Genomic DNA, 144,179 nt, shown 5'->3' with positions numbered 1-144,179 from the left:
TTGGTTAATTCGTGGCAGAGGGAAGCTGTCCTTAAGGCAGGCCTGATTTAGATCCGTGAAATCCACGCACATCCTTCATTTTTTGTTTGCTTTTTTCACTATGATGACGTTAGCCAACCATTCTAGGTAGTATACCTCTCGGATAAATTTGGCGGCCAGGAGCTTATTAACCTCATCCGTGATGGCCTTGTTTCTTTCAAGCGTGAAGACCCTTTTCTTTGATGGACAGGCTTTTTCTTTGGATCCACGTTTAGTCTGTGTTGATTGACGTCCTCTGAAATGCCACCATGTCCTCATGGCTCCACGCGAAGACATCTAGATTCCTTTCCAAGAATTCTGTTATCCCCTTCTTCATAGCAGGATCAAGGTTTGCTCCTATGTTTGTTACCTTTATAGGTTCTCCCTTTACTAGTTCAACTGTCTCTAATGCCTCTACCGTCTCTAGGCTTTCTTCCTTAATCATCCATGTGTGGTTCTCCTTATATGCTATTACTGCTTGATAACATTTAAGAGCCAGGACTTGGTCTCCTTTGATCACTCATACCCCATTTTCTAGAGGGAATTTTACCTTTAAGCAATATGTTGAAGTTGCAACTTTTCATTGGTTGAGAGTTGGTTGTCTAATGATGATATTGTACAATGATGGACAATCTACCACCAGGAAATCGAGTTGCCTTGTTATTTGCTAGGGGTATGTGCTTGCTGTGACGGTCAGGGTTACTATCCCCTATGGATAAACCTTATCGCCACTGAAACTGTCGAGGGGAGACTTGAATGGATGAAGCCTACTTGGCTCCATCTTCAACTATTGGAAGGCAAAGAGGTAAATGATATCGGCGGAGCTTCTATTGTCCACTAGAATTCTCTTGTTATTGAATCCTTCTATCATGAGCATGATGTCCAAAGGGTCGTCATGTGATTGCTTCACGCCTCGTGTGTCTTCTTCGAAGAAAGCCATATCCATTGCCTCCTTCCTCCTGTTTTTCATTGGTGGTATCATGTGGACACTATTGACCTGTCTTCGCTGTGACTTCTTGAGGGATCTAAAAAAGCCCCCCGTCATCAGACCATCGTTGATCATCCTTATCTCCCTTACAGTACTTTTTGGTCGTTCTTGTGACTTATCATCTTCTTTGGGCTTCTCTTCTGACCTAGTTCGATCTTCTTGCTTTGGTCGTCTGTACGTTTTCTTGACAAATTTTTGCAATCTTCCCTTCTGGATTAGCTCTTTTATCTGTTCTTTGAGATCTCTGCATTCATCAGTGTAATGCCCGTGGTCTCGGTGGAAACGAAAATATTTTTTCTTGTGTCGGACATTGGGTGAACTACTCAATGGCTTTGGGCATCTAAGTTGGTGGTCGTCCTTAATCTGCATTAAAATTTGGTCAATGGGCATTACTAAGGGTGTCAAGTTTACCATTTTTCAGGTTTTGTCATCCCTTCGCTTGCCCCTATCATTGTGGGATGGGTGATCTTTTCTTTCCCTCTTCTAACCTTTCTGGTTATCCTAAAAACCCGCCTTGGATGTTCAAGGTCCATCTACCTCTATTTTTGCCAAGACGTCTTCCGCATTCATGTACTTCTGAGCTTTTATAAGCAAATCTATCATTGATGCCGGAGGACTTTTAGTGAGTGCCACGACGAACTCTTTAGATCTCAACCGAGCTTTAAACAATGTCAATTGTACTTGGTCCTCAGCTTCGTCCGATTCCAGCACTTCTCTGTTGAACCGCTTCACGTAAGATCTCAATGATTCTCCTTCTTCCTATCAGATCGTCAATAAATGATATGTTGGCCTCTTCTGGTGTTGTCCTCCTATGAAGTGATGCATGAATAGGCTGTTGAATTGATCAAAATCATCAATGGAAGATTGTGCCAATTTACTAAACCACACTCGGCCACTCCTTTGAGGGTGGTGGGGAAGGATTGACACACGATTTCATCTGGGGGTTGCTGTAGGCTTAAGGTCATCTTGAAGGTGGTGATGTGATCCAGCGAGTCCTTCAACCTGTCATATGATTCTAGCTACGATAGCCAAAATTTTGGTGGGAGGGGGCATTCGAGGATTTTCTGTGTAAATGGGGAATCAGTTCTTCTCATCATCCCATCTAAATTTTTCGCTGTTTTCCCCTTCATTGCATTCCTAAGCTCGTCCATCTCTTTCCTCATACTCCTCAAGAGGTCATTGCTTGCTTCATCAGAATGCTTTGTTCTCCTCAAGCCATCTCCTCCTTGGCTGCCCTTCGGGTCTCACGGTTCATCCTCATTCCTATTGTTTTTGGCTCTTCTCAGTGAACGGTTTTCTTCCTATTGCAACCGCTATCTCATCTCTTGGTATTGTTTTGTCAGTTCTTCTACACTGGCCATGAGAGCTTGGACCTGCAGTGCCAAGGTAGCTGATTCTGGTTGCGCACCGAACTTCATCTAGATGACAATAAGGGTAGGGCAACGTAGGACTTAGAAAAAGAAGAAGTTTTTCCCCACAAACGATGCCAAATTGATGAGTGCAAAAATCGTCAATGGTTAGGATCGTCTAAATGGCTCCGACGTAACTTGCAAAGCAGTAGAGAAAAGTAACAGATAGGTCACCAGTGTGGTGCTAGCCGATGAGCCTTCGATGGTAAAGTTAGAGAGAGAGAGGGAGATAAAAGGAAAATTCTGGTTGATGGGAATATATTTCTGATCATGTCTCTTTGCCTTTGCTTGGATGTGCCTTATATAGGCTTATGCTTTCCTAGCCGTTGGAACCACCATTAATGGTGGTTTAATTTCCTGTTTGGGTAACGTCTCTAACACTTAATGCCAAGATATGAAGATCTTTGAGTTGTTATCCTCTTTACTTTGTCCAGTCGTAACGGCTCAGGTATTGAAGGTCTCATTTATGGTTTGTTCCTCGTCCATCTCTGTGCCTAGACAAACAATATCTTCGGGCTCATCATTAAACAAAAAAATTATTCATATTTATACTTTATCAATTTCTATTATCCTTGTAACAATCATGAAGATTTAATTGAAATTTTTTAAAATTTATTTAGATTTTTTTAAGTCAATTTTGATGTTGATTACCAAATTAGATATTTTTATTTGTATTTTAATTAATTAATTAATTATTAATTAAGTCCCACATCATCAAGGTCCAACCATGGTCAAACCCTCATCGAACCTAAAAAAAATTTAACCTCTTCCTTTTTCCTGTTCTTTGAATATTCCACTTTAAAAAAACATTACAAATAACTATCTCATCTATATATATATATATATATATATATATAAGTATTAAAAAAACTCATTTTAATTTAGACACAAAATATGAATTTATTGATTGAATAATAAAAAACAAATAATATTTAATTAAAATGAAATTTGGATTGCATCTTAAAACATAAATAATGTGGAATGCAATTGTAGGATTTTCAAAATAATTATTAGCATGTATAGCCCCACCTCCTCTGCTTTATTCATGCTCAAAAGAAAGAATGATCCTCTAACTAGCATCTTGTGGCCGGAGAGAATTCGCATCTCTCTTTAAAAAAAAAAAAAAAAGTTTCGTTGTTACTAACGTTATATTTATTTATGGTCCTATATCATTTTAATTTGCTGAAGCCATGCCTTAGTTAAAAACAATAAGCAAACTTCAAAAGTCTCAATTTGACTAAGTTTGTGAATGATCGTAGCTTGGGTTCGCGAACTTTTTTCAAAAGTGCATTTTGTAAAAGTGAGTTCAGAAAAATATTATTTTAAAATTACTTCTTAGATTCTTGTCTAGCTGGTTTTTTTTTTTTTTTTTTAATGTTTGGGCAATTCTTTGTGTTCAAAGCATTTAAACATTCGCAAATTACTCTTCATACTCAGTGGGGGGAGCCATCTATATGGACTATGGGGTCCTCAGATTTTTATTTTTTTCCCCCAAATATTATATATATATATATATATTTTTTTTTTTTTTTTTTCTGTTTTAGGTTCCAGGAGAAAGGCTTCAAGCGCTTATTTGAATGCTCTCTCTCACCAAAAAGTTGTGCTTAATGTGCCTTGTAATGTATAGGAAGGTTTAGGTTAAGTACAAATATGTTTTATAAATCATATAATTCTAGTCCTACAAATTCAAAACAAATGCTTGAATCCCAAGTTTATATCTTAAAAAAGGACAGAAATAATTAAGTTTATCATTAGTAGGAAAATCTTATTTTAAAGAACACTTGTTATGATTTTTGAAATAGCCTATATATATATATATAAACAAAGAAATAGAACGAGATCATAGGTGACCGCCAAATGGCATTCTGCTAGTGCAAGGTGCAGGCAAAAAATACGTACGTCAATTTTGGCTATACTTCTGTTGATAAACGACTCTATTAGTGTTCAAAATGGGGTGCATTCCAAACCTCTTGACTTTCATGCCTTGAACCTTCAACCTTAAACCTCTGTTTTTGGAGAAGTTTATTAAAAATGCAGGTGCTTCCTATAACAATAATGCAGGTGCTTTATTGACAAGTTGATTCAAAATTATTTGCTTTAATAACTTTATTTAAACAATTATTTTCAATTAAAGGATGCCTTCACGTTGCATAAAAAAATTGACAAAATTATGTGCAATGTGCCAATGTGTACACACTAATAATTCGAAAGCTTTTAAAGTGTGGCTGGCCCCCGTTTTTTTTGTTTAATATGAAAACTGTCACTCTGGATTAACATATCATATGTTTCTCCAAAAAAAAAAAAAAAAAAAAAAAAGATTAACATATCATATATGATAAAATATGATATAGTAAATATTTATTGCATTCGAAGTGTTTATCTCTTTAACGGACGGTTTCCACTTTTCTTGCACAAAATATAGCTTTTTATATCTATTTAAGCATTTCCTATTTCTTGCTATAAAGATTTTATGTATCATGCCTATGCAATACTCTGCTCGAGACGGCCAGGTTCAGTCATTAAAAATAAAAGATATACATATATATATATATATATATATATTGCAATCAACCATGCAAGATATAAATAGTTAAATAAAAAACCAGGCACGCCTCCAACAATTCAATGAACGAACATAGTGTTATATTAAATGGTTTCATTTGCATTTGTAAGTCCCCTAGATATCCTTGACCTGATAAACACACACACATATATCTATATATACACTATGCAGTTTCTTTCCACATTATGCACGAAGGAAGAAACACAAACCAAATTTATGTTTATCCACAATTCTTCTATTACGTTCATATATGATTGGACTTTAGGTGTCCTGAGACAAGGGTGCAAGCTAGCCCCATTTGACAGAGAAAGGATTAATTTGATTAAAGATGATTTAGCAACAACCCATGCTCCTGAAGTTTCTTATATTTAATCAAACAGTGAGTTTGTCTCAGACGAATCTTGATAAAGCAGCTTTACGCTAAAGTAACAGGACCATTATTAGTGAATGATTTAATCGAGGTCAAGATTTTATATCAGTAGGGACTGTCATTGAAGAGATATATGAAAGCATGAAAGTTGCCCCAAAGGTTGGTACTGCCTAACATGCAACAGCTCGATCGATATAGCAAAGATGGGTCTTTGCAAGCACCAGTTGTGCTTCAAAATTTTTTGGATAAAATATTCACGTGGCTGGGGTTCCTCCATATCTCACGCAATATTATAAGACGGGGAAATTTTGCATCTTTCTTTTCGCTTTTGGCTTTTTTCTCGTTCCCATTGTGTTCTATAGAACTTTAGGTAAATACTAATTAATACCCAAAAGCATATTGGCATCACTTCAATCTTGATCGAATATCAATTCAGAGATATTGATACCACTAAAAGAGAGTTCTCATCTAATGTCAAAGATATGATATATATTATTTCATTTAAAAATTTAAAAAAAAAATAAAAAGGAGAAAGGAGAAAAGATTAGCATAAAAATATCTTAGGAATTCTTTTGGCCTATTCAATAATATTCTCTAGAAGGTGAGGGCCACTTTAGATCAATCAAGCTTGATAGCCATATTTCCTTCAATTTTTCTGACTGGTAAGGTTAAGCGAGATATATGGGCTTTACCCTAGAAGTTATTCACTAGCCTATCTTCAACTTTTTCAATTGGCGAATATTAAAAAAATAAAAAAATAAATAAAAGAGAGAGAGAGAGGGAGAGACAATTAGACAATATACAACCATCTTCCTTGAGCCACTTTGCACTTTAATGACAAGTGAAAAATGCCAGTTGCTTAATTACTTTTTTTTTTTTTGGGTCATGCCGGCTAAAAATTTACTATATAAATCTCACAAAATATTAAGAGTTTTATAAGCCTATAATCTAACTGACACTTTTTAGTATTTCTAATAGAAATGTTTAAGTTTCAAAATAATGTCACAAATTACAAAAAGTACTTCATATAATTATATATTATATTTTGTTGAAATGATAACAACACATTTATTATCATATCAATTTATAAGTTTATGTAGTAAAATCAATAGTAATTTTAGTATTTTTCATATTATTATGTTGTTGAAATAACACTGATCACATACATTCATTGTAAAGTGATCGAGTTTGCAAATTTATTGTAGTAAAATTAGTACACAGCAGGTTTAATATATTCTTTTTTTGTTTTGGGTTTTAAATTTTGTAGTATCTATAATAAAAATGATAATGGGACGAGTTGAAATCGGATCATAGGTGTCTCTCATCCCCTATTTAAGAAGGGAAAAACTTGTGCAGAGAGAGAGCAAGTGCAAGTTAGGAGTAAGGTCGGTTGGAAATATTTTGTCATCCCTAATAAGATAGCACTGACATTGATAAAGTAGGGATGAAAGAGAAATAAGAGAATATCAATTCAGAGATATTGATATCACACTAAAAAGAGAGTTCTCATCTAATGTCAAAGATATAATATATATTATTTCATTTTAAAATTTAAAAAAAATAAAAAGGAGAAAGGAGAAAAGATTAGCATAAAAATATCTTAGGAATTCTTTTGGCCTATTCAATAATATTCTCTTGAAGGTGAAGGGCCACTTTAGATCAATCAAGCTTGATAGCCCGTATTTCCTGCTATTTTTCTGACTGGTAAGGTTAAGCGCTATATATGGACTTTACCCTAGAAGTTATTCACTAGCCTATCTTCAACTTTTTCAATTGGCGAATATTAAAAAAATAAATAATAAAAAGAGAGAGAGGGAGAGAGAATTAGGCAATATAAAACCATCTTTCTTGAGCCACTTTGCACTTTAATGACAAGTGAAAAATGCCAGTTGCTTAAATACTCTTTTTTTTTTTTTTTAGTCATGTCGGCTAAAAATTTACTATATAAATTTTACAAAATATCAAGAGTTTTATAAGGTTATAATTCAACTGACACTTTTTAATATTTCTAATGAAAATGTTTAAGTTTCAAAATAATGTGTCACAAATTACAAAAAGTACTTTATATAATTATATATTATATTTTTTGAAATGACAACAACACACTCATTATCACATCAATTTATAAGTTTATGTAGTAAAATCAATAATAGTTTTAGTATTTTTCATATTTATTATGTTGTTGAAATGACACCAATCACATACATTCATAGTAAAGTAATCGAGTTTGCAAATTTATTGTAGTTAAATTAGTACATAGCAGGTTTAATATATTCTTTTTTGTTTTGGGTTCTAAATTTTGTAGTATCTATAATAAAGATGATAATGGGATGAGTTGAAATTAGATCATAGGTGTCTCTCATCCCCTGAGGGAAAAACTTGTGTGGAGAGAGAGCAAGTCAAGTTAGGAGCAGGGTCGGTTGGAAATATTTTGTCATCCCTAATGAGATGGCACTAACATTAATAAAGTAGGGATGAAAGATAAATGAGAGAGAGAAGTATATTAATGGTTGTATATAAAATATAAAGAAATAAATTATAATTAGAATATGTACAAAACTATTAAATTATTTCTGTATATACAAACATTGAAGATAGGATTCGACAAGTAAAATCCATCACTATTCTATCACCTCTTCAGAAAAGGAAAAACTCGTTCAGAACGGAACGAACCGGAACAAGTAAGGTTGGACGGAATTTTTTTTGGCATCACTCAATATCTCTAGCCTCATAGAAGGTGAGAACGTTACCCCCAGACTTGACAATGCCATACCAACTCATTAGGACAAACATTATGTCATTATGCATGAAAGACAAGACTTCTTGCATATTTTATATATGAACACCTTTGCAACAACGTGCATTATTGTTTGTTTCTCAGCAAATTGAAGGTCTATCTTTTTGTATATGTCAAAAAGCCTCCCCCGTCTTGTACCTATCAATGCCAACTAAAATTTGATATTTTTGAAGAATGTACGATTAAGGTCTAAAATCATTGCCTTTGTAGCCGCTATATGGCCCTCATGGCCTCATCAATTTAACTTTATCCTTTGCCCTTTCATTTCTTTGTTTTCGAAGAGATTCTGCCAACTAAGCATACCAATTAGCGATGCAAATTAAAGTTTTGTCAACAGGCACATGTTTAAGGTGGCAAAATATTCTTCGTACATTAAATTATTCACCAACAATATCAACAATAATAAATTAAACAAGTTCCAGAAGGACTATATGCCTAGCTAGCTAATTATCTTTCTAATCAATCAAGTTTCGTGCTAGCTATATGTAATATTGGCATTTGAGGTACAAACAAATTTGTTGTGGTTAATATTCAGCTGGGTAAAAAAAAAAAAAAAAAAGTTATGGTGAAAAATGGTAAAAACTTCTGAGTTAAGGCAATTTAAACCGATCAATATAGCAATGAAAACAAGTAAAGAATAAAAAAAAATTAATTTTTTTTTTTTTTTTACCAATTGTCGTGGTTGCAGCCGCCAGCACAAGATAAACGATAAAATATATAAATTCATCAAATCAATGATTTGATATATCAGCAGAATTTTGAACATATTATATATGGGTTGGTGCCTTGGTGGTCGTCAATTTCACAGTGGTTATACGAATTAAGACTGTATCGTGCTTTTCTTCCTTTCCGTATTTCCTTCAGTTTGGTGTGTTTTTCTATATTTGCTTTTTTTATCTGGTCGGACTCACATTATTTTTTTGAACTTTCAACACGCCATCATAAGTCATAAATCATTTATATGAATCAATTACTCAAACCCATTCCTTTAATATTGTTTCATATATATGGTTTCGTTCACGAAAAAATAAAAATTCATAAACTCGATTGAGTTGTGTCGGCTGCCCACCGGTCACGAATTCCAGGCTATTATAATTTTCCATCTTTATTCGTAGGATGCATGGTCAATTAATTTTGAAACTAATGATCAAGAGGGTGATAAAGAAGTGTCAAATAATTAGTACCGATATTGATAATATATACATGTGCTCAAAAGTCAAGGTAATTAAACTTGGGTCCCTCGAATCTTAACTCATGAGGTAAGCTTTCTAGAGAAACTCAGTCGGTTCAAACTTCAATATTAAACAAGCTGACAAACTAACGCAATGTTTGATTGGCATGAAAAGAATGGGAAATGGGGAAGGAATAAGAAAAGGCCAATGTGATTTTCCATATCTCTAGGCTGAAATGAAAAAGGAGTGAAGAAAATGAAAAAATCTTGTGCCACTTAGAGTAGCACAATATTAGCCATAACTCGTTTATGTGACGAGATATGACTGATGAAGAGGTGATGATAGGTCCATATAAGAACACCCCTCCACCAATCACAACTTGCCACATAGGCGAGTGGTAGCCAATGTTGTGCCACTTTATGTGGCATAAGAATTACTCGAAGAAAATAGAATGGATAAAGTTTTCAACCCGGCCTAAGCTCACCATATTTTTTTTTCTTTTCTAAATTAGGAAATAAAGACTAAAGTAAAGATAAAATGATAGAAAAAAATATTTAAGGGTTTAGTTAACGGGTACCCTTAGAACATTTATTAATTAAATATTTTAAGAAAGTTTTGATACCATTTTCATGAAAAATTTAAAAAACTATTATAAAATATTTCTTAAACCAATATCTTTAGGACATCTCATAATTTTTCCCAAAGTTTAAAATTACCCCACATATCCATCATTCTATTTTTAATAATAAAGATACAATGGTATTTTACTCTTTATTCTTCAATTTTTTTCATCCTCAATCTCTACCAAACATATAATATGAAAAAAAAAAAAAAAAAATTCTATTCTTTCAGATTTTCCATTCACTGTCTTTTTCAACCTACCAAACGAAGGAAAACTTTCATTTTTCATCCTCCATTTTCAAACGGGCTAGGAAGGCTTTTAGTACTGTTAAGAGAAGAGGGTGTGACTCTTATCAGCTGAGCTGGTTGTTATTCATGCTATGAAACAAGCAAGTAAACATGTGTATCATCGTGCCCAGAGATTGTACGTTGAGAATGACCAAGAAACAATGGAATACACAGGAATTCGTTGTTGTAAGAAATAGGGCATGTTATATTATTGGGGAACTTATTGAAGCGAAATTGAAAGGGGTACGGTACAGTTTAGTGGACTTGTGTACGTACTTATAGAGAAACGACAATGATAATGTCACACTTGTTGGATCTGGACAGAGTTCTCAAAAAATATAACCAAAAATCGACAAACGTGTGACCTGTAACAAACCTACAATTTCAGAATATGGGATACCATGTATGCTACATCAATTTTGTGTCCATTTAAAAACAAAAAAATTTTGAGTCCATTTCATGTGTCAAAGGGACTTATTTGTCCAATTTAGATAATATTAAGGACCATTATATCCACTTTACGATATGACACTTCCATCGCATTAATTATTGGTGATGCAGCACTTAGCATTATTATATATGGACCATGTACGTTCACCGGCATTCTACTTTTTATTATTTTTATTTTTATTTTTAAACTAAAGAAGTGAAGGAATATTCATTATATGCTTATAGTACCAAATTTATTAAAATTGCATGTCGGAGGGATCATATGATATTCAGTGACCCTACAATTTTTGGAAATTGATCTGATCGGTGCATAATCATTTGTATAAGAAAGTTGGAGGAAAGTTGCGTCTAGACTCTAGATCGTTCATGGAATTGTGTAGAATCTTGATTGATTCTAATACAACCCTAAATCATTATTTCTTTCAGTCCAAATACATAGCTACATCTTCTTCATATTTTGCTTCTCAAATAAGCCTAAGACTCAAAAACGAAACAAAAACACCTATCACAATGACACATGCAAAGTTTTCATTTCACGAAAACAAAATATTAAAAAAACCCACACCAAAAATTTAAAAAAAAAAAAAAAAATTGATAAAGATGGCACTCTTGATGGAGGGAGGGGTGGCCACAAACTGGGGTTGTTTGCTCTCTTCTGCTTCTTCCCTTTTTTATTTTTTTATTTTTTATTTAGGGATATTGTCAGGTATACTTCATTTTTTCCAACATAAATATTATTTAATTTATATATATATATATATATATATATATATATATATATATATCTCGGGTTCCTTTTGCATGCTGGCACTTTTGAACCTTGACGACGACTCTCTCTCTCTCTCTCTTTTTTTCTTTTTTTTTAAAGAAAAAAATTAACTCAATTTCTTGTGTGTGGTTACAAACTTAAAAATGAGTCAAAATATTTTTTTATTGTTTAGCTTATATAGAAAATGATTAATATTTCCTTATAATTCTAATTAATTTAAGGAAAAATGTCAAGACACTCCCTTAAACTTTGAACTAGTAGCCAATACACTGCCTAAACTTTTATTTTAACCAATCTACTCCTTGAACTTTGTACACCTACCAAATTGAACAATCCATTAATTTTGCCGTTTAAATCACTAACGTCCAACAAATTGAAGAAGAGAGAGAAACCACCACCAACCTTATCCTCCATTCTCACTATCAAAGACCCACTCACACTCAAAACAAAAACCTAGAGAAACAATTCTAGATGTTCTCAACAAATATTTAAACAGAAAACTTAAGAGATGGTTCAATTTGGCAGGTGTATAAAATTCAAGGAGAATATCGGCTAAAATAAAAGTTTAGGAAATGTATTGGCCACTAATCCAAAGTTTAAGAGGTGTCTTGGTATTTTTCCCATTAATTTATGACTCAAAACTTTCATTTATGAAAATAGACCCCAAAATAGATTTTTTTTCCCTCAATTTTTTTGGACCATTTTTGAACTCTCAAATTGGAAAACATAATATTAAGTTGAAATGCAACTGGTTTAACAAAATTTAAATGTATATATGTATATCGTTTGGGAAAAAAAAGTTAACTATCAATTAATGACAATCAACAAATATTTTATATTTTGTTAGTTCAATTTGTAAAGTTTCTGATGGTTGAATAATAAATTTAGTTTTATTATGATGTCTTTTACAGTGTGCCAAGTATCAATATATGACATATTATTTTATACAATTATCTGATAATTAGTTAATTACAAATTACATGATACTTTAGAGAAAGTTAATTGAAATAAATGAAATTTGAACCTTCCTATTTTGTGGCAACATTTGGATTTTATGTGGTTAATGGTAATCCCACATTTGAAGTGGAAGAATGAAGGCGACAAAGATTTATAGTTAAGCAAGTTGTCGCAGAGTCGAGCAAAGTGACATTCAATTAATTTCTCAAGTGAAGTATTGCATAAGGTCTAGAAAACTCTCTGTATGATGTTTTTTTAGGTTCGCTCCATGGTTCAGTTGAGTAAAAGGCAATTCGGTTGAGAGAAATGTCGAGAAAAATAATTTGTTAAAGAAATTACTCTTAATTTGGGTGGGGGGAAATATTATCTTAAAGATAATAAATCAACGAGCATAAAAAATAAAAAATAAAAACTTTTATTCTTCTTCTTGTTATAACTCCAAAAAAACGTATAATGCTAATTGCTTATTAGTTTAACTTTTAGGGTGCTTCTCAAAAAAAAAAAAAAAAAAGTTTAACTTTTAGGGTAATTTTTGGCGGAAAATTATATATATATATATATATATTTCTTTAGTCAGCAGAGGTGTAGAAATTGAACTATATATATATACATACCACAATTACCAACTATTTTGTTTCATTCCCTTAATAATTTCCTAAACAATTTTAATCTTGATATGGATCTAAAATATTGTTTTTCATTATTAAGGGTCTATTTGGATATTACTTATAAAATAATTTTAAAAATACAAAATACTATTGCTGAAAACTTAGGGCATGATTGGTAGACTGTAATAGGCACTATAATGTAATAGTTATTCTTATGATTTAGTTATTTTTTAGTTTGGTTATGTTTTTATTATAAGGAATAACCATTCCTTATAAATAGCAATTCTTCAAAATGAGGAATAATTATTCCTCTTTAAAATGTTGTATTAACTATTCCTTAATAAATGCAATAATTTCAAAACTTAATATATTTCCAAGTAAACAAACTTTCCATATACATCTAATAATTATAAAAAAAAATCATAAAAAATTACACATATCTCTCTTAAATTTAAAAATAACAATTTTTAAGGAAATATAATTATATAAGTAAGAAATTTCCTAAAATAAATGTTAAGTTTCATTCTAATGTTATAACTTATAACCAAACTAATGAATAGGTTTAGTTATTACATTACAACATATTTTATTCATAATAATAAAGATCACAGTTTCTGTCGTAATCTCCATTCAATGTACCAAACGTACCTTATTGTGTTTTTTACTTCATGCCTGATCCATAAACAGTACCTCTGCCAACGCATAACGTGCAAACATCCTCTCCCAAACCCACGCCAAGAAAGTTTTAAAAAATAATAAATAAATGAAATTTAAAAGCATGGGTGCCTCCCAAGGCCCCAACCCCTGCACCCGGTACAAAAGAAAAATAATAATAATTGTGGGCCAACAGATTTTATAGCCCCTGTACAAAAGAACGATAAGCTACAAGGTAGGTGTGGGCCCATTATATGTCCCAGCTGAAAAGCAGATTGGTGCCCTTATCTCTTCTTGTGTTTGTATCTTTAAACCCAAAAGAAAACAATGGAAAAACAATGAACCCCTTCATCTCCTCTAAACATTTAAAAAAAAAAAAAAAACTAATTATCTACTTTTCTAGACACTTCGGCACAACTAATTTGTTGAGAAAAGGCCTAGGCCTGGGTCTGAGTCAGCCCCGCTCAGCCCGCACCATCGCTGCTCACTCCATATATCAGGCCCCTGTAATAGTCCACTAGTACTCAGGCAGTCAGGCTAACACTTTGAATATCATCTAATACTTTAGCCCAATCCAATAACTAGTTAGTGTGTATTATATATTGTATTAAAGCAAAAGAAAATCGTCACAGTTCAGTTTATTGTTGATAAAGAAGTTTAGAAGAAAGTGCTTGAGTAGCAAGAAATCAAATGGTTAAAGTGATGAATTGCCGGAAAATTTGCAATATGTCATTTTTTAATGAGTTGCTGTACAAATGAGACTTCTACTCTGGTTAAGTACATGATAGTGAATATGAGATCATGAGTTTTAGTCAGCATTACATGTGATTCAATTCATCAAATGAAACATGCCACAATTCTACTAATATTTTTTTATTAGATGTTAATTTTGACAAATCCACCATTAGATTACATTTTTTTTTTCTTTATATCTTTTATACTTGCAAAATTTCTATCAGGTCAAAGATCAATAACTTCAACATCAATTAAATGTTTAAATTTCAAATTCTTATAGTATAAAATTATGCATAAAAAATTAGTTTATGGGTTGAATAATAAATAACGTTTGGTTGACACAAAATTGAAATGTGTCTTAAGGACATAAAGAACATACAATCTGATAGTTAGATTTTCAAAATATGTAGTCATGTTAATTTTTTTTAATAGAAGTTGTAGACAATGGCTACAACTAAGTTTGTAGTCAAATTTTGTTCATATATTATTTAAACATGTTCTCATGAAACTTGAGGCCATTAAATCCAACCATGTGTTTCATTAGTTAATGTTTTATTAGTTAATATTATTATTATCACATGTTTCTTGAAAATTTGAAATATTTGTCTTAATTTGATGATTTTATTGCTATTAAACAATAGAATCTGATATGGTTTATATTTTGTTTTGTTGGACTAAGGTTTACATGGTTGGTAGATTGGAGTCTCATGCATTCCATGATTTTTTTTTTTTCAAAAAAAAAAAAAAAATTTGAGATCCACTCACATTCCATGTGCCTTGTTTTTTATAAGATAATAGTATACTACTCTACACCCTTTTTCTCCATTTGGTTGATGAGAAATTGTGAGGAAAAAAAAAAAAAAGATTGGGTTTTTGGAATTTTAATGTTATTCAAAATTTGGGTCAATATTTTTGTAAATTTTTACTTAATTTGACAAGATAGTAGTCCATACCCCTAAATTTAAGGGTTTTTTTTTTTTTTCTTTGCTTGGTTTGTGTGGAAGTTCATGAAGGTAAAGAAGTATGATTTTGGCAATATTCTTTATTGTTGTGAACTTTGAGGTAGGTCTGTGACTTTGAAGCTTGAAAATTTTTCTAAGAAACTAATGCTGTTGGGTGGTTATTATAAGTTGATACTTGATGTGATACTTTTTGCATATAATATGTTATCAATTTTTTATGTCTTGATATGAAATAGGTATAAAATAAATTTTGAATTATTTGGATCGTGCATGTACTCTTGGATTAAAGGCCTATAGTACTAAAGCAATAAGTCTTAAATATGAGGTATGTTGACTGAGTTCTAAGTTTGAAATTTTTTGGTATAAAATTTTCTTGTATATAGCACATGTTAACAACTAGTATACACATACTAGTCAAGACTGGAATAAAAGATTATCTTAGATCTACAATGAAATATTGATATGATTCCCTAATATCACAAAACATATTGTAATAAGGAAGGAAAAAAAAAAACACAGGGAAAAGGCTACTTACTTTTAATGATGAAAGTGAATACTTTGTTTCCGAATTCTTTCATTCGGAATGAATCAAATATAAAAGGTAATTACATATTTAGCTTGCTCATTCCCTTGATTAATTTATGCTAATTTATGTCTGTAGAATGTTGCATTGGGCTTTGTTTAAAGTGTGACTTTGGGAGTAGCCAGGACTAGGAGCTTGAGCCACGGTCCAAAATTATAATATGGGCTTCAAACTCTATGAAGATTGATAAAAATATGAACTAACAAGAATCGTTGCAGTTGATCTCAAGTTGTCAACATAGAAGGACTGAAGCCCAGCCCAGGAGAGTCAATCCCAAGACCTCCTCCTCTACTGGGCCGTGTAACCCGCCTCCAAAATAGTATATTCTTTTCAGTCGGTAAGTCCAAAACCGATTTGGATTTATACCATACAATTACCCCTTGATTGTAAAATGTAAAAGTTAAAATTATAAGAAAATAATAATAACAATAATAATCTATATATCTATATAAAACCGAAACTTCTGCTGGCACCACAATTTTCCATGTCAGCACAATATTTAAAAAATAAAAAATAAAAACATTATAACACCTCAAAACCCTAGCAACCTTACCCCTCTCTCAAGTTAAGAAATATAAAGTCATAGTTTCTACAAACTCTCTCTCTCCAAACGTAAATATCAAATTCAACCCCTTTAATTTCTCTTTATATTTTTGAGGCTTCTATAGAGTTATAGTGAGTTATGCTGATTTTGTTTTTTGTGTGTGTGTGTGTGTATGTGTATAGATGGTCATAATACTCCGGTATTCCAAGAGAAGTTTGTGTTTTCGTTAATTGAAGGTCTTAGAGAGATAAGTGTTGCAGTTTGGAATAGCAATACAAAAGACGATTTCATTGGTAGTGGAAAGTAATTACTTTGTCTCATATTTTTGTTTTTTGAATTGATTTTGTGTGCTTTTTAGACCCTTTTGGATCAATTTTGTTAATTGGGTGTTTTTTTTTTTTTTTTTTGGATAGGGTCCAATTGGGGAAGGTTCTTTCAAAGGGTTACAACGACCACACTTGGTGTCATTATACTAATAATGGGGGGTAAGTACTATAAATTACTAACCTTTTTAAGTGTATAATCTGTTTCTAAAATTATCTATAATATTTTGTCCTCCGAAAATTTTATCTCTTTAATTTTAGTATATTGTGTTTCTTAAGTTATAGACAGATTTTCTTTGTTTCTTATTTTCAATAATAAATCATTTTATTGCAATACCGATAATTGTTTGAGAAATCCAATATGTTCATATCTCTATAGAATAGAGAATAGTAGAAGCCAATTTTATTACAATTACTTAAATTGAGTTGACTTAATTCCGTACAATTACAAAGTATAGCATGAAAGATAATGGAATTAATTGTTGTAATTTTTATTTTCTTTCCATGTTTTGAATTTCCATGTTTTTATTGTTGATGAGAAATTAAGGTTCAGTTGCACAATATGTGTAAATTTTTCAGAAGGCTACTTTAAATAGTAAGTCAATGTGTCTCTTACATTTGGATATTAGTTAGAATTATTTTCAAATGATTGTACCAATAAAAGTGAATGTGTATAAATTTTGTTTAACTATCTCGTGCATCGCATGGGTTAGCGACTAGTAATAATAATAACATTTACCTCTCACAACATGTGGTTCTACATGACCTTATCTAATTCAACCAAATACATTATAGAATAACTTTTTATATTATGAGAGGGAGAGAGTTGTTACAGACCATTTTTCTACCTATCTACTTCAAAGTTTACCTTGAATTACTATGATCACGAATAGTAAAATTTCTGCCCAAAGAGAATGATGCGTGATCATTTTAGGGCATATGTTTTGTCCTTAATATTTAAGATAGACACTAGAACCCAAATCAAACTCGCCCACAAAAATCTCTTACAGAGGTTTGGGGTTTTGAATTGTTAGCTCAGTGGTATTGGTACCCGCTATTTAGGATTCGAACCCCACCCTTTTCATGTAGCAAAAATAAGTAAAACCAAAAACAAAAATGTCTTTCAAATGGAAAATCCGAAGAAGTCTACATCACATTACCCTGCGCGCATAAATACAATACAGTGAAGACATGACATACAAAAGCTAATTTTCATCTCTCAGAAATTTAAATAATAAAAAGAAGAAGAAGAAGAAGTAATTTCCACTAGAAGTCTAATAAACCATCTTTCTTAGAGGAAGCATTTCGACTGCTCGAGAGGCTCCATTGATCTGAAAACTCCACAGAAGACACTGCACTACCACACTTTGCCACGGTCCTCACACTCTCTATCAACTCTTGGGTACGAGCCTCTTGTGACAATATCTCTAACAATTGCTCAGGGCTTATCACAAGCTTCACTTTCCAAAACCTACCATGATTGTACCTAGAGAAAACTTCAGTGTATGACCTCTTTAGCGCACCTTGGTAATCAAATGACATCCTATATGGTGCAACCAACGATGCTGGTATACTATTAGATCGAATGTGACCTTGTCGAACAATCTGGCCTTGTTGTTGTGTGTCTGTTGTTGCATTGAGTGGGAGTAGATAGTATGACTGTCCTGCCACAAGTTCTTCATGGTGAGAGAGTGGTTTCCAGAAAAGATCATGACTTCTAAATATGCCATGGCTTGGAAACTCATTGGTGATGGAACCTACAGTAATTGGTGCATAAAACTCCATGATGCCTCCATTGGAAGTGACCACTTTGATTACACCACCATCAACATCTCCCAAGCCTCCAAAGATACAGTTTCCCATGATCTCTAGCTATCTAACACAATGAAACTTTAATTGTGGTGGGTTTTGGAGGACATAAAAAAAGAGGGAAAGTAATGGAGGGATAGGTAATCGTCGGTGGGATTCTTCTTTGTAGCTTTCATATTCCAACCACCGAAGAAAATAAAGTACCAACAAAAGATAGAAAAAGAAATGTGGGCAAGCCAAGCCACTAGTACCATTATATGACTAACAATATCTTGCACTGTTGAGTGGCCCAATAATTCATAGTTTGATACACGGAAAGACAAGTATTTTATTTTGGGAACATGGGCAATGGTTGAACCTAATTGATCCTTTGGGGCCCATATAGCCAGAGAATCCTAGACATTGATCTAAAAATTGCTACTCAGTCAACATTAGAATCAACTGGTCAATGAGCAAGCGTGACCGGAAGCTTAGCCTTAGGCTTCCTTTCCACTTTCTCTTTATCAAAAATCGAACTTTGGTCCCACATTTCTACAGCTACCAAAGTGAAGCGAGGAAAATAACCTTCTATTGTGTTCTTCACCATTTACATTATTCATAAAGTGTGTGTTTGGTTTCTGTTAGTTATATTGATGAAGGTTTTGTCTGATTTTATTTTCAAAAGGGTCGAAGAGTATATTAAGGGGTTAAAGCTAATTCACCTTAAATTGATGAAAGTTTGGCAAATTCATTAAAGATTTTTAGGGGATTTTACTATTTACAACAAAACAACTTTAATTAAAGGTAGGCTATGTTTGGTTCAACGGAAAATATTTTTTTAAAAGGAAAAATTTTTAAGTGTTTAGTTACGTTTCTAAAAATGCTATAGAAAACCAGTGGTGATGGAGAGTAGCAACGACCAAGGTCGGTGATCGCTGGCAACCAGAGATTGAGGACGTTAGTGGGGGGTGGTAGTTGGGCAGTTGACAATGTAGGGTGAAGATTTGGTTGATGAGTTTTGGATGAGACAGAAAATGATTTGTAGAAAATAAAAGCATAAACCAATTTTTGCCATAAATGCCTTTACTTTACAGTCAACTAACATTTTCAATCACTCCAAACACCCACAAATGCAGAAAATATTTTCTAAAAATCAAATTATGCTGAATCAAACACAACTAAAATTTGAATCTTTTAGTAAAAAGCTCTACAATTCGTTGTTTGTTTTTTTATCAATTCAAGATTTTAAAGCTCTAATATTTTTGATAATTTATTGAGCACTCAAAATTTGAAAGAGCTTTTTAGTGAAAACTATTATATCGCAAAAGCTTTACTAAAAAAAAAGCCTAGAGAAAATTTTATCTCCTGCTTCAATGTCAAACGGAAATAAAGAAATTGAATAAAAAGATCTAAATTTGAAATAACCCGAACAAGTAGAAAAAAAAATATTTATTTTAAAATAAAAAATAATCCAAACACACTCTTAATCGATTTTTTTTTTTTAATTTTTTTTAATTTAAGAAATGGCATTTGGAAGTCCAACAAAAAGAGAAAGGGGTGTATTGATGACCAAGCTATTCTTTATTTTCCATTCATGAACAGATTAACATCCAAGTTATATTAAGACGAGATGTTATTGGTTATCCTAAAGAACATATGGTGCTGCACCAGACTAAATCATTGCCATAAAGCGAAAGGTTTGCTCTCTTGTTTTTTTTTTCCTCCTCTTTTGTTGTTAAGTCTAAAGCGAAAGATCTCTCTCTCTTCTTCTTCTTTTTTTCTTTTTTTTTTGAATTAACATCTAAAGCGAAAGATTTCACACCTTTAGGTTTCAACTTTCAAGCTTTAGCCATATTGTGTTCTACTAATTTTTCAACAAATATATACATATATATATATATATATATATATGTTACAATTATATGATATGATATAGCATTACACTTCTTTATCAAATGTACGTATGAGGGTATATGTGATGTGATATATTAACTATCAAATCAGTTTTCAGAAACTGTTTTTGAAAATTTTGCGCACATACAAACGAAATAAAAACGGCACAAAGTTCACTATTATGTATTGGTTGCAAATGTCCATGAAATAGGTTATAGGTTTGACAAAGAGTGCCCCCTTATTACTGTTATTAGAAAAATTCTTAGGTACTCTCATAACATAGATAGATAATGCTCTCTTCTCTTATATTTATAATAGACTCTATCATAAATTTAATGAATAGACCTCATCATAAAAGTGAGAGAAGGAAACATCATTCTCTATACTCTGAAAGAACCTAAGTATTGCTCCGGCAATAATACAATGCACACCTGTATGTGTGAACGGCATTTTGTTGACCACTGTATATATTAGCTTAGCTCAGCTTCATCATACTAGTTTTTAAGTTTGTCAAAGTGGTCCATGTACCATTTTCCACTTTTGTAGACACGTGGCTATCAATTTTTTAACCCTATGCCGCAAATTAAAGGTTAGTGAATAGTGAGCATGACATGAGTCATGAGAGCATCTTCATCGTGACCAAAGAAATAGAAAATTAACATCTTCATTAGTGGCAGCTCCACAAATAACCCAAAAAGATGAAGGAAAGAAAGCAAAATCAGAACATGAATATTTAAGAGGGAGACCATGCACAGAAATGCTGGGAGGGCCGTTGGTTGCACTTCTTGGAAGTTGCCCTCTTCGTGTACCATTAGGACATGGCCCTTTGCAATCTGCATCAACTGCTTGTCGAAGTACACAAGTTTTCTCATAAAGTAATGTGCTTTTTTTCATTTAATTAGAAGCCGAAACGGCAGAATAAGGGAGTGTGTATGCGTCAATTTGGGGTTTAACCCCTAATTAAATATTGAATTCAGTCAAAAACCACCAAGGCGAAACAAAAACATGGGAAACATCCCCATCCCCATCTCCATCCTGATAACAAAAACACTTGGTAGGAATAGACGATATGAGATTCTTTCCAAAATTATCATACAAAACAGTACACTTAGCTACATTGACGAGTGACAAGAGATGGAGCTAAACTTTGAAGGGAAAGGACCATATTTAGTGCAGCAAGGGGCAGAATTAAGAATTTTTATTTAAGGGCTTGAGTTATGGTAATCAAGACAAATTAAATTACGCGCAAGCGTGCACACATACATTTATAGAAGCAAATAAAAAAAATTAATCTATAATAATATTGTGGATCACATAATTGAGATACATTAATAATCAATTAAAAAATTTTGCTGCATATTTATCTTAGGGGTCTAAAAATTAAAGAAATTTTCAAAGAACATGCAATTGAGTTGGAGTCTTAAATATGATTTTGATGAAAATTTGAACATTATGCTTCGACATAAAGTTAGTGGGGAGGTTGAAAAACATTGATGTCATTATCCATATTATCACTAATTATGTTCTTAAAAGATTGAGTAGAAAAGACTATCCTGAAGATTTGGATGATCAGCTTAATTTTCTTAGCATGATACGTGACATATGTGAATGTGAAAGGAAAGAGTAGATAATAATTGTTAGGAAAGTGTGGAAAATAATTGTTAATCATCCAACACTTTGGTCAAAGATGCATTTTGTGACGTACACATGACCTTCATGCGACTTGTCAGCTCGCAAGTGACATATGACAGAAGAATAATGAAGGTTATCTAATTGTTGACACCCCCTTTTGCAACCCACATTTAACCTCACATGGAGGGTAAAAGGGTAATTTCACCTAGAAATAGGCATTTTAATTGTAGCAATAAGATACTTAATTTCATTTCATGAAAATGATCTTGATGTTGTAGCAATCAAATCAACTAGCCATAAGCCCTAATCGGACAATCAGATTGAAAGTTATTGCCAAATCAAATTTTAATGGCCGAGATGCACTATCACAAATTCAGTCCGACTATATGTGATTATGAACAATTGATTCCAATTGGTTATAATTATAATCAATTTGAGGTTAATGACATGTCATAATTTGATTGGCTAAGACTACATCTTATGGTAAGGTTGCACACACTTAATTAATTAGATAGTCAAACATTATGAAAGTTCACTTGGTGTGTAAAACACTAGTGAATGTTTAGACCCCCAATTATAAAACACCAAAGCAAGCTTATATTCAAACAATTGATGTGCGGAATGATAAATATAAGCAATACCCAAATTGGCAAAACACTCTAAACCATAATTAATCACAAACACAACAACAATTAAAAAGAAAAGAGTAGGAAAGAGAGAAGCAAACACAAATTTCCATGATGATTGTTGCCGCTTTGTAGCAGTCATTGTAGGCCATGTCTGCCTCAATGGTTTAGAAATTCTCTGAGTCCGTGCATGGAAGCTTTGAGGATTTCTTGGAAGCAAAGTGCTTAGTGGGAGACATCTACACAAACAGACACAAAGCAAAGAAACAAGTGCAAAAACACAAAGCAAGAACACAAACTTGATTAGTACCAAGTTAATCCATAAAATAAACACAAAGTCTTAAAAAGAACATAAACACTGTCACACAATCATGTTATAAGTGCTAAAACATGTAATATCATTGAAATGCAAAAACAATTGACAATTGTACAAGTGTGTGCATGTGGTGTGCATATGTGATGCATGTGCAAGGCATGACTAAGCACATTTGGGTCAAAGTGTGTAAAACACACACCCAGTATTCAAAACATGATAAACAAGTCCAATCATGATAATCCCCAAAGTTTGGAACTCATTGGAGTCCAAAACAACACCAAAATGTCATTTAGGCATTTTATCAAACACTTGATATGCACTTATAAAACTAACATGTGGGCAATGCATGAACATGAGTGAAACTTGCCTAAATACATGTTAAAATTGCCACAATTGGCAAACAAAAACGCGAATAGATTAAATGGGACAGAGCCTAATCAAGAAATTGAAAAAAAAAGTTCACAAAATTATAGTTTCCCAACCCTTTTTCAAAAATAACCCAATTCAAGTAAAACCTAGAATTTTCTGCATAATCTAAGGAAATAAAGAGAAAAGATTGTATGAACATACCTTAGAAATTATTTTAAAATGATTGCACTTGAAATTCGTTGGGTTTTTTGGTGAAATTAAGTTTTGGGTTGTTTAAGGCTTAAGGGAGGCGAAGTGAGGGAAAACAAGTGTTTTTTGAAAAATTGTCTATGTAGGGACACATTTTGCTGCCGAAGCCCAAGATGTATGAGATCTTGACCCAATGAGCCCAGTATAATAAATTTGTAGAGAGTGGGTCGAAGAACTAGGCCTTAATGAATTTGACAACGGCTAGTATGGATTTAAAAGTGATCAAGCAAGAACAAGGAAAATAGAACTGAATGAATTCACTGTCCGATGAGGTATTTTTTCATACAAATCAATTACAATTAGGTACAAGTATAGTTCTGATGACTACAATGTTCTTTCTCGATTTTTCCGATCTCCTCCTTGTGGAGGGTCTCTTACATTATATAGCTCCCTTTGGACCATCTTGACCCTACATTTGTCAATCATTTAGGACCTTACTTGAGTATCTGTCCCATCAAACACCCTTTTTGGTTTTCTGTGAGTTGTGGTAGCCAAGGCAGCACTGTTCAGGGGTCTTCTCCACATAAATGCGGCCAGAAAAGTAGTTGCAGTGCATTCAATATGGTGGTAGCAGTTTTTCCTTAGATATTTCAGAGTTCCCATCACCCTTATACGTGTATGATGCACATCCTTATCGCTGGAGCTTCCTGGAAGGTCACATTGATTGTTGGAATACAGATTTGAGCTGCATTATCATGTCCGAGGAGATATTCCTCCTCGGAACACCCTCTCATTTGTATTTTACTCATTAAGTCCTAGGTCTGAACCATTCGTTCGTCCTTGGACTACTGATGTTCTTAGCCAAGGCCCAATGCCCAATATACTATTTGGGCCCTTAACCCTACAGTTTACATCAGCCCTTTAAAACTCAAAACACGCGTTTTTCGCGGGTTAGCTTCTAGTGAAGTTACTCGCGAAAAATGCCTTTGAAGCACAAAACTTTTCGCGTGAAGACTTTACTCATGAAATAGTAGCGAGATAGTCGTGAAAATTTCTGTCTGAATTTTATGTTTTCGTATTTTGCCTTAACCCATTTTCATGGGAAGAGCTTAGTCGCAAGCTTCTCGCGAAAATGCCTCCGAAGGAGTTTTTGATGAAAGTCATGAAAAAATGCAATTTAAACAAAAACTCAAAACACGAAAGCATAAAACACTTTAAAAAAAACATATAAAATACTTAAAAATCTTTTTGGGTTTGATCAACAAGCAATTGAGTATACACATCACATTTGAACATATACAATCACACAAATGAAATAAGCATTCATTGAATAAAAGTCTTGTGTGTTGTGTGTGAGTATCAAATGTGGAATAGTCCTTAGTCCAGAGTGAAGTTTCAATAATCAATTCAATCAAATCATACACAACTAGTACTAAGTCAAGTGGTCTATCTCAATTATAGAAATGAACATAAATGACCTCCCACAACAAAATGATTACATATTTTTGAAACTTTTCATTTAGCTTGTTTACAATTCGTAACATTTGATCATTTTTTATCTTTACATCTCTTTTTGAAATCGAATCCTGAAATTTTTTATATTTCATTTTATGAGTAAGCCTTTGGTTTTTTGGGCATCATACATTTCAATACAAGTCGCTTTCCCTTTTTCCTAGTCAAATACTAGTATGTGCGACGACTTTTGCAGCTCATTATTTCTTTTCGAGATTTGATGTTTGTTGAGCTATAAAGCAAAAACATAAAAAAGTGTGGGAAAATATATAGGCACAAGTCTATGCATGTATCAAAACCATCAAGACTATTTACCAATCATTCATGAAAAGCTTGAAAATCAATTTACAATAGTCACACATAGATTTCAAGATTTTTCTCACAAAGATAGATGTGCATACATAACAAGCTACGCTCGTAAATGCACTACGCCATTATGGAGTTAGGTCTTATGTGTCCTCTAACTCCACAATGGTGGCAGAAGTGTTGAACTTGAGGACCTCTTTAAGGCTTTGGAAGAGACATCCCTTTAGCCTTGGGTTTGGCCACAAATGGATTTTAAGGTTTTGTCAAAACCTTTTGAGCAGTTCCATTTGGCTTCTTCTCCACTTTTCCATTCTCAACATTTGGAGTTGCTACCATTGGTTCCTTAGCTTTAACAAACTTCATCTCCTTGGACACATTGGCACTTGAACTACTCTCTCCAGAATATCCTAATTCACTTTTATCAGAAAAAGGCTTTTGATGTGCAAGCACTTCGTCAAGTTTCTTGGAGGCAACACACTCCACTTTGGCATTAGCTTGAATCAATTCAAACTCAAGAACCTTGAACTTGGAGTAGGCCTTGGTTAGATCTCCATCCAGCACCTCAACTTCACACTTCGTTTCCTTGTACCTTACAAGTATGCTCTTGTAGTCTTGTTCAGTTTTGAGGAAACTGAAGAACTCGACGAAAAACCTCTCCGCCGCCTTCCAAGCGGTAAATCGATCCACTAGAGAATGAGTTGGAGTACACGAATAACAAAAGACCCTCCAATCCTAGTCTCCCCATGTACTTGAGCCCTCCAAGCTCCTGCTACCAACTGACTTGACGAAGCCTTGTCTTCTCTAGCTCTCCGAATCACACAATTCAACTCAATTGCATCCACCAAACAAATGGCTTCTTCCAATTCTTCCCAGCAACACCAAAACCTCACTTTACACCCCAGATGGGTGTGGTAAATGTTTGAGTCATCGACCTCTCAAGGATTTAGAAATTGAAAGGTAGGAGTTGAGAAAAACCACAATAGATTGTGTAGGAGATTATGAGTATGACAATCTCTCACTCTCAAGGGTAATGACTAGGGTTTTCTCTCTAAAAAGCACTCCTCTCAATATGTGGGTAATGTGAGTATATATAGTGTGGGTAAAGACCTGGTGTATAAGATATGACAAATTGGCAAAACATAATATTTTGCAGGTATCTCACGGGAAGGTCTTACCTGCGAGACACTTGCAAAAACTAGTTGTCACCATCTGTCATGACTCTTCACATTCCAGTCATGTGTTGAGCATATGCTTCACTTCGCAGGAAGTTCTCTCGCGAGCTACCCTCGAAAACACCTTTGATCTTCATTGAGTCTTGAGTCTTCACACTCTCTCTCACACACAACCCTTACAATGAAATTCCACATAAAATACAAGGTACACAAAATTGAACAAAATTACAATCAAATTTGACACAGAATTAAAGTCAACACAAAATGTTGTAAATCACACATTTACAGTGTCAAAATAATCTCAACTGTTAAGTGATGGATGAAAAATATTTATGTGGTTAATGATCAAAATAAAATATTATTTTTTGTCACATAGACTATCAAATGTATTGCCACATCGGCATAAACTTTAAAAAAAATTAGTGCCACGTGTCACATCAGCATAAACTTCAATTTTTTTTTCCTTTCATTTTCTTTTGCTTTGCTTTCTTGGAGAACAAACTGAATTATAAATCCAGAATTGAAAAATTCAACTTCATTCTCTTTGCATTTTCCCAGCAACCAAACCAGGGAAAAAACAAAACTTTGAAGCACAAGCCACTCACCCAATTTCTTGTTCTTCTCACTTGTTGTCAACACTATCATGCTTATTGGAATCAAGATTTTCCTTTTCTTTAATCTCAACCAATGATCAAAGCTTTTACCCTTGCTCTTCCTACATGCCGTCAAAGTGCTATGCTTGTTGTCATCATCTTATACGTCTTCTTTAATCCCAAATCCCAATCCCACCCAAAGATTAAAATAGTCCATAAATTTCTTTAGTGTTACTAACAATTTGTTGTTAGGCCTAGTGGACTTTGTGGAAGGCCTTTAAATTTCTGTAAGCAACATAAATATTGTGTATTTGAAGTTTTATATATATATATATATATATATATATATATATTAGAAATGGGTTTGTAGTTAGTTTTGCAATTTTTTCTTTTTCATTAGTATTGCTTTTCCCTTGTTCTATTGCTGGGAAAATGGTAGGAAAATGAAGTCCAATTTTTCAATTATGGGTTTATAATCCCATTTCCTTCCCAAGAAACCAAAGCAAAAGAAAAATGAAAGGAAAAAAAAAAAAAAAAAGGGCACGTGGCACTAATTTTTTTAAGTTTATGTTGATGTGACAATACATGTGACAGTCGATGTAACAAAAAATAATATTTTATTTTGACCGTTAATCATGTCAACATTTTTCATCCATTACTTAATAGTTAGGATCATTTTGACATCATACCAAAAAGTTAAAAACCAAATTGATACATTTAAAACGTTTGAGATTAAATTGAAATATAGTATAAAGATTAAGGAACAATGGTGTAGTTTATCCTAGAAACTTTTATTGTTTTAGGAATTTTTATGTGGCTTGGTGCTGAGACAATTTTTATATTTAAAATCTTACTTGCTGCTGTTCCACTTTCGCTTTATCAAAAATCAAACTATGGTCCCACATTTCTACAGCCAAAATGAAGTGAAGGAATTAACCTTCTATTGTAGTTTTCACCATTTACACCATTCATAAAGTGTATGTAAAGTGTTTGTTTGATGGTGTGTTTTAGTAAGTTCAATTAATGACGGAGTTTTGTCTGATCCTGTTCTTAGACGGGTCAGATATTATTTTAAGGAGTTAAGGTTCATTTACTTGAAAATTAACGGCAGTTTCACTAAGAAATTTTTGGGCTCTTTGGAGATTAAAACAACTTTAAAGTTAAAGCTAAAATTTTTATTTTCTGGAAAAAAAAAAGGGTTTATAATTCATTTTTCATATTTTATAAATTTAAAACTTTAAAGCACTATTTATTATAATATGCTAAACACAAAATACTAAAAGTGCTTTCGGTGAAAACTCTTGTAGACTGTTTGGATTGAGGGAGAGGAATGAGGAATAAAATAGATTTTGCCCAAAATTAATCTATTTTCAGCCAATTTTACTCTACTCCCTTTCACTTCACATTTTTCCCCCTCATTTTAAATGGGCCCTTAAATATCACAAAAGCTCCATTACATAAAATTTTATAGTTAAAATAATTCTATTTCCTACGTTTATGTCAAATGGATACAACAACTTTTATCATTGAATAAAAAATCTAGATTTGCACTTATTTTACAAAACCAAGCTATTCCTGGGGTAGGGCGAATACTTAACGCAAAAAAAAAAGTAAAGGGTGTATTCATAACCAAGATATTCCTTCTTTTACATTCATGAACTGATTAACATCCAAGTTATAGGGTATCTCTTACATTCATGTAACAGACTAGATCATTACCCTCAAGCGAAAGATTAGGGGGCACACCTTTGGGTTTCAAGTTTTAGCCATATTGTGTTCTACTAGTTTTTCAACACATACGTTTACAATTACATGATATGATATAGCATCACAATTCTTATCAAATGTATGACGGGTATATGTGAACATTGTGAAGTGATATATAACTATCAAATCGGTTTTCAAAAACTGTTTTTTAAAAATTTTCCACATGTACAAACGAAATCAGATCGGACCTCCACACAAAGTTCACTATTATGTATTGGTCGCAAATGTCCATGAAATAGGTTTGACAAGGAGTGCACTCTTATTACTGCAATGGACACCTGTTTGTGTGAACGGCATTTTGATGACCACTATATATATATATATATATATATATATCAGCTTAGCTTTGCCTAATCATACTAGTTTTAAAGTTTGTCAAAGTGGTCCATATATGGACCATTTTCCACTTCTGTAGACATGTGGCTATCAATTTTTTTATCCTATGCTGCAAAGATTGGTGACTTGTGAGCATGACATGAGAGCATCTTCCTTGTGATCAAAGAAATAGAAAATTAACATCTTCATGTGTAGTGGCAATTCCACAAATAACCCAGAAAGATGAAGGAAAGAAAGCAAAATCAGAACATGAAAATTTAAGTGGGAGACCACGCACAGAAATGCTGGGAGGGCCTTTGGTTGCACTTCTTGGAAGTTGCAATCTACATCAACTGCTTGTTGAAGTACACAAGTTTTCTCTTAAAGAAATGTTCTTTTTATTCATTTAGTAGCCGAAATGGCAGAACATGGGCGTCTGTGTATACGTTAATTCGGGGTTTTAACACCACTAATGATCAATCCATATAGAAATTTAAATTAGCTTCTTGACAAGTTCCCCCCTCAATCAAAACCCACCAAGGCGAAACAAAAACATGCGAAACATCCCCATCTCCATCCTGATAACAAAATTATCATACAAACAATCCACTTAGCTACATTGACAAGTGACAAGAGATGGAGCTCTGAAGGGGAAGGATTATATTTAGTGCACCAAAGGGTAGAATTAGGAATTTTTATTTAAGGGGCTGAGTTATGATAATCAAGACAAAGTAGTGTGCGCACGCGTGCATGCACACACACATACATACATATATATATATATATATATAAAAGAGCAAATAAAAAAGAATTATTCTACAATAATATTGTGAATCACATAATTGAGATTCATTAATAATCAATTAAAAATTCTGCTGCATATTTATCTAAGGGGTCTAAAAATGAAATTTTCAAATAGGGTTTCATAGTTAATTCACTTGCCTTAGGAGTAAACCATACTGCTTTGGGGAGGATGTTTGCTAGTTGCTATGTTGCTACCTTTGTTCTGAAGTTTTGGATCTCATTTTAGTGTTTTGTAGGAGAAATTTTGTTGGGAGTAATCCGTAGCACACAAAAAATTTTATAATCTTTTTCACAATAGTTGAGTTGATAAATTTTTACTAGTTCTATTTTGGGTGCACCTCTTACAGAATTCTTTCTTACCACTAGCAATCTTTAACACACAATTGTGGGGCCAAGTGTAAGCGTGGATTTGATGATTTGACCCCAATTATTGAATGAAGTTTTTTTCTTTGTTTAGAGAAATGTAAGAGTAATCTCTTTCTAGTCCTCTGGAGTAGATTACAATAATGGTAAGCTTTTAACATAGAAGCATAATTTCCTACTTATCAAAAGTAACATAAATTTCCTAAACAACAAAAAAACTGCATGCCTGCTCACTTCCTTCAGGGATGGTCTCCAGCACTGGTCTCCACCTTGACATAGACTCTTTCTGAATCTCCAAGAGCTTCTCCTCCACTGATATTTTCTTGGACAGCAATTCCTCAAGCTGTTGCTTTGTAATAATCACTTTTATTCTCTTCGTACCACTATTTGTGCCCTCCATGCCTAGTGAAGAAGAAGAGTAATCTGAACGAGATAGTGGAAGAAGATAATAAACATGACCAACCTTTAACTCATAATTCAATGGAAGTTGCCGCAATGGTCTTTTTGATAGGCCAATTCCATAACCTGGGAAGTTCATCAAGACATTCTTAACAAGCATAGGCCTTGTGTACTCTAAAATCTTGCCATCAGTTTTCATGACACGTAAAACCTCTTGGTGGTTACACTTGCACATAGGTTTTGGTCCTTTAGGAGCACAAGACATAATGATAGACTTTCTTTTGGGTTTGCCAAGTGCTGAGCAATTTCCCATTGCTGTTGAATGGTTTTAGATGGAGAGGAAGAGGAGGGGATGTAAATAAAGTAAAGTGGGGACGTTATATATTGGGGGGAAATTAATGTGAGAAGTTTTAAGGGAAAAGTGATGTGAGCCATCGGCCATATATATATTGGCATTTAGTATATGTAAGGTTTGTTTGTTATGACGTGTGAGTAGACAATGACCTTTCTATTACAATAAAAGGTATAATTATTTACGTGACTCGTTGCAATTATAATAAAATAGTTAAGATGAATGAATGTGAACATAACGTTATTCTAATCAAAACTTATCATTTTAATAAATTGTGAAATTTTATAGTTCTTGAATCCTAACATCGATAAAAATATCGACTTTGATCCATTAAGAGAAAGAACTTGCAACACGCATGGAAAGGGTGAGGAAGAGTTAGTCCAGGTGAAGTCTAAGCTTTGCTTATTTGGTTAATTCCTCTATACAAATTGGCTATACATCAATTCATTCTTTCTTCATTTTTCCCAATTGGTCGTAGTGTGCAAGTTTTAATATTAGGTTATTTTGACTTGATTAGTATATGAATTGCAAATCATGGACCATAAATAGACCCCTTGATTAGTATATGGGCTATCTTTTTTGTTTAGGATGACGTACACAAAGCATAAGCAAAACGTAAGTGAAATTAATGAATTCATTCACTGTATATATCCAGATTGTTAGATTTGTAATTGGATTAAATTTTATTTACTCTTTTTTTTTTTTAATATCTTCGATTTTGAATTAAAAAATTAACAATTAACAATATATATAAATGGCGTGCATGCACTTTGTCACCATCAATTTTAGGGTCAATTGCAATGTTCCTTCAAAGGATCAAATCGAGCAATTTATAAATGATTTTATTGAAAAATACTATCTATTGAATTTGACCACCGCACACCTTTAATGTGATGGTCACTCCACAAGTATAAGTATTTGTAACGTGTAGAGGGCAAAGGCCAGTGTTCAAGTCTCCAAAAAGGAGTTTTCACTCACATATACACTTAGATTCGATTAGACTAGATTAGAGTAGAATTTCTATGTTAAAATAAAAATAAATAAAAAATAAAACTATCGATTCAACTTGTGCTCCAAATTCACTCATTTAGGGCCCAAATTATTACTCCTATAAATGTTTGCTAACTATTTATTGCCCCAAAAATATTAAAGTGAAATGTTCCGGTTTGCAAACTTGCTTGACATGATCAAAGATCAACCACCAACTGGATTGGCTTGCCTGTACTGTACGCAACTTCCTTGAAGTAGTAAATGACAAAAACTATGAAAGAATTGTATAGCTCGATATTGGGTCCACTCTAATAAGTTTTTAGGACGCTTAGGCTAAAGAATTATCTTTGATTATTTACTATGATTATGATTATGCCCACCTTAAAAGATTTCGTACACGGTACATAAATAATTTGAAATTTATGGTCTACTTTATAATGATTACCGCCAAATTATTAATAGATATTTTGGCAAAAGGTTAGGATATATATGGCGTCAAGTTGGACTTGACTGACCTGGAGTTGAGAATTGAGACTGATTAGCTCAAGCATAGGGCCTCTAAGGTCACCCAAAGATCGGCCCAATTCATCTTAATTAAAACATGACATAGCCTATTTAGGCTCAAAGATTAACAGACTATAAATGTTTTTAAAAAGGGTCATGCTACAGGCACCTGTTAAGAATCCATTTTAAGAAAATTTTGACATCAATTTTATGGAAAATGAAAAAAGTTGTTAAAACATTAATTGTCATATGATAAGTGAAAATCAAGATTTGAAGCATTTGTCATATGATAAGTATCTTGCTAATTGTCTTAAATGATGGTCTGTATACATCATCATTGGCGTTATTTACTTACTTATTTACTCATGCGAGTCAATTGTTTAATTATGACAATGAACTTTCTCAAAAAAAAAAAAAAAAAAATTATGACAATGAAGTTATTTGTTTACTGTCTTTTGGATTTGAATTTTGTACCTATATAAAAAGAGGGTCATTCTCCAGTACCCCATCTTTTTTTTAGGGGGTACGGTACCCACCTCAATTTTAGCCATTAGATTTATTTGTTTTAATCTTAGCCGTTTGTATCATTTTAACAGGATATCAGTTACCGGTCAGTCAGGTTAACATATTAAACCAAAAATAGAAAGGAAAAAAAAATACAGTTCTTCTCTTTTGCATCGCATCTAATCTGAAGCAAGTTCTTCTCTTTCACCGTCTCTTCTTTCGAACCTTCATCGCTGATGTTCTTGGGTAAATCACTGAATCTATTTGTTAGCATCCTGTTTGGATCTTTGGATTTGGATTTGAGGGGCCAAATCCAAATCCTTTGTTTGGATATCTTAAAAAGAGATGGATTTGGATTTGATCCAAATCCATCCAGGATTTGAGGCATCCAAATACCTTGATTTCAAAGCCTCTCATGTTCTTCTTCAAGGAAACGCTCTCTTCTACGTTCTGAAACTGTAGCCACCATCATTCCTAGGGTTTGTCTCTCTCAATTCATCTTGTCCTCTTAAACGTCTCTATTTGTCTCTTCCTTCGATTGTAAATCTGAATCACAAAATATTGATAGGATTGTCTAGGTTTATCTATGCCTCTGTGGGTTCCGTTTGATTTGTTTGTGGGTTTTGTTTGATTTGCTTCTTATTTTTTGTGGGCCTGTATCTACTGGTAAGGATGGGAACTGGGTTGGTTTAGTTTTGTTAAGAAATTGTTGAAATGCAAAGTGTTTGATGAAATGCTTCTATGAGCTGGAATTTCTAGAAGATACTTGTATGAGTCAGTGACACAAATTTTAAAAGTTGTAGCTATAAAAATATTAAAAATAAAGACTATAACATGTTTTTTTTTTCTTTTATTAGACCAAGAAATTATCAAACTCTTAAATTTTGTTATCAATAGTTAATTTAATGTCCAGGTTACATATTCAAAGCATCAATATAACCATTCCATTCAAACTGCATTGGAAATTTTTCAAACTGAATTTATGCGAAGTAAATGATGCAGTCCAGCTTGCCACCCCTTTCTCTGACTATAATTTGTATCCATCTAAGTGCTCCATAGTCATAATTTATCATATTCTTAGTTGTTTACAATCTTCATGATGATAATGTAAAGGTGGTATACCATTGTGATTGAATCTTAATCTTGACTGAAGGCAGACATCAGGTAATTTTGTTACTAGCCTGGTCACAAACTTGCAATGAGGGATATTCAGAATAAGCTTGTGACAATTAACTCAAAGCCAAAACACGCAAATACTAAAATAACAAGGAGAACTTACCACTACAAAATATAGATAGTTTTCCCATTAAGCTTGCTAAGGTTGAAAGTGGTACTAAATTTCTATTTTTTTTATTTTATTTTTTTCATTTTTCAATGCTTTTGCTTTTATGTGTGTGTGTGTGTGTTGGTTGTTTCTTAGATTTGGTTGGTTTTTGTATCAAATTTTACAGGCTCCAGGTATGCTAGTTCGTAGGCTTGGACCCTGGTTAGCTTCAAACTCCTTTCGTTTGTTGTAGAACACTGCAGAGTCATACAGGCAAGGTATACACATATACGTGTACATATATTCTTTGTGTTTGTGTTTGACTGTTTTGGTTAGGTTGTATCAGTTGTATAATTGTATTGCTGGAAATGGTGATTAAATTACTAGAATGAGTTAGAAATGGTTTACTGTACTTTGCACTTTCAATTTTATCCCTTGGTCAATCAACAGGTAGTTGTCCCTATTATTAGTGGATTGGATTGTTGTCACTCTTCTAAAGGTACTGAGAAATTCTGAGGAAAATAAAATGCAATCTTTATTGTAGAGTGGCTTGAGTGGAAATTATTTCTTGAATTTTCTAGTTGTGGAAATTCTGTAATTCAAAGTTGTAGAAAAAATTAAAAAAAAATTTCTCATTTTTCCAAGAGATAATTTCTGGAACCATTTTGGTTATATTTTTTTTTTTTTTTTTTTTTTTTTTTTTTTTTTTTTTTTTTTGCACAAATTTTGGTTATATCTTTTGTAAGAACTCAATTTGTAACGACTCCAAAATGATATTGGATTCGCACGTTGAGGGCCCAAATAATATAATTTGTAGAGTGTGGGTTTGAAAGGCAAGGCCTTGGTCACCGAATGGTGGTTAGTCACGGTTTCCATAGTGATTTGCACGAGGATGAGCCTTCGTATATAATAATAATCCATTCCGGCACGTTATCGGTGGCTCCGGTTTTTAAATCCCATCCAAGGAGCTTCATCTCCTTATTATTCTCTCCTTTTTTAGGACTCCCTCATCTGGGAGAGCCCCCTTTTTTGGCGCACAAGTCTTTATATTATATAGTCTTTCTCGATTGATCCTGACCCTCCACCTGTTTATCAGGCAGGTTCCTATTCGAATACCTGTCCCATCAGTCGCCTCCCCCTGCTTTTTGTTAGTTGCGTTAACCGAAGCCACACTGTTCAGGCGTCTTTTCTCATTAATATGGCTAGGAAGTTTGTAGGCGCATTCAATGCGGGGGGTGACGTATTTACCTTGAACCACCCCCACTCTGTACCCCCATGTGGGTCCCATTCTACTCGCCTCTTCTTCTGGGGGCGTTTTAGAGGCAACTTTCGACGAGATGTCGTTTTTCCCTTTGAAGTCTTGGGATGCCGAGGACAGGGTCATCCTCGGCTGGGTCTCTAGGCTATTCGGCCTTTAACTACTCGTCCTCGGCAACTACCCTCCTCGACACAGGCCCTGGGCCTTAGCGGAAAATGGGCCGGGTCGTAAGTTCTCTGGCCCCACATCTTTAATGAGACATCTTTGTGTAATATACCTTGGATTTAGAAATCTTTCTCTTTTGATAAGTAAAATGTAATAGCCACTCCTTGGCATATAAAATTTATGAAACATTGAGATGGTACAGTGACTACTCTATTGGCAAGACATTGTAGATTTACAAAGCACGTTTCCATGCATTTACAAATATTATCTTGTTTTAGTTGATTAAGCCAGATATTTTTATGTACAGATTAATATTTGCTAATTAGGATTCTTAGTTGTCCTTGTTATTATTCGGTTGAAGTGACATTAGTTTCTGAGATTGCTATAGTGACATTACATGCATGATTTTTTTTATTTTTTTTTTTATTATTAGCTATAGATTATTATAGTTTGTATTTAAAAAAATCGTAGTAGAGAGGAGATGGAAGTATATGAGGAAGAGGTAATGAGGTGAATTCTCCTCATGCATACCAACCATGTCAACATTCAGTATAAACAAGTTATGTAGCTGAGCTTCGAAAAAAAAAAAAAAAAAGGAGTAGGAAAGATTCATGTCAACATTCCCTAAATACCCTTCCTCCTACCTATATAGTTAGTTGTTCATGTAGTGGCTACATTAATTTTTCTTTTTTATTTAATGTGCAAAGTTCAAGTTCCCAGCCATCAAACCTGGTTCATTCCTTGTCATATCAGCATCCGCTATAGTACCATTGCAAGCACCCTTCCTCAATCCACAAATGGAGGTATGGTAGAAAGGATTTAGTCCCATTATGATTATTTTAATTTATATCCTAAAGTCACTTGCTTTGTTTCTCTTTTGACATAGTGTTTGCAAAGTTCTCAAGAGAATACTAAATTACTAATGTTGGTTTTTCATTAGTACCTGGCCTAATTATAGGTGCAAAACAATTTTCCATGCCAAAACAATCATCAAGCTTTTGTATGAGCAACAAATCCAACCAATTGTTTTTTCTTTTAGGTTTGCATTATTAGTTGACTCTGTCCGTATTCACATTACTTGGAAATTTTTTAATATTTTTTCCTTTGCTTTATCAATTTACAGGAGCTAAATTTGGTAATGGAGAGCTTCCTTCAAACCAAATCTCAGTGAATTATAAGTTTCTATAGCTTCTGAGCAACTATTTGAGCTAATTGGCTACAACTATGATATTTACTTGTAAAACTACTAAGTAGTTGATGAGAAAATTGTTGCAGAAATATTGAATGTAATTTTTAAGTATTGATAGCATCGCATTTTGGCAGACTTCGAAATCTAAAATTATTTTGAAATGCAGTCATAACTTGCGGCTGGTTTGGTGTGTTTTTGCTTTTGCTTGGCTGCTTCATTTTGTTATTTCCTAACAAGAATATCATTAACTATTTTCATTAGAATGCATAATTTATTTGCTTCTCAATTTTACTCTTTCTTTCCCTTCATATTTTGGATATCAAGTTCTTCAAGAACACGCTCTGAGGCCTAAATTTATTTTAGGTTTCAATTTCAAGTTCTTCAAGAAAACACACTAAGGCCTAAATCGTTTTCTTCTTTAGAGTTCATAGCTATAGCATTGTATGGTCTAAATATATAGCTTGTTTGGAATCATTTAAAGGAGCAAATGTTTCCTAACAAATAACGTTTGCTTTGGGTCACCTTTTTTTTCATTGAGAAAATTTAACACCATAAAGGCACCAAAAAGGCTGAGATGTGTTTGATTAAAATATCAATGAGATGTCAAAAATCATCAAGTTGTCTTGAAAACCTCTAACATGACTGAAATATCTTTACAATCACTAAAAAAAATCCAAGATATCACTCTAACATGGCCAAATTGAGTGGTTTTGATGCAATTTTCAAAATATTTAGTATTTTAATCATTCTAGGTATTTTTAGTGCTACTTTTTTTATTTTCAATGTTTTTTTATTATTAATTTTGAAAGTTTAAAAAAGTATTTTAGTCATTTTATAGGTTAATGAAGGTATTTTGGTAATATTTGAGGCATTGGGGTATCTTAGTAATTTTATATATTTATAGGACTATTTTTTGAAATCCTTAATTTCCAGGGTATTTTTGTTAATTTTCAAGTTTATAACTATTTTGGAAAAATTCATTGTTAACATTTTAGTTATTACCAAGATTGTTATGAATCGACAAAAGTACAGTCATATGTAATATTGGTACTGCCTAATGTGACTAAAAAATAATAAAACTATTGAATATAACAAAAGTATGATCATATGTGATTTGCGACTGCCCAACGTAACATTAGAACCAACAAATGTGAGAAAAAAATAAAGGTACCACCAAATATGAAAAAAGTATAATCAGATATGATGTTAGTACTACTCAATGTGATGTTGGTACTGCCTAGTGTGACGAAGAAACTATCAAATATGAGAAAAAAATTAGGGTACCATCGAATTTGACAAAAGTACAGTCAGATCTGATGTTAGTATTACCTAATGTAATATTGGATCTGTCAAATGTGAGAAATTTTTTTTCAAATATGACAAAAGTATTGTCAAATGTGATGTTGAAACTGTACAGTGTGAGGATAGAACCGTCAAATGTAACAAAATAACTGTTACATGTGATGTTGAAACTACACAATGTGAGGATGGAACCATCAAATATGAGAAAAAATAAGAAAACTGCCAAATGTGACAAAAGAACTGTCACATGTGATGTTGGAACTGCATAATGTGAGGATGTGAAACTGTCAAATGTGAGAAAAAAAATAAGCGAACCACCAAATGTGACAAAAGAACTGTCACATGTGATATTGGAACTACACAATATGAGAATGGAACCATCAAATGTGAGGATTTGGTAACCTGATATAATTCATTGTTAACATTTTAATTATTATCAAGATTTTTATGAATCGATAAAAGTACAGTCATATGTAATGTTGGTACTGCCTAATGTGACTAAAAAATAATAGGACTATTTTTTTTTTTTTTTTGAAAAGAAAATAATAGCACTATTGAATATAACAAAATGATGATCATATGTGATTTGGTACTGGCCAATGTGATGTTAGAACTATCAAATGTGAGAAAAGAATAATAGTACCACCAAATGTGACAAAAGTACAATCAGATGTGATATTGGTACTACCAAATGTGACAATAAAACTGTTAAATGTAAGAAAAATAAATTAGAGTACCACCGAATGTAAAAAAAGTACGGTCATTTTTTTAGGTTCTAAGTATATTTAAGTGATTTTTTAGGTTATGGAGTCATTTCAGTCATTTTTTAAGTTTCAATATCATTAAGTTATTTTTTCGGTTTAAAGGATCTTCTAGTAGTTTTAAAGGGTTTCGAAAGTATTTTGGTCATTTTCAAGTAGTATGGAGTATTTTTGGTCATTGTTTTAGGATTTTTTGTTATTTTGATCATTTTTTATGTTTTAGGGTAATTTCTTAAACTTTTGTAGGTTTTAGGGTCATTCGGTCATTTTTTAGGTTCTAAAGGTATTTTGATCATTTTTTAGGTTCTAAGGGTATTCTGGTAATTTTTGAGGGTTTTAGGGGTATTTTGGTCATTTTTAAATTTAATGAGGTATTTTGGTCATTTAAGTTTCATTGGTATTTCAAGATTTTTTTAAGGTTTCAGGGTCATTTCGGTAATTTTAAGGTTCTATGGGTATTTCAGTAAATTTCTAGGTTTAAGCTGCATTACGGTCGTTTTTTAGGTTCTAAGGGCATTATTGTCACTTTTTAAGTTACAAGGTTATTTTAGTCATTTTTTAGATTTCATTGTCATCTAGGTAATTTTTTTTAGTATCCAAGGGTATTTTGATAATTTTTTAGGTTTAGAGGATATTTCAGTCATTTTTTAGATTTTAGGGTCATTTCGGTCACTTTTTAGGTTTTAAGGATATCCCAATAATTTTTTAGAGTTTCGTGGTTATTTTGGTAATTTTTAATTATTAGAATGTGTTTTGGTAATTTTAGTATATTTAAGGGTATTTTGGAATTTTAGAAACTTTAGGAGTATTTTTGTTAGATATATTCGTTGATTATTAGGTAATTTGGTGGGGTTGGGTTGGGTTGGCAACGCCCATATGTAATGTTGATACAGCTTAATGTGACAATGGAACTGTCAAATGTAAGTAAAAAAAAAAAAAGAGAACCATTGAATGTGACAAAAGTACAGTCATATGTAATATTGGTATTGCTTAATGTGATGATAGAACTGTCAAATATGAGAAAAAAAAAATTAGGATATCACCAAATGTGACAAAAGTACGGGTAGAAGTGATGTTGGTACTACACAATGTGAGGATAGAATCGTCAAATGTGAGAAAAAATAAATGAACCTTCAAATATGACAAGAGAACTGTCACATATGATGTTGGAACTGCACAATGTGAGGATGAAACTGTCAAATGTAAGAAGAAAAAAAAACCACTGAATGTAACAAAAGAACCGTCACATATGATGTTAGAACTGCACAATGTGAGAATAGAACAGTCAAATATGAGAAAAAAATATGGGAACCACCAAATGTGACAAAAGAACCGTCACATGTGATGTTGGAACTGCACAATATGAAGATGAAACCATCAAATGTAAGAAAAAAGTAAGGGAACCACCGAATGTGACAAAAGAACTATCACATGTGATGTTGGAACTGCACAATATGAGGATGGAACCGTCAAATGTGAGGAAAAAGTAAGGGAAACGCCAAATGTGACAAAAGAATTGTCACAAGTGATGTTGGAACTGCACAATGTGAGGATAAAACCATCAAATGTGAGAAAAAAAATAAGGGAACCGCCAAATGTGACAATAGAACTGTCATAAGTGACATTGGAACTGCACAATGTGAAGATGAAACCATCAAATGTGAGAAAAAAATAACCTGATATAGCAGGTTACCTAGTAGTGGGTACTGTACCCCCTTTTTTTTGGGGGGATACGGTAGAATTACCCATAAAAAGATTAGCTGATGTAGAAATCGAGTAATCAAATACATTATTTCATAAAAAGATTAGCTGATGCAGAAATCGAGTAATCAAATATATTATTTCAAGGTTTGACCATTTATTAGTATGAATTATACACACAGCCATAGGGGAATGCTTAAGGAAAACTAAGGTTAGACTTAGTGTTCTTAATTGCTGTGTAGATTTAAATAGAAAAACCCCATAGGACTTTGTCAATGTTTCCAATGCTTAAGCCTAAGCCAAATCGTAATAATGCTAATATTACACACTTTTATATACACTTTATTACAATTATTTAACGTGATACATTGTGAGTAGTGGAAAAAAATGTAAATTCGCGTGATAGTGACAGACAACAACCAATCACAACCTACCACGTTAATAAAAAAATAAAAAAAATTGTGCAAAAGAGTATGTTATTAACATTATTTATCGGAGCAAGACTTAAGTACAGTATTTAGTTGCTGTTTCTTAAATTCCTCTCTTAATATTCCGTCATGTGACTTTTTTCTTATGAATAGAAGTGTATTTTTCAAGTTAAGTAACCACATAACAGAATTTTAAAATGAGAACCTAAGAAACAAAACAACACATAAGATATTGTACATAAATTTGGTCCAATTTACCAAGTCGCCCATTGCATTTAAAGTTCAGTGGAGAGCAATAATGTCCTAGCTCCATAGGCCACCGACTATAAAGAAAACGATAGTTGACAAGCTTTTCTAACAGTGATTGGCATTTGGCATTAAATTTAATCATTTATTCTTGGATCTTTTGTTTTTCTACAAGTGACGAAAATATTTTAGCCCAGTGAGCCTAACCTTCTCTGATCTCCTTGACTTGATTTGTGACCAGAGATTGTTTGGGTCCATTATCTCTCCATTTTTTTTCATCAATGAAGTTGTTATTTGGCCCCAAAATAAAAAAAAAATCCAATTATTATGCTTTATTCGTCATCGTCTCAAAAAAATTTTAAAAAATTATTTTTATATTCATCATATCCCATTCAATTATTTTTATTTCTTTTAGTTTAAGAAAATAAATTTGGTTTTGTAATTGTTATTCCTTAACCTACATAATTAACTATTAAAAATTTCTCCTCCTTGTAAAAGCTCTTTTTCTCATAAAGGTGAGCCCTTCTTACCACACTGCCCTCTTGGTGGTGGTGGACATGGATTTCAAATCCTTAGAAAGACTACAGAAGATCTCCTTAACAGAGGAGGAGGAACTTGAAATCAAGATACGAGTGCACCATCGCAAAGAAATTTTGGAAGAGTGCACCCTTAGCATTCTAGGACGCTTTTTGAGCGATAAACCGTTCAATCTTAGAGTGGCAAAAAACTTGCTTCAAACAGTATGGCGAATGGGCAACGACCTAAAGATAGTGGAACTAGGGGAAGGACTTCTCCAATTCAAGTTCTCATTGGAAAGCCAGTTGAAGTGGGTTATCGAGAACAGCCTTTGGTGTTTTGATAACCATTTACTTGTCCTTAGGAGATGGGAGAAAGGAATGACTGCAATGAACGTTTCTTTCCCCAGGATTCAGCTATGGGTTCAAGTTATAGGGTTCGCCCTTTGACTTGATGAACGCATAGGCAAGTAAGGTGATAGGTGAGGGGCTTGGGGACGTCTTGGACGTGGATGTCAAGGCATTTACCTCAGACCAATCACGCTTCCTTTGAGTAAGGGTTAATCTACCACTGGATAAAACCGTTGTGACACGGAGCCCTGGTGATTAGCCCGAAAAGAGATAGGGCATGGGTAGGACTCAAATATGAGAGAATTGTGGGATTATGCTACTCATGTGGACGATTGGGACATGAAATGAAAGCTTGCACTCACAGACGACCAAGCGATAACGCCGCAACCAACGCTGAGACCCCATATAGGGAGTGGCTGAAAATAGGTGGCAGACGGCGCATGGAGGAACCCTCTCAGGGCAGTGGCGGCACACAGTCTAGGGCTTCACCCCAAGAAGAAAACCCTAGTAAGCTAGCTACAACGACGGTTACAAACTTGGCAACCCCAGCGGATATTGCGATACCAAAACTAAACCGCGACAAAAAAGGAAAAGATGGAGTAAAGACGGAAACGGAAACGTAGTTAATACGCGTGGACCAGTTTCAAAATTCTAATATTGAATGCACTGATAAGGTAACCAATGAGTATGAGGGATACAATCCCATGAATTTAGCACAAGCCCAGGTCGAAAGGAAGGACATGCATGAGCAATCTGACGTGGCTTTGGAGGTGGAGTCAGACCTTAATATCCACAAGAGTCCCCACGTGACTAGCATGAGTCCTAACTACACCAAGCAACCTAAGTGGACTAGAATTGTATGCCCACAAAACTATGACAACTTTGATATTGATGGGAAATCAAAAGCAACAGTGGGCCGAAAGAGAGAGCATGCAGACTGCGGACTAGCAACTGAACTTGACAAAACCAAGGATGGGAAATGGATCAAAACTGTGGTGGACCTTCCTTACCCAATTATCTCAACGGTGGAGGCTGCGTTGCAACTCCGCCAACCACAATGATCATCATAAGCTGGAACTATCGAGGGCTTGGAAACCAACGGGCAGTGGATGTACTTACTAATTTGGTGAGAAGTAAAGGTCTCACCATTCTGTTTCTTATGGAAACAAAGCAGTCGATTGTAAAGATGACGAAAATTTGTGGTGGTCAAAATTTCCAGTTGGTTTTTGCAGTACCTAGTGATGGAAAGTTTGGGCATGTTTTGGAAAGCGAATTGTAACCTCCACATACAAACTTTCTCTCCTAACCATATTGATGCACATATTTTGAATGAGAACCAACAACCATGGCGATTAACTGGTTTTTACGGTTACCAAAAAAGTAGTCACAAGCATGAATCTTGGAGATTGCTTAAACACTTGCAGGCTAGGTCTTCATTGCCATGGGTCTGCATTGGTGATTTTAATGATATACTCCACTCAGATGAGAAGCAGGGCCGACTACCTAAGCCTTTTGCACCAATGTTAGCCTTCAAAGAGACACTCCTGCAATGTGGGTTGGAAGATCTAGGGTACCAAGGATATACTTTCACTTGCCGTAATGGCCGACCAGGCAATGCTTTTGTTGAACAAAGATTAGACTAAGTGTGCACTACCGCGAAGTGGCAATACCACTTTATCCATGCCAAAGTTTTCCATCTGCAGGTAGTATATTTTGATCATGATCCAATTCTCTTGAACACTCACTATCTTACCCAGCAGGTTCGGTCTCAACGGAAACGACTCCAATGTTTTGAAGAACGGTGGGCGTCACATGAAGGTTGTGAAAACATAATAAGGGAAGCTTGGACACAACACCATCCGGTGGGTAGCCTAATATTCCGATCTTTCAAAAAGATTAAGTTTTGCCAAGGGCAGCTAGTAGCTTGGAGCCGGGACATCTATGGCAACACAAAACATAGGTTGGAAGCGAAGCAAAGTGCACTTAAGGAATTGGCTGGTAGGGGGTACGGCGACAACTTGGAGGAGATCAATAAGGTGGGGGGGGAGATAAATGAGATACTCCATCAAGATGAAGTCTCAACGGCAACAGAAAAACCAGATTAATGGATGATAATAGGTTGTGGATAACGGAGGAACCAAATATTAGGAGAGTGGCAGAGGATTATTTCCAAAGAATTTTCTCCACCTCTCACTCGAGCAACATGGATGAGATTCTTGAGGTAGTGGACAAGGTAGTAACGGATGGGATGAACTAGGACTTGCTTCGGCCTTTTGTTGGGGAGGAGGTACGTTGGGCCTTGTTTCAGAAGCACCCGTCGAAATCGCCAAGCCCGGATGGGATGTCACCTTTCTTCTTTCAAAAATTTTGGCATATTATTGAAGTTACAGAGTTAGTGCTGTCAATTCTAAATTCAGGTCATGTCCTTAGCAAGATGAACTACACACATATCCTACTCATCCCCACAAAGAAGGACCCTCAATGTATGGTAGATTACCGACCCATCAGTTTGAGCAACATGGCAAGTAGAATAGTTTCAAAATTTTTGGCTAATCGAGTTAAGCCTATTCTACCTAACATCATTTCAGATTCCTAAAGCGCTTTCGTACCAAATAGACTAATCTCAAATAACACCTCAATAGCGTACGAGATGCTGCATAGATTAAGGAATAGAAGACAGGGCAAGGTTGGCCACATGGAAATTAAGCTCCACATCAGTAAAGCATACGACCAAGTCGAATGCAAATTTTTGCGCAAGATAATGCTCAAAATGGGGTTCTCGAGTAGGTGGGTAAATCTGGCCATGCAAGGTGTATCCTCAATAAGCTATTCGGTGCTCATCAATGGATAGCCTCAAGGTTTTATCCATCCAACACAAGGAATAAAATAGGGTGACCCACTATCACCATATTTATTCTTGTTTTGTGTGGAGGGACTTTCGAGAATGCGCCGCAAGTCCATTGAAGCACAACACACACAGGGCATCATGTCTTGCCAAAACGAAGTTACAATCTCTCACTTACTTTTCGCCGATGATAGCCTACTCTTCTGCCCAGCCACCCCGACTGAATGGCGTCGTCTACTCCACATACTAGGCACATATGAGAGAGCTTCTGGCCAAGCCATAAATCGACAAAAAATGGCATTATTCTTCAGCCCAAATACAGATAAAGGAATATGAGAAAGGATTCGGAACATGCTCAATGCTCAGATAGTGACTGATTTTGAGAGATACTTGGGCTTGCCGATGGTGGGAAGAAAGAACAAGGTGAATACATTCAAAAAACTAAGAGAGAGAATAGCAAAGCGAGTCATTGGATGGAAAGAAAAAACCATTTCGAAAGCAGGAAGAAAGGTCTTCATCAAATCCATTGCGCAAGCCATACCGACATATTCGATGAGCCTCTTTAAATTGCCAAAGAACCTTTGCAATGATATTAACTCTATTATTGCGAAATACTAGTGAGTACAAACGAGTGACGAGAAGAAAGTACATTGGATAAACTGGAAAAAGTTATGCGACCCGAAGCAAAAAGGGAGGATGGGTTTTCTGTATATATATGCTTTCAACTTGGCCATGCTATCCAAGCAAGCGTGGAGGCTAATAAACCAACCAAACTCTCTATTATGTAATGTATACAAAGCTAGATACTTCCCTGCATGCTCATTCTTAGAGGCAGAACTGGGGTGCAACCAGTCATACATGTGGCGGAGCCTATTGCAAGCACGTGATGTAATACTGGAAGGGTCAAGATGGAGAGTAGGGAGTGGAACCTACATAGACATTGAACCATCAATGACTGCCTTGAACCGCAAGCTTTCGTCGAGATGGACCTCGACTAGTGAAGGTTAGAAAACTAGTGGATAAAGACACAAAGCAATGGGACAAGAATAAACTAGCCTACTGGTTTGAGGACCACACAATTGTAGATATTTTATGCGTCCCAGTGACAAATTTGCATGCAAATGATGTACTAGAATGGAAAGAAAATAAATCTCAGGTATTCTCAGTAAAGTCGACATATGGAGTAGCACTAAGGTTGCTTAACCCGTTAAATGGGGAGTACTCTTTGGCTGTTGCAGATGAACACTTGTGGAAGTCAGTGTGGTCCCTAAATTCCCCACCAAAGGTGAGAAATTTTCTGTGGAGAGAATGCTCGAACATTTTGCCAACCCAACACAACCTGCGAAAGAAGAAAATGCAAATAGACCCTATTTGTGCGGTGTGCCAACAGCAGAGTGAAACAATGAAGCATATATTATGGGAATGCCCTCTGGCCAAGAATGTATGGGCACTGGTTAAGGGACATGTCCAAAAGGGTAATGCTCAGATCTCAGACTTCTTCATGCAAACATGAAGTATGCTCGTGAGGCTCACGTGTACAAAGATGGAACAATGGGCTACGATAGCATGGAACATATGGAATTCACGTAACAAAATTTGTTTTCAAAACACCCACACTCGCCCAGATATTATTCTTTATGGTACCACATCTCTTCTACATGAGTACCAGACTCTAGTAGCTACCCAACAGACACATTAGGCCATGGATGGGCTATTTTGCTATAGTGTAGTCATATGTATTGTTTTTTACATCTCTTTTCGACTGCTTTGCTGTAGGGCAGTTTAGATGGAGTGTTTTTTTTTTTTTTTTGGGTCAGTTTCTCTATCTTGTCCTGCTGCGAGGCTAGGGTGTAGCCTTCTGTGTCTGCAGGACCCATTATTATACTTCTTGTACCTGTTTCTTTATTTAAATATACTGATTCTATCATCTTAGTTGAAAAATAAAATTAATTACAACTAGCTTTTTCACATGCGCTTCACACTTGCTGAAGAAAACCCTTTTTTTTTCTTTTTTTAAACATATAAGTGCTTATAGGGTATGAGGGATGAGAGTCGGGGTTCAAATCTCCAGGAGAGAGTTTCACACACATATACACTTAAATTAGTTTAGAGTTAAATTTCTATCTTGTATATTTAAAAAAAAAAAAAAAAACACTAATGTTATAAACATGTAATAAATCATGGGAGATTCTAAAATATACATTTAGTAATGAATTCATGGACAAATTAAAATTGTTCAATTTACTTATATGTCCTCTTTATTATTCGCATCAATCCTTGTTTAATAAAAAAGTACCACATTTTAGCCAAATAAGCCAAAAATTTACCTACCTTAGATCAGTGACGGAGCCACTTGAAGATCGAGAGGGGGACTTGGCCCCTTCAAAAATTTAAAAAAAAAAATGGAAATATCCTAAATAGTTTGAAAATTTTTAAATAACCTTATCATTTTGGCCCCCCATACCTGATAATTTACATATTTAAGAAAGTCTAAAAATAAACATAATTTTCATTTAAATAAAATACAATCCATAAATACATATGTTAACAAATTACAATAATTAAACCTTCAGCATCTTTAAAATTAATACATTAGTATTTTTAACAATTACCTCAACAAATAAAAGGGAAAAAATTCTAATTTTCATCCCAACACATCTAGGGCTTACTTGTACTATAGCAGTAGAATAATTGAAAAATCAGAAGTTTTGTTGATGTGCCACACCACCAAGTCCCCCACACAGTTGTAGAAACATTTTGCCTCATACATGTGACTCTGTGTGTGTGTGTGTGTGTGTGTGTGTGTGTGTGTGTGTCCAAGTCCCCCACACAGTTGTAGAAACATTTTGCCTCATACATGTGACTCTGTGTGTGTGTGTGTGTGTGTGTGTGTGTGTGTGTTGGCCGTGTTGGCCTTGACGTTTGCCTTTTCCTTCTTCTTTTTTTTCTTGTGTGTGTGTGTGTGTGTGTTGGCCTTGACGTTTGCCTTTTCCTTCTTCTTTTTTTTCTTTTCAGTCCTTTCCTTTTCCCTCCCATTGGTGCTATAGTTTGTTTACAATATAAAAAGTAAAAGTTTTGTACTATGTGACTAAACTAGACAAGAAAGAATGAAAGATTAAACCTTCTATGGGCCTCTCATCCCCTAACTGTGCAATGCTCTGTGCCCCTAATTGACTGGGACCCCTTGTTTTTAACTCTTTCTCAGGTACTTTGCATTTGCTTTCTTTTGATTTTTTTTTTTTTTTTTTTTGAGAAATGCTATGTCCACAACATTTTCACAACAAAACCTAAGTGGCAAGTTATTACAGGTTGTTATTGGTGAAGGCAAAAAAATAATCTTAGTGATAGATTCAAATAATAACCAATAATAACTAACCACCTATAATTTATTGTGAAAATATTATGGACGTAGCACTTATCTTTTACTTTACTTTTTATTTGCTTTCTTTTTTATATTCCTTATAATATATTATTTATTATTATTGATGATGGTGGAAAATCAGTATGCTGAATACTCTAGGCTTCAACGACCAAGGACCCTCCTATAGTTAAGTCAATTTTCTCTCTAGAACTTAAGTTTAGTGAGTGGATGAATAGTCGAACATACCTTGGTTTAGTGAGGATTGGTCCCTTTTATAGAGAGTTTGGAGTGGGTCTACTTGTTAGGTGCCACTAACATCGTGGGAGATGTGTAGACTTAATGGGAAGAGTTGAGCGAATTTTAAGGGATTCACCCCACATTTCGAGATGAAAGATAGTGGTCTAACCATTTGAGATTATGGAAAAAGTTCAGAAATTTACTAAGTGTTTATTGGTCATCCATATCTTCCCATGGTGTGGACGACCATAATCTCTTTGGACAATTGGTGACATGTTTGGACGCTACTGGTCTTGGAGGACCATTATGGACGAAGAATATTTGTTGTAGATCACTGTCAATTATAATAATCAATATATTATATACCGAATGGCATTATAAATTATAAATGTACTTGATTAGTTGATTAAAATATACAGTATATATTACTATATTAACATTTCATAGTTGATTAAAGATATTAAATTGTTTTGCCAATCTTGTCTCATGATTGTTTAATTTTAATTAAATACACTTTTGTTTATAGCACATATTAAGTTATGAAGTATTGTACATTACTATTTTACATTTCATACACACACACACACACACTCAAAAATTATATATGCCCCCCCAAGATAAATTCCTGGCTTCGCCACTGATTTTTTTTTTTTTCTCAAGTTGCACGATTTAACAATAATTTAAAACAAATTTAAATTCTATTAATACTAAAAGTCTATTATAAAAAACTTCTAAATTTAAATCCCACACATGACACAACCCACGTTTTTGTTTCTGTTTTTTTTTTTTTTTTCCTCAAGTTACATCTTATTAAATTAATATTTTATTAGAATATTAAGCTACAAAGCTCTTGACTAACAAATCCATCTTACTTATTGTTTTTTGCTTCTGAATTTGCATACAGGATATTATGCCAAAGGAAGTTTACTATAAAGAAGCAAAACAATACACTTATTTAAGTTCTTAGTTCTCTTATGTAAATTTTTGTTTATTTTTTTATATTCTCAAATCTTGAACTCTTTTGTGTATGTTTTGATTTTCAATTTTGGTTATTATATTTAATTTGTGAATGTGTTAATTTTTTCAATTAGATTATCACTAGGAAAAAATCGATATTGAGGAATTATTTTGTTTATTTTTGTTTGTGTTTTTTTTTTTTTTTTTTTTTTTTTTTTTTTTTTTTTTTTTTTTTTTTGTGCTAATATTGTTTGTGCTGGTTAGGACATAGATTAAACATAACCCAAATAGGAATGATCAAACTCATTTCATATCTTATATTAATAAATTAACACAAAATACAAAAAGAATTTTAAATTATAAAAATAGATAAACATTGATAAAGTCTAAACTCTAAATGATCAAAGCTTAAAGTAATTCATTTTAGGCTAAATTTCAAAACTCATCCTCTAAATTTCACTACCTTTCATTTCAGTCTTCTAAGTTATCCATCTGTCATTTAAGTCCTTTAAGTTTCAAAACACCTCAATTTAGACTTCCGTTATCTTGTTATCTTACAATGAGTTCACTCCACTGACATTATCTACAAGAAAGCCCTTGGAGAAGGGATAGCAAAGGTCAAGCCTTTTATGGAATTGAATTTTCAAATATGTTACTGTCTCACAGTGCTTAATGGGTTCTAACTGGCAAAAGATTGGGAATGGGGGTGGGGTTTCTTTTTTTCAATTTTACGGAGGTGGTGGGTTTACCGAATAGTTTTTTGTTTTTAATTTTTTTTTTAGGAAATAAATAATAAAATAAAAATTAAATTTTTAATTAAGGGCAAAATAACGTAATTTTGATAATTTAACAGCAAGAGTGGATGGCAAGATAACGGAAGTCTAAATTGGGGTGTTTTGAAACTTAGAGGACTTAAATGACAAATGTCAAATTTAGAAGACTGAAATGAAAGGTAGTGAGACTTAGAGAGTGAGTTTTGAAATTTAGCCTTCTTTTTATTAAAATTATTTACTTATTTACTTATGTTATAATTTATTATTACTATTTATTAAATAATTTAGTTTTAATTTTTTTGAACTTACACAAAAAAATTCCACGATAAAAATGTTCTAAGAGCATTCACATCAGTTCTTCTATAATACAAAAAGCTATGAAATTTACACAATCGTGCTCCAAAACCTCCCACACTAGTGGATGTATAAATGTGCGTATTTGCACATTTGCTACAGTAACTGTGTATATATATACACAATTACTGTAGCTTTGCATTATTTTTTTCTTTTCTTCTCCCACGTTCGATCTGCTGTCTCTCTCATTTTCTTCTTTATTTCTCTATCTCTTTCTCTATCTTCTTTCTTCCTTGTTCTGCTGATACAAGTTGACCACCACAAGTAAATATGATGTAGGCCCATCGGTATGTCGGGAGCTCAAAATCATAGCCAATCAAGCCTATCGGTGGATAGGGTTGCTTTGGTTTTTGAGCATCTAGTTGTGGAAGGATTTTGGCTCAGTTGATTTGTGCAATGGGTTGATTTGTGTAATGGAGTGGATCAAGCTATGAGAGAGAGAGAGAGAGAGAGAGAGAGAGAGAGAGAGAGAGAGAGAGAGAGAGAGAGAGAGAGAGAGAGAGAGAGAGAGAGAGAGAGAGAGAGAGAGTTGGGTTTGGAAAGGAAGAAGAGAATGGTAGTGGAAGAGGAAAGAAGAGTCCTGGGATTGTATTCGAATGAACCTATTTTTTGAGTGTTAAGGGGGAAATTAATGTCCTCGAATGAAATTTGGGGAGGCTAAGCCGAAACTCAATGTTAGGCTCTAAGATGAAACCCAAAGGGGTTATTTGGCATGGTGATTAGCAAGAATCCAAAAACGTAGGGCTGGCCAGGAGGCAGAATGGCAGACTGCTCATCCTAGGATTTGGCTATAAATGGAAAATTTTCTCTTGGGGCTGCCTCGCTTCTTTGGGCAATATGACACATGGATGAATATTTGGGTAATCTTGCATTAAATGCTAAGATTTCTAAGGTTGTGTTGAGCCAATAGGATTAAGGCAAGTATTAAGGAAGAATCTTGGTGCTGCAACTAAGATTTGGGCCCTAGAAAGTAGGATTTAGCACCCCAAGCCAGGTTTCAAATTTTGGTCCTACTATAGAGGATTCTGCTGGAGATCCCTTTATACGCTCCAAACCACATTTTCCCAAATTTTTCCCTTTAGGATTCATGGGCTTGGCACATGAACCAATTCTTGAACATTTTTGGCTTTTATAGAATTGATTTGTTGAGATTTGAGTAACTTGGTTACGGCTTCCTTCCATTGGAGATAGAGCTTTGAGGAAGATGATGAAATCCCAGTACCCATTAGATTTTAGCTATTAGTACAACATCTGGACATTGTTCATGTTAGGGAGACAAGGGCAAAAAGTTGATGGGACAGCCCTTAGTCCATTCTTAGAGATTTGGTTGTCCCTTAAGGAAATCTCCAACTGAACCTTAGTCAAGGATGAACAAGAAGGAAGCTGGCTGGCTAGTTCAGTCCTCTGCCTTGGCTAGAACTTTGGATTGGGCTTGTTCACGTGGGTTGGACCCTTTGGCTGGGCTGTGCTTATGTCCTTTTTCTCTGGGCTTGTTCTCCTTCTATCACATATTTGGACCTACAAAATGGACATCATTGACATAATTGCCATGGGTTTTCATCCCTCATGGACTCTTATTGTTAGAGGATATTAAATGTAGTTTGGGTTTTGATAGATATTTGTAATGTATCTTTGGGCAATGATTTGTAATATTTAAAATGATAGCATAAGCTTAATTATTTCAAAAATCTTTGTAAATAATATTTATTATTTTGAAATGATGAATTTCATATCATAAGTAATGTTTATGGTTCCCAATAATCATGTCATAATTTAAATGATGAGCTTGTAGTATGAATAATTATCATGGAATTATGAATAATGACCGTAGAATAATCATAATTTCCCATGAATTTGGAAACATATGAGCATTCAAGCTTTTTCAAAACAATTGTGGTTATGGGTATAGGTAATTCAATCATATGGTATTTCCCAAGTATTAACAATATTGGATTTTTCACTAAATAGTACCAATGTGAGTCAGGCTTTTAAACATCACCAATGAGAACTGGGCTCTTAACGTTGCCAATGAGAATTGAGTTTTTTGATATTGACAGTAAGAACTGGGTTTTTAATGTTACCAATGAGAATTTGGTTTTTTAATATTGTCAGTGAGAACTGGGCTTTTAATGTTATCAATGAGAATTTAGCTTTTTGATATTGCCAGTGAAAACTGAGTTTTTTTTATATTGCCAGCGAAAACTAAGCTTTTAATGTTGCTAATGAGAATTGAGTTTTTTGATAAATAATTTACCATGAGATTGAACCATGGGTTTTGATTATGGATTTGAATTCCATTGATAAAACTGTTTTGTCATGGCCTTGAATCATTGGGTTTTAAAATATTGTCAACCATAAGTTTTTTTGGGCTTTAAAGAGAATGAGATTTTAACTCGCTTAATAAAATAATTTGGGGATGAATCTAAATTATAGGTTTTACAAAAAATATTGGGTCTTATAACGTTTTATATTTGTAGCCCAATTTTGTGGTGGAAGGAAGAATAGTTGTGGGCTAGCATAATAATAGGCAAAAATATTTAGAGAAACCCTATAATTTGTTGGTGATGTTTAAAAACAAATAGGTAGTATTTAAACAAAAATAGGTGTTAAAAAAAATTTTTAAAAAAAAAAAAAAGGTACCCTAACATTGAGGAAAGAAGTGTCCTTGTTTATCAAACTCTTCGTGGTATTCCAAGCCAAGTACAAATCAAATGAAAGGCAAAGTTTGAAAAGCTAGCCAATCACGTGGGGTAGGAAAATTCTAGGAAGCTTCCTATTTTACAAATACCCCAACATCTATGTTTATTTACAGAAGAACCAAATTGTTTTAGTTTTTACTAACTAATCTAATTAGTCTATTAGGAATTTTCTTAAATGTTTATATTGAAATCATTAAATTAAAAAATATGACCATTATATTTGAATTTACCGCATTGTAATTCAGTCACTTGAACCGCCATTCTGGTTATCGGAGACACCGTATTGGCAACTGATGCCAAAGGTCCAATAACCAAAACTGTCATTTCAACCATTGATGCTAGCGGTCCAAGCACCGGAGACACCACTCTAGCAATGGTCATCTGCGCAACTATTCCAATGGTCCAATTATCGGACCTCCAGCACCAGTGGCTCCGCTACTAGAGCCACTAGTTTTGGTGGTTGCTTGAAAATAAGTTTAAATTAAAAAAGTATAATCATTAGATAAAATAATAAAAAATAAATGAAGAATGAGTATTTTATTGAAATGCCTTTTAAAATAAATAATTTGATATAAATGTTTTGAAAAAAATTATTGTGTAAAATAAAATAAAATAAATTTTTATACTAAAATAGGTGAAAAATTTTACACGGACACGGACTAATATAAATGTTCTAATACTACGACGCCCATGGAACTTACCAAATGGGGCCACTCTAGCATTGCGTATAGCCAAAATACTGTAGTTTACATTATCCAATTACCCAAAATTTCACTGCGTATTGATGATGCACACAAACTTTCGTAGGTGGTAGATCAGCCAGGTCTTGTCAATTGATTGCTTCATGCCATCAACGATGTGCCAGCTTTTTCTAGTTAGCAAATTGCGACTTGTTCATGACCTCCAGAATGGAAAATTGAGCAATAAATTTCAGGAACTCACCCCTCTATAAATGTTATTTTATTATCCATTATCCGGTGCAAGACACAGCGCAAGAAATAAGAATCGGAAAATGATAGATATATTATGGAAATTATGCAAAAGTGAAATTCCAATTTCCAATAACCAAAAGATGAAGAAACTGTCTTAAAAAAAAAATAAAAAATAAAAACCACAATGACAAGGATCCCATGACTCTTATATATAAATTGCATGTAACAAGCAAAGATCAACCAAAGTGTTTCTCAAAAAACTTATGCAAGGAGGTTATACAGCAGTCCAATCTAATTGAAAGTTGTCCAAATCAGAAAATTTGCAAATCAAATTTAGATCTTCATTTTGTAGAAATTAGAGAAGGATATATTTAAAAAACAAAACCATGCAATATAGTAAATCAGATCACATTAACTCTTGTCATTGTCAAATCACATGTCCCTCGTCTCAATCTGGAAAATTGAGATGACACAACTAATTTTATCTTTTTGAATTTTTCCTATTATAGATCTTTTCCAACCCACAGAAAGGTCGACAGAATAATTTTGTTTTTCACTAAATAGGAATGTTTTTTGAGCAAGCACAACTTGATCAACCCATCTATAATGACAACATGTGACTTGGCCAAAGGTCGACAGATTTGGCGTTTGGTTTCTGAAGATAAACCTACCTATTCCTTTATTTAATGGCAAGCCAGCCTGGCCATAGAAGGCAGAGGTGTAGTCAGTGAGTGCTAGTTCCATTGCACATTGCAATGTAGGAAATTTGTAACTACAAATGGAAGGTTGCTTCAATTTGTTTTGGTTTTATTAATTATGTGGGACAAGAAAGCATGTGCAAGGTGCTACAAAAGTAAGAAATAGAGTATTTTTGTCTTGGGACTTCAGATAGTGTTTTTTGTACCCTTCTTATCCAATATTTACTGCGTATTATTTTCATTTACATTTACTATCATGTCCAATTATATGCACCTGCATGTATTTTAATGCAAAATAAATGATATGGGAGAGAGGGAAAATTATTGTACAGTGCCGGACTATACTCCCTCTCTCAGTCTCAATCACGTAGAGGCGAGCCCCATACAGTAGAGATACAATTTTTCAATATTAATTCTTAGGTGTGTACCTATATCTATATGGCTATATCCACTGCGGAGCCGGGGGGATATAAATAATGCTTAAATGCAATTTGCCCCCTCTCAATTTTCCTTCATCTCGATTTTACCCCTCACACAAATGAGAAAGTCTCTCCACTGTTTATGAAAAGCCCATATGTCCATATAGTACACATTACTTTTACGTCATTTTAAAGCTAGAAGAAAGTGGGTCCCACTTAAAACTCTAAGTTTTGTACGTTTGACAGCTTTCATCCCTTTTTAATATTTTGACATTTTTTTTATCACAATTCAGCAATAAATAAAGCTACCTACACAACATTTTTCATAATAAATTTTACAATTATTAAAATATTACATATATGCCTCCATCATACACTTTTAGTACGATAGTCATCCCACAAGTAGAGTATAAAGAATAAGGATTAGAGTTCAAATCTCCAGAAGGGAGTTTCACACACATATACACTTAAATTAAGTTAAAATAAAATTTCTACCTTGTATAAAAAATAAAAATAAAAATATTATCTACAATATTTAGTCGCAACAAATTTTGCTAAGGTTTATTTTTTAAGTTGTTTCGCTTACCACCGATATTATTTTATTGTTTATCATTTACAACTTGTCGATTTAGTAATGAGAAGTGTTACTTCTACTACGTTTTCATAATATTTATACAACAAACTATAGTGGTAAGTTGTTATTAATTCTAATTTAAATTTACCACTAACATTCATTTTTTTCCTATCAATAATAACCTGCCACGTATGATTTATAGTAGATATATATATATATATATATATATATATATAATTAAAGTAATTTAAAAGCAGTAGTAATGCAGTAGAACCAATCAAATACTATATATGAAAGCAATTAAAATTTAGAACCGTCCAAGATGGCGGTAGTAACAAGTAGTATGTTGAAAGTAATTTTTAGAAAATCATGGGAATAATAATCATTGGAAACAACAATTCTAACTTTTGTAAACCATTTTGAAGGAAGTACTTTATTAACAACATTAAGTTGAGAATTATCAACAATACCTTTATCAGAAAGAAGAGCCTGTTGACTAGATTCATCTTCATCTTTGTGCTCATCTTGTTCATCTTATTCATTATCAGATTTATTAAGATTTTTATCAATTTTTAACAATAAAAATTCTTGTTTAAGATCATTATTATCACTTTTAATGCTTTTGCTATGATTGATTCCAGTGCGGATATGAACTGTATCTAAGAAGGATTAGTTCCTTCAAAATATTTTGAAAAATCAACTGAAAAATTGGTTTCTGCTAATGGTAGTCAAATGAAGATTAAATATGAATTGAATAATGCTCATATTTGTCATGGTAATGTCTGTTTCAAGATTCCTTCTGTCCTTGTTAAAAACATGACTGATAAAGTGATTCTTGGTCTGCCATTTATAAATGCTTTGTATCTTTTTCTTGTTGAACATGATGGAATTACTACTGGTCCTTTTGGACAGAAAGTAAAATTCAAATTTGCTTCAAAGTTTGAAATTGATGTTGATGCTTTAAATTTGATTCATGCTAAAACCAAACATCTTAACTTCCTTCAACAAGAAGTAAGATACAAGAAAATTGCTGAACAACTTTCTGATAAATTATTGTAATAAAAAATTGATAATTTTCAGAAAATCCTGATTGATGATGTTTGCTCTAATGTTCCTAATGCTTTTTGGCATAGAAGAAAACATACTGTTGACTTGCCTTATGTTAAAGATTTTGATGAAAATAATATTCCTACTAAAGCTCGTCCTATTCAAATGAATGCTGAAACAGTTGAGTTTTGCAAAAAAGAAATCAATGATTTACTTCAAAAAAAAAAGCTCATAAGGAAAAACAAGTCCCCATGGTCTTGTGCTGCTTTCTATGTTCAAAGTTTCGAGTAGACACAGATAAGAAATAAAGACACAACAATGCTATCACCAGCCAGAAAAGAATGGCTCTGATACCAAAATGGGGAAAAGGGACACCAAGCTGAAGGCGGAAGCACAATAATATTATGTTGAAAGTAATATTAAAGCAAAGTAGAACCAGCCAAGAAGGCGGTATTGCAATTATGATTAAAGTAATTTAAAAGCAGTAGTAAGGCAGTAGAACCAGCCAAGCAGTATATATGAAAGCAATTAAAATTTAGAACCGTTCAAGATGGCGGTAGCAACAAGTTGTTTCCTGATTTCCAGAAATGGAATATCCCCAAGATTGATACTAAAATTGTTTACAAAACTAGTTGGACTGAAAATGCTTTTCATTCTGCTTACAAAGCTAGAACTATTGAACAAATATTCTCTATTTCAAAAACTCATGAAAAATGTTGCTTGTTTTCCAAGAGAAATATTAGTGAATTTATTGCCACTAAAAAATTCAGTTATTTGCATATTGGTATGGTTCAAGTTGCTCTTAAACCACTTACTAGAAAAGAAATAAATGCTTCTGTTCTCATGTGTTTAAGAGATGTTAGATTTAAGAACTTTAAAGATAGCATTCTTGGTATGATTACTGCTTCTATGTATGATGGTCCTGTATATTTTAACTATTATCCTGATATTACTCTTACTTTGGATAATCCCAATATTGTTAAAGCTTTAACTTTGAATATTGCCTCATCTGGTTATCACATGGAAGAAGATAGTAAACCTTTTGCTTTGATTTATTGCATTTATTACAGATTGTTGGGTACTCAATTGAACCCCGGTGCTAAGATTAATAGAGAACCTTCTGGTAAAACCATGTTAATTCAATGTTCAACCCCTGATGCTAAAGTTCAAGTTCCAAAAATGATTCAATGGCAAGATGTTAAGCTTCCTACTGAATGGTTGTTGGAACAAGAATCCCCTCTTGCTAAACCTGCTTTTGATGAGCTAGATCTCACTCATATTCAGCAATATCTTGATGGTACTGTTAAAATAAGTTTTCAAAACAATCAACCTTTGAGGATCAACGAAGGAAGACATTCATTTGCTGGATCTGAAAGTATTTCAAAAAGAGATCAAGATCTCAACAAATTTTTGCAAAAGAGTTTTGAAAAACCCACTAATTTAAAGTTAAAAGGTGTTTCAAGTGATAAATCTCAAATTAGCTTTGTTTGCTATTCCACTAAACCTGAAGCTTCCTCTCCGTATAGCAAAACTGCTAATGAAGAAGAAGATGACACTAAATCTGTTTGTCCATCTTATTCTGATTTTCCTTCTATTGAAAATCATGTTTTCCAAAATCAATTAAGAGTTTTGAATGTTTTGGATGAAAGTTTTGAAATTGATATGGTTTCCCTGTATGATGAATTTATGCTTGCTAAAAACAGAAATAAAAGAAAATACTACCAAAATAATTTTACTCAGTCTGAAAAAGACCGTGTTAAAAGAAAATTGTTAGAAAAGATGAATCAATTAAAAAAACATATTTTGTTTTTTTATTTTCTTGAAAACCATTATGTTCCAAAAGATGAAATTTCAAAAAATTATTTGAATGTGATAAAAAAATCAAATTTTGTTAAAGAAGATAAAACCATTGTTAGGTCTAGTCATCCTCCTCTTGAGACAATTTTGATAACCACTAAGAAGATTGATGTTAAGGCCTCCCCTTTCAAAATTGCTGATGATCAAACTCTCATTATTAGTCTTATTGAACAAAACAATTTTACTAATAAATCTTTGTATATTATTGGTCAACAGCTTGACCACATTGAAGAAAAAATTGTTGAAAAAACTCCTGTTTCAAAAACTGAGAAACCTTTGATTGATTTACCCAGTCAAGATAAAAAAATTGAAGTTTAAAACTTCTCAAGCCAAAACTCTTGACATTGTTGAGAAAATGCTTTCCAATTTAAAGGTAAAAAATGAAAGTACTTCTACAAGTACTCCTGCTGCTTGCACTATTTCAAAAAATGAAAAAGAAATTGTTTCTGAAAAAAATACAAATTCCGATACTGTTTCTTTTGTTTATGCAAAAAAGGTTTTTGATGATGATCTACCAGAAATCAAAAGATTTGTTGGAAATTCCAAACCCATGTCTTTTACAAAAAATTGGTATTCAAAACCTACTCCGATATGCAGTTTGAAGAAAGACCTTTCCAAACCCAGTTTTCTGTTTCTGCTGATAAAATTTATGAATGGAATATTGACAGTTTGTCTGAACAAGAAATCATTAATAAAATGAGTCATATGTCTATGGTTGGAATTGCTTATATTAATAATCATAATCTTGATCACCCTGAAATTGTTGACCTTGCTACTGGTTTTTTTGGTACTCTTCGTGGATGGTGGGATTCATATCTCACAGAAGATTCTAGAGAGTCTATTAAACATGTTGTTAAAAATAATTCTTTCTTCAGAACTTCTTTCTTTTAGAAGCCTTTCTCTAGAGAGAGTTCCTTGTTTCCAACTTAGGATTTCCTACTACTATCCCTACAACCTTATAACTAGAACTAGTTCCAAGCCTTGTAACTATTAAGCTGTTAAACTGTTTCAATCTTGTAACCACTACTACTACTGTAAGTGTTTTATTCTATTTTCAATAACAAGTATTTTCAATTTTCAGTTTATTATACTACTTGTTGCTACCGTCATATTGGACGGTTCTAAATTTTAATTGCTTTCATATATACTGCTTGACTGGTTCTACTGCTTTACTACTGCTTTTAAGTTACCTTAATTATAACTGCAATACCGCATTCTTGGCTGGTTCTACTTTGCTTTAATATTACTTTCAACATGATATTATTGTGCTTCCGTATATATATAGATCTACGGTTCAGTATTTAATTAGCATGTCGCTTTTGAAGTTGTAGTTTCAGTTCGTCATTGTTACCACTTGCCTGCAAGCTTTGTATTTTAATTCTGTTTGACTAAATAAAAAATATTTCGAAAATTACATTCTTTCAAATAAATCGTGCAAAATTGTCATATAAATTACTATATGAAAACTCTATTTGTTCAATAAAACCGAGATTATGTTCCATCAAGTTAATATAATAAATTCTTCTAAAAAAATGTTACCATACTAAATGGGAGAAGCGTGTACGGTTTCTTTATCTTTTTGATATGGCCTGCTTCTCCATGAAATTACGGAGCATTGACTTTTTTTTTTTTTTTTTGGAGAAAACTACGGAGCATTGACTTAATAATTAAAGATATATATATATATATATATATTTAAGATCATGCAAACGAGTGTACTTTGGTTAACAATTTAATTAAAGAAAGTTTTAATGAAAAAAAAATTAATATTTTGATAACTTTTTTTATTTTCCATAAAAGTAATGTCAAAATTTTCTTAAAATGGATTATTAACTAATGCCCTAAGGGCACTTGTTAGCATTTCTTTTTTCTTTTTTCTTTTTTTTTTTAATGGGAATTATAGATAGATTAGCACCGTTTGTTTTGGACAAAATGACATAGTTGAAAATGAAGGAAGGAGTAAACAAAAAGGAGTCAATGACAAGGAAATATCGCTGCTAAAATTTAGGCACAGTTAATTATTGTAACTTGGATTTCTTAATTAAATCAATTATGTAATTACATTGATCAATATGTTATAATCTATCTTTAATTAACAATAATTAAATTTAACCATATGATCTATTTAAATTTAACTAGATAATCTAATGTACAATACCTAAAAAAATCTATAATATATATAAAACTAAAGTCATTTGACTTTTAGAGTTCATTTGGGATACGCTTATTTTGTTAAAACTAAAAAAATTTTATTGAAAGTACTGTAAATAAAAGTAAGAGTTACCTAAAATTGTTCAGTGGGACCCATGAATAGTATTAAAAATTGCAATGGGACTCATTAATAGAACAAAAATAAGCTGAATAATAAAATAAGTTGGAAAAAAATTTTTGCCAAACGCACACTTAATTAACTTCATAATTAATAGTATGTCACATATTTGGTGTATATATATTTATTTATTTATTGTGTCACATAAGCTTTTGAGAAGGTATCATAATTTAATGTCATTATTCTAAAATATTTTTTTATTGAATTTAAATTTAATTATATATTTAAACTCGTCATTAAAATCTCCATACGACATATTTTCTTTATATGGTAGACTACATAATTCCATATACAGACATAATGATAATAAGGGTTCTTTTTAACAGATGTCTTTAGGACATTTGTTAATGAAACATTTTAGAAAACTTTTAATACCATTTTTATTAAAAATATAAAATTCTATCAAAAAAATCGGTAAATTTTTTCTTTTCCCATAAAAAATTTTAAAAATATTTAATAAATCAATGCTCTTAAAGTATTCATTAACTTTTTCCTAATAATAAATGCATAATGTAGAATTATAGTTTCATATATAAACACAATCTATATATATAATTAAAGTCAAAGCTTAAAAGGAATTCAATTAGATTCCAAATTAGAATTCAATTGTCAACTAATTTTGTGTCATGTTTCCACCTAAGTTTTTTAATTTTTATGTCTAGTGAGTTAATTAGTGCAAAACACTAAGAGTCTAATATTGATAAACTATAAAATTTAAATAAATAAATAATCAATCACATATACTCAATAAAAATCACCACACAACAAAGATCACCACATGTTATATCTTATTAAAAATTAGAAAAAAAAATTATCATAAATAATATTAAATTTGGGTAAGAATTTTAACATGTGACTACTTACCTTTACCTTTTTAAAAAATAATTTGATTACTTCTTTATATTTTTATGAAAAAAAATTTGTTTAATTTTAAATGTATTCATGTGTATGTATAGGTTACACATTAGTTAGTATAATAAATATTTATTAATAACTAAGGTAATTATTAAATTTCACATTTAGAAAAAAATTAAAATTGACAAAAAATATATTATTTTAAATTTTTCTATGCACGTATTACCGATCCATTAGTTAGAAATAAATTTAATATTAGGCCTACTCTGCTGCGCCCTCCCATGCCGTACCCGTATGTGATATGTCACCGAAAGCTTCTTGCTGCTCTAAAAAAAAAAAAAAAAAAAAAAAAAAAAAAAAAAAAAAAAACTTTAAATCTTATCGGTCAATATTGCCCCTACTGGTAATGTAATTCACAAGCTCGACCGACTCTATCGTAACCTAGTGGATTCATTTCTTGATATTAATTATAAAATCAGAGTCAGGGATAGTGGTGTTGGTGCCACAAGAATTTAAGGAACAAATTAATAAGCAAAACAAAGAGCCAGAAGAAGCATCATACAAATTCCTGTGCAAGCTGGTGATCAGCAATATTAGCTAATACTACAACATTGAGAGAAAGATGGAAAATGGTTTGCGCAACCCAAGTGAGACAACAGGGAAGGTCATCACCTGCAAAGGTAAGAGGTTCAGCTATCATACGTGTTCTCTCTCTCTCTTTGCACAATCATTATTGATTTATAATAGTGCTCATTTTCATTTTGTATGGTGGGTTTGAAGCTGCTATTACATGGGGTCCGGGTGAGCCATTTGTGATAGAAGAAGTGAGAGTGGATCCCCCTCAGAAAATGGAGGTTCGGATCAAGATCCTCTTTACTTCAATATGTCATACAGATCTCAGCGCTTGGCAAGGGGAGGTATGTATTAGTATATACATGTCAAACCGACATTCAACAACTTTATCTATAATATAATTTGAATGCACCAATTTAGATTAATTCTCTCTGACTTCTGGCACAATCCTCGTTATTTGTTGAAGAATGAAGCTCAGCGAGCGTACCCTCGAATTCTTGGCCATGAAGCTTCCGGGTAAGACACCATGATCTCATGGCTTCAACAATCAACATGCTATATATTATCCATATTCATTGTATAAGAAATCACTTTGAAAACTTTTTGCCTATCTAGCCTCCTGTGTTTTATGATTAGTTTAAAATAAGGAAAATAAAAATCCACTGTCCAGTTTTATTATTCAAGTTTTATCAATGGTAACTATCATACATGACTTTTTATATTTGACATGTTATAAATACTAGATTGAAAAGAGGATTTTTATTTGGATAATGGGTAAATTATTAAATTAATCTCTTAACAACTTAAGGTTTAAAGAATAAGTGATAATTTATCATAATATCTATCAAAGCATGTGATCTGAGTTTGCATCCGGTCAACTTTTGGACAAGTACAACTAGATCAACTTTTTTGGACACAATCTTTGGTTGCAGGATTGTTGAGAGCGTAGGTGAAGGTGTAATGGACATAAAAAAAGGGGACCATGTTGTTCCAATTTTCAACGGAGAGTGTGGGGATTGCCTGTACTGCAAGTGTGAGAAAACTAACATGTGTGAGAGAGCTGGAGTAAACCCATTCATGACTGTGATGGTCAATGATGGCAAGAGTAGGTTTTCGTGTAAAGAAGGAAAACCCATCTTCCATTTTCTCAACACCTCAACTTTCAGTGAGTACACAGTGGTTGAGTCTGCTTGCGTCGTCAAGATTGACCCTGATGCTTCTCTCAAAACGATGACATTGCTAAGCTGCGGTGTTTCTACAGGTAAGAACTAAGAATCACACCTCTATGTGTGTGTGTTTATGTGTGGTGGCTTTGTATAATAGTTGCCACGTGCCTTTTATGAGACTCGAGGATCTTCCCATTTATGATAATTGATAAACATCAATTTGTCTCCAATGTCAAGATACATACGATATCACCTCTTTTAAAATCTTATTTTATGAATAATAATTAATATAAGTGTACGATATTATGTATACCTCTATGCTATACGTACATATTAATATATAAATAAATAAATAAGTTTCATCATAAAATCAAGTTATCTCCATTTAAAACAACATGACGTTATGTGCAGCTTTAAATTAATAAAGAAATTAAATCATTGTACAATAATACTAGTATGCATATGTAAGTGAAAAATTTATGTAAAAGAAAAAATAAATAAAAAGTTTAAAAATATATTTAATATTAAAAAAAAAAAAAAAGACGTTTTGGGCAACTTTAAATGAATAAAGAAATTAAATCTTTGTATGATAATACTAGGTATACATATGTGTGAAATTTTTACATAAAGAAAAAATAAAAAAGTTATATATATAGAGAGAGAGAAGGTCTTATAATATCCAATCCGATAAATAATAAAGAAAATACATTTTTATAATAATGCTAGATATACATATGTGAGTAAAAATCTCACATAAAGAAAAAGTAAAAAAGTTGAAGAATTAATATCACATAACTAGGTTTCACAAAAAGTTAAATCTCACAAGTTCTAACAGTGTAAAAGAATTTAAAATTTCTTGTCACTATTAAAATATTTACATAAGTACCATTCAGTATTCATTATAAGTTATAAAAAAAAAAAAAATACAAGTAATTATTCGAAACTTTGGTAATCTAAATATTATTCAGTAATATATTCATAGCCTGCAATTAGGCTTACAAACCAGTAGTTTGAAATCTCTCACTTCTGCTGTGATTTGTTTTGACATGCGAAATTCTTGGAACTTGATCAAGGAGTTGGAGCAGCATGGAATATTGCCAATGTTAAGGCTGGGTCAACCGTGGCAATTTTTGGTTTAGGTGCCGTGGGACTCGCTGTAAGTTACACTTTTTTTTTAATGGGAGTAAGTTACATATTAATATGAATCAAAATCGCATCATTAGATGAATACTAATTTTTCACTTAATGAGGCACATTTTACTAAAAGACACTCCTCCATTGCTATCCAAAAAACAAGTTCTTTATTACTAGCTATAATTGCATCTGCCATACAAACATTTTTTTTTTTTTTATAATATTAATTTATGAAAAATTTGATTTTATATCTTAAATATATAAAAGAGCATCTAATAATAAGATATTAAATGCATGTCAATTTGTACTTTTATGAAACTCATTAACAAAATCCTAAAACTAATACAATTAAAAATATGGTGCAGGTTGCTGAAGGAGCACGAGCACGAGGAGCAACAAAAATAATTGGTGTTGATATCAATCCCAACAAATTCACCAAAGGTGCTTACTAACTTGAATACTTTCTTGGTACAAACATAGTTTGTATCTCACTACTTTGTTATTCACGAAGTGAATTGCTGATTGCTCTATGTTTTGTGCTAAATTGTACAAATAATGATGATGGTGTTTTATCATAATAATCGATTAATCGTGGAAAGTTTCATCCCCACAAATTTGTAGTTTACGCTGTGTGTGCATGTGATGTATAGGGCGAGCCATGGGAATCACAGACACTATTAATCCAAGGGATTTTGAGAAGCCAGTTCATGAGGTTAGTGAATTACTATAATCACAAACTAAATTTTTTATCTTAACTATTTCTTGAGTTAAGTGTAGAATTCAAGACCACAAACTTGTATTTCATCACCATCCAAAAACGAACCAACAAAAGAGTACGAGAAGTTCAATAAAAATTAAAAAATGAGAATGCTTGATTGTGGTCGCAGTGTATAAGGGAAATGACAGGTGGAGGGGTTGACTACAGCTTCGAGTGTGCAGGAATCTCGGAGGTTTTGCGGGAGGCCTTCTTATCTACACATGAGGTGCCTTTTATTAAACTTCCTTTTTGTTTTATTCCACTCAATTGTTTGACCAAAACATAAAACTTTTCACTATTTGTACTGCTAATTTGGATCTCATATTCAATTTGTCTTTTAGCAACGCTCACACCTCTCCTTTTTCTTTTTCTTTTTTTTCTTTTTTCTAAAGACAATTTCCTTATGTGTACAAAATGGGACACAAGACTAACATGTGTTTATTTCAAAATACATGTCAAGATCGTGTCATTTTTGTGCCCAAAGCACTAAAGGAAAGCCAAACATTTTATGTTCATAACTTATTCAAAACTTGTCAACGTACACTACTTTTTGTCCCTTCCGCATTCCGCAACATCCAAGTGGTGGATTTGATGAACTTAAAAAACATCATAAATCCAGAATTCTCAAGTTTCATTCACCACACTATCGATTCATTGTGTTTTCAAAATATTTCAAATAGGACACTACTTATATAAATTTTAAAAAAATAATAAAAAATACACTACTTTTTTTATACCAATCATATCAACTTAGTGAAAAAGAATCTTGAAAAAAAATGTGTATCCCTGAGTTAATAAAATTCTTTCACTAAGCAAATATTGGCCCATGAATGAGCAGGGCTGGGGATTGACTGTGATATTGGGGATTCATACAAGCCCAAAAATGCTTCCCCTACATCCAATGGAGTTGTTTACTGGTCGCGTAATAATCGCATCAGTCTTCGGAGGTTTCAAAGGGAAGACCCAGCTGCCTAATTTTGCCAAAGAGTGCATGCAAGGGGTCAGTAGCTCTTTGTGGTCTAGGAATGTTAATGCTTAATAATTTTTTTTTATGATTATAGCATCAATCTTAACGTTTGTGCTATGGGGTCAATTTCAGGTGGTGAATTTAGAAGAGTTTATTACACATGAGCTTCCATTTGAGAAGATAAACGAAGCATTTCAGTTGCTTATAGACGGCAAATCAGTGAGATGCATGCTACACCTTTAAGCCTTCCATAGAATCCCTACACGCCATGGATAAAGAGCAATAAGCTAAACTCCTCTTGGAACAGAGTTATATCATATATGCATGCAGACAGATTTCGAAATCGTGCCTACACATTCTAGACTACTAATTTATTTTGTTTTTGTGAGAAGAAGACTTCCACCTTGAATAGACCTTAACAGTATAATAATATAATCATATGGATGTATTATCAATAGTACTACGCTTTATTTCAACAGCTTATGCTTGGCTAAACTTATTTTCTAACTCTTTTGACTAGGTACAGCTTCTTAAAACCTCATCATTTCATAAGTAAAAACACTACTTTATCCTTAACTTTTAAGCTAAATAAGCTATCCAAAAATTGGTTTAATTGCACAGAAAGTGTTCCCACAACATCCTAATTACTCGAATTTGGCAAATCAATATGTTCTGAAGAGACAATCGACAGCTAGTTACAACGGGCATACCATTCTAATAAATGGGCAGCACAAGATAGGTTTAAAGCAACATAATGCAGAATCAGTATGACATGAATTCTCAAACAACAATGAGAGAGAAAGAGAATACCGAATGTGAATCACCTTGTGTAAAATCAAAAACTTATAGACTAATGTGTTAGCGTGTTTATTTGCACACCAAGCCAACCATGTGACTGGCAAGCTATCTTTGAAATATATCTTCAAATAACTTTGCAGAAAAAAAGGGACCATTTCAATAGTGTCACAAAAAGACTTTCATGAGTAATAAACTTAGCATTGCTTAATCTACGGAAAATCCAAATCCATATTAACGAGCAAATACATGAAATCTTTTAAAGCCTCAGAGATTCTATCCAACTCTATATATGCTAGAATAAACAAAATATTAACCCTATGATAACAAAAGATATCATAGCATGGCCGCAGTGGACAAGTATATATATTAAACAGACAACCAGAGATGGAAATCTTTACATGATGTGTGTGTGTATTTAAATATATTTAAACTGGAACGGTAAATCATTCTCGGGTGCCAAAGATGATTGATTTAATGCATGGGAAGACGAGGAGCACGAGGGCGCACAGGTGTCTTTGATGGGCTAACCCTGATCATACACAACACCAAAAATCAATTAGATAAACAAAGCAAAAGGTATGATACAAAAAATTCTCTAAAAGTAAATTCAGGATGAGTAACAAAGGAGAAAGCAGTCCAACCTAATCGGCAATGAACCTAGAACAACTCCACTACAGTTGAGAGCAGCAATTGCACTTTCAGCCTGAAGGAAGAAAAATATATTCCGATCACATCGCAATTCATTGCAGCATACAGAGATCAAGGCAAATTGAGACTAGATGTTACATGTGATAAAACCCCAATTAGATAGTCAATTTTATGGTCACTAGCACTACAAGCCTTACAAGGCAAGCAGCAGATCCTGAATCAGCTCTCTCAAACCACAAAAAAGATGTTGAAGAAGATTCTAGGGGATCATGTACATGAAAAACAATCAGGAAAACTGCAAACAATATGACTTGTGCATATGATCCAACCCACTTCAAATCCTTCCATTCTAGTCAAATATTAAATCATTATCAATCTAATATGCCAACATGCAACTACATTTTCACTTCAAAACTGTTCAACCATATTTTATTCAAGGTAAATATAACCCCCAGGACACCACTTTAAGTGGGATCAGATTGCGTAACCACCCATTTTAAATATAACAAACACTCCGAATGGGATTAAACCTCTGACCTCACTATTCATGATCCACCCCTTGTTCATGCAAAGGGGAGATGCCATTTGGTTCAAAAACCTTTTCTCTCTTTTCCATAGATTTTAGATCCCAATTGGAAGGGAAATGCAATAAACTAGTGACCTCCACTTTATGAGTAGCAGTTTCCAGTTTATTGTGCTACCCCTTTGGGGTACCATTGGTCCAAAAAGTATGGGCAAAAATATTATCTAAAAGTAAAAGGTAACACCAAAAAGAAAATCATTACTCATTTATGGCCAGAGTGCAATTCAATTAGTACAAGAGCTAATCAATTAGTAGGAACATATAATCACTTTTCTGGGTTTTGATTGAACCAGACTAAAAATAAAGCAAAGTTCTGCATAATCAACCCTTCCACTACTATTTGTCCAAAAAGAACCAGAGATAAGACAACCAACTAAAAAACAAGTCCCATGTTATCAAAGAAAATTGTATAGCCTTGTCTGCAAGCTAAAGTCAGCACAGCTTAGTATATAGCTTCCTTGTAACTAATATAAACACTTGTACAAAATATAAATTGATTTCCAGTTTTAATTTTATTGAAATTTTCATACTTTCAAAAGTGGCACATAGTAGTATCTCACTTCTAGAGAGGTAGTATAATTGGAAATCTTCAACTGGTCTATACAAAGCTAAAAACCTCTAAATATCATATCCGTCTAATAAAGATTAGAAATATTGCAATGAACATTGGGCACTTTAAAAACCAAAAAAGGAATGGAGACAAAAGTTTACAAAAAATAGCTTTCTGAAGTTAAACAAATCTTCTATTTATTCTAAGTAAACACTTAAGTAGACTTCAATTGAAAAAAAAAAAAAAAAGACTTTAAGAAAATTGTGGATGGCATTCTTGGTACACATACTATAACCTACTGAAAAGGTATTATAAAGCAACCTTCGGCCCAATTCCTCCACTATAAAATTCAACATCTCTCTAGAATTATACAGTCCAAGCCCTACTCTCATCTCCCAAGACAATCATCTTAAGCGAAGTTATCAATACCATACATGAGGCCCTTTCAGCTTGGCCAGGAAAATAGCTTATTTTGGTACCGAACGGTACCTACGCACCGTTTCGAAATTACTGCCATATACAATATATCATAAATTTAAAAATATATACACAGGCTTGTGTGTGTGTGTGTGTGTGTGTGTGTGTATAACAAACTCTTATGTTGACCCAAATCTGATCAAAGGAAAAAAAAAAAAAAAAATTGCACAATAAAAGATTGCAGTTGTGCTCCTTGAGCTTTGACACAGGTGCTAATTTGAAAAAAAAGACAAATAATACATGTGGTGCCTTATTACACATGCCTTACCACTTCTCTTACCAATGACATGGCCCTAAGTCTAAGTCTGACACAACACAACCAATCAACAAAAGAAGAATCGTGGAGGGATGAAGGGAGCTGCAAAAGTGGTGCCAATCCAAAGAAGAAGGTGCCGGAGGAGAAGCTAACACCAACAACGAAGAAATCAAAGCTGATGACAGTATTGCAAGATTTTTATTTTTTTATTTTTAAAATAAAAATAATAAATATTTTTATTTAAAATTAAAAATAATAAAATAATAATAATAAAATTTTAAATTAAAATTTTAAAAATAAAAAAGAGCTTCAGTTTGGAACGGTTGATACCGGCTGATACACACATTTTAACTATTAAAGGAGCTTCACCATACCAATTTGGTCAACAGTACAAACTTTTTTGGTCCTACCAGCCTAAATGGTACGATTTTCAAAACTTTTTTCCTTAAGGCATTTGGCCTTTTCAAATTGGGGCACAATACATTATGTTTGCCTCATTAATATCATAACAACATTTTATAATCCAGTTTAAGAGGAGATTAAGAACACCACATGTGTCTGTGCTTAGTGCCATATATTTTCTTCATGGTAAGGCCCAAGCCACAAGGTGGGTTGCAATAGATTAATGGCCTACGTAAGATTTAGTCACGCTACTATGGATAGGCTGTCAACCCCAATAATTTGGAACTAATGCTAGGTTATTGTTATTGTTGACACAACGACAAATAATGTGGTGAATAAGGATGTTCTTCAAGTTTAGAAATATGGTGTTTTTAAGAAGTAATGTTTTATAGAACCAAGTAAGAAAAAAAGCAAGGGAGAGAATATGCAAGCTGTTGAACCTATGGTAGCTAAAGTGGCTCACATCTTGCCAACTCATGAATGAAACTCAGTGCATAAGTAGGACAAAGTTTTATTGCACATAACATTACACTTTACCTCCTGTCTTCCTCAATTCTGGACTGAGCACCCATTAACTTTTATCAAATATCCACCAAAGTCTCAAATCGGATTACTCTTATCTTGGTCTAAATTTATTCACCACTGTAATTAGCCTAGAGCTCATATCATTTATACAACCCACTAAATTTAAGCACGACTTAGCCTAAACCAACCCATAGTATCACCCTACTGTGAGTCAAGAAAATTTTAAATTTTCCTTTTATACTCATTGAGATAGCTGATACACTATTCCGTGTGCATGTGTTTGGGGGGAGGGTGAAAGAACGGTAGTAACATTTGTACTTAAGCCTTCAAAAATTCCAAAAAAAATAAAAATAAAAAATTATCTGACAGCTTGTAGCCAGTCGTGTTATGGCAAGAATAGATTATGGGTGTAGGCAGTACTTTTCTATTTTTTAGTAAGTAACCTGCTTCATGTAAAAGGAAAAATGTACAGAGAGTAGCCTAAAGAAAATATCTCCACAACATCCTTTAGAATCTTGACACCAATTAGAATAGTCCTCTTTTTTTATAATTCTATAATTACAATGGGGAGGGAAGATTTGAACCATAGACATCTCTTTAGGAAACACAAGGAGGTGCCAGTTGAGCTACAAGGCAATTGGCCCAATTAAAATAATCCTCCCAACAATACAAAGGGAAACCATACAAACAAACCTTAATCCCAAATTATGGGGTCAAGTATGGATTCTCAATAGACTAGTTAGGTCACCCACGTATATTCTTTTCTGTCATTCTATTTTATTCAAAATTACATTCTTTGTTACTTAATTGACATGTACTTTTCTGCCACTTTTATAATTTTGGTCTTTCAATACCTTTTTTCACTCTCAACTTGAATCAACTCTCCTCTTAATATGACCAAACCATTTCAAGCGGTCTCCTACACTCCCTCATCTTTTCGTCAATAAGGGCAACCCCCCATCTTTAAGCAAATTTCCTCATATCAAATCCTATCTTTTCTTGTATTTTCACTTATCCATCTTAACTTTCTCATTTTAGCTACACACTTTATAAATAAGTTGCTTCCTAACAATCTAACATTTAGTACCATAAAACATAGCTGATCTTATAGGAATCTTATAAAATGTTCCCTTTAATTTAAAGATATTCTATTACACACTCCCGATGCACTTCTCCATTTGATCCACCTTCCACTCTACTCTTGTCCTATTGTTCACATAATAACATCCTCTTAAATCTCCATCTTTATGAATTATTGATCCAATATATCAAAAGCTCTAGGTTTTGGTATCTCTTGACTATCAAGTCTTTCAACTCATTTATCTTTGTTTCTACTTTGCTAAACTTTTTTTTTTGATAGATAGTAAAAGTTTTATTGATAGCAAAAATGCAATGTGTTTACAATTGTAAACACACGGCAAAGAAAGAATACAAACAAATCAAATAGCAGATCTAACAGAAATAAGGAAATCAGACAAGGAAATACAATGCGTGAGGCCCCAAATACGAGACCACTCAAAAAAAATCCCAGCTGACGTTGTCTTCAACAGTTCAATGGGTCTCTCAATGCCCTCAAAAGTTCGGGCATTGCGTTCCTTCCATACTAACCACATAAGACACGCCGGTACCATATTCCAAACATTTGAAGAATAATTCCCCAACCAATTCCTCCAAGCGAAAAGAAGAGAGACAACTGTATACGGCACCACCCATTGAATCCCAAACATAAGGAAAACCTCGCTTCACAAAGTTTGAGCAAACTTACAATGGAGTAAAAGGTGATCCACAGTTTCCTCATCACACCGACAAAGACAACAACAATTAACAAGAGGCAAGTTCTTCATGTACTTACATTTCATGTACTTTTTTTTAGTCCTACTTAGCTGAAAACCTTTAGTTCTAAAGCATTTCATAAAATTTCTAACCTGACATTAATTTCATATCTAGTTTCATCCACTAAAACTATATTGTCTACAAAAAAGCATACAACAAGGGATGTCCTCCTAAATTGATTAAGTGAGCTCATCCACTGCTAGTGAAAAAAAATGTGGACTTAAAACAATCCTTGATGCAAACCTAGAGTTATAGTAAAGTAAACTCACTTGTGATGACTCTACTTGTACTTTTTTTGATAAGTATGACTCTACTTGTATTTGTTCTCACACTAATTAAAACTCTGTCATACATATCATAAATAAACTTATATACTTTAGATAAATTCATTTCTTTTCCAAAGTATTCAAAGGAGAGACATACTTTTTAAAATCAGCAGATATACAAAAAGTATAAGTAGGAAAACATACAATGCAAATCTGGGAAAGAGGAATGGTAACTTAAATAAAAGAGCTTACCATCCTAACTCTAGGAGAACAACCTATCCATCCTACAGCATGATAATTCCATAAAATAAGATCATTTCAATTAAGAGTTAGAGAGAAAGTTATATGATTGTTGATAAAATCACCATAACCCTTATGGACTACAGACTGATTCACAGCACAAAAAATCAGTTAATCAGCCATTTCTGTTCTAACTTGATTTTACCACTCAAAAAATAAGAGAGGTATGTACAATACACACTGTTGATAAATGTTATTCTTGGCAACCTACCTCAATTCCTGACACATCATTACATTTTACCTTCAGCCTACCTCAATTCTGGACTGAGAGCACCAATTATTTTTTATCAAGGAATCACCTGCACAGATCCCGATGCAGGTGCGGTGACACGGCAATTTTTGAAAAAGTAGGACACTAGTGCAGCGGGATACGTTTATTAATTAATTATTAATGAACGTGTATCAATTTAAGAGCAATAGTAGATAATAAAGTGAATACATAACCATTACAAGATAAATCAACAAAAGAAAAAAGCAATCAACATTTTTTTTCAATCAACAGTAAAATTTATCAACAAAAACCAAAAAAAAAAGCAATCAACATATTTTTTACTTGTCAAAAAAAGAAAATAAATCAACATTTTATTTCAATCAAGAAATCAACTCAACAGTACAACTTATCCACACCAAAAAAACAAAAAAAAAGCAATCAACATGTTTTTTTAATCACTTCAATCACCTGACAGATAAAATTTTATTTTAAAGAAATGAAGTTAATAATTCTGAGTGTCTGACACTTATTGTGGACTTCTTCTTTTTAACTTACCATTGTCATTTCCAAAACCAATCACGTGGCTCACACTAGAGGAAGCAAAAGTGAAATGTTGAAACTTGAAAACAATAAAAGATGACAACTAATAAGATAAGACTAGACTCTAGAGGACAGAAAATAAAGAGCAAAAACCAGTCACCCAGTGGATACAAAACAGAGAGGAAATAAAAAAAAAAGGAAGAAGTGGGCTGGGTTCAATAAGGCAAACGACCGGCAACTTGAGATTGATGGGTTTGCAATTTTTCTTTCTTTTTTTTAAGCCAAAATCTGATACGGGATGGCAGGAACATCCAGCCGTATCATATTTTAAAATAAATAAATAAATCGTTTGGGACGCACATGCAGCTGTTTCCCAGTTTTTTATCAACAAAGCTCCCAAGTATCAAATCTGATTACTCCTCTTGGTCTAAATTTATGCACCACTGTTGGCCTAGAACATGTAATTACATTTGTACTAACCCTAAAAAAATTCTAGATAATATTTATCATCTAACAGCTTATAGCTAATCATTTTATGACAAGAATATATGGGTGCAAACGGTCATATGAAAACATCCCCACAACCACCTTTTAGAATCTTGACACAAATTAGAACAAAAAATTCCTCCAAAAATACAAAGGGAAGTCATACATTTTAAAATCTAAGCAGCAGATATACAAAAAGTATAAGTAGGAAACCATACAATGCAAATCTGGGAAAGGGAAAATAGTGACTTAAATAAAAGATCTTATCATCCTAACTCTAGGAGAACAATCTATCCATCCTACAACAGGATAATACTTAAGCTTAAGATCATCTCAATTAAGAGTTATAGGGATATCCTCAAAGTTATACGATTGTTGATAGCATCATCAACATGACCGTTGTGGACTACAAACTCATGCACAACACGTTGATAGGATACACAACACAAAAGATTAATCAATCAACAATTTCTGTTCAACCTTGATTTTTCCACTCAATAAACAAGAGACATACGTGCAATACACGCAGTCAATAAATGTCATTCTTGGCAGCCAATAAAATAATAATAATCCTTATGATAGAATTTTCAATGCAATCCCAATTGACTCAAAGCTTATTGTCATTAAGATAAAAACTACCCTCATGACCAGTAAAATTCTTACATAATAAACAATAAAAATGACCCATAAGTTTTGAACACGCTCTTTTTTTTTTATATATGAGTAGATAAGTTAGGGTAAGATAATTTGTATTAGTTTTAAATGGGTTGGAAGTATACTCTCACTCCAATCTCAATATAATCAAGATCAATCCAAGTGGCCCAATGGGCCAATGGTATGAGAGAGTAGCCACCTACATTATCAAGCGCAAACCTGAAAGTTTTCTCATCAGCATAAAATTAAAATCTCTTCTTTTTTTATGTTGGGGATAACTATAACTCAATATAACCTCCTAATGAGACTATACCATAACCTTATCGTCCACCAGCCTTTTTTCGTCAATAATTGACGGGATTAGACCTACATTAGAGGACCTAGAACTAAATCTTAGCTGCTAGAATTTCCCTTCCAAAAGCTGGTTATTTGAAAACACTTTGCTTAAGCTCCCCTAGATTTACATCTTTTAACCCTTTAAAGGGAAAAAATACATGTGGAAACAAGCAATTTAGCAAGCATGAATAAAGAGAAAATGGCAATTACCATTACAAACTCAACAAAGGCAATACGAGTGGAATGGTGATAGTCCCCAAGTAGCCTCAAGCGATAAACCTGCTTCAAAAAAAAATTTCTCATTTGTGCATTCCTTACAAATGTTAGTCAAAACATTAAGAAGAAATAAAAGTTTCAGAATATAATCTCGAACCTCTCCACAGACTGATTCGAAAAAGAGTTTGACATCAGCTTGAGTAACCTGCACAAAACAAACCAAATAAATAAGTAATAAGGGTTTTATAGGCCATACCATGGACCATATTCAATGATAAACTACCAAAAAAAGTCACCTTCTTGTCAATATTTGTACAATAGATAGTTCTCGCACACATCTCACGTTCATCTTCAGTCTGAAATCCAAAGAACCAATGAAAGATCAACACATATTCAAAATACTGCAGAAAACAAGAAATACAATGGTCATAATAGCTTGGCTCTCTCACCCTAGGCAAAAAGGTTGGGTTAACTGGTGCAATAGCTGTTTTAGAAGGCAGCACCTTCACAGGATAGAATCCAAGCATAGTCCCCCCCAGACTTAAAGCAGCCCTTGCACCTTCTGCATAGCCAACAGAGCAATTGATCAAGGAACCATCATATTTCATTGCAACTACCAAAAACTATTGAACTATGTACCACAACTTCAAATTACCTTCATCAGTAAACTCAACAAAGGCAAAACGAAGTACGGAATTGGGGTCACCACATATACGGCAGTCAACAACCTTCACACAAAAATAGAACTTGTTCAAGACCAAAATTTAAACCACCTCATCAGAAAACCATTTATTAAAATTTTTTTTTTTTTTTTTTAAATCCATTACCTGTCCACAATTGACAAACAGAGCTGCAAGCTGTTCTTCAGTGACCTATGCTCCAAATAAACAAACACATCAGTCCCACACACAGCCAGTCACACAAGACATAACCCACCAAAGTCATATAACAATAGCAACCAAGAACGTTTTGATTTTATATACCTGTTGATCTATGTCAGACACATACACAGTTCTCCTAATTGACTCTTCTCGCTGAGCCAAACTTGTCCTGGCATTCATTCTTCGTTTCCCTTGATTAAAATTCTTCTTCTAACACAAACACCCATCAAGAAACAGCCACACATAAATCCCCATTTATAAGCTTAAAAAAAAAGGCAAAATTTAAACGAACTAAAACCCAGAATCATAATTCATAAACCCTTCAAAAACCAAAATTTTCACCAAAGCTATAATTTTTCTATCGTTCACATTCAATTTCTCAGCCTCCAAACAAAAGGGTCAAAAAGAAAATCAAAAGAAAACATATATATAAGCCATATTATCATACCCTTCTGCCAGTGTTGCTGCCATTAACAAATCCATTTCTGTTGTTGCTTTGCATTACCAGGTTGTTAGGGTAAAACCCAGCATTCAAATTGAAACCTTGGTTGTTATTAGCTAGCGAAGGAGGCACAAACTCTTCAGCCATAGGGTTCAACTTAGAGAATAGTTCTTGTAACTCTCTCATATCCCGATTGTAGCTCTCAACGGCGGAGACAGTCGCTGAATCACCACCGCCGCCGTTGGATCGGTGGGCCCCGATCTGCTGTGCCGATGTGGGAGTAATGTACAGCGCCTGATCGTGGTGGGACATCACAATCGGACCACCACCACCGTCACCGTTGATGATGTGGTGGTTGTGGTTGAGTCGCACGTGGGTGTGCTTGCTGTTGTTGGGCTGCTGATCGTGACCGTTGGATGATTCCTGTGATGGCGTCTCGAAGTTTCGGCTTGAAACAACCCCTCCATTTTCAACCACGGCCATGGTTTTTTTTTTCGTTGTTGTTTATTCTCTGAATCGTTGATCAAAGAAAAAAAAAATTGGTTAGAAATGTCCTTTGAATAATAAAAATTGATTCAAAAGTTGAATGGTTTTAAATACAACAAACACCTCGAAATCACCATCCACAAAACGAAATGGAAAAATAATATATAGAGAACAAAGTACTGAAGAAAGTAAGCAAAAGCAGCAATTTTTTCTTGTTTCATTTTCTTACAGTGTGTTTGTTTGTTGGGTTTTTGTTTTGTTTTTTAAGGTTTTGTTTATTGCGAGAGAGAGACCAAAGAGGTTCTTCGAATCGAGGTTGAGAGTGTGGATCTGCTTCACATAATGGCGATGATGTTCTACCCAAAAAAAAAAATGGCGATGATGAGGGTCTCAGACACTGCGTTTGATTTTGTTTTTGCTTTCAGAGTGTTTGATTGATTGTAGCAAAAATCGAAAAATATACTAATAAAAAACCTACAAATGACATTGTGTTTTTTTTTTTTTTTGACATGTACATGTATTGTTGTTGCTAGACTACATGGGATGGTGGTCACTGTAGAATCGATGACGTGGCATGATATTATTGGGTAATCAATATGGCGTAGGATGGGTGATACAACTAATTGATGATACTGAGATACTTCTGAGTTGCTCCTCCAAAAAAAAAAAAAAAAAGAGATACTACTGGTTTGTCTTTTACTTTTTACGGTTTTACTTTTACCCGTACTGTTTGGATAGGCACGAGCTCAGCTGTCTGTGGCCTGTGTGTGGGTGTTTTGGTAATGTTGGTATATTAATAGGCGGAGCTGAGTGTGAGAACTGTCTGTCACTCTGTCCTTTTTTTGGCAGCGACTCCCCTAGGCTTTTGCTAATTGCTATAAATAATTTGGCAATGTTACCATTTTATTTCTATTGAAAATATCTAGAATTGTTAAAATGTTAAACTATAACCCTATGTTTGGTTTGGTTTTTTTTTTTTTTTTTTTAGAAAAACCCTATGTTTGGTTTGAAGGAAGAGAATGGAAGAGAAGAGAAAATCAATTAGGGGGAAGGGAAAATGTGGGTCCAAGTGATAGATTTCTTAACAAAATTAGTTCATTTCATTTTCTACCATGCTATCCAAATAGTGAAAAATATTTACTTTCTCTTCCTTTCCCTCCTTTTCCTCTCAAACCAAACAAAGGGTAAGACATTTGACTGTAGTATTACAATGGCGATTGTTGAAGAAAACTTATTCAGACTCTTTGAGTTTTCAAATCTCATGTACTTTCCAAATTCATCTTCTCTAGATGTTTTAGGACTATTTTATCATTCTTGAAATGGTAGTTTTGCTTCAAAAGCATAGTGAAAACGACATTAAATAATAGCCTATGATGGAGAGTTAGTAAAGGAGATAAAAGTGGAATTTGACAAGATCGTTGGTTGCCTATCCACACCTTTTTTAAGGTCATCTCTTGTTGTATACTGCTCTCTCCAACAGTAAAGGTTGAGAACCTCTCAACCTAAAGGCTATTTGGTTTTTAAAAAACCATCACTCATCACTCCTTACTCAATTTTCATCACTCATCACTCTATAACTTTATAACTCATCACTTATCACTGAAAATACTACAACTTCCTAAGATGACATGTTTGGCACTTGTTTCCAATTTTGATAACTCAAACAAATTTACCTTTTTGTAGGACCCACAAATTGACATGGTACAGCTTCTAAATTTTTTTTTTTCCTTCAACCCCCAATACCCAAACTCACCAAACCCAATGAAAAAAAAAAAAAAGAGGGAATAAGACCACCCAGCGTGAAAGGAAAAATAAAAAAAGAAGAAGAAGATCACCTAGCATGAAAGGAAAAAGAAAAAAGACCAAATTTGACTACTTACATGCTGTGGGTCCCTCAAATATGTGTGTATTTACCAAAATGCCATCATAACTCTATTTTCATAACTTTAAAACACCTAAAATGTGTTTTCAGTTTTCATAATTCATCACTCAAAAATCAGAGAATTGAGTGATGGAAACAAAAACTGAAAACACATCCAAACAAACTACTTAGCCATGGGACCCACCAATTTTGAGTTATGAGTGATGGAAACAGAATTATGGGTGATAGAAACTAAAAATCCAAACAGCCCCAAATTGATCTTGATACTTGCTATTGGAAAGTATCCCTCACTGATCATTTTATTTCCTTATGAAATTGTTGTCTTCAAAAGGTTTCCATTAAGCAATGGAGGTTCTAATGATGTCATGATTTGGTCAAGTAATGATTTGAAGCAAAATTTTGTTAAAATTGCTAATGATATGCTTTGTGTCGAACATTCACGATATTCAAACAATTTGCAATCCCACACTTATGGAATCAAATTTGGAAATTTCGAGTACCCAACAAAATAAAGTTGTTTCTATGAAAGGCGTGCAGAGACTAGCTTCCTACAAAAACAAATATGTTATGACGCAAAATAATCTCCAACTTAACTTTTGATGTTTGTGGGGGATGAGCAAGAAGATTTGACCCCTACTTTATGGTCTTGCTTAGCTGTTGATGAAACTTGACGTAAGAGTTGGGTGAAGTCTACTTAAGGCCACTGTTTTAAAAACCAGACCGGATTGACTAGTTGAATAGGGAAAACCAACAGTTCAATCGATCAAAATTGAGAACTGGACCTATTTTCATTTCTTTGACCATTCCGATTTAAAAAATCATGCTTAAAGCCTTTTGATATGGGTATTTTCGTCCGTAAAAAATCATTAGTACATTTTGATCCGTCAAGGTGGAAGTCACTCCTACCAACCCCATGAACCAAGGACCCGTCGAGATAAGCTCCCTATTCAAAGGCCTCAACATCCTAACGAATTAGTAATTCGCTATTCTCGAAGACTCATTGGGTTGCTCGCATATGTACCTGACGGACTATTCACACTCCATTCTTTACATGGATACCGATGGTTGAAGTTTCATCCTGACAAATGGGTGAGTACACTGACAGATGGAGGATCATCTTGACGGGCCCACCGACGGTTGATGTGCTGGGTTCCACAAGCCTTTTATGTAACCTCCACTCATATGTCCCTACATGGAAATAGCTTGCAAACCACGCATAAAGACCCTACTACACGTTTATATCTTCCATATATGGGAAGAGAAGCCCTAAGATCTCAAAGTTTTAACTCTAAATCTTCCCAACAAGGAAAGCCCCTACATTCAAGGGATCTTGGTTAGCTCTTCGCCATTATATAAGTACCAAGTCTCCTCTCCTTAGAGGTACGTGCAATTTCCTAACTCCTACACTTTTTCAGTTATTAAAAAATCTTCTATCATTGACTTAACATTCAGAGGGTCTTTGGCCGGCACCTCACTAGTACTCTCTGTAGGCTTTTCATCTTCTTTGTTCTTTAAATACCCCATTTGACATATGTGTGGACGATCAACTCACCGACGATATTTGTGCATCATCACCTTTCAATCTTCCTTATTTTGATGTAAATGTATATATGTTAGACCAATTAAGCATACCAAACTTAGAGATCTTTTGCATAACATGTTGGCTTTTATGGAACCAAAGAAATGAGACATGCATCGGGCTTTTGTACATCATTTTCATTCATAGATGATTTGGTAAAAAAAATGTTGATTTTGCTAGTCATTTCTCGGCGCTAAATGTTGGCAACAAGAATGAAAGTAGAATTCCTATTCCTTAACTTTGTATGAAAGTGTTTTTGTTTTAGGGCTACAAGGTAAAACTTATCTTATCTTAAATGGAGGTAAACCTTCCATGTCTTTTGTGGATTTTTTTTTAGAAAAAGTTTGGTTACAAACTTAGTTGTAGTCATTGGCTACAACTCCACTCAATATTTTTTTTATTGGATTTGAATTTTAACAAATCTACCATTGAATTACATTTTATTTGTATATCCTCCATACTCGCAAAATTTTCATAAAATCAATAGCAATGTTATCAATCAAATGTTTAAATTTCAAGTTTTTTGTATTTTAAAGTTATGCATATTAAAAAATAATTTTATTGATCGAATAGTAAATAACATATGATTGGCAGAAAGTTTGACATGCGTGTTAAGAACATAAAGAACATACAATTCAATAGTTAAATTTTCAAATTATGTAACCATATTAATTTTTTTAGTGAGAATTGTAACCATTGGTTACAACTAATTTTGTAACCAAAATTTGTCCTTTCTTTTTGCTCAAGTTGTACATATGATATATTTCTTCTTCAATAATATTTCTACAAGTTTTTCTCCCAAAAAATACAGGATTAGTATGCCTAAAATTTGTGTTATGGTTGTCTACAAAATGTTATAGGGTCTTGGGATGGAAGACAATTCATGAATCTAGGGCGAATTCTAGGGGTTGGTTGAGCAGTTTACAATGTCTTATTAGATAAATTAGGTTCTAGGTTCAAAATTCTTACACTCCCATCTTGGGGCCACTCTGAAAAAGGTTCTCTATGTATTTACCTTATGTGTGTGGAATGAGAAGACTACAAACATCCAAGAGAATGGTTACTAAAAAATCATGGGCACCTTCATTAGTAAAAAAAAAAAATGAAAGTATTGTTTCTTATGGACACTTTTTTTTTTGGAGAGAGAGAGAGTTTCTACCAATCAGGGGCGGAGCCAGAAATTTTTGTTTGGGGGAGCCAAATTACAACACTAATATATTTATCAAGACAACCTCATACTCACACATAAATACACATGCTTTTTTTTATTATATACACAAACTTTTTTATTTGATAAGTTATATATATACACACACCCAACAAAAAAAAACTTAATATTTTCAATCAAAATTATGTTTGATGGCTATCTTTCATAAAATTAATAAAATACATTTTCACAATTTTCATAGTGAAATTCTTAAAAAGTTTCATTTTCTATAAAAATTATCAAATTTTATACTAATTTAAGTAAAATTATTCAATTGAACTAATGTAATTTTCAAAAACAAGAATGATCCAAAACTAGGAGGAACAAATTAGGCTCTAAACATATTTAAAACTATTTTGCTTTGACTCATTATGTGGCAACTAAAGAGACATTTCATGTGTAGTTTTAGTGACAACAATTTTTTAATGAGTCAATGACTTGTTAATCGCCACACAACAGGTTGAAAAAGATAAATTCAAACATGTTTAGTGCTAAACTTTTTCAAATATTTAACAGATATAAAAACACATTTTACAATAAAAAATAGAATTGCGAAAAATAAAATTGTCTCTATAACTATTAGACCAGTTATTTTTTTTTAAAGCATCAGTGGACTAATTCAAATACTTAGGGGGGGGGCCAACTCTTATTTTTGTAGACTAAATTTTGAAAACATTAAAATAATTATATATATATATATATTTAAAAATATCAAAATTTGGGGGGGGGGCATGCCCCCCCACCCTTCAACATGGCTCCGCCCATGCTACCAATGGCATCCGCTCCTTATAAAGTTTATGAACACTCATTCTAAAGTTATCTACCATTCCATTAAGTTGGTGTTAATATTAAACAATTTTAAAATTAGAATAAAATTAATCGGAGACACATAAATAAATAAATAAAAACTAGTCAAGTTAAGGTCTCTTAAGGAGATTCAAATCCTCTGCGCCGCAAATTTCACAAACCATTATTGTAATGCTCAAATGATTCTCATTATAAATTTTACAGTCTCAACAGTACTAATTAAAAAATAAAAATAAAAAACAAAAGGAAGAAATAATGAAGATCGTGGAAAGGTATATAAACTCATGGTTGTGAATCGGGAAAATTCAAAAGTATTTTGGAGTTTGTATAAATTAAGGGCACGATCAAATAGAGGTAGTTGAAATCGAAATCGCAAAAGGGAGAAGATTAACGATTTTGTTAGTTATTGAATGATCACCATCGCTATAAAAGGAGAAGGAAAGATTATGCTTTTCATCAGTTATTGGAAGGTGCCAACAACTGATATTGAGATGTTGACAATTGTGCTAAAATGGCAACTTGGAGAATGGCTGATCAAGGACTGTTTATTCTTTAGAAATGGATTTTCATTAATACCTTTTTAGGACATTAGTGGATGTAATAATTAAGGTTAAACACTTAAACGTAATATAAGTAACAATGTGAAAGAGGACAGAAAGGTAGGTCCATGCTAGTTGGTACCAAAATGTGGCAAGTTTCCATTAATAACTTAATTAGCAGGTTCAGGTTGGTATAAAAAATTAAAAATATCACTTAACATCTAAGCTACGTTAGGATTTGAAGATTTAGAATATCCGGAAAACAAATATTAATATTATTACATACGATCAATTTAAATCCATATATATCATATACCAAATTTCATATTTATATACAAAATAAGACATAAAAAATAATTTTTTTTAGATAAAAATCATAAAATCATATTTAATAAAATTTCTCATGCATTTCACAGATTGTTGATTAGAGATATATATAAAATCGAACATGTTTGAATTTTTGTAGACTTTATTAATATTGTATCACATAAGTTTTAGGGATTTCACAATTTTACATATTCTAATATACTACAGTCACAATTTTAACTTAGATTTTATACTACAGTCAAACATTCCATTAGAATATTGTCATGAATAATGCTAGAGATATAAACTATTTTATAAAAAATTTTACAAACTGCTGATGTGATGAATGATTATTGGTAAATGAAAAAATAATATTAATGATAGACCTAGATGAAAATCAATAAGAGGTTGGCCACATCAACATTTTGTAAAAATGTTATAAAATAGTTTGTGACAGTAGCATTACTCATATTGTCATATCATATGTTCTTAATTGTAGATAATTGTTTACTCAAAAAAAAAAATGTAGATAATTGCATATACAAATACAATCATAATAAATGTCTATTAATAACTATTATAATTATCAATTTTGTAATTATACAAAAAAATAATTTTAATCATATTTTATTAAATTCTCCTACACATTGCAAAGACCAGTGACCAGTAATCTATATATAAAATAATAGGTGAAGCAGAGAGAGTGTGAAATTGAATTCCAAATTAGAACTCTAATTTTGTGCCATGTGTCTAGAATCTGAAATTGAAGTTGAATTTTGCATCATATGGCTAAATATATGTGGGCTCATTCTCATTAAAACCACTTCTATATATCGGGTCAAGTGAGTTATTGTGCTAATTAAGTTTTTTCTTGATTTTGTAGTCAAACGTGAAAACCAAAGAAATTAATATCGGTGATAAGAACTTGGTTTGGGTACATTGCATAATTTCCAAAAAGATAGCAAAGTCAGAGTTTGCATCTTTGTTATAAATTGCTTACAAAGTTTGCATCTTTACATTTGCACTGAGTTTCGGATTAAAGTGTTTTCTTCTTGGTTTTGACACTGAGTTTTGTTTACTATTCACTTACAAAGTTTGCATCCTTACATTTGTTATAAATTCCTAATATGTGATTAGATGCACATTATGCCTAAAATTCACTATCCTTATATTTGGCTTTTTGTTCAGGTTTGACACCTATAACAATGAAGAAAGCACTGCTGTGGACCGATGGATGATACTTTTTGCAGGCTGCAAAGGAACTTAGTGATCAATGGAATCTCACGCGAATTAGAGAGGACCCAGCTGTAGATGTCTGGATGGCAGATGTGAGTCAATATGTTTTTAAAATGTTTAGTAAAGGTAAATGTTATGAACAATGTAAATTTTTCGAAGAGAGATTTATTATTCTATATTTACGCAAGTTTGGTTGCCTTCTTGGAGTGGATCACTCCACCCTGTCTTTCTACTGGAATTTTTTATTCAGATTGTTACAATTTAATTCGAAATTTTATTTGAATTTTCCTATTGTTGTTACTATCATATATTATCATTCCAATTGTTCAATTAGAATCTGAAATTGGAGTCCAATTTTACTATACACGTGTACAATCTAATTATTTTTAATTTTGCTGTCATGTGTAGAACCCAAAAAGATGAAATTAATAACACATTAAACACTCATGTTTTGGGAATCGGCAGTACTAATCTAAATCCATTAGACCTGTTTCGTGATAATACAACTATGAAAGATGTATAAAAGCACGCACAAATGCCTCTCTCTATAAAAAGAGATTGGAGAGAATTTCTTTTATCAGCCATAGAACTTCAGAGGTTTTTTCTTCACACAAATGCCCATCATGTTACAAAATGACCCATCGTAAAACTACAAAATGAGTACAACTCTAAGGGTTTTTTTTTTTTTATAATTTAAAATTTTTTAAGCTGCGAAAATTTCAATCACCAATAGGGATTGAAGATTCAAAAGTGTGAATGGATCTTTTAGATAAACATTATCACCAAGGTTTTTTCTTCACACAAATGCCCATCATGTTACAAAATGACCCATCGTAAAACTACAAAATGAGTACAACTCTAAGGGTTTTTTTTTTTTTTTTTTAATTTAAAATTTTTTAAGCTGCGAAAATTTCAATCACCAATAGAGATTGAAGATTCAAAAGTGTGAATGGATCTTTTAGATAAATATTGTCACCAAGGTTCATCTCTCTGTCTAAAATATATATACTGCTAAGTTTTGTTAATGAAATTTTCTGGTTAATAATATGAATTTATACTTAACTGAGCATTTTAAACATGAATAAACTCATAATTAATAATATATCAATTCCCATGCAGTAGCACGAGACTACATATTAGTATATATAAGAGAATAATGTTATGGATAGAACAAAAAACTCCAGTAATTTAACAACATTTTTAAATTAGTTTGCCAACTCATAAATGGGTCCACCACAATCTCCTAGTTAAATTTTTTGGCATGCTAATTTGGAAATATTGTGAAATCATTATGTCTTAATTTCTATTATATCCATAGCATTACTCTATATTTCCAAAGACATTTGACTTTTGGTTGAACTTATAATATTTTGTCATATAAGTTTTGGAACAAAGTTTAGCTATAAAATTGGTTATAGTTTTAGGCTACAACATTACTCAATATCTTTTTATTAGAGATGAATTTTGACAAATCCACAATTGGATCACATCTTCTTCATATATTCTCCATACTTGCAAAATTTCTAGAAAATTAAAGATTAATATCTATATCATCAATAAATTGTTTAAATTGCAAGTTTTTGTAATTTAAAATTATACATAAAATATAAGCTTATAGATTATAAAATAAAGAATATCCAATTGACACAAAATTTGACATGTATATTAAAAACGTAAAGAATATGTAATTCAACGACTAGATTTTCAAAATATGTAGTAATGTGTAATTTATTGAGTAAGGTTATAGCTTTATGCTACAACTAATTTTGTAGATAAACTTTGCCCTAAATTTTGAAGGTCTCGCAATTTTACATGTTATTATTTTAATATTTATTTTTTAATTGATTTTTAAATTTTATTCTATCTATCTATATATATATATATATATATATATATAAACACTCCAACTAAATCTTGCCACAATGGTACAATTAAAATAGATAGTATAATTAACTATTAATAACTATGATAATTTTTTAAAAACAATAACTATTATAATTATTAAATTTCATATTTAGACAATAAATAAAAGACTATGATTAATTACCATAAATACAAATTTCTTATTTTGAAAAAATAAATAAAATAGAGAAAAAAAATCATATTTTGTTAAACTTTTTTGTGTACTGCATCGAGTGACTATTTCTCCTTTTTTTTTTTCTTTTTTTTTTCTCTTTTTTTAGGGAAAAAGTCTATTTCTTCTTGCGACAAGTTTCTACACTTTCATTAATTATGTAAGATGGTTTACCTTAAATTAAACTATATTTCCAATAATTTACTCTATGTAAAACTCTAATACCTAACGCTTAAGAAATTCAAAATTCTACTTCAACTAAAATTCTATATCAAAAGTACAAATAATTTAAAATATTTTATTTAAAAAAATTAAAATACATTTTAATTTCTTTTCCAATTATTTTGATCATATATATTACTTTTATATATAATTTAAAAGCTAGGTCCTAAAAATTATGGTTGCACCTAGTGTTTACACTCTCATAATTAGTAAGATAGTTGATGAATCAAACCCGTTTTATGAATCGCCACATAATATGCTAGAGAAGATTTCTCCAAGCTATTTTATAATAAAAATTTATTGGAGAGGTCAACCCTATTATTATGGGCGTGATTATTGACATAATATATTCCTTCATGATGTTTTATTTACCAATGGGTAGTGTAGTTGCACGATTTTCCTGGCCCAAATTCGTTTGATCAGGCCCTGGCCCAAAGCGCAACCCACAATAAATATTTGTAGAGGATGGGTCAAAGAACTTGGTCTCAGTGAGTCTGTTCGGTCTGATACATGGAAAGCATTGTTACAAAAAAATCAAAACACCAGAATGGATCTCTCACGTATAAGTTTGTTTCTTTAGTTCCTCATACAGAAATTTTCGTCCCCCTCTCTAAGGGACTCCACTACATTATATAGTTCCCTTCTCTTATCTCAACCCTACACTTGTTGACTATCTAAGCACCTACTTGAGTGGCTGTCCCATCAGACGCCTTCATCTCTCCCCATGTGGTTGCAGAGACCAAGGCGGTACTGTTCAGGGGTCATTTCCTCATTAATGCGGCCAAGTGGGTGGTTGGGGCGCAATTAATGTGGTAGTAGCTCTCCATGGGATATTTTAGATTTTATTCATTTTATATGTTGGGAGGATGAACTGAAGTGGCTGGGGAGAGTTCCTCGTCTGGGCTTCGTGATGTCCGAGGAGGAGTTACTCCTCGGACATGTTTCCCTGGCGTTTATGGGTTTGAGTAATGCTTCATACGTGGTTTCTCTTCGGATAGGACGCTCCTCGGACGGGCCTGAGTTTGGAATAGCCCATTATTTCTGGGCCGGGCCCCACATTAGCCCCTCAAAACTCCGGTTTTTATCTCCCTCCGAGGAGGAAAAGACGGGGTTTTGATATTTTGGGAGAGGGTGGAAATAAGGAGAGCGTGTGGCGCGCGTGCGGACCGTTACTTCTGACGCGCTGCAATTTACGAGGCGCGGCCATTAACTTCTGGAGGCGTTATGTTCCCTCATCCAACGGTGTGGCGTAGATCGAACGGCTATCGTTTTCTTCCGTATTTTTGGGCAGGAGCGATCTTTTCTCTCTCCTCCTGGCTATATAAGACGTCATAGGGGGTCAGTTTCTTCTTTTATCTGCATTTCACAAACCTTTAGAGGCTTCCAGAGAACTCCATCGAACCCCAGAGATACACGGACACTAGCGACCGTTACGCCATCGTAGCCGTTTTTGTGAAGCGTTTCGTCCACGAGAGATTCCCAGGCGCCTCATTGAACGCTTTGTGAAGGTACCAGTACATTTCGTTCATCTTGCTGTTTCAATTTCCTCCTCGGACTCTACTTTCTTTCTCTGAGTCTTTACTTTTGTTCCTCGGTTCAGTCCAGATGGGTAGATTTGAGAAATTAGTTAACACCCCCGCCGCTATGGAGGCCTTTAGGGCTAAATATCACATTCCCCCGGGGGTTGGGCTGTGGTACTGTCCTCTTGAAGGAATATTGACAGATAGGCGTGCGGGAGAAGTCGTTATCCCCATGATTGCCTTCATAGAGGGAGGGATGACACTTCCCATGCGTAGGATTACAAGGGAGTACTTGTTCAACCATAGGTTGACGCCGTACCAGTGTGCCCCAAATATGTTCAAGATACTAGGCTGTGTAGATGTTTTAAACGAGCGGATGAATCTAGGCCTTACTTGGCACGATGTGGCTTATCTCTATGAATGTCATCGCCTCGGGGATGAGGGGTATTATCTTAAATCCCGGAACGAGGACGTTAGGTTGATCTCTTGTCTCCCAATATCCAATAAGACAGTGAAGAATGATTTCCTTATTGCTTCTGGGGAGTGGTTCGACGGTATTCATTATCCAACTCGGGCAGGAAACCCAGGTGCGGCGTCTCTAGGATCGGTCCCTTTTGGGATAGGATTTAGCATTGAGGGGTTACACTTTTTGCTTTCTTTATAATTGGAAGATTTCGTGGACTAATCCCCTTTTCCTTGATTGTTTGCAGATAAAATTCACGTCGCCCCTCGGCTAAACTTTGTGAACGTGCCAGCGCTGAACTACCTTCTTAGGTCGGAGATCTACGTTTCCGAGGACGGGCAGTTGCGTGCTGCCCACCTGGTTCTGGGCTATCAACCCCTGAGCAGCTCTTTCCAGGCTATTGGTCACGCCATAAGGGCTGGTAGTCCGAGGTTGGCTCGGATTGACGTGTCCAGGGACGGGTTCTTAGTTGAACACGATCTGTCACCAGTTGTGTTGCCCGGTGTTAGAGATCCCTACTTGGCAGAGCAGCTACCTCCGCCAAACGAGCCTGGTGCTGCCGCTCAGGTCGAAGAGGAAGCTGAATCATCTCGTCTTTCACTTGAGGCAGAAATAAACGAGTTTTATTTTGAGGAGGAAGTTCAACAGACCCCCCTGGTGGAATTCTCTGATCCCGAAGGAGAGCGGGACCGACATTCTGCAGCTGGTGTTCCTTCCATCGTTCTCTGCTCGGACGATACTTCGGACGAGGAGATAGAGCCCATGGCAGAAAAAGGAAAGACTCTAAAGGAGCTGATGGCCTCCCGAGGGAAAGGCCGGCTGCCGAAGGGACAGTCCTCGAAGGTGCCAACTCCACCACAGGGCAAGACCCTCCCTCCTGTGGCTCCTACGGACACCTCAGACCTTGGCCTTAAGGTCAATCCGGACCTAAAGAAGAAAAGGCCGGTCGACACTCCTGAGGAGGGCGAGGTGGTTGCTCAACCGACCAAGCAGCAAAAAACCACTCGCGCGCCAAGGAGCAGAAGGGGCAACTCCTCGGAGAGTCGAGACGAGGAGACTCTTGCGGATGTACGTGTTACCCCGCGTGTATGGGGCCCCAGATTGGAGCTGGATGGGGTGGCCATTCCCTACAATGCTTCGATCCGAGATTACAATCGAGGCCGGGCGGGCTACGTGGCCGAGGCCTTAGAGCAGCCCCTACTCCTTCCTCGGGATATGGAGGCTTATAGGCGGTTCTCTCAGCCCGAGATCTTCCTATCCCTTAAAAGGGATCTCGCGATGGTAAGTAATCCTTTTACTGTTTTATTACTTTATTTGACCTTAGATTACAGCAATCTTGTTTCGTTTGTAGATTACCCAGCAGGTATTCGTGGCTGAGGAATTTTGCCGTGGTAACAGTAGTCGGGCTGAGGTCAAGAACCAGGCGCGAGCGAAGGTGGAGAAAACCTTGGGGTCCCTCCAGCACGATTACGCTGAACTCATGGATAAGTTCAAAGAGTCGGAGAACCGGCGCAAGTCTGCAGAAGCTGGTTTGAAGAGTGCTGAGGCTCAGGCGGAGGACCAGCGCAAGGAGCTGTTCTCGACCCAGCTTAACCTTGCCACCGAGAAACAAGCAGTGCAGGATCTTAAGACCGCTCTGCAAAGGGTCGAGGGTGAGCTGCGACGGGTCAAAGAGGAGGCCCAACTGATCCGAGAGGCCACAGAGGCTGAGAAGAGTGCTGCACGCCAGCTCGGGGCCGAAGAGACGGAGGCCAGGCTATCCGAGGAGATCCCCGAGGTATGCCGGGAGTATTGTGATATCTCATGTTCTCGTGCCCTTGACGCGGCGGGAGTTCCTGCTGACTCGGCGCTGAGACTGCCCTAGAGCATTTTCTACCCTAAAGAGATTCGAACGCATCCTGATGGTGTCCAAGTAGCCTCTGAGCAGGATCTGGCGACGCCTGATGCTGTCCTTGTGCCCGATATGGCGAATGATCCCGTCGTAGACTCTACCATTGAGGTTCCGCCTCCTCAGCCCGACCAGAAAGAAGATCCTCCTGCTGAGGCTTAGCCTTCTAGGCTTTTGATCTTTGTACTCTTTACTTTTTGACCGAGAGTCGTCCTATTCTCCCGCTCTTTTGTAAGGACCTCTCCTTCTAATGTATTCGGAATATTAATATAAAATGTTCGTTTTGCTTACTATAGACGCACGTCAGTAGCGCTCTTCTTTAAACATTTGCAACTATGTAGATACAGATAAACGGTTAAGATAAAAGGGGTTTTTGGGCTGCGCATCTGAGGGTTGCGATGGTGCCAGACTACGCGCACGTATAAAAATGGTCTCCTTTAAGCAATGATCTCCCAATCTACCATAAGCAATAATTTCCCCCAAGTCTGTGGCCCGAGGAGCCATGCAGGACTTAGGTTCTGTTTAAAGCTATGAATAGTTGTCTTTGAGTATTAATTTCCCCTTAGTCTGTGGTCCGTGGAGCCATGCAGGACTAGGTTCTGTTTAAAACTTATATTAGTAATAATTTCCCCCAAGTCTGTGGTCCGAGGAGCCATGCAGGACTTGGGTTCTGTTTAAAACTATGAATAGTTGCCTTAAGTATTAATTTTCCCTTAGTCTGTGGTCCGTGGAGCCATGCAGGACTAGGTTCTGTTTAAAACTTATATTAGTAATAATTTCCCCCAAGTCTGTGGTCCGAGGAGCCATGCAGGACTTGGGTTCTGTTTAAAACTATGAATAGTTGCCTTAAGTATTAATTTCCCCTTAGTCTGTGGTCCGTGGAGCCATGCAGGACTAGGTTCTGTTTAAAACTTATATGAGTAATAATTTCCCCCAAGTCTGTGGTCCGAGGAGCCATGCAGGACTTGGGTTCTGTTTAAAACTATGAATAGTTGCCTTAAGTATTAATTTCCCCTTAGTCTGTGGTCCGTGGAGCCATGCAGGACTAGGTTCTGTTTAAAACTTATATAGTAATAATTTCCCCCAAGTCTGTGGTCCGAGGAGCCATGCAGGACTTGGGTTCTGTTTAAAACTATGAATAGTTGCCTTAAGTATTAATTTCCCCTTAGTCTGTGGTCCGTGGAGCCATGCAGGACTAGGTTCTGTTTAAAACTTATATTAGTAATAATTTCCCCCAAGTCTGTGGTCCGAGGAGCCATGCAGGACTTGGGTTCTGTTTAAAACTATGAATAGTTGCCTTAAGTATTAATTTCCCCTTAGTCTGTGGTCCGTGGAGCCATGCAGGACTAGGTTCTGTTTAAAACTTATATTAGTAATAATTTCCCCCAAGTCTGTGGTCCGAGGAGCCATGCAGGACTTGGGTTCTGTTTAAAACTATGAATAGTTGTCAGTAGCCCAGCAAGCAGCGGATAATCATGAAAGAAAACGTATGCTAAGCCATTCTCATTAATAATAATATCTTCTGAGGTTATTTACATTCCATGGTCGAGGTACAGCTTTTTTATCTAAATCTTCTAGGTAGTAGGCGCCTATTCCGGCCACGGATGTGACACGGTATGGTCCTTCCCAATTGGGCCCCAGCTTGCCCCAAGAGGGGTTCTTTGCGCTGCCAAGAATCTTCCTCATTACGAGATCACCTGGCCCCAGAGGCCGTGGTTTGACGTTAGCATCATACCCTTGTCTCAGCTTCTGGTGATAATAGGCCACATGAATCATCGCTTTTTCCCTTCTTTCTTCGGCTAGGTCCAGACTCCGTTCCAATAACTCGTCGTTATCGCTTGGGGTAAACGATTTAGACCTCAGTGTGGGAAAGTTGTTCTCAATCGGGAGCACGGCCTCAGCCCCGTAAGTCATCGAGAAGGGGGTCTCACCGGTCGATCGTCGCGGCGTCGTCTGATAAGTCCATAAGACATAGGGGAGTTCTTCTACCCATCTCCCCTTCGCCTCCTCCAACCTCTTCTTCAGTCCGTGCACTATAACCTTGTTCACGGCTTCGACCTGTCCATTTCCCTGAGGGTAGGTGGGGGTGGAATATCGGTTGATGATTCCAAACTCGCGGCAATACTCCCTAAAGTTTTTACTGTCGAACTGCAGACCATTGTCGGAAATGAGTGTACGTGGGGTCCCGAAGCGGGTGATGATGTTCTTCCAGATGAATTTTTGGGCGTCCACGTCCCTAATGTTGGCCAATGGTTCAGCCTCCACCCATTTAGTGAAGTAGTCTGTTCCGACTATTATGTATCGCTTGTTCCCTGCGGCCTTGGGGAAGGGTCCAACTAGATCAAGGCCCCATTGTGCGAACGGCCATGGACTCGAGAGGGGGTTGAGAACTCCTCCGGGTTGGTGGATATTCGGGGCGAATCTTTGGCACTAATCGCACTTCTTGGCATATTCTTGGGCCTCTCTCTGCATGTTCGGCCACCAGTACCCCTGGGTAAGTGCCCTGTGTGCCAGCGATCTCCCTCCGGTATGACTTCCACAAATCCCCTCGTGTAACTCCTCAAGCAGAGATTCGGATTCTTCTGGGTGTACGCAGAGTAGGTACGGTCCAGAATAGGAGCGCCGATATAGTTTGTGGTCCTCTGACAGCCAAAACCGAGGAGCATTCCTTCGTATTTTCTCGGCTTCCAATTTCTCTTCTGGCAAGACGTCGTTTTCCAGGAAGTTCTTTATGGGATCCATCCAGCTGTGACTCTTTCTGATCTGGTGGACTCTGGTAGGGCCTCTACTGATAGGACTTGCCTTCGCTAGATCTTCAACCAGGATTACTCGCGGTAGATTATGTGCCGAGGACGTGGCGAGAGTGGCCAGCGAGTCCGCATGGGTGTTGCCACTCCTGGAAATGTGTGTCACATTGAAGGACTCAAAATTCGTCTGCAGCCGCCTGACTTGTCCCAGATACTCTTGCATCCTAGTATCTCGGGCTTCCAGCTCACCCATCACCTGTCCGACTACCAGTCTGGAGTCCGAGAACGCTTCTATCATTTTTCCGCCCAACTTTTGAACCATCGTCATCCCTTGTAGTAAGGCTTCGTATTCGGCTTCATTGTTCGTAGCCGAGAATCCGAGCCTTAATGATTTTTCAATGGCAGCACCGTCCGGGGATATTAAAACTATCCCAACTCCTGACCCTCTCTGGTTGGCTGCACCATCTACGTAGACCTTCCAATGCGTGTTCCTTCCTGTTGAGATCGCACCAACCGACTTCCCATCCATGTCCTTCTTCTCGGTTATTGTTTCTATGGAGGGCTCAGCAAACTCCGCTACCAAGTCCGCGAGGACCTGCCCTTTGATGGAGGATCGGGGCATATATTTAATATCAAAGGCTCCCAAGAGCGCACTCCACATGGCGATCCTTCCTGTATAGTCAGCGCTTCGAAGCACTGCTCGGAGGGGAAGCTGAGTCAGAACGATGACTGTGTGCGCCTGAAAGTAATGAGGAAGTTTTCGGGTTGCATGCACTATTGCCAGGATTGCCTTTTCTAAATGTAGGTATCGCACCTCGGCCTCGTGTAGTGATTTGCTCACATAGTACACTGGTCGCTGCACCCCATTATCATCCCGTATCAGTACCAGGCTTACAGCGTGGGGAGCTACGGCGATGTAGGCAAACAGCACCTCATCCGCCTCAGGGCTGGACATGATGGGTGGTCGGGACAGGTAGTCTTTAAGTTGCTGGAAAGCCTGAACGCAATCCTTCGACCATGCAAACTCTTTCCACTTGTTTATCAGGAGGTAGAAAGGCCGACATCGATCCGCCGATCTCGATATGAACCGGTTCAACGCCGCAATCATACCAGTGAGTTTTTGTACTTCCTTCGGATTCCGAGGAGCCTGTAGGCTGTTAATGGCTTTGATTTGATCGGGACTTACTTCTATTCCCCTGTGGGTGACCATATACCCTAGGAATTTCCCAGACCCTACCCCGAATGAACATTTGGAGGCATTCAGCCGCAACCGGTGCTCCCTTAATACGGTGAAGATTGTTCCGAGGTCCTTCACGTGCTCGGACGCCTTTCTACTCTTGACGACCATATCATCTATATAAACCTCAATGATCTTGCCCAGTTGTGGTTCAAACATCCGAGTCATCATTCTTTGGTAGGTTGAGCCTGCGTTCTTTAGGCCAAACGGCATCACCTTGTAATGATAGTTTCCGATGGGCGTCATGAAAGCCGTTTTCTCTTGGTCCTCTAGCGCAAGGGGTATCTGATGATAGCCTTGGAAGGCGTCCAGGAAGCTCATCCGAGGGTGCCCCACGGTTGCATCCACCAATCGATCAATTCGGGGTAGGGGGAATGGGTCCTTTGGGCATGCCTTGTTCAGGTCCGTGAAGTCTACGCAGACCCTCCATTTCCCTGTCTTCTTCTTTACCACCACCGTGTTTGCCAGCCACTCTGGGTAAAAGACCTCTTTGATAGCCCCCGCTCTTTTTAGCTTTGCCACTTCGTCTTTTACGGCACTAGCATGTTCCTTTGAAGGGCGTCGGGGTGGCTGCTTCTTCGGAGTGGAAGAGGGGTTGACGTTCAGGTGGTGACAAATAAGGCTGGGATCGACGCCCGGGGCGTCGTAGGCTTCCCATGCGAACACGTCGACATTTTCTCTAAGAAATCCGACCAGTTCCTCCTTTTCCTGAGAGGGCAATTCCGAGCCGACCAGAAAGAACTTCTCCGGGTCGTCGTTGACAGCGATTTTATCTAAACTTTCACACCCTATCTCCTCGGCCAGTCCGTCGTCCTGCTCTGCCGAGGCGGCTGATTGCTATAAACTTTCAGGGGCCGAGGACTCGGCATGGGGCCGATGTAAGACGGCGGCCACCATACACTGCCTGGACACGGCCTGATCTCCTCGGATCTCTTCCACTTGTCCTTTGGATGGGTATTTCACCTTCTGATGGAGTGTGGAGGTTACTGCTTCCAGGGCGTGGATCCATGGCCTGGCGACTATCGCGGTGTAGGGTGAGTAAACGTCGACGACGATAAAATTCACTTCCACCACCTCCGCCCCGGTCTGTATGGGTAGTCGGATTTGCCCTTTTGGCGTAACCATTCTCCCCTCGAAGCTAAGAAGGGGGGAGTCATAAACTGCCAAATCTTCTGGCTTCAGGTTCAGCCCCTTGTATAGATCAGGGTACATTATCTCTACTGCACTTCCCGAATCCACCAACACCCTTTTCACGTCAAAGCCCCCAATCCTCAGAGTGACCACCAAGGCATCATCGTGGGGTTGAATAGTTCCTCTCTTATCCTCATCCGAGAACCCCAGTATCAAAGAGCTTCCCTTTTTTGACCTTTTGTGTTCCCTCTGCCTGCTCCCGGAGGGGAGCCGATCAACAGCTAACACCCTGGGGATGGGTGGTCCCGTTCTTCCTGGTGCAGCGAAGATGACATGTATTGTCCCGGTGGGTGGTCTTAAGGTTACGTCCTTTCGCGGCTCTTGTGCTGCTTGGCCGGTGTAGCCACTCGACGAGTGCAGTAGGTGACGTAACTTTCCCTCTCGGACCAACTGATCCAGATGATTCCACAGATTCCTGCAGTCCTCAGTAGTGTGCCCATGGTCTTGATGATAGTGGCAGTACAGGTTTTGGTTACGTTTGGAAGGTTCTCCAGCCATCTTTCCCGGCCACCTGAAATAGGGTTCATCTCTTACTTTCTCCAGTACCTGTTGTACGGGCTCTCTGAATATGGCATTCACTGTTTGCGGGTTACTCTGCCCAGCCTGTCGCGCAAAATCTCTCCTCGGCTGACCATGATTGTGCCGCTCCGACCTGAAATCATTTGCTTTGGGGTGGATAACCTTCTCCTTCCCCCTCCCTTGCAGCTGATCTTCCTCCACTCTTTTGTACTTGTCTATCCTATCCCTCAACTGATCAACGTTGGCAACTGGTTTACCAGTGAGGGACTTCCTTAAGCCATGGTCGGTGGGGAGGCCGCTTTTGAATGTGCTGATAGCGACAGCATCGTGGTTATCATCCAGGTCATTATATACTTCCCAGTATCTATCGGAGTATGCTTTCAGAGTCTCTCCCTCGTGCATGGACAAGGACAATAGCGAACCGAGGGGCCTGGGGACTCTGGTGTTGGTGATAAAGCGAGAGCAGAAATCTCGAGTGAGCTGCTTGTAAGAGCTTATGGAATTTGTTTTCAGGCCGTTGAACCACCTCATCGCCATTGATCCCAAGCTGGACGGGAAGATTTTGCATATAAGGGCCTCATTTTGCGAGTAGATCGCCATCTTTTGGTTAAATTGACTCACATGCTCTACCGGGTCTGATCGACCGCTATAAATGGCGAATGCTGGTTGGTTGAACCGTCGAGGTAGCTCAGCCCCTTCAATTCTATACGTGAAGGGGGACCTTGAAACCTGATCCAACGCCTTCTTCATGGCGTCGTTTCCCGAACCCTTACTAGATGCGCTCTCATACTTCCGCACAGGGCGTGGTTCCTTTTCGTAGGTAAAGGTTTCACTTGGGGGGGTCCTTGACCTCCGTCGGTAACTCACATCCTCCGCATTAGAGGACTTGTCTGAGTCTGAAGGAGATCGCCTTCGCTGTGCTCGTCGTAGCTTCCTTTTCAGATCATCTATCTCTCGCTGCATGGCCTGGTGACTATTTCGCTTCTGGGACACGTGACTACCTATCTGAGTGTGACTCTGGCTTGTCCGGATAATATGCACACTTCCCTCGCGATTTCCCCTGTGGCCTGGATTGACGGGGTTATTTTGCCTCTGGGACTCGACGGGTTGTGTCTGTTGGGAGTCAGCCTCGTGAGGATTCTCCTGGTGCGGACCTAGTTCTGCCATGCTTGACCGTTGTGCTAACTGATGCTCTAGTTCTTCCCACAGACGGCGCCAATTGTAGTTGCACGATTTTCCTGGCCCAAATTCGTTTGATCAGGCCCTGGCCCAAAGCGCAACCCACAATAAATATTTGTAGAGGATGGGTCAAAGAATTTGGTCTCAGTGAGTCTGTTCGGTCTGATACATGGAAAGCATTGTTACAAAAAAATCAAAACACCAGAATGGATCTCTCACGTATAAGTTTGTTTCTTTAGTTCCTCATACAGAAATTTTCGTCCCCCTCTCTAAGGGACTCCACTACATTATATAGTTCCCTTCTCTTATCTCAACCCTACACTTGTTGACTATCTAAGCACCTACTTGAGTGGCTGTCCCATCAGACGCCTTCATCTCTCCCCATGTGAGTTGCAGAGGCCAAGGCGGTACTGTTCAGGGGTCATTTCCTCATTAATGCGGCCAAGTGGGTGGTTGGGGCGCAATTAATGTGGTGGTAGCTCTCCATGGGATATTTTAGATTTTATTCATTTTATATGTTGGGAGGATGAACTGAAGTGGCTGGGGAGAGTTCCTCGTCTGGGTTTCGTGATGTCCGAGGAGGAGTTACTCCTCGGACATGTTTCCCTGGCGTTTATGGGTTTGAGTAATGCTTCATACGTGGTTTCTCTTCGGATAGGACGCTCCTCGGACGGGCCTGAGTTTGGAATAGCCCATTATTTCTGAGCCGGGCCCCACAGGTAGTATTTTCAAGTGCTAACCAATAATGTGGGTTCCAGTTAACTCAACTGGTAAAGTTTCCGATAATTGTACAAGAGATCTGGGGTTCAATCCCCGTTTACACAAAAAACTGATTAGTGTCTTGGTCTGATGATAAAGAGCTATCATCAGGAGCGGACACCATAGGTTGAAACTCTCTAAAAAAAAAGTGCTAACTAATAATGGCATTGTTTCCCACTTTGTCAAAGACGGACCCACTAAGGGGCTGGGGGCCATCCCCCCCCCCCCCCTTCTTTGAAAAATTTAAGTAGTATATAAGATGACTCATATTTTAGAGTTTAGGTGTGAAATTGTTATAGTTGGCCCCCCTCAAATTTTTGGATTGGTCCAAATAGCTCAAAATAAACTAATTACCTAACCCTTTCTTTGGGCCCATGGCCCTTTCGTAGTCCAAATACAACACAACAAAAAATCCTCAAATCACCAATATCATAATTCAATAATTCATAACCAAAAAAATCTCATAGAAAAAAAAATTCCCTTACGTTTTAAATGATTTATAAATTATGGGAAAGTCAATTACAATATTGAAATTTTTTTCAAAAGGTAAAATGAAAAATTCTTTTAGAAGCCAATATTGATGATATAGCATTGCCAACTCTTAATATCCCAATTTTTTTAAATCCTCAAACAAAGTTTTGAAAACTTCATTAGCATGATTTTCAGTTGCATCTAAAAGTATGGGTTTATCATATCGGTGAGTTGGTCAACGTGATAAAATCAACATATTAATTCCAAATACCCAAAATCTGGAAATCCGAAATCCTCTTCTTCTTTTTTTCTTCTTCTTCGAAAATGTTAGAATATCATATTGTAACTTTCAACTTTTTTGGTTTATATTATTTCCTTTTTGATTTAAATATTTAGGTAATAAAGTGCAATTGTTTTGTCTACCATGATTTTTTTTTTTTAATAAACCATGTCACTTGAAATTTTTTTGGTTCATGTTTTGGCCCCCCCTAAGTTTAAATCCTGGTTCTGTCCCTGCGACTTTGTTACGAATAAGATACCAATTAAATGAATAATGATATATACAAGTGAAGAAGCATATTAAAGATTGACCCCCTCCATGTATAGGAGAAATTTAGTTAATTACCACACAAAAAAAAAAAAAAAAAAAAACCCTAAAATTTAGTTGCAAGACGAAGCAAGTATGATTTTGACAATATACAATACAAGTAATATTGCCCTGTACATGAGGTCCAAATATACCAACAAACCCCGCTTTATATGGTGTGAAATTGATATATTTATTCTTGTTTATTATAAGAATAGAGCACGCATCTTATATAATATTCTTAATAATAATTTATTGTTTGCGTTGATTTCTCTATATATAAAACAATGGAAGTAAGTACATTTTAGCCTAGAAATATATACCAACCACCCATATATATATATATATATATATATTTCGTTTGAGATTTAGAGGGTCATAATCTCAAAGGTCTTTAAATAAATTTGGAGGGTCTGATGATCCTCAAAACCAGACAATATTATCTTCATTTAAAGTTTTGTCCATTTTGTCAATTTCATTAATGACAGCCGTGTCAACCTCAAGGAGGACCTCCAAAGCAGTTGATCATGGCCTAGGGAGATATTTTTCAAAATTTCTTTGAATCTTTGTTTCCATATTTGGCATTTGTCTTGCATTGGTCACCAAAAATAATAGTGGCATTCAGGATCATGAACTATCTCATTTGAAGGAGATCAAAATACTGGAATTACTGCCATATTTTGTAGATGCTGCAATCAAATTAAGACAATCAAAGTTGGAACAAGTTAACTGAACTTGTATGAATTTTAAGACGTTTCCTGTATTTTCTTTTTGCCTTTTCCCCAAAGGTACTTTAAGAAGAGACAATTTTTTTAAAAATACTGCATGTTTTGTAATCAGGTCATAGTTGTGAACAGTGAAACTTTAGGTTTCCAATATTTGTTGTGGTTGTTTGTTTGTTTAGGTGCTCTTATTAATCTTGAAAAAAGAGGATACAGTTGAAAATGTGCAGGTTCCAGCATCACTAGCCAAGCACGAATTTCCTACAATGGAACCTATATTGTATATTTATAGTTATGTCAAACCTAAGAATACATTTTTTAAGTTACATACTTCATAGACCTTGATGTGTGAGGTTAAAGGGAATCATGAACCCCACTTATCAGAACTGAGTAAGCGGCTATGATTCTTCACCCAAACTTGACCTGATTGGATGAAGACGAGCATTTATATAAACAATGATATCATATTTTTTGACAAATATAAAAAGGTATCTAGGTAAAGCCTCAATCCAACCGGGAAAATAATTGCCTTTAAGATGTCATGGTGAAAGTGGCTCTAACAGACTGACACATTGTGCAATATATAATGGGACTTAGGATGATGGAAATAGAAATAGATAGAAAGGAAACACGAAATGGGAAAAAATTACAATTAATACATATTTTCCAGAAATGCTAATTTCCGAAAAAGGAAAATGAATTCGGGTGTTTGGCTGTCTTGGAAATCGTTTTACGGAAAATCAATTCTGGTGTTTGATTCGTCCAAATATTTTACGGAAATCGTTTTACGGAAAATTAATTCTGGTGTTTGGTTCGTCCAAATATTTTACGGAAAATACTTTACGGAAAATACTTTACGGAAAACATTTTCCCATGTTTGGTTCGGAAAATACTTTACGGAAAATAGTTTGGATCATTTTACGGAAAATGATCTAGAATCTGACCCAAAAAATCGTCCATCCATGAATGAAGTTTTGGAGGAATTGGAGAAGATCAATGCTATTAAGGAAAAAGTAGCTGAGCCGAAGCATAATCCTAAGCCCAATAAACGCAAAGAAGATAGGCACCAACATCATCATAACTATCATAAGTCTCCAATTCACCAAAACCATGGTGTTAATCGAGCTGGAGCTAGAGCTTAAATAACTAGTTTGAAGCTATATTTTGCTCTTATAGATAAAATTCAAGAACCTGCATTCCCTATACATATCTGTAACAATACAAAAATTATGGTCATTTGGTTCAACATCAAACATAATCATTCGAATATACCCATAATATTTATATAAAAACAGCCACATCAATCGTTCACCATTGGCATTACACCTCAATGGCATACAAAAATGATACCTATTTGTGGTATCTGAACAGTACAAATACATAATTTGGGCAATTGTATCGTCCCAATAATACAAAAGAGTACATATATAATACATTGATAGGTCAATATTAATACTATAACAAAAGTTAATTCCTAAATCTACCATCACAGTCAACATGAAATAAGCAAATCAAATTTGTGAGAAAAAATAACCATCTAACCACAGCTTCCTCAACCTAGCATTCTTGGCTAAAAATCCACGTGCCGTCTTCTCATTCTCACAAAGATGGTCGAAGGCAGTAGCGAGCATATCTTCGCTATATCCATCCGCCATCATAGCCATTACCTCATTATACAAAGTTGTGTAATCTACGGGGCCCCAATTAATTTCTTTCAGAGCGACAACTATTTCCTTCAGCTGATCAGACAGATCAGTCAGCACACTATCATCAGCATTAGAAGCTGCACGCCCTCTTTTGCGGGACTTGGAAATTCCCGACCCAATGGTAGATGATTCATTTGCGTTCTTCCCCTTTTCAACCACACATTCCTCCACATTATCTGCAACAAACTCTGCACTATCCCCATTATCCCCATTATCTAGCTCATTTTCGATATCCACATAGGACTTAGAAAAGCCACCTGTGGCTGTGTCCTTCCCCACCACAATCGCTAATTCATCGTAAAACTCAATTTTTTTGTTCAGATACTCGGCATGCTTCCGATGTGCCTGTAAGGAAGAAAAGAGCGTATATAACAATGCAATAATAACTTCACTCATAAATTCAATATAACAAACTATGCAATAACAATTAAAGCAAATACTCCATACTTTTTCCTACATTTTCTCAGTAATCAAACAAGTAATACAAAAAAACTCTCAAATAAGGATGAAACAAGTCAATACATTATGTTACTATTATGCACACTTCACTGCTAAGAGAGCCCAATTAAAAGAAAAAAGAAAAAAAAAATTAGAACAGCAAGCACAAATCTTTTGGTTAAAAACTTTGTTTTCTTTCATTCACTTCTTCCTAGCAACCAAATAGAAAGATCAAAGAAAATAGTGGGTCCTTAATTTCCTATTATTCCCAAGTCATAGCTGAAAAAAAACCCATTAAAAAAATCACCTTAAAAAGAAAGTATCAATATTTTCTTTACTTTCCCAACATTTTATTAGCAACCAAACCGAGAACCAAAGAAAATTGTAGCTCAGACACATATACACATATAGATAGATGAAAACGCATAGATATGTATAGATATAATACATAGGTAAGGTGACATGAAAGTCATGTTTGGAAAACCTTATAAAAGCAATGGAATCCTAAAAAGAATGACACTATAAATTTCATATAAAAGGCAAAAACATATATTATTATCTATATTAAGAAAATATAGTTGGAAGCCATACCATAACTTCTTCTTGGTATGTTTTAGCGTCACAAGTTATCATTTTCAGATTTTCGTCCCAACCGAATCCACTCTTCTTTCTAAGAGTTTCAATAGTTGCCCACATGGACCTTAGAGTTCGCATCCGGTTCTCCACAAATACAGGGTGGCACTCAACCCCGAAATGGGCCGTTATCTCCTTCGCTACAAGAGCAAAGGAGCCGGCCCTAAAAGTATTAGAGGGCTTATTGCCCTTTCCAGCCTCCTCTGTAAGTATCTTTAGCATCATCTCATGCATAGGTGGCAGCCACCTAAATTGCTTGCTACCGCTAACTTTTTCTTTGCCCTTTGACATTACTACATATGAAAATAGTATAGTGAGAGTAGCATTTAGTAATTACGCTCAGAACATGAATAACAAATCAAACACACATACAACCACGCTTATGAATGTGCACAACAGAATGGAACATGCTAACTATGGAAACGACAATGTAATACCATCAAATAACAATGTAATGCTAAAAATACTTTTTCATTACATCACCAAAAGTCTATATTACATACATTGTCTTTACAAAAAAATAAAAAGAAAAAACACATTACAATCATAGAAATCTAAATAAAGTACTACTCTCCACTCCTGATATAATCAGACCACATGGCTTGGCATATCTCATCTCTCTTAGCATTCCATGATCTACTATCTTCGACGGACTCCCGACGGGATTGTGTTTCTTGTTGGTGGTCACTAAACTCTACTTGGTTCATTGCATCTTCCATAATATGGTCATTTGGTTCAACCCCCATAATGTGATTATGAACCACACAACACGCTAACACTACTTTCACTTGGGTTGGGAAAGACCAATATGGTTCTGCATCCAACACTCGAAAATATTTTTTCACCACTCCAAACCCTCGCTCAATGGTAGTTCTTAATGAAGAGTGTCGGAGGTTGAACAATTCTTGCGTATTCTCAGGAGGACGATCACTAAACTCTTTCAAGTGATATCGTACACTCCGATACGGTGACAATATTCCATTTTTATTACCATACCCAGCATCACCAAGATAAAATTTACCTACATATATTAAAAAAAAAAACAAATCACTACTATGTTTAGGAAAACACATAATATTTATTAAACTAACAAACCAAAAGGGTGAAGTAATCGTGTAATACCATTGGGAATTGAAAATCCCCCTGTCCTAGCAAATGCATCATTTAATACACGTGAATTATGTGCACTGGCTTCCCATCCAGCCAACACATAAGTAAACTTTAAGTCAAAACTAATGGCAGCTAACACATTTTGCGTGGTTCCATCTTTGCGACCACGAAATCTTCCTTGTATTTCAGGTGGCACAGATGCACGAACATGTGTACCATCTATTGCTCCAACACAATCCTAATTTTCGACAGACATAATGGTTTAAAATTACATAAATCTTCACAATTTACAAAAACACACAAGTCGCAATATTTACCTTAAAATATGGGTAAAACCTTCTGCTATTCCTTATCTCTGGAGGTGTATCTTCGCTACGCAGTCTTATTAGAGCTCTATATAATTTCAGGACCCCCCTAAGGACAACCTTGAAGTATCTATGAACAGTCTCAGTTGATCTATAGATCCGACTAGCCATTACACGAAACCTCACATTATGACCAATAATGTGCAAGAAAATGAACACTTGCTCCATAACAGACATGTGAACAGTCGGACGTACGTGCTCCCCCTCAGTGAGGATGTGACATAAGTGGTGGAAAGCTATAGGCTTCATTCTAAGTTGATTCACACAATGTCTCTCACTTCCATGCAATACACTATTTATGTATTCCTCTCTCTCGGCGGCATGGTTAACATAAGGCGCCCTAGGCAGTTCTCTACGTCTACATCGTAATTTCTTTAACAATGCAACCCCCACAAGGAGGACAGATGCAACTGAGGCAAGAATTGCGGCTTTGGTTTTTTTCTTCATCTACCAAAATCACAAACATTGTAGTCTAAGAGGTATGTAAACAAGTATGCTATTAATTACACCATAAATAAAATCAGCCACAAACATATAACATCCAAACTATCACATTGCATTCTATTTACACTATAACAATACCATCACATTGATAACTGCACATTGATATAGCACAATACCATCACGTTACATTCTATTTATAATCACCTATATACCTAAAGCACCTTCAATGAAGGTTTAAACACACACATATTGGTCTGCAAGAACATAATAACACCAAGCATGGGTGAAGCCCCAAAATTTCTACACATAACCCAACTAGCCAAATTCTAATAAAAATCACAGCAAAAACCAATCATGCATAACCAGTCAAGCCCCAAATTTCTAAAAAAAAAATTCAGGCCACAAACCAATTGGGAATAACCTGCAATCAGAAAAGCCCCAAAATTGATATATGCATCACCCATAAATACACAGTTTCATAAACAATGGATAATTAAAAAAATTGATAAATACCTGCAATCAGAAAAGCCCCAAAATTTCATATGCATAATCCACAAATACACAGTTTAATCGACAATGGATAATTGAAAAAATTAATAAATAACCTGCAATAAGAAAAGTCCCAAAATTTTGATATACATTACCCACAAATACACAGTTATAAACAATGTATAATACAAAAATTAATAAATAAAAACATGTAAATAATTATATAAATATTTATATAAATAAACAACTAAATAAATATATACATATATATATATATATATATTTCAGAGATCGGATCGGGAGGATGGGCTGGACCGGTGAGGTGAGTGGATCGGAGGTGAATGAGTGTGTGGATCGGACGTGTGGGTCGGAGGTGAGGTGAGTGTGTGGCGGATCGGTGTGAGTTTGAGCTGTCACTCACCGTGGGTCTGCGGCGTTTGGCGCGGTGGTCGTCTGGCAGAGCTCGACGTGACCGGTGTGAGGCAGATCGGTGTCGGTTCGTGGATCGTTGGCTCTCTTTCTTTCTGTGTTTGGTTGGCCGGATCGGAGCTCTAGGTGGCTGGATCGATCGGGGTTTGTGGATCGTTGGCTCTCGTTCGTTCTCTCGCTCCTTGGCCGGATCGGAGCTCTAGGTGGCTGGATCGATCGGAGCTCTCGCACTTGATCTCGCTCGTTGGCTTCGATCTCGTTCGTTGGCTTGATCTCGTTCGTTGGCTTGATCTATTCTGCACTTGATCTCGCTCGTTGGCTGTTGTGTTCTTCGATTGTTTTTTTTGTTCTTTCTCTCTCGCTCTCGTGTTGTGTTTTCTGTTTTTTCTCTCCCTCTCTCTGCATTTTGCAAGACCCGGAAATGAATTGAAGTGAAAATGAAGGCAGAAATTCATTTCCATGGTCAAAGTGAAAATTTCGGTCAACAGGAAATCATTTTCTGGAAAAATAATGTTTTCCGTGACAGCCAAACGCATGCATTTTCCGAAAATTGATTTCTGAAATTGGTTTTCCGCCGATTCAAACGCAGCCTAAAGCAAATGAACTTGTGTTTTGTTAGAAGTCCAATAAATTTATCCCAAAAAAAAGTCCAATAAGTGCAACATGTGCAACCAAGGCAAGTAAGCCCAATCAATATTTACTGTTTACATTCAAGTCCAACCCGTGTATCAAGTGCAATCTGCAAGTCTAAGACTTTGCCCATCTACAATTACATCTACAGTTCTTATGTTCTCACACGATTTAGGATTATTTTGTAGTTATTGATTTTATTTGGTTGGGTACAACTACTTTTTAAAGCTTCAAAAAAAAATTCTAGGTAAAACTGTATTTTTATCTTAGGCTAAATTAGAAATTATATCATTTATCTTTATCTAAAATTCAATTCAATCATCTAATTTTAACTCCATTTAATTTAGTTCTCCCATAAATCTCTGTCAAAATTGAGCAATAAGGCCCCCAAAATGACGTAGTTTTATATTTAACAAAATTGAAATTGAATAGCACAAATCTAACAGAGATATATAATGGATATTATTATTATTATTATTTAAAAAAAATCAAATTTTTAACATTTTTTGGACAACACCATTCAAATATATATATTTAATGTCATTTAGATACAACGGCCTTAAGGAAACAATTAAGACATTTACATAACTGTATGCAAATGAATTAAAAAACGAATGACTAAGGCATTCTTTAATGAGTAAAGATTTTTAGATATCAAATAATAAAGTACATGCCAAAATAATCTGGTTACAATAGAATTAAAAATAAATATTTAAAATTATAAATATGTGTGAGAAACATTCATAAGTGTGAAAAGAGTAAAGCCGAGGTATATCAATGAAATTAGCATAAATTATGGATGCTTTGGCCTATTTTTTAACAATTCATGTCCAAAATAAATAGTTTTTCAAAATAAAATATAATACTTCCTAGAGTGTGTATTACTTAACAATGATATGTTATTCATAAAAGAGATCATGTATAAATAAGTAAACAATCAAACTTTAATGTATATTCTAAAATTGAAATAGATTGTCAACCGCAATTAATATTAGATTATAAAATTAGTTTTCAAGATTGTAAATTTCCTTTTCCAAAAAAAAAAAAGATTGTAAATTTCTTATGTGTTTATTTTTTGTCAAATTAGTTATCCAATATGGCATTTGTAATTTTTTATTTTTTTTATTTTATGTTTTGAGATGTTGATATTGTGTAGAAATGAAACTTGTGTGTTTGTTTTAAGGGAAATGTTAACGGATGCCATAAGGACATTAATTTAAGAACTATTTTTAAAAACATTTTATGGGAAAATGATAAAGCAATTAATTCTTTTGACATTTTTTATATTTCCCATAAAAGTGGTGTACAAAATTTCTTAATATAGTTTATTAACAATTGCCTAAGAGCGTCTGTTAACATGACTCCCGTTTTAATTATCCTTTGTGCTATTTTGTTTTAATTAGTAATGTTGGGATTTGTATAATTTTAAAATTATTGAAAAAGTATTAATTTGTTTAGTTGCGCTCATTCTTAATATGAGTGATGAATTCAAAATAATTCATTTTACATAAAGTAATTTGCTGCATAACTTTTCAAATGACAAATACATTTTTCTTTTAAAAAGGTTTTTTTAAAAAATCATGTGAAAATACGAGCCAAGTCCGACCCAACCCGCTTCTAACCCCCTTAAAATAATCCGTTTTTATCTGAACACGTTTTGTCCAATAACCTGATGGACCCGACACATACCCAACCCAACCCATCCCGCCCGATTGTCATGTCTACTATTACTTCTTTTCTTCTTCTTTTTTGAGAAAGAAAAAAAGAAAAAAAAAAAAAAAAGTAATAGTAGACATATGCTTGCCTTATACAGTAGGGAAGTGAGTTGTCTACTAGTCTAGATGAAGTAGGTCCATGTAATTCTTATTCTAAATCGTTGAACTTTTTGGGTTTTTCGCCTGACTTCAAGGGACCTGGAAGAGGCTTCAAGACTTTGCTCAATAGTGACACAAAGAATTAGCAAGAAGTCCAACATCTTTCATGCATATTTCTAGCAAGACAGTTAGCTATATTGGGCCACCATTGTCGTATGGTCTCAAAGGATAATTGGGGTCTTTGTAGACCTATGATGAAATCATGTCAGATCAATGGGTCGTTTGCTAATGACTTTGTCATCGGCGTGATATCCGGTGGGCTTAGTGTTGCTGGGCTGAGTGCTTGATACGGATGCCAACTGCCCAGGTGACCTCAATGTATGTCTTTTTGTGACCCATAAGTCTCTAAATTCGACTACAGACAAATCCAAATTTATATTCAATTTCGCAACATATTTATATGTCAATTTATGATCAGATTGCAACATTTACGCATGAAACCGCCACCGATAATTGCTCAAAAACTGAATTTGGATGCACTAGTTACAATGTGACACTTAAGTATGTTGTGAATTTGGGTATCTCTAGAATCTTCCATATGTCTAAGTCAATTTTGTTTTGAGATATCCATTCAAGAGATTGTGTTAATTTTGGACAAGCAGGATGGGAGTCACATTCACTGAGCTGAGCTGGTAAGAACGTGCACTTAGGTTTGTTTATAATTTCTCTGTTTAATCAACTTTGCTTTTGAAGTGATGGGTAGATCTTCAAATTTTTTACAAGCAAAGTAAAATTAAAAAAGTAGAAAGCTAAAGTCAAGCACATCTTCCCTGGTACGGTGGTACCTACGCTACGTTGGTAATGTCATGGTCTGACTTTCTTCTTCTTTTCTTTTTTTCTCCATCAGAGATTACACGTCTAGATTTGGTCATTTTTCTTCTTAAAATTTTAATTTGTTCAAATTCACACTTCAACTTTCAATTTATGTTCATTCTCAAAAAAAAAAAAAAAAAAAACTTTCAATTTATATTTGTTGGAGTTGACTCATATGTACTTCTGATCAACTGGCCAAATGTAGCGTTTAATTATAGTTTGGGAGAATAGGTTGGAAGTGCCCTTTGCTGTATGGTACATTAAATTAAATGGTAATTTTGAGATTTGCACCGAGTAGGTTTTTCATCTATAAAAAAAAAAGAGTAGTTTTTTTTTTTTTTTTAATTATTCTTTTTTAATAAAGTACTAACTACTAGAAATATATATATATATATATATATAAATATATTTTAAATTACGAACTAGTAAGTAGAGTTACTACATAAATATTGTTGTAACTTATAACCTTAATTTCTCGTATAGTGTTAGCTACTTGCTTTTGTGGAACCGGGTTAATCCACGTAAATTTTTTTTATTAATTTCTCTTTTTTCCCTTCTTGAATCCTGTGTAAATTGTTTTTTTTTTTTTTTTTTCCCAAAACATTCAGCATGGTCATTCTATTCACTTTAATCAAAAGCATGCAATTAAATTCTCAAAATGTCATATTATTGCCCTTTCACACAATGGGAAGCGCCCCTTTCATACAGTGGGAAATGCCTAGGACATTACTCCATGCTCTCGGCTCATGCTCACTAACGTCCTCGACGGAACTAATTGCACAGTTATAACTCATCTAGATCCCTTACTCCTGTAGGCCAGAGCTCAGTGGGTAAAGTGTTACTATGGTCACGCCTAGATGAAAGATGCCAACTTAGATTGCCCCCTCTACCCATTTTTTATTAATCAAAATAATTATTGCCCTTTTTTCCTAACTTCTAATTTTTAAAAAAAAATTAATTTTAATCAATTTCTAAAATACCCTCAAACTATATTTTCATTAAAAAAAAAAAAAATTATGAAGCAAAATGGCATCACCCACTAACAAGTAAATTTTTTTTAATTTTTTTTTTTTTAAAAATCCCTTCACCTTTCTCTCCTACCCACCAGGCCAATACTTTGGCCTTAACTCTCAACCGTGTTATCGACCTACTCTTTGTGATTATATCATAAGAGATGAGCTTAGTGAGATCTTATCAAAAATAATTTATTTATTTATTTATTTTTTTGAAATTGAGCTTTAAAAAAAAAATTGGTTTTAATAAATTGTTAAGGTCTAAAAAGTTATAATGTTGTACAAAGGCCTAGAGTGACATAGTAAGTTAAACTCCATGGAAAAAATAATAAAAGGCTTGAGCTCACAACAAGGAAAAAAAGGATGGTAGACCCAAATCCATTAAAAAAGATTTAAGCCCAAAACCCATGAAGAGATAGGCCTTAGAAATGAAGGGAAGAAAGGAAGAAGCCCAGCCTGTCAAAATTAGAAAATCAAAAGAGAGTCCAGTGATAAGAACTGGGCCGGTATACTGAAGGACTGCCAGGAGCTCGGGGTTCTTGGGACATGCAGTAAAGCCAGAATGAAATTAAGATAGCTCAAAAGGAGTGCCCATAAATACAATGAACGAAGCACAAATACGTCCTTATTAGCCACCCAATGATGCAAAAAGGAATCAGAGAGCTTCGGAACTAATAATTCATGAACAAATGGCTAGTACCTTGAGGAACCTAGAAAGAAGAACCACGAAGGGAAAGTAGTTGGGAAAACTTTCAACCTGGCAGAGATGGAATCAGCTCACTCGGGAAAAATGACAAAAGGAAAGGTGGCCAAAAAGCTGAATCTGAAAAGGTGAGGTGTAGAAGCCTTGAAAAGGTGTGTGGATGGTGATATCCTAGATTCAAGGATTTGAAAGAATTATTAAACAAATATGTTTTTCATATTTTTGATGTGATATTAAGATTAAAACTAGTGTTATGCATGAACATGTGATGAACAACCAAGAAAATGTGAAGAATATATAAGAATAATGAAAAGCATTCAAACATATTCAAGGGAATTTAAATAATTACTATCATGCTTTTAATCTTAAATTCTCATCATGGCAACACAAAAAAACAATTAGGGAAAGGGATTATGCAAGATCCATATGGTGGAGGAGGAGACTCTAGAGGGAGATCCTAAGGGTGGAGGAAAAGAAGGGTTAGAAGAGGAAGAGTGAGTCTCACTCGATATCTTGAGTCTCAAGAAGGCCAAGATATGACAAGACTACTCAACTTCCTAGAACTCAAGAGAGAAGAAGAGATGAGAGTTTTGTGTCTTGAAATGAAGGAGAGGGAGAGTTTATATAGTAGTGGTGGAGGAAATATGAATGAAATACTATTTAATGAGGGTTAACAAAGAATCATAAACCTAGATCTCATTTTAGCCTTGGAGAAAATCTGGTGCATTAAACGGAGAGATTGGTGAGAGTGAGGAGCAAGCCAAAATTCGATTTTCCCGTAGCTGTTGTAACAGCCTGTAGAGCTAACTTTGAAAAATCATATTTGACTTAATTTTGATCGGAATTGTCTTGTTCTTGTGCTCAAATTGAAGCCCCGGATGTCTAGTTTCTGGGAAAATTAATCTCATTCACAGATTCAAAATATTTTGAGAGATATCGATGAAATGGTGAGTAGAGGTCATTTGTTAGAAAATGGTTTCAGCACAATTAACATTAATAGGTCCCAAATTAGCTCCCAATTAACATTAAATGGCTTCAATCACTCCCATTTCAGACTTAATTAGTTCCAAATTTACTCTAATTAAAAGATAATTGCACAAATTAGTCATTAAATAATTAATATTTAACTATCTAATTAATTAGGTGTATGCAATCTTACCATAAAATGTAGTCCTAACCAATCAAATTATGACACATCATTGATCTCAAATTGATTACACTTATAATCAATTAAAATCAATTGTTCATAATCACATGTAGTCGGACTCAATTTGTGATAATGCATCTCAGCTATTAAAACTTGATTTGATGATAACTTTCAATCTGGTGGTCCGATTAGGGCTTATGACCAGTCGATTTAACCATTACAACATCAAGATCATTTTGGTGAAATGAGATTAAGGATCTAAGAGCATTAGTACTGGGGAATGCTAATGCCATATCTAAGGAAAATTTGGCATTTCAAGCCTCAAAACCATCTGCATCAGGGAATGCTAAAGCCAAGTATGGCAAATTTTTTTGCAATACTGCTACAGTGCAATTCTAAAGGTAGAATTGCACTATAGCACAATTCTAAAACCAAATACAATATTTTATTCGGTCTAACTCATCCTCTCTCTTCTCTGTCTATTGGCGTGGTGGCTTTGCTACCATGGTTGATGGATTTCTAGATCAACAACAGCAAGATCGGTGGTGGTTTTTTTGTGGGTTTTTCTTGGTGGTTGCTAGCCGGTGTTGTGGTGGGTTTTCTTGGTGGTGGCTAGGTTTGGTGGTGGATGGTGCAAAGTTTGATTTTTGATCGATGCTGATGGGTTTGTTGGGTTGATAGGTTTGAACGGTACTATGGTTGTTGATAGGTTAATGGATCGGTGATCGGTGATGGGTTTGGGATAGGTGATTAGTGATCGGTGATGGGTTTGGGATATGTGATTGGTGATGGGTTTGGGATCGGTGATCGGTGATGGGTTGATGTGCAGACTAGGAGTCCTTTCGATGGAGGTGATGTTTGGTGGTACTTTTGCAAGGTCCCTTTGGCTAAGAATGGTGAGATTTTTCTTATTTTCAAATAATTTTGGAAGCGTATGGTTTATCTGGTGCATGAAAAGAAAAAGGAAATGAACAAAGTAGAGGATTTGGTTGTTCGTGGTGGTGGTGGTAGTAGATGGTGATTTGGGTTTTTGTTTTTATTTGAGTTTGGGGATATATTATTTTATTATGTAGATATATTATTTTAATGAGTAGAATAGGAAAATAAAAGTTTGGGATGCTGGAGATATTGTAAAATGGTATGGTATAATGATAAAGTGGCTTTTTGGGATGGTAAAATAGAGTAGAATTGGAATTTTCCAATGCTAATGCTCTAATGACCAGAATTAAGATGTATATTTTCAAGGTGAAATTACCCTTTTACCCTCCATGTGAGGTTAAATGTGGGTTGCAAAATGGGGTGTTAACAGCACCACTTGGTTTGTAATCAACCCATTTAGCTACGGTGAACCAAGCCTAGTCCTTTGAAACAACAACTAAAAGACTTAGGGTCCTTGCTTCTATTCGGGCTTGGACACTGTCCGAAAAAGGACTCTTACATTTTGGCGACTCCGCTGAGGACTGGGTAAAGGAGAGGGAAGAAGCAGTCCCTTCGCAGAGTATAACTCCAAGACCAAGGAACAGCAAAGGTACCAATGAGCCACCTGTGGCCTTTGAGCCCGTAGGAGAAAATGAAGTGGCCTCCAGACAGATGAACGAGGTACCTCTAATAGAACATGAGGTCGTATTAGGACAGAGGCGTGCGGAACAAGAGCCAGAACCTGTGGCTCGAATGGAAGAAATGCTGAAAGATTTGCAGTAAGAGATTCTCCTCCTCAAAGAGGGCAAGACCCAGGAAATCAGGGATAATGTTCTCCCTGTGGTCAACCAGGACAGAGCCCAACCAGAGGGAGGGTCAGCAGTAGGACGGGGAGACAACCCCTAGTATCTAACGCTACAGATGTCAATGCTCTTTTGGAGCAAGAAAGGGAAAAACTCTCTGGGATCCCCAAGCAATTTTCTTAGGATCCCCCATTCCAGCCAGAGCTCCTTGGCAAGCCATATCCTAAAGGATATGAACCCCCGAACACGTGAGTAGGTTTATCCACACTATAGGCCCTTACGTAGGAGACAGGGAGCTGTGTCTAAGGGAGTTTGCTAAGTCCCTAGTGGACAGAGCTTATACATGGTACACCACCTTGAGGCCTGGGTCCATCAAGACCTGGGACGAAATAATGGAGAGGTTTTGTACAAATATTATCCAAGTGAGGACAATGTCACCTTTCAAAACCTTCAGATGGTAAGGCAAAGGCCTAGAGAGGATCCATTCTAGTTCATTAAAAGGTTCGAAGACGTTTCTCTGGACTTTTATGGAGACCATGAAGAAAAGGAGCTCGTGGAGACCTGCATATCCAACATGATCTTTGACTATAGGCTTAATCTCGAAAATCTATGTGTTACCTAGTTTGTTGACCTATTACGAAGAACTAGAAGGACCGCATTAGCCATGAGGACAAAGAGAATGCCAGTACCCAGGCCATGACAGCGTCAGTAGGAGAAAAAAGGAAGAGACTTGAAGGAAAATTTATCGAGGAACCACTTGTGATCCTATGTACTGCAGAAGAATTGAATCATGTCTTGGATAAATGGATTGAAGATGGAATTATCAGGCCATTTACTATATCCAGGCCACCAACTGAGGAAGAAAGGAAGAATCCCCTGTTTTGTAGGATTCATAACTATGTCAAGTATTCTACCAAGGACTGTTGGACCTTTTGTAGGCTTTTTCACAAGAATCTTAGAGAGGGAACCCTAGAACTCATTCAAAAGGAACTCGAAGTACAAAGGAACCCTTTACCCAACCACAAGGGAAAAGGAGTGGTGTCTGTAGTGATCCATGGAAACCCGGCTGAAGCAGAAGAACCTGAAGGATCCTTCCATCTAAGCACAGTTAAGACCCTTCAGAAGAATCCTAAGTTCAGATCATTATTTAACCAGTTGAGATTTGGGCCAGAAGTAAGAAGGGTGGCCACGAAGTCCCTCATGAGTATAACAGCAGATTCGGGGATGGGATGTTTCATAGCAGAATCCCATGCTAGTTAAGTTTACTTAGAGACAACTAATGCAATAACCTTCATTGATGAGAACATAGAGGTTGAGCATCCAGACCATCACAGACCCCTTTATTTGATGGCCACCATATACGGTGTCCAAGTCAGAAGAACATTAGTAGATACAGGGGCATTACTTAACCTCATAGCCCTGAGTACCCTGGAAGCCGTAAGCCTGATTGGCAGAAGGATCCTGAAGGCTCCTATGGAGATAACAGGATTTGAAGGATCGGCAGAATCAACTGAGGGATATATGCAATTGGCCTTAAAAGTAGGCCCAATAATAGTCCTGACCAAATTTCACATGATCAAATCAGAAGTTTCTTACCATGTGCTGTTGGGACGCCCATGGCTCCATAAGCATCGTCTTATTCCTTCCACTTATCATTAATGTGTTAAAGGGAGATTGAATGGGAGGCCCATAAAGATCCCTGCCAACCATAATCTTTTCAGCCAATGAGAAGTGAACTTTGTGGAAACAATGTTTTACAATGATGAAAGCCCCACGCCGGGGACCCCAAGAGCACCTATCCTGGAAGAAGAATAAGGAAGGGGTACCCGTGACTTGAGAAACCTCTTGGAGAGAAAAAGGCAAAAGAAGGAGTCCAACTCCTGAAGATCCTGAGAATGCGTGGTAGTACGAGAACCTGGAGGAAGGTTAATTTATCGTTTGTGAAGGTGCGTGGAGCCTGAATGCATCATGCAGGAGGGTCCAAACCACCAAATTGTATGATGGCTCAAGAAGAAATCCTAGAGGACCTAGTTAAGGAAGCGCAAATTTAGCTTAAGGAAGAATTGGGAGAGATAAACTTAGGGCCTGAGCTGGGATCCCAGAAGCCTATTTTCATTAGTAGTCAGTTAACAGCACAAAAGAGGGGGCAATTAGTGGCCTTACTCAAGAAATATGTGGATGTGTTTGCATGGACCTATGATGAGATGCCTGGTCTGGATCGAGGACTGGTGGTCCATTCTCTCAACGTAGACCCAGAAGTCAAGCTAGTAGTTCAACCAGCCAGGATCTTTCACACTAATGTGGAAGCTCAAATAACTCAATAAGTTAAGAAGTTGCTAGCAGTTGGTTTTATCAAGCCCATCCAACACCCTAAGTGGCTTTCCAACATAGTACCCGTGAAGAAAAAGAATGGCCAAATCCGGTGTTGTGTGGACTTTTGCAATTTGAACAAGGCATGTCCAAAAGATAAGTTTCCTTTGCCTAATGTTGACCTCCTCGTAGATTCAGCTACAAGAAACTCTATGTTTTCAGTTATGGATGGATATAGTGGGTACAACCAAATCCACATGGCTGCCAAAAATATAGAGAAGATAGCATTCAAGACTCCAATTGGAAACTTTTATTACACTGCGATGCCCTTTGGCCTTAAAAATGCAGGGGCCACGTACCAACGAACCATGACAACTATCTTCCATGATATGATGCACAAGGAAAAGGAAGATTATATGGATGATGTTGTGGTAAAATCAAAGACCAGGGTAGGACACTTCCAGATACTTAAACAGGTTTTTGAAAGGTGCAGGAAGTACAAACTACGCATGAACCCTATGAAGTGTGCCTTCGAAGTATTTGTTGGAAAGTTTCTTAGGTTCCTAGTACATCACAGAGGCATAAGTGTGGATCGAGCCAAAGCCACAGCCATCGTAACAATGAAAAGGCCTACAACGGTAAGAGAGCTCAAAAGTTTCCTGGGGAGGGTCTCCTACATCAAGAGGTTTGTGTCAGGATTGGTTTCGGTCACAAGTAGTTTATCCAAATTATTGAAAAAGGGAGCTGAGTTCACTTAAGGAACTGAGCAGCAAGAGGCCTTTCAAAGAATCCAGCAGATCATGAATCATCTTCCCACCCTATAAACACCAGTACGTGGGCAACCCACGTTGCTATATTTAGCATTAAACTCCCAAGCTATAGGAGCCCTACTAGTACAAAAAGACAATGATGGGAATGAGCAACCAATTTATTACGTAAGCAGGATACTTAAGGATACCGAGACCAAGTACCCCAGGATAGAAAGAGCATGTCTGGTGGTTATCTATATGTCCCAAAGGCTAAAACGATACTTCTCAGCCTACCAGATCCTTCCTTCACCAACCTTTCCTGACAGGAAGGATAGCACAGTGGCTGGTCATGCTCTCTTAATATGACATCGGCCTCAGGACTCCCAAGGCTGTTAAAAGTCAAGCCATAGTAGATTTGCTACCCAGTTCCTAGGGAAAGAGGAATGTTTACTAAGCAAGGAGATCCTCGGGGAAGTGGCAGTGGCAAAACTCCCGGGAAAGAAGTGGACAATGAAATTTGATTAGTTAACAACGACAACCTCAAATGGACTGAGAATTGTACTAAGTTGCGAAGAAGGGGACACCATGCCTTTATCTTTCAAGCTTGGGTTTTCTTGTTCAATTAATATTGTTGAGTACAAGGCAGACTTGACTGGGCTAACCATAGCACTCAGCATAGGAGTAAAACATATGAGGGTTTTAGAAGACTCCAATCTTGTGGTCCTTCAAGTGAAAGGTGACTTTGCATTAAGGGAGCAAAGTTTGGCAGTTTACAGAACTTAGGCGCAAAGGCTGAAGCAGGAATTCCAGACCTTTAGCGTGGAGTGCACCCAAAGGAATGAGAATAGGTTCACTGATGCACTAGCCATCCTAGGATCCCAAGTACCATTTAAAGGAAGAGACACTTTGATAAGATTAAGTAAGTAGGAACATTCCATCATAGGAATCCTAAAAAAGATGTTCCTTGAAGAACCAGAGTAGCAAGATTGGAGGAATAAGGTCAAAGAAAAAATAAAAGAGGCAAGACATGGAGGAAGTATCAAGGAGCTGAGGGATTACACTCTGATAGAAGGGGAGCTGTACAGGAGGCTGTCCGGAAGGATCCTATCCAGATGTATCAAAGAGAAAGAAGGAAAGCTAAGATTGGAAAAACTACACAACCAGGTCTGTGGGGTTGTAGAAAAAATCACCCTATACAGAAGGATGTAGCGCATGGGGTTCTACTGGCTAAATATGAACAAAAAGGCTGACACTGTACAAGAGAGATGTCAAAGATGTCAACTTTCAGTAAATAAGGAAGAAAGCTATGCTGTATTTGTTACAAAAGATTGAAGGACTCCACTCATGGAATACTTGGCTCAAGGGATCCTACCAATTGACAAGACATTAGCCCACTAGCTCAAGAAACTGGTAGTCAGATATTTCTTACAAAACGAGATCCTATTCAAAAAGGGATACAACAGGGATTCCCTAAGATGTCTGGGGCCAAGGGAAGCTAGAGAAGAAGTAGTTAGGGAAGTCCATTCTGGTGACTGTGAAAGTCACTAAGGGAAGAGGAAACTCTACAAGTAGTTGTTACTGTTGGGGTACTTTTGGCCAACAATGAAAAATGACTCCGAGGAGCTGATTAAAACGTGTCATGCATGCCAAGTACTTAGAGATGCAATCCACACTCATCCAAATGTGTTGTAAGATATGACAACACTGTGGCCTTTCCACACTTGGGGGCTTGATCTTATAGGGCCTATAAACCCTCCTTCCAATGGTTACATATGGATCCTGGCAGCCACTGAGTACTTTACAAAATGGGTAGAAGCTATCCCTTTGAAAAAAGTCACTGGAACAGCTGTGACAAATTTCATTCGAGAACACATCATTACAAGGTTTGGGATCCACAGGAAACTGATCAGTGACAATGGGACCCCATTCATAAACAAATACATGAAGAACCTGACTAAGGCATATTACATCAAGCATGGAAGGTCTACACCATACTACCCACAAGGAAATGGTCAGGCTGAAGCCACTAATAGGGTGATGCTGAAGATCCTTAAAAAAATGAAACATGAGTATGGGGGAAAATGGAGTGACCACTTAGCAGATGTACTATGGGTATGCAGGAGCTCTGTGAAGACAACCATAGGATTTTCACCATTCTCCCTAGTTTATAGGACAGAAACCATCAGCCCCGTAGAGTTAGTAGTCCTTACGCCAAGAGTAGTGCTTGAAAAAAACCAAGAAGGCACTGAGGACACAAATAATGAAAGAAGATTGGTGGATTTGGAAAGGTTAGAGGAAGAAAGAGAAGTGGCCAAAAGAAGAAGCCAGAGGTACCAGCAGAAGATGGCTAAGGCATATGCACAGACTGTACACCCAAAGGCCTTCACTGAAGGGTAGCTGGTGTTAAGAATAGCATAGCATGTAAGGAAAAATCTCCCAGGACCCTTCAAATTTGCCCCAAAATGGGAAGGGCCCTACATCATTAGAAAAGCCCATAATAGTGGGTACTACTACCTCACAAAGGAAGATGGGACGGTCCTAACATATCTCATAAATGGGAAATGGCTGAAACAGTACTATGCATGAAAAAGGGAGAGACCTCAGTACACCGAGACCTTTTTGCCAGCTTTCCAACCTGTTAAGTGTTTCATCGTTCTTTACTTTTTGTTATGAATTTTGTTTAAGTACCTTTTTATGTAGGAACTCAAGGTAGAAGGATATTCTGTGATCCCTACTATCTTTGACCACCCTTTTGTGTTCCTTAGATAGTAAATTTGCTTTGATTCAATGAAATCTCTTTTTCTTATTTTCCTTTAAGCTACAGTTAAAATAAACAATTGTGAAACATTACATAACCCAAATATGGGCAGATTTTTGGGGGGGGGGGGTACTTGGGCCAGTGCATAAAAATAATAATAATAATAACCTTGGCACATGACCCAAGACTCACACCACAATTAGTTCAAAGTATATGACCTTGAACCACGGGCAGAAGTAAGTGCCCGGGATACCTAGCCCAATACTTGACAAAAGGGGTCTGCTTGGTTCATGACCTGGGACTTGAAAAAAAAAAAGAAAAAAAAAAAGCATCCAATGTACCCAGTTTAGTACCTGCGCAGCAACACAACAGGATACCTGATTTAGAACCTACAACAAAACTTGTAGGAACCATGGCCCAGGACTTAGTGCAAAAAAAAGAAAAGGGAAAAAAACAGCAAAAAAAAAAAAAAAAAAAGATTCACATGCTATTGAAAATTAGAAACAGTCTTAAAAACAGATCCATATTGCAAAAATGGGAGGAAAAGTCAGAAATAGTGTTCAATAAGAAGAGATAGAACTTATATAGCCCAAATTGTCTAAAAAAAAAAGAATATACATCTGAAGTAGCTAAAAAAAAGAAAGAAAGCAAGGAGCTAAGGAATAAGGCCGGTTAGTAAAGAGCTGTCTGGGGAAATAGCAGGAAAAGCTGAAGAAGAGAGAACACGCTGCCTTCTGACTTTCAAGTCCTGCAAAACTTTGTGAGCACAAGCTAAAGCCTCCTCAGTAGCAGCAATTTCAGCATCTAGACTCTTGGAAGCTTATCTCTAGAATAGCATGTGGGCTAAGGAACACAAATGCTCTAGCAGGAAGGATAGATTGAATTTTGCTTCAATGAGATCCTACACCACTCCCTTCCATTCCAAAAGCTTTTCTTCAGTTAAGTAGTCAAGAGAGGAATCCCTCAAAGAGATCAGCATAACACATAACAGCTCCATTAGAATGTTGCCTAGAAATACACCTCCCCTAAACCCACTGGTGAAGTCTCTATAGGCCTTGAACAACCCTTTTAGCAATGGCAGACCCTCCACAAGCACAGAGAAGCGTAGGAAGTTACCAAAGGGAGGCCCAAAGCGATGAAAATGGCTTACAGGGAGGCTGTTGAACTCCAAGAGATTAAAGCGAGCCAGGAAAGTAGGGAGCCCTGAGCCAGAATCTGAAACAGTCACCTCTGAAGCCTCCCCTATTGTTGTATCTCCACTCATAGGAATTAGAAAGCTTTCAACCCTCTGGATGGTTTGGAGGGTCCCTGCCTGAGATTCAGCAACTTGGAGGTTAGGAGTAGATCCCACAGCTACCTCAGGAACTATGAGCTCAGGACCTTTAACACCTATATCAGCAACTACAAAAGCAGACAAAATTCAAAAAGGGGAGAAGAACAAAGGAAGAAATGTAAAGTGGGAAAGTAAAAGAAAGCTAAAAAGGAAACTAGTATCAGCTTCCTGTGGTTGAGCTTCCTCCTCCTACCCCTCTGATTTCCTAGAAGACTCTATGAAAGAACACACAGCACGTTGGAGAAATGGTAAGGAAACTTTGGCAAAATGGCTAAAAGAATGAAATGATACTGGGGGCTTCGCCATAGAAGGAAAAGGAAAAGGGAGAAGTATGAAAAAAAAGAAAAAAAAAAAAGAAGGGGAAGTACAGTGAGGGTGAACAACACGCACCTTTAGAGCTCTCTGACTCCAAGGAAGAGGTGACCTCAAGGGTAGATTGAACACTGGTTTGACCTAAAAGGGGAAGAGAAGAACGAAAACTCTCAAAAGGAAAAAATAGAAGAAATAAGATTAAGCATATTTATAAGGGGTGGATGAGACTCACCTCCTTGTATGGATGAAGACACGCCCCCCAAGAAATTTTTACTTAACGCAGGCTCAATCATGGGCTCAAGTGACACAGTTTTGGTGGGACTAAGAGTTTGCACGGGCTGAGGATCTTGGGAAATAGGAGAAGTAGTACGCTCGCTAAAATGACTGAATAGTTTGTCCTCCACTTCGAGATCCTCATTGGAAAAACTGATATCAAAATGATTCTCATCTCCAAACACCGGAACAAGGAAGTTATTGACCACATCCTCCAGGGTAATAATGAGCTCACCAATAGAAAAGAAGAAGATATGAAGAGAAGGGCACCAACAGCGTACCAAGTGTCTGAGGCCCTTCAGCGTCTCTAAAACCTTCAAGGTTCCTAGAAATTGCCACCGCTTTCAGGATTCCGGCACGCTCCAGACAACTAACAAATTCCCCATCAAAAAGTTCCCTGTCCACCTAAATGGGCCAACCAGTAATCTTCCCAAGAACGAAATCAAAGAAAATAGGAATTGCCTCTTGAGATCCTAGCCTAATTTAGAGATCTAGAACCTCTCTTGGATCTAGAACCTGGGCGGAACTGGCCAAACCAGATTGACCGGAGAACACCCAGGTGTGATGGGAAGGAAGGGCCTCATTATGAGACACCAGAGGAAAAAATAGGCTGGGGGTGTACCATGGGTCCCGTAAAGGGAAACCTAGGTGCTCTGTGACCCCCTGTGATTCGCCCTGAGCAGACCCAGAAGAACTCTCACCCTCGGAAGGACTGGGAGTATGCTTCCTCCCTTTTCGTGAGGAAGAAGAAGTCATAGAACAACAAATGTACTAGGAAATAGGAAAGTCAAAGGAGTGAAGTCCAGAAGAAGAAAACAAAGAAGCAAACTAATTGGAAAGAAGAAGGTAAGCTTGGGAATAGAGGACTCTGGAAAGTGAAAAGAAAATATGAATTGACTGCAATAATGGCGCAAAGAGCAATTGGAGAAGACGATGTATGGAAAGGCGTGCCAGTTGCCAAAATTTAATTTTAAAGAGGAGAGTTATTGGCAGTTATTAATAGGAGTTAGGGGGAACGTGGAAAGTGGGCAGGGGAAGTTTTCACTCCAACATTCAACTGCCACGTCTCGTATGAAGAGGGAGTTACAAAAGGAGAGAAGTGCAACACACAAAGAAAACTAGGATACGCGAAAGTAGCGGGAATGACAGGACCCTGAAGAAAGAAGAGGGGGAACCCTGAGATTATTTAAGATAGTGAAGAAGGAATTCCTACAGAAATTAAGGCTCTGATCTACTCACGCGTGGGCTACAGGTAACCCACGAGCTCAGGGGGCTAAATGTTGAGGTTTAAAAAGTTATAATGTTGTACAAAGGCCCAGAGTGGTATAGTAAGTTAAACTCCACGGAAACAAATAATAAAAGGCTTGAGCTTACAACAAGGAAAAAAAGGATGGTAGGTCCAAATCCATTAAAAAAGATTTAAGCCCAAAACTCACGAAGAGATAGGCCTTAAAAACGAAGGGAAGAAAGGAAGAAGCCCAGCCTGTCAAAATCAGAAAATCAAAAGAGAGTCCAGTGATAAGAATTGGGCCGAGATACCGAAGAACTGCCAGGAGCTCGGGTTCCTCGGGACATGCAGCAAAGCTAGGATAAGATTAAGACAACTCAAAAGGAGTACCCAAAAACACAAGGAACGAAGCACAAATACATCCTTATCAGCCACCCAATGATGCAGAAATGAATTAGAGAGACTAACAATTCATGAACAAAAGACTGGTACCTCGGGGAATCCAGAAGGAAGAACCACGAAGGGGAAGTAGTTGGGAAAACTTTCAACCTGGCAGAGATGAAATCAGCTCACTTGGGAAAAATGACAAAAGGAAAGGTAGCCAAAAAGTTGAATTTGAAAAGATGAGGTGTAGAAGCCTTAAAGGAAGAGAAATTAAAGGTCAACTCTCTAGGGACACCCCAAAAGGGAAAGTCAGCAAGAGGCTTTTGGGGAAAAAGCACCAAAAGAAGAAAATTATAAGAAATAAGGAAAGGACCAGCCACCAAAGTTGCTGGCACAACATGGGCTTTAGTACCCAGGGGAGCAAATGAGGGGAATCAGTGGTACCCCAGAACCCTATGATGACACTATAAAATGGGAAGCATCCAACGATGAAAAAGGCATTCAGCAACAGTGAATCAGAATAGAATCACTAAGAAAAATCTGTTAAAAAATTCAAAGAAAGTAGTAAAAGAAAGAGAAATATTGCCTGGTATCCTAAAAACAGCCACTATAAAACATACTTGGATTTAAAGGGATTCAATTTTATAAGTCGTAGAGGCTTGGAGAGCCATCTAAGTTTGTAATTTTTAAGCTTATTTGGACCTTGTAACATGTCTTAATGAGCACATTGTAATTCACAATTAAGAAAAGTAATGAAATATCTCACATAATTTTAAGGACCACCAGCATTTATTTTGTGTCTTTCTTTATTACATTGCTTCTTTACTGTTTCTTGCTATTTCGTACATATATATTTCTTGTTTGCTAGTATGTATGTATTGTAGGATTCTTGCTCTGTGCACCACTTGGTTTGTAATCAACCCATTTAGCTGCGGTGTGTAGACACCCAATTTTACAACTTGCATTTAACCAACCGGTAGATCTTTAGATTTGTGATACAAAACAAATCTTGATGTTCTAACGATCATAATGGTATGCCACGGGTTTTGATCAGACCACCTGATCAAAAGTTATCATACAAACAATTTTCAATGATCATGACTTGCCTATACGATGGGCCTGATCATGTTCTATTCTAAACACTTAATTTTGATTGGTTCTCACAAGAACTAATTTAAAATTAATTTAATGTGATTTTTGATTGGATTTCATTTTATTTCAATTTTTAAAGAAATAATAAAAAATGTTTTTCTTTATGGCATCTTATCTGCTCTTTTTTTAAAAAAAAAATTGAGATATGATCTATGAAAAATTCAAAAAAATAGAAAAATGCTCAAAAAACGTCATTATCTTCAACAAAAACTTGAATCGCATTTTTTGCTAGAAAAACGTTGAAATTTGGATTTCTCTATTTCTATTCAAGTTGTAGAGAATTAAATTTCCTTTCAAAAAACATAAATCCTGAATCAGTTGGAATTTTGAGTAGCAAGTTATGGCCAAATACGAAACAGGTGCAAAAGATAACACAAATTCAACATTATCTTCAATTTTCTCTCAAAATTTCAAATGGGGATCAACATCAAATCTGTTCAAGCCTATCTAATAGACTTATCCGTTCCCTTTGCTTCAGAAGAAAGATTTTTGAAAAATAAATTGGATAAAGAAATATATACATCCTGTGAAAAAATTCAAAAATGCTCAAAAGACGTTACTATTTTCAGCAGCAATTTGAATTGAAACACATTTTTGGCACGGATAACGTTGAAATTTGGCTTTATCTATTTCTGAAAAGTTGTAGACAATTGAATTTCCTTTAAAAAAAAACCCATCTTGAATCAATTGGAATTTTGAGCGGAAAATTAGAGCCAAAATACGAAGCAGGTGCAGCATCATTTCAAAATTTGAATGTGGATCAACACCAAATCCGTTCCAGCTAATTTAAATAGGTTATCTCCTCCCCTAGTTTCAGAAGAAAGCTAATAATTTAGCTTTAAAGCTAAGCCATCCCTTCCCCTACAAATAGAGAAGATCTCTTCCATTTTCTGGACCCCAAATTCCCTTTGGAGAGCTAGTAAGAAAGCAAAAAATAAAAGCTGTTAAGCAACCATTGTTCTTACTTTGGTTGTAGTTTAGTACTTCCTTGCTTTCTCCCTAACCCTTTAAGTGATCACTTCACCTTTTTAATTTATGCTGGTAAGTAGTTAATTGTGTTCTTTAATTTTTTGTACATGCTAGAATAAATGCTTACAAATCATTATTCACTTCTTTTATGCTATGCTTGGATGAACATGCCTATATGTCTTATTGATTTTCTCTTACATGCTTAGATGAACATTTCTAGGTAATACATAATTTTCTCTTGAATGCTTAGATGAACACTTCTAGGTTATAGCACAACTTTCTCTCGAATGCTTAGATGAACACTTCTAGGTTAAAGCACAAATTTTTCTTAAATACTTAGATGAACATGTCTAGGTAGTTATTTTACTTTTTTAAAATGCTTGAACAAACATGTCAAAGTATTTTGATTTTCGCTAGATAAACATGTCTAAGGGATTTTGCTCTACTTCTTTTCATAATTGTTTGGATGATCAAATATGCTTAAATGTTTTATTTTTATTTGTTTCTCTTTGCAATTATGTTGATGACAAATAACATGACAACTTTGTTTTTTCCTTCACATGCTTAGATGAACATGTCTAGGCTAGGAATTCTTTGTTTATATTGATCTCTTGGATGAACATGCCACCTTCATTTTTTTTTTACATTAAAATTGTTATCTAACAAGTTTCACTTTTTGTTTCTCTTTATGTCAAATTCCCCTAACACATATTTGTTTACATTTCTTGCAAATTACATGTTTATATGACATATTCTTTGTATTTGTTTGACATGACATGACATTGGCCACCTTAACCTAGGAGACCGGTTATACCAGGCGAGATGGGTGCTTAATTCCTTCCCATCTCGTAAATTAGCCTCCGAACCAAGATCAAGGGTTCTAGACTATGCTCTTGTATATACAATTTTACTTTTTTTTAGAATGTAACTAGGAAATAAAGCAATGTAATTTATTTTTCTTAGATTGTATCTAAGACAAAAAGCATTGTAAATTTTTGTTACAAAATTTGATGTAAATTGTCATATACATTAATACAACAAAAGTATTTTTTATTGAAGGTTTTCTTATTTTTCCTTTTAAATTAAATAAGTGGCAACTCCATGTAAAACCCTCGATCTAGGGGGGAGTACATTTTACACGGTGAAGTAAGCCCAGTCCCTTGAAACAACAGTTAAAAGGCCCAGGGTCCTTGTTTCTATTTGGGCCTGGACACTATTCGAAAAAGGACCCTCACATAAATTTTAAATGAAAATAAGCTATTTGAAAATGTTATTAAAAAGTTTGGTTTCAATAATAAGACTCATGAGTGTTTGGCTAGCATTTACTAAAATTGTAGTTTGAAGCATAAATTACCGAAATGGTAAAATATATCAATTTTTTCACCTTTCTTTTCTATAGTTCATGTATCAAGCAAAATATATACACATTTGAGGTAGGGCAGGTAAAATCCATCCTCACCCATCACCTCCTTAGAGTGGAAAAAACTCATGTGAGGTAGAGTGAGATATGATGGAGAAATTTTTTTCCATCCATGATTTTAAGTATATAAATATATGTGCACATGTATGCGTGCGTGCGTGGGTGCATGCGTGCGTGCGTGCATGCGTGCGTGCGTGCGTGCATGCGTGCGTGCGTGCGTGCATGCGTGCGTGCGTGCGTGCATGCGTGCGTGCGTGCGTGCATGCGTGCGTGCATGCATGTGTTTGTGTTTAAGGTTATTTTAGATTCTAGTAGTTTTAAGAACATTTTGATCATTTTGAAAATTGTGACTGTATTTAGTCATAAAAATACATATTTTACTGGATTAATGGGTGGGTTGGGTTTAACTTTAAATGATTGAGTTTGGTTGCATACTATTTTGGAAAATGCGTACTACATAGGTATTTCATCATTGGACCTATTTATGACCCACCCAAACCCATCGAAATGTGATCCTTAAGTTCTGTTTGATTTGGAAGATAGAAAAGTCGAGGGATGACATATTGTGGGAGGATATAAAATATTTGAATTTTCCATAATGTGTTTTTGGTTGAGATGATGGGAAAATAATAATTTTTTTTTTGTTTGGTTAAGAAGAAAAATGAGATGATGAAAAATGAAATTTGTATAATCTGCTCTTATGTCCCTACTAGATAGTATATAAGAAGTAATTTTACATATTATAAAGTGACACATCACAATTATTACTATAATTTAACTTCTCCTTTATCAATTCTTTGTATATATAAAAAATAATGTGATTAACAAAATTAGTTAAAAAGATTGAAAAAGAAAAAAAGATCTCACACTTTAGATAATAATTTTTTTTTTTTTTTTTTTTAAAAAGGTGAAAAAAGTGTTGTTAGGTTGCTATTTGGCCGTGTTAGATAAGATGAGGAAAAAAAGTATAAATAAGACAAATAATTGTATTTGTGGATAAAAATGAGCTCACCTTTCCTTCTTATTTTTTCTCCAATCTAAAGAGATAAATATTTGGTGGGTTTAAGTAAAAAAAATTTGAGAAATCTATTTTGCACTCTATTTATCGCGAACCAAGCAATAAAAAACATGAATTTTCTCTCTGCTTTTTTCTCTTAGAGCATTCCCATCAGGTGTGCTAAATGTGTTAAATGCTATAATATTTGGCATTTGGCACACCAAACTTCAAAATATGAGCTTCATTAGGTGTTTTATATGTGTCATTTTTTTGAAACATGCTACAATACGCTCTCAAATTTGAGAGCGTACTGTTTACCTTTACCATAATTTATATTACTTTTTTATTCTCACTAGGCCCACTTCCTCTGCCTCCTCATCTCCTCTTTCTTCCCTCTGTCTCCTCATTCCTTCACCAAACTGTATCTGCTCTCTCTCTCACTTCATTTCTTTGCTTTCTCTCTCTACTCCATGTCACTGCCTCCCTCTCCGACGAAACCCAAGTCGGAGCATCAAGCCACGCCACGCCACACGAACCCGACCTACACTTTCAGATCGCCGTCCACCAACACAGTTACACAAACCCGACCCACCACATCCACAACAACCCATGGCCTGATCACCACGCCACACCACGCCGCCGAGCTTGTTGTGCCATCCACCACGTCATTGGAACATCCCACCATCGGATTTCTCTCAATCGGCCTGCAGTGGTGGGTTTTGCTTTTGGGTTTGTTTGATTTGGTTGTGTTTTTTGCCGTGCCGATCTTTGGTTATGTTTGATGTGGGTTTTGCTTTTGGGTTTATTTGATTTGCCGTGTCGATCACTCTAGTTTTTTTTTTTTTTTTTTTTTTTTTTTTAAAGGTGGCATTGGTGGATGTGGGTTTGTGCTGGTGGTGGTTGTCGGTGTTGTTGCGGCAGTGGTGGTTGTGCCGTTGTTGTTGACGATGAGGATGAGGATGAGGATGAGGATGAGTAATTAATATATTATTTTAATGTGTTGCAAATATTATTTTAATGCATAGAACATCTGATAAATGGTATATTGTAAAATGATGTGTTAAAATGATAAAATAGGTTTTTGATATGTCAAAATAGCATTTTTTATGAGAGAGCTGATGAGAATGCTCTTATGTTTTCCATCCCTCAATTTTTACCCCAACCAAGTGTGTGTTTGGATTGCATGCTTTGTTTTTGGCTGGGTCCCACGGCACTGTTCACTACCCAGCCAAAAACGCAAAAAACGTGCAATGTATTTTTGGGTCCTGCGGTACTATTCACACCTTTAAAAATTATTTTATTACTGTGTTTTCAGTAATAAATTTTTAGTTTTCAGTAAATAAGCAATATCCAAACACTCCCCAAGTAGACACTTAATTTTAAGTACTAAAACTAGTCATTATGAAAGAACACCTCGATACATCCCGTATCTATTTTTATGGGCACCCTTAATAACTCCACTCCCAAAACCCAAAATACCCAAATAGCTTTTGTTGTTGGTTTTTTCCCCCTCAAATTAAAATCAAGCTTTATACAAATATGAAAAGAAAAAAACAACGACAACACATACGTGCGCACACACAACAATAATAAATACGCACATCCGTAATGAATAATTGACCGTTTTATTTTTTCCTTAAGGCTTCGTTTGGTTGGAAAAGTGGAAAAGTGGGAGGATAGAAAATGGTTGGAAGATGGAAAAGTGAGAGCATAGAAAAATTTTTAATTTCTCTCATTTTTGTTTGGTTGGGAGTGAAAAAGTTGTTAGGAATGGAAAAAGTGAGTTTGTATAAATTTGCTCATACACCCTTGTTAAAAAATGATGACCAATTAAAACAAAAATGTGACAAACAACCAAAAAATGAAGAAGCAATCACCCAATTTATTAAAAATAAAAATCATATCCAAAAACAAAAGTCTAGTTAAACAAAAAACAAAAACAAAAAAAGAAGAAGAAGAAAAACAAAACAACTATCACGCCCACAACACAGAAAATAAATTAAAAAAAACAATAAAAAAAGAAAAAGAAAAAGAAAAAAGACAACGTCTAGGAAAGGAAAAAGAAAAAAAAAAGAAAAAAAGAAAAGAAAGGAACTGGACGAATTGTCCATGTGCAAGTGCACATGGGCATTTTTGTCCATTAAGCAGCCTCATTTTATCTTTTCAGTTTTCTCTCAATTTTGAGGAGAAAACTTTTTGATGGGTCCTGGAATAAAACACTTGGGTCTCACCATTTATTTTCCTTCTCCCCATCCAACCAAACACATTCCAAAAAGGTTTTCCTTCCCATTTTCTCTCCAAAGTTTTCCGTCCACCCTATTTCATTTCCAAACAAACACACTCTAAAGTGGATCAATACAGCCCTCAATTTCACAAATTTACCTATTTCCTCAGTTATAGTCCTTCCTTTATAAAGAACTTAAATTGAAATTTGGTTTGGGGTGTTAGTGATGGGGTTTTGATTAATAATATCCTTTGCACAATGGCAACACCATGTACAGCTCAGGGTGTTCCCAGAAACACCCTGACCTAAAAAAAATTTAAAAAAAATTTATATTTAATCTGTATTAGGAACACCCTCAATCAAAAAATTAGGAACACCCTCAAATTAAAAAAAAAAATTATCTATTCAACTTTCAAGCAAAAAAAAAAAAAATTGTAACAAAGCCAAGCCCACGGTGAGCCCAATAGATTACAGAGGTAGCAAACCCACCCACGGATTCTCAAAAAAAAAAAAAAAAAAACAACACAAAGAATTAGAAATTAATCCCACGGTCACATCGCTAGTAGAGAAAGCAGAGAAAACCAAACCCCAATACAGTCTATACAGAGCAAAAGCAAAACAAACTCCAATATAGTCATACAGAGGTGTTTATAAAAAAAAAAAAAAAAAAAAAAAAAAAAAAACCCCAATACAGAGCAAACCAAAACCAAACCAAAAAAACCCCAATACTCGCTCGTCGTCGCCATAGCTCGCTCCTCGTCCTCATCGTCGCTTGCTCGCCCCTCGTCGTCGTCACTCGTCGCTCGCCCTTCATTGAAGATCGCTCTGCTCCAGTGCTCGGTGCTCGGTGCTCCCTCCTTCAAGGTATTTCTCTCTCTTTTTCTCTCTGACTCTCTCTCAGTCTCTTTGTCTTTCTCTCTTTATCTCATTGAAAGTCTGAAATGAAAACTAAATTAATGAATGTCTCTCTCTCTTTATTCTAGTCTAACTCAGTAACTTTCTCTCTCTCTCTCTCTCTGTGATTGGCTGGCCAAATGAATGAGCTTTATTTATATTTTGCTTTTTGCTTGTTTTTTGTCTTTTTGAATTTGGCTTTATCTTATCCATTGGTGTTGGTTAGTGTGTGTTGGTGTTGGTGTTGGTGAGATATTAGTTGTCTTTTAGTGTAATGTGTATTGTGATTTATGATTGTGAAATTTTCTAATTGGCAGCTGGCTATTGTGATTGGGGCATTAGGCATGAGGCTTGTGCTTGTCTGTCGAGTGGGGTGGGGGTAGATGGGCTGATGGGCACCTGGTGCCGGGTAAACAATAATTAAAGCAGTGTAATGTGTAGCTATACATTAAATTGCTTTAATTATTGTGCTGGCTTGTGCTTGTCTGTCGAGTGGGGTGGGGGTAGATGGGCTGATGGGCACATGGTGCCGGGTAAACAATAATTAAAGCAGTGTAATGTGTAGCTATACATTAAATTGCTTAAATTATTGTGCTGCACATGAGATGTGTAATGTCCGGCTCTTTTAGTGTAATGTGCACAAGGGAATAAACAATATAACAAATTAAAACAGTATAATTAATGACAAACAAATTAAAAATATATAATTTATTGTTATGCTAAACAACAATAATTAAAACTGTATAATTAACCAATACATTATAAAAGACAAATAAATTAAATTATGATAGGCTAAATAATAATTAATAATTTTATAATTAATGAAACAACAACATAACAAAATTATAGTTTATAAAAGACAAACAAATTAATGAAACAACTAAACAACAATAATTAATAATTTTATTAATACTTCAAATGAACTTATAGTTTATTATTTATTTTTTGCTAGAATTATAGACAAATATTTGATAAGAAAACCATGTACCCAAGATTCTTCTCCCATGCAAGATTCATCTCCTGTGCAAGATTCATTTCCTGTACAAGATTCATCTTCATCTTCTAAGCGAATTCGTGTTGACTTTAACTTAGAAAATCTTCCTTCAAATCCTGGACTACAACAAAAGATATCATCTTATCATCCTAATAATCATGATGAAATAAGAAGACATTATTTAACAAAAGGCCCTTGTCAACCTGTTCTTGATGATTACCCTGTATCATATTTTTTAGAAAAGCCCCATCGATTTAGATCCGAATGGTATGTAAATAGAAAGTGGTTGGAATATAGTATAAACAAGGATGCGACATTTTGTTTTTATTGCTACCTATTTAGGTGGCAAGATGTTGGTAAGCAAGGAGGAGGTGATAATTTTGTAACGAAGAGATTCAAACTTTGGAATCAACTTGTGAAGTTAGATTCTCATGTTGAAGGAGTTAATAGTGCTCATAACCAAGCTGTCAAGAAGAGTGAAGATCTACTGAAGGAAAAGCAACACATTCAAAGTGTTTTGGTTAAGCAATCAAATAAAGATAAACTTGATTATCGGGTTCAATTAAATACAATAGTTGATTGCATAAGATTCTTTTTATGCCGGGGATTAGCTTTTCGTGGCCACAATGAATCTCAAGGTTCAAGTGATAAAGGAAATTTTCTTGACCTTCTACAATTTTTGGAGGATCACAATGAATCTATCAATGAAGTGTTGCAAATAGCTCCGAAAAATTGCAAGCGTACCCACTGTTGAGGTCTAAAAAGTCACAGTCCCCAGGCCCAAAGAAATAAGCGCAGGGAGCCACGAAAAAGAGAAGAAATGGTAAGCCCAAGAGGCTTGAAGCCCAAAAAACATCAAGAAGAAAAAGGGCAAGCCTAGAAACTTATGAGAAAAGAAGAAAGAAAAAAGAAAAGAAGCCTATGTTAGAGGATTGAAGAAGAAAGCTAAGCCAAGATCCTCAGAGACTGCCCAAAGGCTCGGGATCCCCCAAGCGTGTAAATACACTCAAGAAAAGATTAAGACAGTTCAAAAGAAAAAGACAAAAAGGAACACAAGAAACAGAGTAGAAGGGCACGTCCCTCTTAAGTGTTAAGTGACCCAGCAAGAAAAAGAAGAGAAAAACTCAGTGACTTCTCATAGCGCAAGTGGGTAGCACCTCGGGGAACCAGAATGAAGAAGTACAAAAAAGGGAGTAGCAGCGAAATACTTTCAAACCGGCAGAGTGGGATTCCGCCTATTTGAGAAAAAAGATAAAGAAGAAGGACGGCCAAAAGTTGGACCGTGAAGAACGTGACCTCAACATACTCTGAAATAGGTAGTCAGCCATGGACTTTCAAAGAAACAAAACTAAAAGGAAGGAAAGAATGAAGAACAGGGAAACTAAACCTTCTAAGCGATGGGCACAACACATACTCTAGTATCGAGGGAGCAAAATAGGGGAATCAATAGTTCCCCTGGAACTCCAAAATAACACTATAAAAAGGGGGGAAAGATTGCGAAGTAAGAGGAGGAAATTTTTGGAGGAGAGAATCATTGAGAAAGTTTTGCCGAGAAGAAAACTTAGAGAAAAACTAGTAAAATTACTTCCCGGTATCCTAGAAAAAGCCACTATAGCACATACTTGGATTAAAAAAGAATCAAACTTTGCAAGTCTTAGAGGTTTGAATAACCATCTAAGACTGTAATTTTTGAGCTTACTTGAACCTTGTATCACGTCTTAGTGAGCACACTGTAATCATAATAAAGAAAAATCCAATGAAATATTCTTTACTGATTTGAGGATCTCTAACCATTATTTTGCGTTTCTTACTGTTTTGTTTTCTACATTACTTTGCTATTTTGATTGTTGTTCAATACAAATATCTTTGTTTGTTAGTTTATATGTATTGTAGGAAGTATGCCATGTGCACCACTTGATTCCTAAACAGCCTTTTAGCTGCGGTGAATCAAAGCCCAGTCCACCAAATTACAACTATTCGGCCTAGAATCCTTAGGCCTGAGTGCTAGAGAAAAAGCACCCTCACATTTTGGCGACTCCGCTGGGGACAGGGTAAAGAAGAGGGAAGAAGAAATCCCTTCGTAGAGCATGCCTCAAGACAAAGGAACAGCAAAGGTACTAATGTGCCACCTGCGGCCTCTAAGCCTGTGGGAGAAAACGAGGTAGCTTCCAGACAGAGAGGCGAGGTACCCCTAGTAGAGCAGGAGATTGTGTTAGGACAAAGGCACGCAAGGCAGGAACTGGACCCCATGGCTCAGATGACAGCAATGTTGAAGGATCTGGAGCAAGAAGTTTGCCTTCTCAAAGAAGGCAGGACACAGGAAATTAGGGACAATGTCCCCCCTATTGGTAACCAAGACAGAACTCAACCAGAAGGAGGGTCAGCAGTGGGAAGGAGAACCAACCCCCAGTACTTAACACTGGCAGATGTCAGTGCTTTCCTGGAGCAAGAAAGGGAAAAACTTTCGAGGATCCCTAAGCAATTTTCTCGGGATCCCTTGTTCCCTCCAGAACTTCTTTGCAAGCCGTATCCCAAGGGATATGAACTCCCAAAGTTCCATCCTTTTGACGGAAGAAATGGAAGCGCTATGGAACACGTGAGTAGATTCATTCACACTATGGGCCCCTATGCAGGAGACAGAGAACTATGTCTAAGAGAATTTGCTAAATCCCTAGTGGATAGAGCATACACTTGGTACACCACGCTGAGACCCGGGTCCATCAAAACCTGGGATGAAATGATGGAGATGTTCTGTGCTAACTATTACCTTGGTGAGGACAAAATCACTTTCTAAAACCTTCAGATGGTAAGGCAGAGACCTGGAGAGGATCCCGTCCAATTCATTAAAAGATTTGAAGATGTGTCCCTAGATTGCTATGGGGACCACGAAGAAAAGGAGCTCGTAGAAACCTGTATATCCAACCTGCTTTTCGATTATAGGCTCAACCTCGAAAATCTATGCATCGCACAATTTGCTGACTTGTTACAGAGAATTAGAAGGACAACACAGACTATGAGGACAAAAAGGATGCCAGTATCCCAAGCCATGACAGCATCAGTGGGAGAGAAAAGGAAGAGGCCTGACGGTAAGGTATTCGAAGAACCACCGGTGATCCCATGCACAGCTGAAGAGTCAAACCATGTCTTGGACAAATGGATCGGAGATGGAGTTGTTAGGCTATTTACTGTGTCCAGGCCGCCAATTGAAGAAGAAAGGAAGAACCCTTTGTTTTGCAGGATCCATAATTATGTCAAGTATCCACCAAGGATTACTGGACCCTCTGTAGACTTTTCCACAAAAAGCTAAGAGAAGGAACCCTGGAACTCACTCAGAAGGAGCCAGAAGTGCAGAGGAACCGCTTGCCTAATCATAAAGGGAAAGGGATGGTAACGGTAGTAATCCACGGGAACCCGGCGGAAGTAGGAGAATCCAAAGGATCCTTCCACCCGAGCACAGTCAGGACCCTCCAGAAGAATCCTAAGTTCAGGTTAATATTCAACCAACTGGGACTTAGACTAGAAGTAAGACGGGTGGCCACAGAGTCACTTATGAGTATAGCAGCAGATTCGGGAATGGAATGCTTCACAGCAGAGTCACATGTTAGTCGAGCTTTCCTGGAGACAATCAATGCAATAACTTTCACCGACGAGGACATGGAGGTTGAGCATCCAGACCATCATAGGCCCCTTTATCTAATGGCCACCATAAATGGTGTCCAAATCAGAAGAGCATTGGTGGACACAGGGGCATCACTCAACGTCAAAGTCTTAAGTACCCTGGAAGTCATGGGCCTGGTTGACAGAAGGATCCTGGGGGCTCCCATGGAGATAACAGGATTTGAGGGGTCGGTGGAATCAACTGAAGGGTACGTGCAGCTGGCCTTGAGGGTAGGACCAATAGTGGCCCTGACAAGGTTTCATGTAATTAATGCAGAGGTTTCTTACCATGTATTGTTGGGACGCCCATGGCTCCATAAACACTGCCTTATTCCATCTACGTACCATCAGTGCATTAAAGGGAGATTGAATGGGAGGCCTGTGAGGATCCCTGCCAACCGTAACCCTTTCAGCCAGGGAGAAGTGAACTTTGCAGAAACAATGTTTTACAATGAGTTAGAGTTAGATGATGAGAGCCCTGCGTCAGGTACTCCAGGGGCACCTATCTTGGAAGAAGAAGAAGAAGAAGGAAAGGACACCCGTGACCTAAGAAACCTTCTGGAAAGAAAAAGACAAAAAAGACAGCTCTTTAGGATCCCAAGAGTGTGTGGTGGTGCAAGAACCCGGAGGAAGGTTGGTTTATCATTTGTGAAGGTGCGTGGAACCTGAATGCATCACGCAGAAAGGTCCCAGACCACCAAGTTGCATGATGGCCCAAGAAGAAATCCTAGAAGAACCAGTCAAGGAAGCCTAGATTTAGCCTGAGGAAGAATTAAAGGAAATAAATTTGGGTACCGAGATGGAATCCCAGAAGCCTGTCTTTATTAGCAGTCAGCTGATGGCACAAGAAAGGGAACAATTGGTGGCCTTACTCTAGAAATACAGAGATATGTTCGTATGGACCTATGATGAAATGTCTAGTTTAGACCCGGGATTGGTAGTTCATTCTCTTAATGTGGACCCAGGAATAAGACCAATAGTTCAGCCGGTTATGGTCTTTCACACCGAGGTAGAAGCTCAGATAATTCATGAAGTCAAAAAGCTGCTAACAGCTGGTTTTATCAAACCCATCCAACACCCCAAATGGCTTTCCATCATAGTACTTATGAAAAACAAAAATGGTCAGATCCGTTGCTGTGTGGACTTTCACAACCTGAACAAGGCTTGTCCAAAAGATGAGTTCCCCCTGCCCAATATCGACCTCTTTGTAGATTCAACTGCAGGAAGCTCTATGTTCTCGTTTATGGATGGGTACAGTGGGTATAACCAAATTCGCATGGCTACTAAGGATGTGGAGAAAACGGCATTCAGAACTCCAATCGGAAACTTTTATTCCACTGTAATGCCCTTTGGCCTAAAAAATGCGGGGGCTACGTACCAGCGAATCATGACAGCTATCTTTCATGACATGATACATGAGGAGATGGAAGATTATATAGATGACATTGTGGTCAAATCAAAGACTAGAACAGGACACCTTCGGGTACTTGAGCAAGTTTTTAAAAGATGCAAGAAGTACAAACTACGCATGAACCCTATGAAATGTGCCTTTAGGGTGTCTGCTGGAAAGTTCCTTGGGTTTCTGGTACATCACAAAGGCATAAGCGTAAATCCAGCCAAGGCCACAGCCATTGCCACAATGAAAAGACCGACTACTATGAGGGAGCTTAAAAGCTTCCTAGGAAGGGTCTCCTATATTAGGAGATTTGTGCTTGGATTAGCTTCAGTTACGACGAGTTTATCCAAACTATTGAAAAAGGGAACTAAGTTCACCTGGGGAACGAAACAATAGGAGGCTTTCCAGAGGATTCAACACATCATGAATCATTTGCCCACCCTCCAGGCGCCAGTGCGTGGGCGACCTCTGTTACTGTACTTAGCATCAAACTCCCAGGCAATAAGAGTTTTACTAGAGGTTGAAAAGGTATTTCTCAGCTCACCAAATCCTTTTGGTGACTAAGTTCCACCCCATAAAGGCACTCCTACACCAGCCCCTTCTTACGAGAAGGATAGCACAATGGCTAGTCTTACTCTCTCAATATGACATAGGTATCAGAACCCCCAAGGTTGTCAAAAGCCAAGCCATAGCAGATCTGCTGGATCAGTTCCCATGAAAGGAAGAAAGCCCACTAAGTGAAGAAATCCCTAATGAGGTGGCAGTAACAGAGATCCCAGGAAAGAAATGGACAATGAGATTCGACGGGTCAGCTACAACAACTTTAAATGGGGTAGGAATCGTACTAAGCTGTGAGAATGGGGACACCATACCCTTATCTTTCAAGCTTGGTTTCTCATGCTCTAATAACGCAGCTGAATATAAGGCGTACTTGATCGGGCTGACTATAGCACTTAGTATAAGAGTAAAGCATATGAGAGTGTTGGGAGACTCCAATCTTGTAGTTTCCTAGGTGAAAGACGACTTTGCGTTACGAGAACAAAGTTTAGAAACCTACAGGACTTGGGCGCAAAGGCTGGAGCTGGAATTCCAAACTTTTAGTATAGAGTACAGTCAAAGAAGTGAAAACAGGTTTGTTGATGCGCTCGCCACCCTGGGATCCCAAATACTATTCAAAGGAAAGGACGCGCTGGTAAGGATAGGAAAGCAGGAACATTCTATTGTAAGGATCCTCCAAGGGATGTACCCCGGAGAGTCCAAGCAGTGGGATTGGAGGAGTGAAGTCAAAGAAAAAATGAAAAAGGCAGAACCTGGAGGGAACATCAAAGAATTGAAAGATTACACTCTGATAGAAGGGGAATTGTATAGAAGGTTGCCAGGGGGAATCCTGTCCAGGTGTATCAACGAGAAGGAAGGAAAGCTGAAGCTAGAAGAATTACATACCTAAACCTGTGGGATCGTAGAAAAGATCAGCCTATATAGAAGAATGCAACGCATGGGATACTACTGGCCAAATATGAACAAAGAGGCAGCAACTATACAAGAAAAATGTTAAGAGTGTCGGCTCGCGATAGATAAGGAAGAAAGCTATGTTGTGTTTGTTGCAGAAGATTGGAGAATTTCCTTCATAGAATACTTGGCTCAAGGGATCCTGCCAACTGATAGGACACTAGCCCACCAGCTCAAGAAACTTTCAGACAGGTATTTATTGCAGAATGGGATCTTATTCAAAATGGGATACAGTGGGGATCCCCTAAGATGCCTGAGGCCAAAGGAAGTTAGAGAAGTAGTCAAGGAAGTCCATTCCGGTGACTGTGGGAGTCACCCGGGAAAAAGAAGGCTCTATAAGCAGTTATTACTGTTGGGATATTACTGGCCAACGATGAAAAGGGACGCCGAGGAGCTAGTCAAAACCTGCCACGCCTGTCAAGCCCTTGGAGATGCGATCCATTCTCACCCAAATGTGTTGCAGGATATGACGACACTATAGCCTTTTCACACTTGGGGGCTCGATCTCATAGGGCCTATAAACCTTCCATCCAATGGTTACATATGGATCTTAGTAGCCACATAGTACTTTACAAAATGGGTAGAGATCATCCCTTTGAAGAAAGCTACTGGAGCAGCCGTAGCAAACTTTGTTCGAAACCACATCATTACAAGGTTCGGGATCCCCAGGAGATTGATCAGTGACAACAGGACCCCATTTATAAAAAAAGACATGAAGGAGTTAACTGAAGCATATCACATCAAACATGGAAGGTCCACCCCATACTATCCACAAGGAAACGGCCAAGCTAAGGCCACCAATAGGGTGATGTTGAAGATCCTTAAAAAGATGAAGCATGAGTATGGAGGGAAATGGAGTGACCATTTGGCAGATGTACTTTGGGCATGTAGGAGCTCTGTAAAAACAGCTACGGGATTTTCGCCATTTTCCCTAGTCTATGGAACAGAAGCTATCAGCCCTATGGAATTAGTTATTCCTACACCAAGTGTGGTCCTTGAAGAAATCCAAGAAGAAACCAAGAACACAAACAATGAAAGGAGATTGGCAGATCTAGAAGGGGTAAAAGAAGAAAGAGAACTAGCCAAAAAGAGAAGCCAGAGGTACCAGTAAAGAATGACTAGAGCATATGCACAAGTAGTACGCCCAAGAGCTTTCACTGAAGGGCAGTTGGTACTAAGGATGGCGGAACACGTACGGAGGAACCTACCGGGACCCTCAAAATTCGCCCCAAAATGGGAAGGACCCTACATCATCAGGACAACCCATGAAAGTGGGTATTACTACCTTACAAAAGAGGATGGGACAATCCTGACAGAACCCATAAACGGGAAATGGCTGGAACAATACTATGCATAAGGAAGAAGGGGTCTCAACATGCCAGGATTCTTTTGCCAACTTCACAACTCGCTAAGTGTTTTTCTTTTATCGTTTCTTTGCTTTTGTTATGAATTCTTGTCTAAATGATTTTGTTCAGGAACCTATGATAGAATGATACTCTGTGATCCGTACTATCTTTAATGATGTTTCCTATGTTCCTTAAATGATGACCATATTTTAATGAAGTTCTTTTTCCTTCAACCTTTTAATCTTAAATATTGCAAAGTCTGGGTTTAGACAGAATTGAGGAAGGATATCTGGGTTAAGACAAGAAAAAATATATATATAATACCTTTTGACACATGACCCATGATCCACCTCACAGATGATTCCAAATTCCCCATAGATAGTTTCAAGCGCATGGTCTAGGATCACAGGTAAAAGTAAATGGCCAGGATACCTAGCCTAGCATTTGACAAAAAGGGGACCTGTCAAGTTCATGAACTAGGACCATATCTATAAAATATATATATATATATATATATAAAAAGGGAGAGGATACCCAGTGTACCCAGTTCAGTACTTGCACAACAAAGTAACCACCGGGTACCTGATCCAGGACCTACAGTGAAGCTTGTAGGAACCATGGCCTAGGACTCAATAAGAAAAAGAGAAAAGCAATGTATCAAAGAGAAAAGCAAATCCACATGCTTTTGAAAGAAATTAGAAGCAATCTTGAAACACAAACACAGATCTATGCGGAAAAAAAAAGCAGTGTTAAAAAAAAAATAGAAACTTATACAACCCCAAATTGTTTATACAAATCTAAAAAAGGGAAAGCTAAGAAATAAGGCCAGCCAACAGGGAGCCATCTAGAGAAATAATAGGCACAGTTGAAGAAGAAAGAATTCTCTACCTTTTGACCTTCAAATCTTGCAAAGTTTTGTAAGCACGAGCCAAAACTTCCTCAGCAGCAACAATCTCAGCATCTATGCTCCTGGAAGCTTGACTCTGAAACAGCACGCGGGCCAGTAGGAGCAGATGATCCAGCAAAAAGGACAGGTTGAACTTGGCCTCTAGAAGGTCTTGGACCACCCCTCTCCACTCCAAAAGCTTTTCTTCAGATAAAGAGTCTACAGAAGAATCTCTCAAAGAAACCAACACAGCACACAGCAATTCCATCAAGATATTACCCAGAAAAACACCTCCCCTAAAACCGCTGGTGAAGTCTCCATGACTCTTGAGCAAACTTTCTAACAACGGCAGACCTTCAACAGGCACGGAGAAGCGCAGGAAGCTGCCATAAGAAGACCTAAAGGAATAGAAGTGGCTAGCAGGAAAGCTATTGAACTCCATAAGATCAAAACGAGCTAAGAAGGTGGAAAGCCTTGAATCAAGATCTAAAGCAGCCACTCCTGGAACATCTCCCATCACTATATCCCCACTTGCAGGAACTGGAAAACCTTCAGCCTTTTGTTTTGTTTGAAGATCAACAATCTGAACAGATCTCACAACTCTCTCAGGAATAATAGATTCAGAATCCCTAACACCTGTATCAACACTCATAAAAAAAAAAAAAAAAAAAAAAAAAAAAAAAAAAAAAAAAAAAAAAAAAAACAGACTTAGTTTTAAAAAAATGGGGGGGGAGCGACGAAAAAAAAAAGAGAGAGAAAGAAAAAGAGCAAACGAGTATCAGCCTCCTGAGGCGGAGCCTCCTCCTCCTGCTCTTCTGATTTCTTGGAAGATTCTGGGAAAGGACACAAAGCAAGTTGAAGAAAGGGTGAGGAAACTGTGGCAAAACGACTAAAAAAAGGTAGAGATGCAGGGGGCTTCGCCATAGAAGAAGAAGGCGGGGAAAAGGTGTAGGAAAAGAAAGAAAGAAAAAGGAAACACAGTAGAAGCAATCTACACTCACCTTCAGAATTCTCTGATTCCAAAGAAGAGGCAACACTGGGAACGGACCTCACACTGGCTTGATCTAAAAGGAGAAAGGAAAGAAGAAACTCAGGAAAAAAGGAAGGGGAGAAAAAAAGGGAACAAAAGAGAAATAGAGATAAAACACTATTATAAAGGGAAATATGGCTCACATGTTTGTTTAGATAAGGGCGTACCTCCCAAAGTCTCTTTACTTAACAATGTCTGAGGAAACACGGTTCTGATGGGACTGGGAGTCTGCTCAAGCTGAGAACTTTGAGATGCAAGAAGCTTGGAAGTTTCGGGATCCTGAGTAGTTTGGACACCTTGCATCGGCTGCCTGGTCTCCTCAGCCATGCCACCACTAGGGGGCTCCCCCTCTTCCATACCGGGAAACGCAACAGAAAGGGCTGTAACCGTTTCTTCCTCCAGAACCCTATCAGCTATGGGAGGGGACACCTCTACCTAAAAAAAGAAGAAGGGGGAAGATAAACAATAATAAGTGAAGACAACAGGGTGTCACAAACACATAGTACCAAAAAAAAGGGGAACAAGAGCAAACGAAGAGGCGTGAAAAATGGAAAGACCATACCACGTCATCACTGGACGACTGACTTCTGCCTTTCTTGAAGTCCGACTTGCATTTGGACTGCAAAGGAAACAACCGCTCATTAGCTAAAAGAGGAAGTGACTACAACAATAGTAACAAATATAAAAGAGAGAAGAAGGAAAAGAGGTCTTGCCCTTCTCTCTCTCTCTATAGATTCTTTGAGGGTCTTTTGTTTACTACGAGTACGCCTAGAGGGTCTTAGGGGGGACTGAGATACAAAATCAGAGGATCCCAAAGGACCATGGACTGAAGAAGTCACATGAACCTGGGAAAAAGAAGACTCTACCTTGGTCTTCTTCCTGGTCCTTGTAGCCAAAGGTTGCCCAACTTCCTTTTCCTCCTGATACACCAACTGTTTCTGGGATTTCCCAGTCTTTCTCCTTTTTGCCTCAAGACCAACCTTCATGCCTTCTGTACTTTCTTCAACATCAATTGCTTTCATTTTTTCGGCCTAATCTCCTTGCCTTTACCCGCGGGGGTAGCAGCGCCTATTGTCTCCATTGCACCCTTCTTAATAAGTACCCCGGAGGAAGTACCAATAATAAGACCACAACCCAACCAAGTTGCGGGAAAATCTTGTGCATATGTTACCCAGCCTCCCCTGGAGGCATGCCATTATGTGAACCCTATCTTACTACTTACAGCAGCGGAAACAATCCTAGCAGTGGGCAGGGATAAGCGTCTATTGGATGTTGGAGCAGAGGAAATACTAAGATTAGGGGTTTCCCTAATTGTGCCAGAGCCAACGTAATCAACAAAAGATTTTTGTATTCTTCTCCAGTAGCCAGTGTAGCTATTAGAAGCAAAAACTCCTCTCTGGGAATTAGGCACTGCAAACTGGGGGCTCCTCCGTGACCAATAGGAGAAGGCCTGCAGCCTCAAGAAAGGATCCAAAGAGGGGAGAGACGGTACTATATCCTTAAAAACTAGGGGAATATCCTGGTTAAAACCGAACTGCCGAAGTACCCGGTGTTCCGAGTAGTGAGTATACCTTGGGCCGCTCGAAGAAGGCATAGGAAGCCAAGAGGGACTAATGCAAGCAAGGTAGGCTAAACTGCCCTCGTCACCGCGGCGCAGATCAAAAGTATTCCCTGTAGAAGCTAGAAAAGAAGACAACACAGAGTCGCAAGCAAAGCCAGGACCAAACTCACGAGGAGATCTCCAGTGTAAATTTCCTGCTTGATCAAATAACTTAACAAGGTTGAGACCACCACCTTTCAAACTAATCCAACGAAAGATGATGGGGAAAGTATCAGTCGAATTACCACAAAACCCTTTAACTATATCGGGAGATCCTTGGAATTTATCCTTCACAAACTT

The 144,179-nt window shown here is 35.9% G+C and overlaps 4 protein-coding genes and 1 long non-coding RNA gene across 8 annotated transcripts; 2 read left to right on the top strand and 3 right to left on the bottom strand.

The window, feature by feature from the left end:
- Window positions 1-17,910: 17,910 nt before the first annotated feature.
- Window positions 17,911-18,861, bottom strand: LOC115977953. The gene has a single exon (XM_031099989.1). The coding sequence runs from the start codon at window positions 18,672-18,674 to the stop codon at window positions 18,078-18,080; it is 597 nt and encodes a 198-aa protein (XP_030955849.1). The 5' UTR covers window positions 18,675-18,861; the 3' UTR covers window positions 17,911-18,077.
- Window positions 18,862-30,585: 11,724 nt separating this feature from the next.
- LOC115966237 lies at window positions 30,586-31,244 on the bottom strand. The gene has a single exon (XM_031085493.1). The coding sequence runs from the start codon at window positions 31,166-31,168 to the stop codon at window positions 30,659-30,661; it is 510 nt and encodes a 169-aa protein (XP_030941353.1). The 5' UTR covers window positions 31,169-31,244; the 3' UTR covers window positions 30,586-30,658.
- Window positions 31,245-33,346: 2,102 nt separating this feature from the next.
- On the top strand, window positions 33,347-37,262 carry LOC115975172. Its single transcript, XR_004088093.1, has 3 exons — window positions 33,347-33,684; window positions 34,657-34,747; window positions 37,016-37,262. It is a non-coding gene; the product is annotated as an uncharacterized LOC115975172 (long non-coding RNA).
- Window positions 37,263-62,819: 25,557 nt separating this feature from the next.
- Window positions 62,820-67,450, top strand: LOC115977935 (alcohol dehydrogenase-like 4). Of its 2 annotated transcripts, XM_031099968.1 has the most exons (10): window positions 62,820-63,002; window positions 63,103-63,239; window positions 63,362-63,411; window positions 63,828-64,156; window positions 65,135-65,217; window positions 65,561-65,636; window positions 65,846-65,907; window positions 66,083-66,178; window positions 66,791-66,952; window positions 67,052-67,450. In XM_031099968.1, the coding sequence occupies exons 1-10, from the start codon at window positions 62,945-62,947 to the stop codon at window positions 67,160-67,162; spliced, it is 1,164 nt and encodes a 387-aa protein (XP_030955828.1). In that variant the 5' UTR covers window positions 62,820-62,944; the 3' UTR covers window positions 67,163-67,450. The 2 variants fall into 2 exon arrangements, with proteins under 2 accessions (XP_030955828.1, XP_030955829.1); XM_031099969.1 differs by lacking the exon at window positions 66,791-66,952.
- A 430-nt stretch (window positions 67,451-67,880) lies between these two features.
- Window positions 67,881-78,300, bottom strand: LOC115975171 (polyadenylate-binding protein-interacting protein 11-like). Of its 3 annotated transcripts, none has more exons than XM_031095863.1 (11): window positions 78,039-78,300; window positions 77,330-77,834; window positions 76,984-77,091; window positions 76,828-76,872; window positions 76,656-76,728; window positions 76,450-76,562; window positions 76,297-76,356; window positions 76,158-76,205; window positions 75,995-76,063; window positions 68,359-68,420; window positions 67,881-68,246 (listed from the first exon to the last, which is right to left on the bottom strand). In XM_031095863.1, exons 2-11 carry the CDS (start codon window positions 77,804-77,806, stop codon window positions 68,189-68,191), a joined length of 1,113 nt encoding a protein of 370 aa, XP_030951723.1. In that variant the 5' UTR covers window positions 77,807-77,834; window positions 78,039-78,300; the 3' UTR covers window positions 67,881-68,188. The 3 variants fall into 3 exon arrangements, with proteins under 3 accessions (XP_030951723.1, XP_030951725.1, XP_030951724.1); XM_031095865.1 differs by having other exon boundaries at window positions 76,984-77,088; XM_031095864.1 differs by having other exon boundaries at window positions 78,103-78,300.
- Window positions 78,301-144,179: the final 65,879 nt, after the last annotated feature.

This window comes from Quercus lobata, chromosome 2 (genome assembly GCF_001633185.2).
Source record: "Quercus lobata isolate SW786 chromosome 2, ValleyOak3.0 Primary Assembly, whole genome shotgun sequence".
NCBI lineage: Eukaryota > Viridiplantae > Streptophyta > Magnoliopsida > Fagales > Fagaceae > Quercus > Quercus lobata.
The sequence above is the reverse complement of the archived record's forward strand: the minus strand, read 5'-3'. Positions and strand labels throughout refer to the sequence as shown.

Bases quoted from the DNA above. Each gene is read 5' to 3' on its own strand.
- LOC115966237 (XM_031085493.1), bottom strand. From the start codon at position 31,168: ATGGGAAATTGCTCAGCACTTGGCAAACCCAAAAGAAAGTCTATCATT.
- LOC115975171 (XM_031095863.1), bottom strand. From the start codon at position 77,806: ATGGCCGTGGTTGAAAATGGAGGGGTTGTTTCAAGCCGAAACTTCGAG. The intron at 76,064-76,157 runs GTTCGAGATTAT...TTTTTGAAGCAG, and splicing joins TCGAATCAGTCTGTGGAGAG to GTTTATCGCTTGAGGCTACT. The intron at 68,421-75,994 runs GTAATTGCCATT...TTCTTCCTTCAG, and splicing joins CCTTTGTTGAGTTTGTAATG to GCTGAAAGTGCAATTGCTGC.
- LOC115977953 (XM_031099989.1), bottom strand. From the start codon at position 18,674: ATGGGAAACTGTATCTTTGGAGGCTTGGGAGATGTTGATGGTGGTGTA.
- LOC115977935 (XM_031099968.1), top strand. From the start codon at position 62,945: ATGGAAAATGGTTTGCGCAACCCAAGTGAGACAACAGGGAAGGTCATC. The intron at 63,003-63,102 runs GTAAGAGGTTCA...GTGGGTTTGAAG, and splicing joins GAAGGTCATCACCTGCAAAG to CTGCTATTACATGGGGTCCG. The intron at 65,637-65,845 runs GTGCTTACTAAC...TGTGATGTATAG, and splicing joins TCCCAACAAATTCACCAAAG to GGCGAGCCATGGGAATCACA.